Genomic DNA, 124105 nt, shown 5'->3' with positions numbered 1-124105 from the left:
CATTCATACTGCCCTCCATGTCCCTGAAAGACGTGCTAATATGACTAAGCTCAAACAGGGCGCTGGGGGTGTGGGGAGGGTAGGGGGGGTGTGTTGGTAATCCTAGAGCCGGTCTGAGCGATCTGGTTAAGGAGCCGTCTAAGGGGCTCTCGCTGCAGTCCGCTGGAGTATAATGCCTGTGTCCGTTTGCCAGCGGCGTGGCATGTGTGACAGAGAGAGAGAGAGGGGGGTGTGGGGAGCAAAAACATGCCAGACAGCTGAGAGGTTGGAAGAGGCAAGATTGTAAAGCAAGGGGGGGGGCAGGAGTTAAGGTCCAGACCCCTCCGCCGGACGACAGATCCCCGGGACGGCCTGTGCCGGCAGCGACGTGGGCAGCCCCGCGCTCTGATTGGCTCCGCTCTCTCCTTTTAGGGGAATGGAGTGTGACAGGTGCCAGTGGCTACACGTCGCTGCAGTGGACGCTCTGCAGCCCGGGCTCCTTATTCGTCACACGCTCCTCTGCCGGGACCCTATCAGGCCACAGGAATCTCTTTTTTCTAAATGGAGCCGAAGCCTGCGGGCCCAATAAGAATGTAAAGACCCCCCATCCGCAACACTTTGAAATATTCCATTTGTAGCCGTGAGCCGTAATCTACCTCAGAGGGAGACGCTACTAACCTACTTGTCTATTTCTATTCCCAGCGTTTACATAAGAGGGGGACTGATAGATCTGGGCTTCCTTGACATCTTGTATCTTGGCAATGTGATAACTATAAAATAAATTTAAGTGAATTTCCTCATGAGTCACCATTGATAGATACTGTTCTCCCTGCAGTATACAAAGGGTTTTGGGTGTTGGGTGTGTAAAAACTTTGACCCAATGATCTCAGTCCACCAGAAACCTGTATGATCATCTCAAGACCCTTTAGGATGGTGACTCTAGGCGAAAGACATTGAAGGCATGCGACAAACCTGTGTTGCAGTTGGATGTGCCACACTTGTGGATTATGTGTGGGCATATTTGAACTCAGTGTTGTCCTACTGGCTGCTGTGAGGCTTCTATATATAGACATTTTTCACAGCAGCAGCAGAGATAGCCAGTAGACACAATCCTTCAGGATTCCCTCGCCTTCTGCTGGTCTCCAACAACAGTCAATGAAGGCCACAATACTGGGACAGGACGGTTTAAATAATTGCTTGCTGTCTGCATGGGTCACAAATTACAAATAAATTTCAAATGACCCAAGAGCATAATATCGATTATGTTTTCAAGATGAAACTTTAGGCCCCGGAGACTAAAAACAACACTTTGAGAAAATGACAACAAAACAAATAAATGAAACAGAACTACACACACACAGTAAATAGGACCGCTTTGTGGTTTGTCACATTAATAGATTGGTAATGCTTTGACTGCCATTTCAATTCTAAGCTTCACATTAGATTTTCACAATACGTACATTCCAGGTTTGTTAGCATTAACTCATATAAATAAGTTGCAATTGAGCCTCTCACATTCAATAAGCAGGTATTGTGAAGGAGCAAGTATGGCACGTTGCTGAGTAAAAGGTAGCAAGTAGAAACATCAAAAGTTAGTTTTTGGATGAAAACGGTGTCCTGTGTTTTGTCAACAGTTCCATTCAAGTCAATGAAGCACTTTTTTGGCAGTGCCCTATCTTTATCGCCAAGGCTTTATCAGGATAAGCAGGTCGGTCTTAAATGGGTCATGGTTTTGGGGGACATTCGTCCTTATAAGGGCATGTAGGAAGCACAGGGTTTGTCTGTCTTTCTCTGACAGCTGCCCCCTCTGCCCCCCCCCCCCCCACCACCACCACCCTCATTACACACACACACACACACTGCAGCTGTTGGCAACAATTGCTTTTTAACAGCCAGTGCTACTTGGACAATGGTTTGCTTACCGTTCAAGATATATGTATTTGAAGACAGGGAGGAATGCGTTTATGAAGTGCGTAAGAAAATCAAGCTGCTGCGTTTTATGCCAACGAACACATGCTCCCTGCCAAGTTGTCACTTCACATCTACTGCTGAAAGATGCTTGATTCCAACTTTGAGCACAAAACCTAAGAACATGTAGATATATTTGAATGTTTTTCACATTGATTACATATCTAGGTGTCCTCTGTAGGCTATTTAAATAAATAAATAAATAAAACTATGCACTTCTGCCACATTTGACCATTGCAAGGTCAGGAGGGTTAATCCTATGCATATTTCTGATTACCTGCTAAAACTTAATCTGATTACTATTGGCTTACTATGCCTCCAAACAGAAGATAATAATACATTTCTGAGTCATAACGGTAAAGTATGTACCAACACTTTGTCATTGTGCAATCCAATGTGTCATCCTCTGCAGTTGGCTGTTGCAGAGCAGTAAATCTGAAAATGGCCTTTGACAGTGAAAAGTCCTGTTGTTGTGCACTGTCCTTGGCACCGAGGTCTGTTATTGTAACGTGCCACATGCCTGCCGTAAACAGCTGCTGGCTCGGCGGTGCTGGACAGACTGCATGCTGGTTGACATGTTAATCAGAAAGAACAATTTACATATTTTTCACATCGGTAGCCATTTCGTTATTGTAAATCATTACGAGAGGAGAGTGGAGAGATGAGAGATGCACTGATAGAGATTTAATGTGTTATAGTAAACCAGGGTTCCCGCTGTGGTCCTGATATAAACTTCCATGACATTTCCATGACTTTCCATAACTTAAGTCAGTGCTTCCAGGATCTGAAAATAATATTCCTTCATGGTTTGATTGGGGTAAATAGTCTACTATGTACTACAGTTGGGCTGAAAACCCAACAAAATTTAATGCAATGAATGTGTGATCCAAGTGGTAAAATACATTCTAGTATATTCCTGTACAGTGACACATTTACAAAATCCCTTGATATTCCCTGAAATTCCCTGTATTTTCCTGGAATACACCTCTCAAAATTCCATGATATTCCACAAATTTCAGAATCAGTGTGAACCCTGATAAACATATTCTCCATCAGTTGGCTATATTGAGCAGTGAATAAAAATGACTAGTATGATTATGCAGTTTAAATGTAGAGGTCCAGCACACATGATCAACGCTATAAATGAGGAAAAAAAACAACAATTCATGAGCAGGCCTAGTGTCACTGTGCTGTGAATACACCACAGGGTCAGTGGGTGTGTTTTACTGAGTGCTAAGAGACCTGTGTAGAGTAAGGCCATCAAGCACTGCCAGCAGTTACTCAGATAATGTCAGCTCTATAAATATATGGAGTGCTTTGGAAGTTTCCATGTCAGCGCTCCATTGTCCTGCCCCATGAGTGGATCTACAGGCCTACAGGTGTGTGTGTGTGTGTGTGTGTGTGAGAGATAGAGAGCGAGAGAGAGAGAGAGAGAGAGGAATGATAAATTGGCAATGTGTCATAAAATATCATATAAATATCACAGTCCCTACAGTAATTTTACACTAATATCAAAGGGATATTACGGTGATACCATAGTAGGCAATAACAAAAATATCAAGTACAATAATTTCAATAGATACTCACGATTGGGCACCACAGACACACTTCAAGCCCCTATAGGAATCTAGCCTATAGGAATTTTATATTGGTTTTTATTTAGGGGGTATTCATAGTATTCTGTTACATCACCACATGGCCATCTTAGTAGGAAAATAACAGGTGATTGTAATACTGTAAATTAATAGGTGATTATAATCAAATGCCAACTACAGCTAATGAGCTGTGTAGATGGTAAAGCACCAATAGGCTATGTGACATCATGGGAATATGTTGAATACTGATACTGTGTAATGTAATTTGTGTTAACATCATTATCAGGATTTTTACTCTCCTTTTTGTCCTTTGTGTGCGTGTGTGTGTGTGTGTTTGCATATATGTGTGCATGCGTCCTTGTGTTTGTGTGTGCATGTATCCGTGTGCGTGTTTGCGAGACTGGGCATGTGTTTGTGTGTCTGTGTGTGTGTGTATGCATGTGTGCATGTGTCTGTGTGTGTGTCTTTGTGTGCTTGTTTGTGTATGTCAGTTTTTGTGTGTGCCTGTGTCTGCACATGTCTGTGCGTATGTGTGTGTGTGTCTGTATGTGTGTATCCGTGTGTGTGTGTCCATGTGTGTGCAGGACTGTGTGTGTACGTGTGTATTTGTGTGTGTGTCTGTGTGTGTTTTTGAACATGACTGACTATGGATAGTCTGTTAAAACTAAAGTGGCTGAAGCAAAGTATAATGTAATGTCCTTCTACTATCCTGCTGCTGTGATTTTATCTCTGGATCTGTCTCAGTTCAATTCAATTCAACTCAATTAGCATGGGAGTAAATAATATTGCCACCACCACTCTCTCTCTTTTTCTCCCTCTCTCTCTCTTTCCCTGTACTTCACCTCTCAGCTTGTTTTTTGTTGATTGGTGATCAATAAACGTCCTCTAAAAGTATTAGCCAAACACAATGATGAGAGAGAGAGAGAGCGAGAGAGAGAGAGAGAGATAGAGAGAGAGAGAGAGAGAGAGAGAGAGCACTCCTCCCTGGTCCACGGTGCATGGCTGGACCTACCACAAGCCTCTCCAGGCCTGTCAGAGATGTTTAGGCGGGCGGGCGTCGTCCCTCTGGGAAGCCTCTGCTGGCCCAGGCTGGTCTGGGGTCAGTTAGTGACGCAAGAGATGACAACAGTGAAACATCTCACAGCTTATAGGAGGCATTACTACAAGACAACAAGCTCCAGGGAATGTTTTGGCCTTATTTTGACTGCGCGACGCTGATTTGGTTTTAGAGCTTCAACTAAAATTCACCTGTCAATCAAACAATGTGGGTGTGACGTCTTTTTCCTTGGATTTTCTGTTGATGAAGTTTGAGTTTATTTTCTTTGTCTGTTCAGTCATGGTGGCTATCACTGCTTATGATAACTACCCAGTTCTTCTTCTGTTTATTCCAAACAAAACGTAAACGTAAACGTAAAATGCATCACGTCCTGAGAGTGGATTCGGTAGTCAGAGTGTTGTGAGACATTCTAAAATTTTCTATCCTACAACAGCATTTTAGGGCCACTGTAAAACAAAAAAGAATCTAAGATTAGGAGAAAAAAAGTTGTAACATGTTGAGAATAAAGTTGTAACATTTCAAGAATAAAGTCAGAATATTTCGAGAAAAAAGTCTAAATATACTATCAGCAGTATGGACCTGACACCATGGAGAGAAGAGGAGCAGTTCACTTCCTGACAGAGTCCCGACAGCTGCCAGCAGCTCCCAGCATTTGAGTAACTGTCAGCTAACAGGTAACATACTTGCTCAGTAGGGCTGGGTATCGGTACTCGATACCTTTAAGGTATCGACCAAAATAACCCAGTAGTATCAAAACTTCTCCAGTCAAATGATACCTGCATTCAATACTTTTTGTTCACAGATCTAGAAAAAAACGACTATTTGTATGGTTTTGCTCGCAGCCAATCACCGCAAGCGTTCGATTTAATGCAACGTGTGATTGGCCCACTACTGCAGCAGCTACAACCCATACAATCTGTGGTGGTGAAGTCGAGCGCGGTGTATGTGATGGAGTTGGCAGTTCAGCGTGCCGATTCCACCAAAACGTAAAAAAAAGGTTATCGAATGAAGTACTCTATTGGTATCGGTATCACTTTAAGGGTACTGGTATTGGTACTGATATCGTAATTTTTTAAACGATACCCAGCCCTATTGCTCAGGTAACTTTTAATCAATTTATCAGTGTTTAGACATTTGGTAAATGCAATTTCAGTCATGGTGTAGTAGCTACTACGAAGGTGTAGCTAGCTACTAGGCTAACACAGGCTGTGCAACTTTGTTAATAATGCTTATGTAACGGATGTGGGTAGGGCATGCAAAGGAACGATTGACAGGGTTGGTTTCCAGCATTTATTTTCTCCTGCAGAAGACAATACAACACACATGAGTTACCTTCTGGTCTTCCTGCACATCTGCTCCCCCAGCAATGCAAGACGCAATGCAAATACTCAACAGAATCATTAAATTATAAATAAAATTCACAAATACATATTGGAAAAAGAAATTAATAAAATGCATTTTTAACTCTCTTACACTTAGCGTTAGCCTACTTGATATTGTAGGGAAATTGTTTGCTAACTCTAGCTATATTATTGATTTGTGTAATGTTACCCCACAAAGCGCTGGCTAGGTCGTACGCTATGTCTACCGTATTAATTAACTGTGTTGTTGACTTTGTTTACAATAATATACCATAAACACACAAAAACATACAAAACAAACAAAAACAGACTATCAGACAAAAAAGAAGAAATGTGGCATTATAAAGTATTCTTGTAACTTCATTTTCTCTGCAAATGAATTTTAATATCTTGCTTTTATCCAACTCATCCACTACGCACAATAAATTAGTAATATTAAAAGCAAATTTTTCCTGGTGAATTTCTCTAGAAGCAATTGTGCACAGTGATGTTTAAGAGAGTTCATGACAATAGTTCTATCTGTTTTGAATATGACGTATTTTCCAAAGCGCTTTACTTTTCTTTGGGGAGACTTTAGTAGTGATCCATTCACTTCTTACCTTTGTCCCCTTTTTTTCTGCGTTTGTCCCCAATTTTTCTTCCCCTGAAACTCTTATGAATTCTCTCTTCACAGTCAACATGAGGATAGCAGCCTTCAACATCAGGAAGCTGGGATGGAGAAAAGTCAGCAACAAGGCTGTCCTCCCCTACCTCATCAAGGTAACCCACAGATTTTCAGAGGTCTGTTCATTAAAGGAGGAGTTGAACATCAATAAAATATTATTATCATTTTCAGACATTAGCACAATTTCCGTACACTCCCAAAATTACTGGGTTGGGAGAAAAAAAAGGAATGAAACTGTAAAGTGTAAAAATGTAATCACTCCCCTAGTTAAAGATCCTGTGTTTATCATGAGACTATTGCTGAGAAGCCTGTCAGTCTCTACTGGCCTCTACTCTGTTTACACTGTGTTACAATTAACCATTATTCTTCTTTTCCTCTTCTCTTCTTCCAGACGCTCATACTGAGCAAGGACTCCGTAAGGAGGGTCCTCAAGGGGACACTCTTACAGGAAGATGACCAGCGATACAGCTGTCGGGCAGAACGCAAGGTAGTCTGGAGTCGGCTACTCAAGCTGATCAACAAGGTCAAGGTCACCAATCCAGATCTGCGCTTCACCGACAATCCAAAAGAGGCCACGCTGCATCTCAACCTTGAGAATGCACTCTGGATGTTGTCAACTGACTTTATGACAGTAAGGGATATGCTGGAAGATGCAAATCCATCCAACTTCGGATCGGCACTTTGGGATAAGTTGTTCGTTGCTGTACTTTCCTGTGCACCCCAGCCATCCCGTGCCTCCCGTACCACCCAGGCCTCACGTACCACCCAGGCCTCACGTACCACCCAGGTCTCCTGTACCTCTCAGGCCACTTGTACCACCCAGTTCTCCCGTACCTCTCAGGCCGCCGGTACCACCCAGGCCCCATGTACAACCCAGGCCTTGCGTACCCCCCAGGTCTCCCGTACCTCTCAGGCCACCGGTACCAGGCTGACATCGTTACGGTTGAAGATGATCTGACCCCAGAAAGTGAGCATGAGGCTGCCTCGACGTCTGCTGTAACAACTGTTAATGAGGACATTCTGGATAAGGACTCCGAGTCTGCCCTCACTGAGTTGGCAAACAAACTCAGGGCTGCCACTGAAAAACCCGAGGCCAGCATGGATTTGATGGAGAAGAAGTCTCTTATGGCCTCAGACAACTTGGCTCCAACTAATGAGGTGGCAGATGCCACTATGGACAGCAAGGTGTCTGATACCCCTGACCTTCCTCTAAGCAACGTGGCCACAAACTGCCTGGGCAAAACCAACAGCAAGGCAGTTGAGTTGGATGACAGCCAAGTGAAAAAGCCAAGGGCAAAAAAAGAGAAGGGTAGCACAAGGTTTTCCGGAGGACTCTGGAAAACCCACAGCAAGAGGGTGAAAAAAAAGACTTGTATCAAACAGGAAGAGGATGATGCTTCAGACTTCAAAAGGAAGTCAAAGAAAAAGAAGGTTATCAGAAGATTTTTCAGAGGACTCTGGAAATTTCTGACCTGCACGCCTGATACATCAGTGATGAAGCCCACGGCAAGAGGGCAAAAAAGAAGGGTGTCAGGAGATTTTTCAGAGGCCTCTGGAAATCTCTCACCTGCACACCTGACATCAAACAGGACGACCGCTATGCTGAAGTTTACTTTGCTGAAGACTTCGCTTGGGACGTCACTGTTCAAGCTCCCAGCCAGAGGGAGAAAACAGACGGAAGAGGACGATGCTTCGGCCTTCAGTGATAAAACCAAGAGGGCAAAGAAGAAGAAGGGTGTCAGGAGATTCTTCTGGAAATATCTATCCTTCATGCCTGACCCTGAACAGTAAGACCACTAAGCTGAAGTCACTGTTCAAACCCACAGCCAGAGAAATAAAAAAACAGAACGGTATCAGAAGATTTTCAGAGGACTCTGGAAACTTCTGTCCTACACATCTGGCATAAAACAAAAAGAGGATGATAATACAGTGTAGATTAATATCATAGAACCATCTACCTCCATCTGTTTCCCTCTTCAAAATAATAAAAAAAAAAAATCTACATATTACTTTGTTGGTTGTATATTATTTTATTCATTGCTTTTTAATATGCTGAATTTACAACCTAGTGCACTATGATGGTGCATCAATGAGACATAATCTTAAAATATTATATAATACAATATTGAGTGTTTCAAAAGTATATATACATGTATTATTACATGTATACATGTATTCTATATTTATTCTGTTCAAAAGCTTTGTTTGATTATTGTTATCATCAGCAGCTAATTATTACATTTAATGGGGACTATTTAACTTTTTCCATTACTGCACACTGGTGGCAGTGACAAGGCAGAATCAGAGCGGGTGCAGCAGAAGGAAAACCACTCTCAGATTGGCCCGGTCGGCCAAAGGTGCTACTGGAGCCGCAATACCACCACAAACAACACCTCCATGTTGATTTTTGAATTTGAGACCGCTTGGCCAATAAGCGAAAAAAAAAAAATCTCTGAAAATGGTCAGTAAGTGGTCATGCAAGCTATGGTATTAGGAGATGCTCGAACTGAATTGAACTGAAAAAACAACAGCTTTGCAGACTGTGCCATTTTGTCCATCTTAATTCTGTCCCTGACACATTTTTCACATCTGGGAAATTGTCTTCAAAGATGGTTAGCATTCTTTGTTCATTCAGTGGGACAAGATCAAGGACAGCCAATCCGTGGAATGGCCTCAATATGTAGCCTACAGTCTGACAGTAAAGATTTTACTTCTCTCCAATTACACAGTCCGACATAAAGTGAACGCAAAAGACGGTTACAATCACACAGTCTGCAAAAAGCTTCAGCTATGTAGCTCCATTCACATCTAATCATTTTTTACTGATTTACACATACTGTGCCAGGGGGCGCTCATAATCCAGATGTAACATTGAAAGTAACCAGAGTGGTGAATCTCCTCTTAGGTAGAATGGAACTACTTTTGATACGATTGCAGCTGCAATGATTGAGTTGTGTTAAACAATAAAATACATGTGTTATTTGAAATGATGGATTACATTCGTCAATGCAGCATTATGTCTCTGAGCAGTTTTTAATGGATTTAAAAAAAACAACAGGAGCCTATGACTTCTGGGAGGTCGGACAAACCTGCAGTAGAACAGACAGTAGGTACTTCTGACTGTGGCAAATACATCGGTGTGTTTAGACTTTGCATGGGCATTAAAGGGTATATGTGTCACATTTTAAACAAAAAATAGCCAATAGCAAAATTCAATTGTAATAGCTGGGTTTCAACCAGTAGAGGATTAGGGTTAGAATTTGGACCTGAATCCATCAACAACACTACTAAATACCCAAATACAGCAGTTTTCAGCTGAAAAAAGTGGTTTTGGGGTTTAGTTACCCTTTAAAACAAATTTCCTGCATTTCTACACCACCTAACCTCTTCCTAACCTCACATCCCCGGTCATATTGTGCACCTATTTAACAATATATGCCAAAAAAAATCTATTTCTTTGTATTCTTATATCAAAATCCAATCATGTTTTCTTCCTGTAAAACAAAATACGCTGTGTGCTTACGTAAGCATGAACCAACCAATTTCAACCAATAATATCATGACATCCACCCATCAATCATTCTTCAACCTCTAGCTAGCCACACCGGTCATATAAAACCGCACTTCACCGTTTCTGGGTCGTAGTAGCTGACAGAGCAATATGGAGAGAGATAGGAAGAGATCTGTGTTTGGATATCAGTGGGCAAAAACTTTGTTTTCATTTCCAAAACAATGTCGCTGAGGTCTAATTCATTCATCTCTCCCTTGTCCTCCTCCTGATCTAACAACAGGTGAGGGAGGTGTGTGTGGAGCCAACAGTCCTCTGTAGCTCCGTTTCTCTCTGTAGCTCCATATCACGCTAAACTCTAGGCCCCGCCCACTGTTTAGCGGTCCAATCAAATGCGAAGGATTTGATTTAAATCCCTCTTGTAACTGTACACCGCTCAAATATTCAGTTTCACTGGGAAATACGTCACAGTACAGAAGCTAAAGACCTCCTAACTTCCGTTTCAGTGGGACTTTAAGTCAAGAAACAGCAACCCTGTATAATATTAACCAAAAATGTAAAATTGTGTTATATTACTAGATTTCAGCATTGAGGTACATTCATGATTTTGCATAGGCATACTAACCTAAAAACCTATTATTGGGAATCGCGAGAAAGTTTCACAGCGACAGACACAGAGCGTCCCCGTAACCATGGTAACTCACTCTCACTCCTGCCTGCCTGTCCACGACGCGAGAGGAGAGGGAGAGACGCAGAAGAGCCGCTGACTGAGATTACTCTGACCACCATGCATGGGAATAAATTACAATAGATTTGTGTGTATTTCTCGCTATTCAGATGGTCTGAATAACTCTCTGCTGCACGGTGCTGCTCTGTCTTCGCGACGCAACGTTTATGAATTTGTTTTTCACTGCGTGAGAAAATGGACTTGTGGCATGAGAGCGTGTGATAAAAGTCAATTGCGTGAGTCTCACGTTCAGTGCGTGAGAGTTGGCAGCCCTGTGAACTCGCTTGACATTATTATGTATGAAACTGCCAATCAGATTTATTTATTTATTAATCGAATCCGGCCCACTTTAACCCCTGGTCTTAAAGATGCATTTATACCTATGATTCCTACAAGAGATATCAGTTTTTGGTTATCTTCTCTTGGCAAAACTCCTCTCATCGACCCTCTTTAACTGGTTAACGGTTAACTGGGGAGATTATTAGGCTACTTCTGCATTCTTGTATTGATTAATACCTTCTATGGCAGATGTCTTGTACTATGACTGTTCTCTTCTACTACAACTCTACTATCTTCTACTGTAGCTGTCTTATAGTATCACTACCCCACCGATGTTGACGTGGTTTCTTCTGTGTGTGTGTGTGTGTGTTGTTTTTTTTTTTGTCTTTACAGTGGCCCTAAAATGCTGTCGTACTATCCAGTTTGTTTCCTCAACATTACGGTTGTTCCTACTAGTTCTGTGGTCTTGGCCCGGCCCAAAAGGAGAGGCAGCTGTGTCAGCAGAGCAGAGCAGAGAGAAGGAATCTCTACAGTTCATATTCTTCTGCCCCTCAATACTTACTTGTTCGTTCAATGTCAACATGTAGATCTAGATTTTTTTAAATTGTAAATAGCCTATTCAACTTTTGTAAGAGGATTTAGAAAGTTATGTATAAGATGGAGCTGTTATCTTCGACTCAAAGAGGCGGACTCTGAATTAATTCAATCGAATCTGAGTTTACAGTCTGACATTAATGCTTCAGTTCCTTGCTATTTTACTTAGCAGAAGCAGGTAATGAAAATCATGAGTTGGCCCTGTGTTCTTGTACAAGCATTTACAGCACTTTGCTATGGTAGTTTGACAAGATGACATCATACAGTCAGTTTATCAGGAGTCTGTCAAAGCTAAATGTCGACCTGGTACACTTTCCAACACAGCAGCCACAAACACTTCTGTTTAGAAATTGGCAGCTAGACCCACAGTCACTACCATGCAAGCAGGTTAACCATACAGCAACTGTCATGAAATTGAATTAGAAATGGCGTACAGGGTAAAATCATTTAAAAAATAAAAAGAACATAAAGTTAATTCACAATGAAATACAAAAATACATAAAAATACATACATAAAAAAAAAGAAATACAAAACAGACTAGTTGAGTTCGCCAGACCTGTGGAATACATGTCAAGTAGGCAAAAACAAGCTTCCGCTCTACATATCCATGTCATGAACAAGCACAGAAAACACACCTAATCCCAAACCTCTGTTTTCGGTGATCTATTCTTATCTGTACATATTAAATACCGGTGTGCTACTCATGTTAAAGACCCTATAGACAACTTTTTTGCTTTAACTTATCATTATGAAGTAAATGTTGATTGCACAGTGTAATGGCTATAGAATAATGACACCATCGGCGTTTAGATTGGTTCCCTATAAGCCTCGCTTTCACTATGCAATTCTGTCTGCCACCGGGTACGATCTCCCGGGAGAATGAAGGCTCGATTTACGGCACAAAGGAAGTGCGTCATCCGTTGCGCAACCAAAAGAGGATAGGATAGTTTTCCCCAGTAGCTATTGGTTGCGGTAGCGTTAGCCATGTTGCTAACGATACCGCTAGCAGCCAGAAAACGAACCAGTAGCTACAAGGAAGCCAGGACCAGCCAGAAACAAACACCTATGTTTGTTTCTGGAACAAAAGAAACAGACATCTAACTATGTTTGTTTCTTGCTGCTAGCGTTGTCCGTTTGATAATCTAAACAAAGAACACGTTTTCTTGCAGTGGCCTTTCTAAAATGAGCAGTGGTGAAAGTTACTATATTGTGTTATGATCAAGGAGTTGATAAGCAGATGGTTTGTTCTATTGCACGGAGCTAGGCTCTAACAGAAAGAGATCTGGTTGTCTTTGCGACAGCGGCGCAAACAACAATACCACTTGGAAGCGCTGGGGGGGGGGACAACGGGGGGAAAGTTGAAAAGTTGTCTGTATCCACTTTAATATCTTAATAAAAGCGAAGCCGGAACTGTACGAACACTGCTGACAGACGGAGCAGCAGTGGAAGCACGACGCTCGTTCCGAGGCAGAGCTCAGAGGCACGTGCTTTGCTCGTACTCACAAAAAATAGCCTTTTATACGGCTCTCTTGTGTGGCGTTGTAGGTATCTTCTTACAGTCTTTTACAATGGCCGTCTATGGGAAAAACGCTTTTTGGGCCGCAGGTGAATTTTACCACCATTGGCCACAATGTCAAATTGGCAGCAAGGCTGAGACCTGACCCATGGGGGCTGCTCCTGTTTACCCGTATAGACCGCGCAAGTCAGATGCCCACAAGCCCAAATATGGAATTCCAGTTCCATAGTGATTTCTCCATAGGGAAAATGAATGGGGTTTCACATTTCTTCTCTGTCACAGTCTACGTTTAAAGCCTCACTAAGCAATTTTTTTCTGACCACTAGAGTGTAATAGAAACCTCAACACATTTTGTAAACACACACAGCAAAGCTACTGGGCGGCAGCCCTTATGGACAAACCGTGCATAAAGGCTAATGGCTAAAATAACGTACCTACGAAATATCGCTGGTTACCAGTCTCGCTTTGCCAGATTTTTCTCCCACTGAAGGTTACATGTCCCACAATGACAAGTGAAGAGGTAGGTATAAGTTTACTAGTTGAAAACGTTTACTCGCTCGGTTTATCGATTCAGCCATTAGCTATATTACAATATAGCTGGTCTGCGTGTGTGGCTATTTGTTTCTATCATTACGTCTCATGGAAATCTCCACGTAGCACACGTTAGTTTCAGGACTGGTCACAGGGTCTGAAATTGCTTATTGCAGGTTTAATGCAGGATTTTCAAAGTCCGTCGTATATATTTATGTCTCTAATGGCACTGGATCAGTTGATTTCTGTAACCGTTTTCTAGTCTAAGCAGTATTTCTGCTAGCAACAAGCTAAACACTAAAGTGCATATAATTTGTGTCACCCGCTGGTGGCGGTAGTGTAGGTCTACCCCGGGCATACCTTGGTCATAGCTAGAAGGTATCCGCATTTTGTTAAGGAGATGTGTCTCTCGCGAGAGCTGGTCTATGTCGCTCTGTGTAGTGAAGCAGCTGTCTGACGATGTTGCTGTAGGCAATCGCACAGAATATAATAAAAAGCATAGAGGCACTCTGATTAGCCAAAAAAAATGAAAAAGCCTTTATTCACTCTATCTTCGGATCTTCGGACAGATGTTATTTTTGTTTAGTGCCCTTTCCGAAGAGCAGCTGTCATACATGTTTGTCCATTGAAAACACAGAAGAACCCATGCAACGCTCTTTTGTTGTATTAATAATATACATCACTTTACTAGCAATTGGGTGGAAGTATTACATTTACTCCCGTTACTGTAGTTGAGTAGCTTTTTTATGTACTTTTACATAAGTATTGTACTTACTAAATATATATTTTATCACATACATACACATTTTGTGGCTCTCCATAAGAATCAGAAACTAGACAATTGGCCAATTGTGGAGTCATTCACAGAGAATAACCTGTCAGCAAAGAGAAGAGTAATCCGGTTTTACTTTGTTGTGAAAAAATGTTAAATTCCAAAAAACTTCAGAAACTGTGGCCGCTGTGTGACATTTTTGTGGTTAGTGTACCTAACAACAGTCACCTCCTTGCAGTCAACAGAGCACCAGCGCCAACGTGAGTTTGACAAAATACGTATACCTTCTAGCCATGATCGCATCTTTTCTTCCTCTCTAACTCTGTCTCTCTCTCATCTGAGCACCTACACCACCATGCTTATTAAATCGGTTGCATATCTTTGATTTCCACGTTTTATATTGTAGATAAAACTAATCATCAGAGTGAATAATACCATTGGTATATGAAACAGAAAAGAGTCTTTTAATTGGTTGTTTTAGGATCATTAGCTTTCCTGCAAAAAAGTACTGACAGGAGGCACAACAACAATGCTGATCCTTTGCCTCCCAAAAGAACTGATTATTAAAAAAAAAAAAAAAGGTAAAAACTTGGAACATCTTCATTCATCTGCATTAAACGTAGACTATTATGTGAAACCCCATTCATTTTCCCCATGGAGAAATCGCTATGGAACTGTGAGCCATATTTGGGAAAAGCTGACATACAACTTACGAGGTCTATTTTACTCCGCTCTGCTCCAGTGTGTACCATACATATGCAAATTCACTCTCATTCATAAATTCGGTCGTCACTATTTATTATCTTATTATTATAATTGTATTATTATATATTATACTACTTCACTATGTATTTTACTAGTTTGCACCGAGTCCCATTCTCTTAGGTTACTTTACATGCGTCTTCCATTGCCCTATAAACTTTAATGTTGGGTAACTTTATTACCTGTGGTATTTAAGTGACGTTAGTGGAATTATTTAACTGATAACTGTGTGGTAATTCATCCAAAAAAATGTCTTAATCAAACCAAAACCAATTGTTTAAGTTAAGATTAAGGTAAAGCACAGAGAATTTAAAAACCTCCTCTTTTTTGAATGTGTGTGTGCTTGGAACATTTTCAGTTATAGTCATTGTATTTCACAATCCATGTTTCAAATAGTTATGATCTACAAGGCTTGATATTTTTGTCCTCTTATAATTTATCAACCCAAAAAGCTGGCATTTTGTCCTTAACTGTAATTCCTAATAATGCTGAAACCCCATTTAACACACATGGTACTGATCTGGTATGACATTTCATTTTCAAGTTGTCTACTTGAGCAAAACTAATTATGTAATTCATTTAACCTTTATTGAACTTGGTCCTGTTACAAGGTGCAAGGTAGCGCCTGATACAGATGAGACGGCTGTCTTGTTTTTCACAGGTTGGTGTGTTGTAAAAGTACATAAAATATATCAAAAGTTATCCCATGACTTACAATTTCTAATTTTCCTTGTGTTGAAACAAGTGTGCATAGCAGCAGAATCGAGTTTAGAGACGGTTGTAAAGGACAAGCTACAGTACCATTGAATGTTGCTAGCAAAATGGCAGCCGTGTATTTTATTTGTTCATAAATGTTTGGATCCTGCTCATCTTATTTTCGTTGTAGACAGACGTTCAGAAATGGGTAAAGCATTGATAATATTCATGAAAGTACTTAACCCATGCTAGCCCAGTTTATTTAGTGTTAGATTGATTTGCTTGTTATGTAAAAGTTAATAGCAATAGGGTCAAGTAGCCTACTACAATAGGGACGTATATGTGTTTTGTAGCTTAATGCTAATAAGTGATTTGTGGTTGGTAATAGTTTTAATGTAGCATGCGGATGACACACTAAAATGGTAATATGCAGAATGTTGTTTTACATGAATAAATGTAAGTTTTAGTTTATTTTTTATATTTATGTATGGATTGATTGATTTCATTGCCTTTTTGATACTTTTCAAAAGACTTGTGCATGATTTAAAGAACATGATAAATGAACAAACAGTAAATGTGAGAAATGAAATACTTGAGACACTATTGGTAATTGACAAATGTTTAATAAATAAGATGAGAAGACTCTACGGAGAAGCCACAGGCGTCTGCTGTCTTGTTTTTCTCCTGTTTTCACAGTCTCTCATCCTGAGACCTATAATCTTTATATATAAACATCACTTTTTCAAGGAAAGCAGCAGCACATACAGTAGAGCTGCAGTCAAACACAAAACCTCTGCATATGAAAACAGGCTGTTCTGGCAATAGAGGGCGTTAGTTCCCCATGTAGGAAAGACTTTGACCATTCAGTTGCTTGTCAGTTGTTTTTTGATGTCAGTAGCATCCAGTGGTGTGGAAATGTCATATTCTCTGCAGATGTATATCCATGAAGGAAACATGCATTAGATTCACATCCAGATCTCTCATCATCAGTGCTAAGAAACAGTAGGCCGACAGTTGACTTACTTATTAGGATGATGTGACCCACACATTACACTAGCGTTGACACCCATGCTTTCCACTCCGCTTTCATCAGCCATCTTCATATGTTTGGCGCCCCTAGCGTCTTCCTTTGGTATAGCTGCCATAGACTCCCATTCAAAAAAATGATCGAAAATTTGACAGTGTCAACTTTCGGATCAGTTATTCTTGAACAACTCGTTTCCCCCAGGAGGGAGGGAGGGTGGGGGGGTGCAATCTATGTCGGGTTTATTACATTGCTACTTTAACTCCTTAGGAAAGCCAGATTGTTGAGGTTCTGTGCATTTATTTCTCGCAAAGTCAGCCTTGTCAATCTAACTAATGAAGCCAGATTGTTAAGGTTCTGTGCGTTTTTTTCTCACGAAGTCGGCCTTGTGAGTCTGAGGAAGCCAGATTGTTGAGGTTCCGTGAGTTTTTCTCTGGCGAAGCCAGCCCTGTGAGTGGGCCAGCCAGCAGGAGCTTGTTTCCCCCAGGATGGAGGCAGGGGAGGCGGGGTATTCGGCTGGTACTGAGGTTCCTGTTAGAATGTTATATATGTATCATAACAATGTAACCTTAAACCTTATGTATCGATCACTGATGGTGGGGTGGGGGGGCTGTCCTGGGTCCTGGAGGCTGAATTTGGGGCTTGAAATTCGGGTAGAGACAGGCTGGAGGGTCGGGGGCCTGCCCCGGGCTGGAACTTGTAAATCCGGCCGTATAAACTAGTCAACCTGGATGTAGCGGTGACTCCCGGAGGCCGAATTTGGGGCTTCAAATCCGGGTAGAGGTCAGCTGAAGGGTCCGGCTCCTGCCCCGGGCTTGATGCTCTTACCAAGTTTTTATTCTATTAAAACCATATTGCATTGAAAAGTCCTAGCTATTTGGTATTTACATGGTACGGGACCTGTAAATTACTATTGAATTCTAGAAAATAGACCTGCTTCATTTTACAGGTCCGGTACTATGTAAATACATATGGACGCAAATATGTTGTTGTATAATTTTTTTTTTTGTTAATGAACAGTTCATATGTTGTTAGTAATTAAAAGTCTTTTTTTGTTAACGTCTAATTAGGAATTGTTCAAACGTTGTTAGGGACCTGTAAAATGAAGGGTTAGCAAACTGTATGACGACCGACACAGGGATGGAAAACATCGTCCTTCTAACCCTTCCAGAGGAGTGGGACGGACAAGGATGAGTGAGAAGGAGGATGGAGAGGGACGAGGAGGAGAGAGGGAAGATTGAAGAGGAGAAGCAGGCTTGAAGAGGAAGTGTGAGGAGATGATGGAGGAGGATGAGGGAGGAATAGAACTGAAGAGAAGAACTTAGAGGGAAGATTGAGGAGGAGGAGGAGGAAGATTGAAAGGGATTTTCGTCTAAATTTTTCAGTCCCTGTGTTGGTTGTCATACTGTGCGCGAGTACTTTCCTTGTTCATAAGCATGAAAAGCCAATGGGAAATTCCATGAGGAAATGATCTACCTGGAGGTGATGAGATGAGTCTGTTGTAAAGCCAGAGGCAACAGCGGCAAGGAAAAACTCCCTCTGAGAGGAAGAAACCTTGGGAGGAACCAGGCTCTCTGGGGGAAACCCATCCTCCTATGGGCAAGGTGGCATCCGGGTGCTCCATCCTGTCATCACCGGCCCACTGGACACGCAGGTAGTCCGTCCTCTTTCTCCACCTCGATCTCCAACTTCACCTCCACCTTCATCACCTGCAGAGGGAAGACAGAGGGAGACGGAGAGAGAGAAACTATACTTACCTGCGGCCCTTCGTCTAGGTCCTCTTGCGGGGCCTGAAGCACAGTGTTTGGTGGGTCCAGGTCCAGGCTCTTGGCGCCAGGTCGCTGGACACGCAGGTAGTCCGTCCTCTTTCTCCACCTCGATCTCCAGCTTCACCTCCACCTTCATCGCCTGCAGAGGGAAGACAGAGGGAGACGGAGAGAGAGAAAAACTATATTTACCTGTGGCCCTTCTTCTAGGTCCTCTTGCAGGGCCTGAAGTGCAACATTTGGGTCATGGTGGGTTCAAGTCCAGGCTCTTGCCGCCGGGTCACTGGATGTGAAGGACTCTCCCACGACCTCCGCCTCATCTACTGCTGAGAACACAGCCAACACACTTACGTACAGTATTAGTGGATTTCAGAGAGAGACGGACAGAGAGAAACTATACTTACCTGCGGTCCTTCTTGTAGGTCCTCTTGTGGGGCCTGAAGCACAGTGTTTGGGTCATGGTGGGTTCAGGTCCAGGAAGGACCGTCCCACCGACCTCCGCCTCTTCTACTGCTGAGAACACAGACAACACAGATAAGTACAGGATTAGTAGATTTCATCAACATTAGATGGGTGACATCCAGAATCCTTTTCTGAACTTGAATCTGACCATGAAATCACGTGGACTGTGAGATGTGTGTGGGCTTACAGTCTGGGGAAATTGGCAAAGAACATCAGTGTTTGTGGTGCTTCTCTTTCTGTCTCTTCCTCATCGTATACATTGTCTGTGTGTCTTTAGTGCAGGACATAATGGTGCTGTGCTCTTACCTGTTTTTCGTAGAAGAGGATGTAGGCTGTTTCCTTCCGCCGGTCACAGACAGACGCGCTGGTCGTCTCTTTGACCCGCTCATCGTCGTAGAAGAGCCAGCGGCCTGTCCCGTCGCCTGCCTGTCCCTCTGAATAGGCCCCGTCGCTGATGTAATGGCCTGAGAGGACGGGACACACTGTTACATGGGACATCTTAAGGGGAGGGGAGACAAGATGGTGAAACAAAAGAGTCGAACAAACTGCTTAAAGGATAGGTTCTGTGATTTTGGACCCATGTCACTCACCTTGGCATGGTCAAAAAGGAGCACTGCTGGCCAGATGTGTCTGCTCCACACTCACAGTGATACTCCAACTCCTGCTCCTGCAGCAGAGAGAGAGAGAGATTTGCATGAATGGCAACAAATCAAAATGACTAACATACCCATACACTTGCACCAACACACACACACAACCCCTTTTGGAGTTAGGGGTACCATTGGTGGTGGGTTAGTAGGAAGTGGGGGGTTGAACTCACACTAAAATGTTTAAAGGTCCCATATTATAGAAATTCAAAATTTACTATTTTTCACATATATGATCAAAAATGTTTAATAAAGTCATTGTTAGAATTTGATTTTCCAGGCAGTTTTGGACTGATCCCAGTAAAGGCATCACAACTGGGCATGGTCTTGATTGGCTCCCTCGCTACAGATTCACTGAAATCCATCCAATCAGATCAGTTTGTAGTATTTGAAGTGTTAAGTGCTACATGGGGCGTCACATCAGACGATCCTAATGCCACTTACCGTCAGGTATCGCTGCAGCGCGTGTCCCACTGAGCCTCCAGGCACCAGGTCCACGGACAGGATGGTGAAGTCCTCCACTTTCAAGGACTGCACACCACATCTACACAGTAAAGGGGCAATACACATAAAAATACAGTTAAAGACAAGTCCTCCTGCTTGACGGATCTTGACGAGAATCACATGTTTTGTTATCAAGATTACTACAAGTTAGTACATCTGAACCGTAGGGGAATAATGCACAAACTGACATAACTGACAGTTATACTGTACAATCACAAAACAAAATGATTCAAGTCAGATCTGTATTGTAGTGTTGAAGGCTGTCCTGCATTTCAAATGTCTCTGTGATGGGGTCCTAACTGAATCCCGACAGTGTGGTGGGGTCCTAACTGAATCCTGACAGGCTGAAACTACAACAATGGTCACCTATGGGAGTCTTTAGCCCACCATGACGTCCCAGCAGGCAGAAACATGTGTGTGATGTGTGTTGCTGTGTAGTCTCACCCCTTGCAGGTCCTGGCACTCTGCATGTTAAAGGCCAGGTGGGCCTCCACTGGGCAGGTGTAAGTTCCACCCATCTCTGCCACGATTCCCTGCAGCATTGGAGATGCAGACCTGATCAGGTCCAAGACGCAGGTGAGGAACTCGTGAGCGTCCTGAATACACACACACACACACACACACACACACACACACACACACACAGAAACAAACAGAGAAATCAACACATGGAGGAGACAGTATCAGCAGGTGGTGAAATAAAAAAACATAATTTAAGATCTGCATGCTGCTGCTTTTTACTCTTTGTCTCCAAACTTGATGGCGTGAGTGGAGACTGTCCTCTTGAAGGATTTGAGGACTTTGTGTTTGTGGCGCACGCTGTCGGAGGAATGGGACATTCCAACATCCACAAACCCTCTGGAGAGAAAGAGCAAAGGAACAGAGGAGAGGAGAGAATGGAAGAGAAGAGAGACTTTTGTTTTAGTATTCCAGTATTTCTTTTTGAGCTGCAAGTCAGTGGAGGAACTTACAAGTGATTGTGTGTGTCACTGCAGAGTAGGGAAGCTGTGTGTGTGTGTGTGTGTGTGTGTGTGTGTGTGTGTGTGTGTGTGTGTGTGTGTGTGTGTGTGTACCTGATCACTTCAGCAGCAGGGAGCGAACTCCAAGCCGCGCATTGGCAGCTGATCTCCTGAAACGGTTTCAGGGTCAGGAGGCTCTGCAGGTTGGAGTTCATGTAGCAGGTCTGTGCCAGGTTGGGGAACCTTAGACACAAACACAAGTCAGACGACACAATAACATCATATGTTCTTCAATGACAAATCACAAACTGGAGCTCATTTTCTTCCCTCTATGTTTTACTGGTATTGCATGGATTAATGTCTTGTTACAGCTTTTATCTTATGTGTAAATGTGCATGCAAATGAACATTCATTGTGTGTGTGTGTGTGTGCTTACCCGAGGCGGACGAGCTGCTTCTTTGAGAGCCTCCGTATGGGGACTGGACGTCCCACCTCAGGAGTGGTGGTTTCCACTGAGGTGTCAGCCATCTTGTCCGGCTGCTTAGTGGAGGTGGACTCCTCCTGAACAAGGCTGCTGCTGGTGGCTTCCTCCACTTTGTTGGGACAAGTGGATTCAACCGTCTCATCCCTCTGTGTCAGGGAGGCGGGCCGCTCTTTTTTGGCCTCAGCATCTGCTGGAGCCTTATTCTTCTTTTTCTGTTGGGAGGAAAGAAACACACGGTTAAATATAGCAGAGGCAGCAGCAACAGACTAATAAACGATAAAATACATTTTTGTACGGCGCTCTGATTCACAACTTTCAAGTTCGAATCTAAAATCTTCATACTATTAAAAATCTAGTTAAGCGCCGGCACTTTGTGTGAAACTTACCTTGCGGTGAAACAACCTCCACCACCAAGGCTTCTTGGCCTTCGGCTCGAAGCATTCAGCCCCCTTGACTGTTTCTGTATTTGCTGGTGTTACAACCTGGATTCAAAATGGATAAAATTAGGATGTAGTGGATTTTTTTAATTTACCTTTTTTTTCTCCAAATTAATAAAAATGGAAAGCTGAAATGTTCTGAGCCAGTTAGTATTCAACCCCTTTTCAGTGATATTTCAAGTGAGTTAAGGTGCATCCAAATTCCTTTGAATGTCCTTGAAATATCTCTACTACCGTAGTTGGTTTGAGCACACCTGTAGTCAATTCAACTGATAGAACATAATTTAGGACAGTCCCTGCGTTCCAAATCGCATACTTTTTCTTTTTACTACACTACGTACTACATCTGCCCTTAGAAAGTATGTACTGTGCATGTAGTAGGCAGACAATTGGGACATACTATTTCGTCATCACATTGCGTCTTGAACTTTGACCCTCTTGCTTATATATCCGTCGCAGTAATACGGTTGCAGTTTGTTTGTTTTGTTTTTTTCTCTCTCTGGCGGCTCAGCATGCGGCTCAGTCGAAGTGACGTGTCTTCCGCTGCGCAGAGGATTGTGGGTCAGAATAGCCAAAAAAGCATGCTGGCCTGCATACTGCAAAATTCGACCGGATGTAGTAGGGCATCCGGGTATTTTCTGGCATACTGCATTGACATGCATGAATTGGGACATGCTAAATCTTTTTCTGGCATACTAAATAGTATGGAAGTATGGGTATTGGAACGCACCCAGTGTTTCTCAACCCAATACTGAAGGCCCACCTGTCCTGCAGGTTTTTGCCCCAGCTGCCCTGTTCTTGCACACCTGATCCAATCAAGGGCTTCACATTTTCATGACACCTTAATTGGATCAGGTGTGCAAGAGTAGAGCTGGAGCAAAAACATTCAGGATAAGAGGCCTTGGGGACTGTTGTTTGACGGTGCTGAGAAACGTATGTAGCAGTACGTAGGACTACTGCTGTTTTTTTAATTGCATTCACCTGGCATTCCAGGTGTAAAACTGTCTCTGATTAGATGGCTAGAATGAAAACCAGCAGGGCTAAACACAACGTGTATACATAATGGTTTCACCACAGAACTTGTATGAATAGTAAGGCCCTTCCACCGCTTGCTACTTTAATTTGTCCGGTACACCATAAAATGGCGACTATAGCATTTTAAGGGTTAGTTGCTCTGGTGACAACGCAAGCCTTGTTACTCAAAACAATAATGAATACTCGTCATTCGTTACTTGTTGGAAAAGGTAACGTTATTACCTTACTCGATACTCCCTAGGATAGTAATGCGTTACACCACTCGTTCCGTTACACTCCCCAAACTCGACAGTGCTGTCGTCCTCGCTTACCCTCAATCATCGCGATAACACAGATGGGCATATCATTGGCCGAGGCGACTTAGCAACCGTAAAGTGTCTATAGCAACGGTGAAAAAATATGGACGGAAAGGAACCTGTTTTGCGTAAACGCGGACAGTTAATGTCACAAATTTATTAGCAAAGTAACACGGAAAGAGTTTCTTGCCTTACTAATACATTTAGACACAATTAGAGGAGTTGAGGCAAAGCGTCTTCCATTATCTTCCTAGCAACGGTGAAAAAAAATGGGGGACGAAAAGGAACAAGTTTGGCCCAGGCGTATTTTTGTAAATAACGTTGATAGTTATTCCTCCAAATTTATTGCTAAGGTAAAGTAAAACTAATGTAGCCTATGTTGTTTTTGTAAGATGACGCCAGTCTAATGTGTCCTACGTACTTCAACAGTTTTTGTCAACATGCATAGCTGGCGAGTCCTCTGAGGATGCTGAAGCAGACGAGGACACGACAACTCCTAGAGATGAACGGACTGGGACTTTCCAAATTGTGGGAACTGTGTCTTCTTCTTCCACGGAGGAAAAAGCAAGCTTTCTACTTGAACAGTACACAGTGAGTCTCAGCATGGGCGTCAATTGGGTATGGCAGGAGTGACACTTGCCATAACTTTAGCGTAAGTGAGTGCAAATGTGATATTATTGTAACGGAGAGCAAAGATCAAGCAAAAAATGTGTATTTCGAAGCCGTATTTTTTAGGGAAAGCATTAATTACTCCTCAGAGCTGTGTACATTTAGTGGATTCATCTAATAATATATCACTTTGACCAAATAATATCTTCTCAGTCTTTTGTCTGAAGAAATTTAGCAAATATAAGCAAGTTTGGAAGTTTTGGTGGCACATGATATTAGATGCAGGGACTTTGCCATGAGTTAGGATTTAGAGAATTCATCTGAGTTTCAGCTATAATTATGTTAATTTATTGACAATGCAAGTAAAAGACAGTACCTAATATACACCCTTTTTGCAGTCACCAACTCGAGATCAGCTGCTTGAATGCCTGCTGGAGTGTGATGTAGTGGTGTATAACGTCTCCGAAAATGCAACAGAAGAGGATATTGAAGAGGCGACATGGGCGATCACAGGTAAGGGAACACTCAAGGTGTAACTTGTGACTTGTGAAGGTTGGATCTCGCCACCTTGCTTTCTTATAGTTCAAATGGATGCCATACTCTACACCACTAACCTAATGATGCTGACTGCAATGTAGTTCAGTGCTGTTTCCCCTCATCCTCCTCTTGTTTTCCTTCTTTCCTTCCACAAACAGCTCTTCACGCTGAGATGGAGAACTTCAGCTCCCGGAAAATGTTCATCCTGGTCTCCACCGTGATGACCTGGGCCTTGACCAAGCCACGGGATCTGGTGAGCCTGGAGCAAAGTCGACTATACCGCCCACTTGTCCTGTGCTTCAAACACAGCCAGAGTGATTATATTTCCTCTCTTCAGGATGATGCAGATGCTCCGCTGACAGATGAAGACTACAGAAGGAAAAGGCCTCATCCCAACTTTAAAAACCACAGCACTCTGGAGAAACTTGTGCTCAAACTGGGTAGAGCTGTAAGTAAATAATAGTGATGAACAGTTCAGTGTAGATACTTGTGAAGTGAGGACCACACACAAGTACATGGGCTTCAAAAAGATTTATTCCAAAGGCTTTTCAACATTTATGACATTAGAATATGTTTTGCATATTTAGCAGTGTGTGGTCCTGACTTCACCATACTTGATATTGAACTGTTCAGCGCCAGGAAAGTGAATTTGGCTGTAAAAAGACAGACTGGGACTAATTCCAGTGAGTTGTGGATTCAACTCACCACTGATTTTTCCATCTTACAGAAAAAGTCCAAGCTGACTGGTTATGTTGTAGCTGGTGGTCTTCAGTACGGAAAGGGAGAGAACCTCTTCCACTACTTTTTCAAGGTAGATATTAACCTAAACTTAATATCAAATCATGTATGACACATACTGTATGTGTAGATGCATTGCCATATCATGTTTTTGCCATATCACTTTTTTGCCTTTTCTGATAGGTGTCTTGGTCAATGCAGTTTCCAAAAGTTCCTGTATTTGGACCGGGCACAAATCACATTCCCATGATTCACGTATACGACCTTGGAGGGTGAACTTGATTTGTCAAAATCTAGATACAAAATTTGCTTAGTGAAATAATTAGTGCAGGGCTGAACTTAATTATTATTATATTATGTCTTCAGAGTGATCCAAAACATCATTGACCTCAAGCCGAAGTCACAGTACATTCTCGCTGTGGACGATTCCAAGAACACTTTGGGGGATATTGTAAAGGTAACTTCATTGTAAATAAGCATACAGTACATTTTTTATTGATACTTAAACAAAATGGTTGATTGGTTTGATAAAAAAGAACACTACTGTGCAAAACAATATGTGACTCTCACCCTTTTAGATGATCAGCTACGCACTTGGGCCAGGAAAAATCAATCAAGTACCAGAGCAAGAAGCCATCCTCATGAAGGCTTTGAAGGTTTGTGGCTTTCTTCTCATTTGAAGTATGCTAGTATACAGTGGGGATTATCATGAAATTTATGTATTCATATGTCTTTTTCTATACCCTGAAATCCAATTAATATTGGTGACCATGATCAACTCTCTCCCAAAGCGAGAAACCAGAGACTTCACACTCAAACATACAACTTTGTCAAGTTATAAATTCTGGAGCTGCTCCATAGACAATAACTGGAAGAATAAGTTTTTAGACTCACATAATGTTTGTTTCAGTTTTAATACCCAACTAAGCTTTATTTTATTCTAGTATTATCAGTTGTAAATGGGAAATGTAGAATTATCCCTGGAAATCACAGTCATCTTTACTATCTGACACAGCTGAAGCAGTCCTACATGTTAGATCTTGATGACATCACAGACTTAATTTCTCTGATGTCTGGCTTTGACGGAGAATTGATCATGGTCACAGATATTAAGTGGACAATGGGATATGGAAAAAAAAAGCACATGAATGCATAAACTGAGTGGTTCCTGGCTTTGGGAGCTATAGTTATAGTTCCAGAGAGGAGGAGCTGATCAGTGAAATCACCTGGTGTAGTGTTTAGTTGGAATGAAAACCTGCATACTCTCGGTCCGCTCCGTGTCTCATTTCAGCCGGAGGAACTGGAGTACCTAAGCATCAACCTCTACCTAGAGCCTGTCCTTTTGAAAGAAACCTTCAACCTCCGCTGGACATATGAAGCCGGCATGATTGAAAACATGGATCGCATTGTGGAGGAATACAAAGACACCAGGCAGCTACTTGTAAGTCTCCCGAGTCCTTCAACCAAGGAAAGCTGGACAGTAATGTAACAGACACAGTTAGCCACAGTTTTGGACACTCTATTGGATTTGTATCTGGTTTATCCATTTATTTCTACAGCCAATTAGAATCTGCCTCACTGGACCTCCAGCTGTGGGCAAAACCACCGTTGCGGAGAAGCTCTGCCAACATTACCAAGTGCACCACATCAAGCTGAAAGAAGTCATTGAAGAAAAGATTACACAACTGGTCAGTGGAAGCAAACACATTCATTTGCCTACCTGATGGATTTCATTTTTCACTCAACTACTGTCATACAGTGAAAGGAAATGTACTGCCCTCTTGTGGAAATTTACTGCCCTCCTCTTCTTTGAAAACACTGTTCATCTTCTGAAAGTTCTTATCTCCAAAATGTCAACTTTCAACAATTCCTTCCCAATTGTTTCTAAACTAATAATGAGTATAATGAGCTTTAGGGTCATGAAACTTACTGGACAATAAAATCCAAATATAAAATATCTAAAATTTGAGATTTTCACATGACAGCAGCAGTGTATGAAATATGCACATTTATTGTTTGTTGCTTAACCCACATTAATTCTGTCATGTTCACATACTATAGGAGGAGATACTGAGTGAAGCTGACCGTGAATATGTTAATGAAGAGGTAGTGGCTGCTGCACAGGATGAGCTGCGAACTATTCACAACAGCATGGACAAGAATGCAGGTTAGCTATAGATCCACACTGATGCTATGTTTTTCTTATTTAGCCATGACCAAAACCTTACCCTAACCCTTCACCAAAGTTTTAGTTGCCTAAACTTAACCCTAGCTTTAACCCTAACCTTAACCAAATTTGTTTTACTTGTCTATAATGGTTATGGTGCTATTGTCACATTATCCTTTTGTGGTGAAGGAATGTAAGGTCTGTGTTTCAGAGTTTGTACTGATGGGGTGTTGTTGCATAGACGGAGAGCCTCTTAATTTTTTGCTATTTATTTAAACCTATATTTTGGTCCAATAGGTCGACTGGCTGACCATCTAGTTTTCCACATTTTGCACGAAAAGCTGAATTCCAAGCCATGCAGGAACCAAGGATTCGTTCTTGACGGCTTCCCCAAGACTTATGAGCAAGCCAAGGTGATTTTCTCTGGTGAGTTTCAGATTTATTCAATTTATTTATAACTCTTGATAATATCTGTTATGTCTCAATGTACGTGTTGTTTTCGGTTGTTCAGATGACGACGTGGAGTACGAGGATTTGAAGTCCAAAGCACCCATGTACAACAAGAAGATCACTCCAGGTTGTTGATGTCCTCACTTTCACTCACCATGAAAATCTTTTATCATACATTATTTTCCAAGCTTGTCTTACAAGCCCATACTTGTGTGTTCCACTGCTGTAATTCAGCAGCAATGGCTCCCACTGCTGGAAAATTGACAAACTGCTAGAAAAAGTTTATAGTCTTATTGTTTCCCCAGAACAAACAGATAATAAGCCCATCATAGTGCAGTTTTGTCTATATATCACCATGTATGTATCTAATAAGATGAGCTAAGTTCCCCATAACCCCCCCAATACTACAACACATTCTGGGGAAAGCACTTCCTCATCCTTCTTGTTTTATATTTTGCAGAGTATGTTTTTGCCCTCAACGCCTCAGATGACTTTCTCATGAAAAGAGCACAAGCCATTCCACAGAGTGTGGCAGAGAAATTCCGTTACACCCAGGATGAATTCGGCCCTCGCCTGAGAACATACAGACAAGCCAGCACCTCAGAGGAAACCCTGCTGGACTACTTTGACGAGCTGGAGATCCACCCCGAACACATCGGTATCGCTCTCAACTCCACACTGTAGATATCAGGCCACTATGAAAGTCTTAAAATGCATGTAGTGATGATTTATTGATGTTAAAACGCTACACACACCACCTTTTTAAGAGGAGAGTGAGAAACTGTTGTTCAAGGAAGTCTTGCTTCTCCCCAGAGATCAAAACAGACGACCCTGAGTACGCAGAGGCCATGAAGAAGATCACTGAGGTGGTGGGGATTCCCAGGAACTACGGCCTCAGTCCGGAGGAGCAGCAGGAGGAGGACAGGAGGCTGGAGGAGGAGAGACAGCACAAACTGGCCAGGGAGGCTGCAGAGAAGAAGCGCAGGGATACTGCTGCACTGGCTGAGCTGGCTGCTCAGTACGAGGAGTGGGTAAGTTGTGTTACATGATACGCTCACAGATGACAATGATGGAGGACATAATGGCCGGTGAATCCCAACATTCACAAGTCACTGACTATTTTACCAACCAAATAGATTTTTAGAATAGAACAATGCAGTAGAAAACATGTTGTACCCCACAAGTGATGCAATGACCCGGTAAAACTTTACATTAAGTGTTCATTAACTAATGTTAACTAATGCATTTATTAACATGAATTGGACATGAATAACAACATTAACAAAGATTAGTTCAAGGTAAATTCATATGAAAAACTGCATTTATTAATGGTATACATGTTTGTTAATAATGTTAACTAATGTGTTTACTAACATGAATTTTGCATGAACAGAGACATTAACAAAGATTCATATTAAATATTAAAAGTTCATATTAAATGCACAATAAACAGCTGCATTAAGTAATGTTGTGTAAAGTGTTACCAATGGCTCTTTTGGCCAATCAACCGGTTATACAAATATGAAAAAGGTCTGTTATGTAACAATGCAAATACATTTTGTAGGGCTATTTGCACTGCCTGGTAGTCTTTCCTTTTTGGCATTTGTGGTACCCCATATTGTTTGATTGTACAAATAACACAGCCATGTCACGGGCCAATCAGTAAATAAATGAAAAAGCCTTAGAGGGAAAACTGTTCCTCACAAAACTCAAAATGGTGGAAAATCCAATATGCCGTACATTGATGGTCCTGGAGGCAGATACTTAGAGAAAGGATAGCAAATACCATGTCATTTGAACTTGCGGTGTGGTACGACTGTCATTTAAATGTTTGTGTTTGCTTATTAGAACAAGAATGTGTGTGAGGTGAAGAGGCAGGAGTACGAGCTGCTGGAAGCTCACTCTCTCCCCCTGAGGAGCTACCTGATGAAGTATGTGATGCCGTCCCTCACTGAGGCCATGCTGGACTGCTGCAAGGCCAAACCAGACGATCCTGTTGACTTTCTGGTACTCTTCAATATATACATCGTAGTCTGCCTAGTCTAGGTCTGACTGAACAGAAATGCCTTGTCTAAACATCAGTTAAAAGATGCAACAGATGACCTACTGTATATCAGTTTACACATTTTATGTCTAAATTATTCCTTGACTCCTGTGCTTCTTTGTTGCAGGCTGAACATCTTCTGCAGAACAACCAACAAAATTGATACCAAATTGTGATGAGACTCATGCAAGTGTTATTCATTTCCAGCATAGTAATGAACTTTTTTTCTCATTTCCTCTCTTTGCACTGACTTCTACTAATAGCAAAAGATGATGTTAGCAAACATTTTAATGTAAATGTAAAAATAAGCAACAAAATCCAACAATGTTACTGGCTTATAACAGTAGATTTAAACTGACAGATATATACAGTAGCTATGAAGAGATTTGGAGGTAAGGGTTGTATTGTAAAAAGTTGAAGGGTTATCTATTATTAGAAATGCCTTTAAGTATCCAACGAACTGAATGTATTCCAGTTTAATTGAATTTGGAGGAATAAAGCTCATTATTTAAACAAGTACAGATTCTGCACAGACCTACGATGCAGTTGCGGTGATGAATTATAGACTTTTCTGGATACAAGAAGAGGGATGTGGGAGTTGTGTGAATATTCACACACAGCTAAGGTGTTAAGACTCATAGTTAAAGTTAAAATTTCATAACAGAACTGCATTAGAAAAAGTTATCTAATGTATTTAGCTCCCTTTCCATGGAACTGACTGCAAAATGAGTTAAAGCTGAAAGAGCTGGTCTCTCTTGGTGAGTTTAAATGGATAAGAAAGGAAGATGAGTCAACATGGAGCTGTCTATGCTTTGTTTAGTCTTGGCCCAAAATTTTATTTAGCTCTCTCTTTTATGTGATTTTGATTGTATTAAGACAGGCTAGACCGTTTTAAGGTAGACAGCTCATCAAGATGTGCTGTCTAAGTGTTTGGGGCGGGAACTTGACCTACTTAGAGGGAGGAGGGCAACACACTTCTTGCCTCAAGGCGAAAAGTTGCAGATTGTATCCTTGAGTTCTTGATTTGTTGCTTGCTGTGTGCATATACCATACCTGACAAGAAATTTCATTTGGGCAAACAGGGTGAACCTATCACATCTTAATTAGGGGGTGGGATCCTTTTCTCTATTGCAGCCCCACTTGATTTAGGTTGATAAAAACCTTGCCTATAGTGCATCTTTATGTTAGGAGCGTTGATCTTTGAGCAGGGACCAGGCCTTCATTGGGATCTCATGAGGAACCAAACCCTGGGACTTCAATCGAAGTTCCATCCTGTCAAGAGCACTGACACACGTGATAAATGCATGTCCAGAACCGGCTTGCGATTCCCATCAACGGTGAATCGCTACGTTGTTCGGTACTGGTCTTGGCTCAGCCTGTGTGTCAGCAGTCTCTTAATTCGGCCAGGTTTCCACTCATTACGGCTCTGTCCTCTTAGTGCCTCCGGCTGGCCTATGACTCAGCCCCCAAAGAGTTCTGGAGTCAGCGCTTCCTGGAAGAGCCGTGCTGACATTGGCCTTATTCGAGCAAAGATGTAAACACGGCGCTGTGCAGAAAGCCTTTTGTATTGTTAAACATTTGTGCTGCAGGTGAGTCAGAAATGAGTTGTTGTGTTTTCATTCATTCATTGAAATTTCAAACCGTTCCCACGCATGAAAACCAATGATGTCAGATTCATATACAGTATCATCTGCTTCATATATCATTTTGAGATTTCACAGTTGTTGGCTAATACTGTAAAAAGAAATTCAATAGTTGTTGAATCTATTATTAGAAATAGTCATTCTACAGTCAAAATGTCCATTAAAAGACTAAATTCAGATCTATGAAAGTCTATGATTCATATATGATTTTAGCATGTTGTGTATGCCTGTGCAAATCATGTAAGGTAGAATTAGACTCCATTCAAATATACATTGTGTGAAACAGTCTGTTCTTTCAACACTAGGTGGTGCAGGCATTCTTTCACTAAATTTCACATTAGAATGAGAGAGACCAGCATTCACTTGTATTGTGAAGTTTTACCATATTGTGTATATTTTGCTCGATTCCACCCTAAGACAAGACAATATTCACCTTATTAAATCACCAAAAAGTGAGTGTTGTGCTCTGCTGTGCTTTTAATAAGTTAGCGTGGGAGTGGACAAGGCCTTTGTTCCCGTATTGTCGTAAACTTTGTCATAAAATGGGAATGCGGTTGTGAATATGAAAGTCGGAGTGGTGTCTGGAATTTGCTTTGTAGTCTCTTTGTTTGTGACTGAAGAACTGTGGAATCCATCAGCTAATTAGACACTGTCTGGAGTCTGGCTTATATGGAAATATAAAATATAATTGGAAACCTTTCCTTTCATTGTCATGGTCAGTTGTTTCTATGCAAGTTTCTATGCATGTCTATTAATATTAACCTCACAGAAACTCCATATACTTTTCTTCTAGTTTCATGGTACATTTTCTTAAATACTGCATATTCATACAGGTCTATGTGAGTTTATTATTCTGTGATTCATCTCTGCTAAATACAATGTATGCATCAGTGTATTACTACCAAATACCTTCTGATTTTCTCAGAGACTAAGATGAAACTAGACAGTACAAGTGTTTGTTTCCATGGTATTCTTACCATATCCTTTATTATTGGTTATTTCCTTTTTAGTCAAATAAGACCAGCATATGTGTGTGTTATGGTAAGTTTAGTATCCCTTTTCCAAGTGGATACAGCCATGAACAATTACTATGAGAGAAAAGGTACTTTATAGGAACATATTACCTTCATTCCTGCAAGATTGTTCCTTGAAATTATGGGAAGGTGTTTTTAATGGTGCAATTATGCCATTTAACTCACCTAAACCTGTGAGAAGTACAATGTATTTACTTTAACTGATGAATAACACCGGAAGGGTTTTTAAGTAATTCAGCTGTCATTTGTAAGTCTTTACCTACAGCTGTAATTACTTGGTCATTTACCATTCTTACCATGTGATGTACCTGCTAAATACCCAGTATTTAGGGTGAGGGAAGTGTTACCGATATATTTTATAGCGGTGTGTGTGTGTGTGTGTGAGAGCGAGGGAGAGGAGGGGCAAATTCTGGCGCGGGACATTGTAATTTGCAGGAGGCCAAGAGGTTATCCCAATCAGCCGGAATAATGGCGTTTGGCGGTGACACTGGGAGAAGCAGAGCGCTCTGGCAGAACAAATTAGGACAGACTTTCCCCCAGCAGGGAGCAGTTCCAGCTCTGTCACTGACATTTAATTTCATATTTATGGGGAGAAATGACGAGATGTCCTGCCAAACGCCCACGGTTCCCATAACTCGTGGTCAATCTCTCTCTGTGTGTGTGTGTGTTAAATAGTTCAGGTTTTTCTGGACCCCAAAGTCAGCCAGCCCCTTCCTCACTTCCAGTGTTTTTCTAAGAGGGGCACAGCATTCTGCCTGCTTTCCCATCACTCTTTTTTCCCACCATGCATTGGACAAGGTGAGAGGTTAGCTGAGCTGAGATTCATACCCACCCAAACTACACAGATTGCCAAGGAATGGCTTTTTTATTTATATAAAAGTTGCATATAGGCTAATCAAATCGTCCACCTCTGATATGATGAATATGACACAGTTTGTTTGATTACATATATTGAATTGATCAATACTACACTGGTTGTCTATGGGAAACCCTTAACCTGAATTGATTCTAATGGGACATTTTGATCAGATTCCAGTTTCATTATTATTTTCCTGGGTTTCAATGAAGAGTTTTAGTATCACATGATGGTTTAAATGCTGTTTTAGAGGCTTTTCCACACTAACAAGAATAAAAATCTTGGGGAAACACTGAATAATGTTTGGCATTAATATTAAGATTGATTATAGGCACAAAATATCAGCTTCAACCCCAAAAAATATCAGTATTGGCCTCCAAAAACCCACATCGGTAGAGCCCTAAGCACACTGTCCGCTCTGCTGTCATGGCCTCTCTCCAGTGGAAACCCTTTAATCCGCGATGCCAAAGCCGGAGAGGACTTTCACCTGAACAAGAGGCGATGAGGGGAAGAAAGGCTTCATTCTGTGGTGCAGGGCGGCGGCCTGACCCGCTACCATGCAGACAAATTACAGTGGAAATATGGACCTTTCCCCCCTGTCTGTGTCACTGGCTGTCTGTCTGTGTCATTTTATCAATTTATTTTTTATTATTAAGCAATTTTCTTTTCAATGTGTTTCCTATTTGTATCTCCTCATGTATTTTATTAGTATGTTTTGTATGCCTTTCTGAAAATCTGAAAATCACTTTGGAGACTCTGATTTTAGATAAATGCTATAGAAATTAAGTTGGTTATTATTGTTATTGTTAGCGGTAGTAGCCTGTCAGTCAGCCATTGAGTCTGTCTTGGTGTGTGTGTGTGTGTGTGTGTACCTGTGTATAGGAAATATGCTGTCATCCTCTCCATAGTCCACCACCTACGACATGTTAGGGAGAGAGAGAGCAAAAAATGAACTTTTATACAAAATGGCCAGTACTTTTTCCTCTTCACTCCTTCTGTTGGTTAAAATTGTTAAACAATAAAATTACATAGTGGTGCCAAGAGGTCTGCATGCAACTAGTGTGTGTGTGTGTGTGTGTGTGTGTGTGTGCTGTTTTCCCTGCTATGGTTCCAGTCACAATAACCTCTACCTCCCTTGTAGTGGTCACACACACACATACACACACACACACAAAAGATGGAAATAACATCTACCACCCCTGTGGTGGTCACAGTAACATCTGCTGGTGGTTGACGAGGCTAGGAGAGGACCACACACACACACACACACACACACACACTGCCATGGCCATAAGAGGACACGGGAGCATAGTGAACCATCTCACCATCTCATTGTGATCACATGCACACACACACACACACACACACACACTATGGGCCACCGTGTCATGTCCAGCTTGGATTGTCCAACAAAAGCAAACAAGGCTGTTAAACATTGCTTGGGAAGGTGTGTGTGTGTGTGTGTTTGACCTCCCTCTAGTGTGTTCTAGGTCAATATGGCCAACACATGGGGTCTGAATGAATAGTTTCTGCCTTGGAGGCTGAAGACAAGATAGATGGCACCACTCATGGTATATGTGAGTGTGTGTGTGTGTGTGTGTGTGTGTGTGTGTGTGTGTGTGTGTGTGTGTGTGTGTGTGTGTGTGTGTGTGTGAGTGTGTGTGTGTGTCCTTGCATATGGGCATGCTTGATTGTGCATGCAAACCAACGACCCATGAAGGGTGCAAAAGGTTAACCTTCCAATGTTTGTATCATTTAGGCCAACATGTAGTTTCTGTGTGTTTCTAGTGAAGAAATAAATCTAAATATAAAATACAGACGAGGCATTTTCCTCCAGACAGGGTTTCTTCTGAAAGTCTACATCAGCCCTTTTCAGGCTGTGTGCTGAGTCACTGTTAGACAAACAGTATTGATCTGGACTGACGGCACTGAGGACATTACCTTCATCCTCCCATCTAATCTGGACATGAAGAGGAAGTGCATTTTGCATTTTAAACACTAAGGACCGAAGGATTTTTATTTTCCAGCAATGCAATTTGCTTTGTAATCGCTCCTTGAGCTCTTCAGCAGGTCTGAGAGGGAAGACATGGAGAAGAGACAAAGCTGGAAAGAGATGATTTGGCAGAAAGAGAGAGAGGCGATGGGGAGAGAAAACTGATCCTCCTATAAAGCTTCTTTACTGCTCTGGATACAAACCCATCCATGTCCTCCCATCCTCTCTCAATAAATACTCCAATTTCACTGAAAGGTGAAAAGAAAACATAAAAGCTATTAAACTTTTATGGATAAAACTTCCCAAAAGGAAAATCATCTCCTTAGAAGTAGACCTTATGATGCAATGGCCATGAAGAAACTGCATATGGTTATAATGTGGAGTGTTTCTCAACTAACCCATGCCTGGTCATGTTTTGCAATGAAACTGTTGAAATATTCAAATTAATGTTATTTCCACATTTTTCCACAAGTGCAGGACAAAACATTATCATATGTTGTGTCCAATCCCCCAGGCTATTGTGTTTATATATGTGTGTGTGTGTGTGTGTCTGCATGCATGTGTTATGTATATTATGCAGGTGTGTTATGAGGCTATATAGTGGGAGAGTGCCGGGGATGTTATCCACAAAAAGTCTTTGACTGCCTGTTTAGCATACTTTCTCACATAAACTTCTTAAAGGAGCCATGTGTAGGATTTTTAACCATCAATATAGCATTATCAAAGTAATTGTGACACCTTGGTATAATTACTGTAAACAAATGAGACCATGGAGGAGACGATTGGTCGCCTCTATCTCACATCAGAGGTATTGTTAGTGCTAGTGTTTCTCAAAATGAAGACTACATTTCCCATGAACCCTGTTGCTTCCCGTCACAAAGAGGAGGTTGCTGCTTGTCCCTCCTTCCCCTACCTGTTGTCGTCTGTTTTGAAGAGCAAGAAGAAGGATAGCAGCCCTTGATGACGGCCAATATTCATTCTAAACTGTTGTTGAAAGTTGAAACTACTCAGATTAGTGGATTAGTGGATTTTTGTGCCGTAAAGCAATCCAGCAGATTTCCCGCCAAATCTGACCCTGAGTCACACAATGTAAAACGCAGTGCAGAGGCCGCTAGAGGCTGCCAATCTTCTCTGTGATGGTCTCGTTTGTTTACCGTAATCATACTAATGTCTCAAAATTAAAATCTGGTGAGGATGTATTATCGCATCTTTAACTCAAACTCCAAGCGCTCGATGGGAACGCCCGGCGGTGAGAACTCAGCTCTCTACCGGGCCCTTGATGAGGTTCTTCTGTGGCCTTGGATTTTTGTGGAGTGTTTTATCGGTAAAGCGGTGTGGAGCCGCCCCAAGAGCCCACCACAGACTCTTGTTCTCATCTCCAAATATGCGATGCAGCCTCAATGCCTGTGTTTCCATCCAGAAAAGTCTCTCTCTCTCTCTCTCTCTCTCTCTCTCTCTCTCTCTCGACCACCAATATGAGGATATGAATTTGATTACTTATTAATTGCACACTTGATTCATTCTACACTGGCTGCCAATGGGAAGCCTTTACACCTAAATCGATTCTCATGCAACATTTTGATCAGATTCCACACAAATATGCACGAATATGTTTTATTATTATTGTCCGTGGTTTCAATGGAAAGTTTTGGTGTCTCATGATGGTCTAAAATCTGTTTTAGAGGCTTTTCCACCCTGTCAAGAATAGAAATTATGTGGGAAACACTGAATATTTGCCATTTTTTTGTAATTTTTGAGGCATGAAAATGGTCAAATTTGTTGAAAACATGTTGAATAGCGGCCAAAAATATTATCAGTATTGGTATTGGTGTTGCTATCTGTATGAGTATTCAGCCATAAAATCATATTGGTTTGGTGTGTTTGTGTGTGTGTGTGTGTGTGTGTGTGTGTGCGTGTTTGTGTGTGTTTCCCACCTCCATCCCGGCCTGACATCCTCTTGACAGCATAATGAAGCCTCTCTGGATCAGATCGGGGTCAAAAACTTTGGCCGGCATTTTGCTTGAGTCTTCTTGGAGCGTCAAGTCCGAGGGGGGGGGGGGGGGAGAGAGAGAGAGGAAGTGTCAGCAGTTTTACTCGTGACTCCTCAACGGCTTCCAGGATAAGCAGACCCTCTCGATCAATCACAGATACAAATATCTGAACGCTTTCCAAGCTCTTAATTGGAGCCAGGTCTTGCTCGGGCCCAGCCTGAGGGAGGACAGATTCCTCCGAGTCTGTAAAGAGGAATGTTTTGGACAAAAAGCGAAGACGCCATTTGAATATAAAGAAGGGGAACGGTGTGACGCAATACAGAAAGAATTACCTGCGGAAAAAAAAAAAAAAGGTTCCCTGTTTGACAATCCATTAGCAGATTATACACAGTGGATTTTCAGTGGAAATCCATCATCCTGAAGAATATGTCACATAAAATGGTTTTCTGGATATGAATACTTTGAGCTCCTATAAAGCTAGAAGGCTTAGGCCCTAAATACCCTAAATACCATTTGAGATTTTCCCCAAATAAGGAAGGATCTGAGTCCATTCCAAGGACAATCTGGACCTTGCCGTGTGTTTGTGTGTACGCGTGTGCTTGTGCGAACGTGCTGTGTAGGTGGGGTGATTGCGTGTGCGTGCGTGTTTGTGTGTTTCAGGCAATGACATTATAAACATCCCATAATTATCTCTGATTACTGCGGGGACCCCCTGACTCCTACAAAACCCACAGCTGTGCAACTGCTATCACGGCAGTCGGAGGGGGCTGTCACATTTATAGCCTTAATCTGTTCCCCATGGAAATCATTATTTGTGTGGAAATGCGAATATTTACCCAAAACGGCTCTTGTTTGTGACATCGCTATGGAGCAATTTCTGCACCCAAAATTGTCGTGAGATTTGAACCCCAAGAAACTTAAGCGTTTTTCGGAATACCACACTACTCACAACACCTACACACCCTACAACACACAAATACACACACAACGACCGCATAGCAAACAACACATCTAGTTCCACTATAACGTATACAACACCTACATGCTATTCCACACTACAAAACACCTACAGGTAAAAATATGTATAATATAATATAATATAATATAATATATAAGTTTAGTTCATAGCCGTTTACATGCACATGCCATCTATTGCCTGTACTCCATCCAAAGTCTTATTCAGGTTAAAGAGTAACTAAATCCCAAACTCAAATCTGTCTAAAGCCTGACATCTAATGGGAAAAAAGCATGGTGCTGAAATGGCCATCTGCTATTGGCTGATCTTTGTTGCAAGGTGATGTCACCGTCTATAGAGTACAACAGGTGGTGACATCACCTGGCACCAAGGATCAGCCAATAGCAGATGACCATTTCAGTACCATGCTTTGTACCACTGCAAATCTCTGAGTTCAGATTGTTCTTTGTTACTTGAATGTTTACTGTAATATTTTGTATGTATTATGTATGTAATGATGTTGAAACAGTAATTCATTACATGAGTCACTACTGGGAAAGTAATAATATTACTGTAGCACATTGCTGTGTTACGTATTACCATCCTTGACACGCACACACACACACACACACACACACACTTGCTCCCAGCCATACACACCCTGCACATATACATACCAGGCTTCCCTAGGGCTCAACACGGCCGACCACAGGCTCCTGAGCTCAGCAGTAATGACACGGCCAGGGAGGGGAGGGGAGGAGGAGGAGGAGGAGGAGAAAGGGAGAAGGAGAGGAGGTGAGGAGAAATGTAGGGAGAGGAATAGAGGAGATATGGAAAAGGGAGTAAAATGGAGGAGGATGAGAGGAGGGGACGCTGGGAAAAACGAGGTGGAAGACGGGAAGAGGACTGGAAGTGGGAAAGAGGACTGGGGAGGAAGAGGGACTTTCATTCTTTCTAGTGCCGCTCTGTAAAGGACAACAGTTTATGTCTGGTGGTGTATTTCTTATGTAAACAGTTATTGGTATTGTTCTCAGAGAGTAGAGAGAGAGAGAAAACAAACAATTTCCCTATTGAGATCAATAAAATATCACATTATTATTATTATTATTATTATTAGTAGTAGTAGTAGTAGTAGTAGTAGTAGTAAGCTCACATAAATTCAGTTTACCCATTTTTTAAATTTCCTAACATGCAAATGAAATCAAGAAACCAAATTTTGTGCATGCATGTGTGTGTGTGTGTGTGTGTGTGTGTGTGTGTGTGTGTGTGTGTGTGTGTGTGTGTGTGTTCGTTCAGTGTGTGGTGGGGGCAGCATTGCACTGTTGTGCAGAGGGAACACGGTCATGATCCTCCACTGTATGGGGGTGGATGGATTGTGGTTGCATAACAGAGGAGAGGTTATTTACATTTGTAATGGCCAACATCCCTTCGCTCTGGCAGAGCTGCCGCGCTGAATCAATGGAGCACTCCCTCACTTGAAATAAAACAGGCAGAGAGAGAGAGACAGAGAGAAAGAGAGAGAGAGAAAAGTGTTGCAAAGCACTTGCCATTTGGAACAGGAAATGAGGAGACAATTTTATATTGCAGCTCCTCCCAAGAATACTGGATGAGGGTTAACCAAGGGTCTATCTGTGTGTCTATGTGTCTGTCAAGGGCCATGTGTGTGGATACTGTTAGTGTGTTAGGTGTGGATTCTAAAGGAATAGGTACACCAAGTGTGCGGGAGATTGGCCTTAACTGTTAAATGATGAGAAAATAGACATTAAAATCAATCATGTGTCCCCCATTGGCTCTCCGGTGCTTAACATACACTATGTGGAGTGATAGTAGGCTCCATGCTAACACTTTAGCATACTATGTTGAAAGATAGTAGACTCCATGCTAACACTTTAGCATACACTATGTAGAGTGACAGTAGACTCCATGCACTTTAGCATACTATGTTGAAAGATAGTAGACTCCATGCTAACACTTTAGCATACACTGTGTACAGTAGAGTGATAGTAGGCTCCATGCTAACACTTTAGCATACACTATGTTGAGTGACAGTAGACTCCATGCTAACACTTTAGCATACAGTATGTAGAGTGATAGTAGGCTCCATGCTAACACTTTAGCATACACTATGTACTGTAGAGTCACAGTAGGCTCCATGCTAACACTTTAGCTATGTTGAGTGACAGCAGGCTCCATGCTAACACTTTAGCATACACTATGTATAGTAGACTCCATGCTAACACTTTAGCATACACTTTGAGGCCAGTCTCCCTATCTATCAAAGAAATCTTGCTTCTTTCTTTGCTCCCATGCTCCGTCTATATTTTTTGACAGAGCCCCAACCACATAATAAACATTGATAATGAAGTGTAATCTCTATAACCACAAAATCACACATGATCATCTCTTAACCATGTTTATTTATCTGTTCGTGATGTAGGATAATGATGATAATGATGGCTATGATGATGACATATCCGTGGCTTGGCTCTTTCTTGATGGACATTTGATATTACACAATATGATTGATGAAAACTGGATGGAAACTGTTGTAACACCTTAAAATACTAACACACACAGTGGAATGATATAAGCATCACTCTGTACTGCCCAGATCATGTTCTTGTTTTCTGCTTGAAGCATGGGATCATGATTTGTTAGTGTTAAAAATCAGAGCTCTTGCCTCTTGCTGTGTTAAACCAGCCCAACACTAGGTTCTGCAGTTGACCAGTATAGGTTTTCCCACATCTTGATGGCTTGAGTCAATCACTGCACTGAACTGTATCTTGAAGATACAGTTTCCTTTTATTGGAAACACGTGTCTGACTCTTCAGCTGCTGTATCAGTTGGATAAAAGAGCCTCTCTCCTTCTTTTCCAGCTCCGGCTTTAATGAACTGAGTATTATCTGTAGTGACATTTAATGCACTGAAAGCACTTGGAAACAAAACCTTGGAGACTAAGCCGGCAGGGCCAGCAGGAAATTTATGTATTGTTAACATTTGGAGAATGTTGATGATTTACAGTTGCACTGTTTCCAACTGCATGATTGGGCGAGCAAGAAATCACTGCAGTGTGGCAAATCAGTGCAAAATTACTTTTTGACTGTTCAATAATGGGGATCAGAGTTTGCAAAGTCTTTAGTGACTATAAGATGAGGAAAGTTTATAGTGGAAGGTAAGGTGTGTGTGTGAGAGAGAGAGAGAGACAGAGAGAGAGAGAGAGGTCCAAAGAAAATGTTATGACTCTAAATGTCAGCGATCCAATCAGAAAGACTGAAGATGTCTTCCATCCAGGTCGGCTAAAACAGCTCTCCTAATGGAAATCATAGGTAAAACTCCATGTGTTTTATATCAATAAACACATTATTGCTTCATAACAATGAGAAACTGTCATGGCTCTTCCTCTGCGTTAACACAGCTGTCTGCCATGTGGGTCCGGCATGACTTTTACACACTCTTTGCCCCGACCGCCTGCTTTACCACACAAGAACACATGAGAGGCAACGTACCAAAACACAAGACCACCAATAATGTCACCACTATATTACACTGACAACCTGCAGCTTGAGCGATTTCGTTCAAATGGGTTGTTTGGCAAAGCTGGAGAACAAAGAAGAACGGTAAATGTGGTCCGTAAACAAAACATTAACATTGCAAAGCGCGGCTCAAACAACGATTTTCTATCCGGAATGCCAAATCCAAAAGATAAACAGTCTATTTGAAGACATTTTCCTTCCCTAAACTTATTTGTGGAAATGTTGATACACTCTGTGGCATTGAGCTTTTCGCATGGTGAAGCTTTGAAGGGTTTATCTTTGTCTGTGGTTCAAAAACAAAACAAAAAAAAACACCCATATTTTGAGTTATGATCTGAGGAAATTGCAAAAAGCTAATTTTCCATCAAATCCTTCTCGTTGCAAAATTAGTTTGGAAAACAAAGTGAGCTTATTGCATTACACTGTCCAGAATTATAAAGCCATTGTTCTATCCCTCATAAAAGAGACATTTTTATTTGGATTCATAAGTGGATCACACATCGATTGTGTAATGTTCTGACTTAACGCTCACGACGCATTACTCAATATGAGCCTCCAATAAGCAGGAACAGGCGTTTTATTGGAATTAGCCTCAATAAAACCAGCATTTAAAAAACGGAACCAGTTCATGCAGCATATCCCTGGTGCCAATATGGGACACAATGAATTAATGTCCCAAAAATAAAGTGAAGGAAAACAAATCAGCTGGTGTTCCTGTGACTGTAAAGTGATCTTTCCCTCCAAAAACTCCAAACACATGGTTATAATAACACAAGACCTCATTTTTGCTCCGCTGTCATGTAAAGCAAACAAACAGCTAATACTTTAATTTAGTCCCCATTTTAATGTTAACTTTAGTTATTGAAATAGCTTTTTGCGGAGTTACCTCAGAGCGTCTGGGGGAAGCTGTTTCGCCGGCCTGCCATTTTTCCCCCAGCGGAGGAAAGCAGTCTTAGACGGTGGATTAGGAGCCGGGCTAGTGCTCAACATAAACAGGTGTGTGTGTGAATGTGTGTGTGTGTGTGTACAGCGCGTGTATGTGTGTGTGTGAGTCGGAGTTTTCATGTGCAACGTATGTGATTGTTTTGGTCCATTGTGTGTTTTCTTGATATTTTTCTAATGTTTCACTTATTTCAATATAGGTATTCTATCATTTTGGTATGCAGTGTTTTCATATTGTGCATATTTTTCTTTTTTTTTCTGCTCTTGAGTTTCATTTCTTCCTGTGGGCGGAGAAATGTTCATAGCCGACAACAGAATTTAATCTGGGCAAATCTCAGGTGTCTCAATTATAGTGGATGAGATGCTCTTCACAGGTGTATTTTTACATAACAATCTTGCCTAGTGCAACTTTTCAAGCTTGGATAGTGTTTTTGGTAGTTTTGGTAGTTGGATAGTGTTTTTTGTCATTTTAAGATGTAGGTCACAACCCCAACTACCAACTAGCTAAATTTGTCTATAAAAAATTAACAAATCAGAAGTCATGTGACTGTCATGTAACTTTAACAAACCTATTTCGGTAGCTTTGCTCTAGTTCAACTTCTTCCAATCTGTAGTAAGTGTTTGCTTGTAAAACCAGACTTTCAAAGTAGTTTCCCCAGCAGCACACATCTCAGTGAAATGAGCCGGAGACTGGAGGCGCTCTTCTGTTGCATTCACAGCATGTTACAGAGGTCACTGTCCATAACAGCAGCAATAGCAATTCATATTTCTCATATTAACCAGGTTCCTGTGGCATGGAAAAGTCTCACTCCTTCCACTTTTGGTTTTCACTGTCTGCACAAACCCAGACTTGCACAGCATTATGGGTACATTTTGACGTCAACACAAACATGACAGTGAGCAGTACTTACTATTACTATTTGGATTATCGTTTCTTTCCTCTGTATTCATATTCCAGTATGTATAATGTGTTTTCCACAGATACATGCTGACTCACTACACACACTGCAACAGGTGTGAACCCTCCACACACACACACACACACACACAATAATAGCTACCTGAGTCAGAGTGAAAGGCCAAGTGTGTTTATACAGCTGTCTAGGTAATGGGCTCTGTGGGGACCTGTCAAGGTTAACGCTTAGCTAACGTCTCCAGAAGTGTGTGTGTGTGTGTGTGTGTGTGTGTGTGTGTGTGTGTGTGTTTGTTTGTCCAGCTTAGGTAATGTCTCTCTGTGCTAGCTCCCACTCCAGCCAGACTGAATGTCATCATGACTGAAGTGAAATCACACAACCTGAGCTGGGAGTCAAAGTGACACAAGGCAAGGAGAAAGCATGAAATAGGAACAGTGAATACAAAGAGAAATCATTTATATTTTCCCTGATGAATCCTAATAGGTGGTACAGGGTTCAATTCCTCACTAAAAATTTAATGTTATGCAGCCTATGGTTACCAAGAATAAAAGTATCCATCAAATGGCATTAGTAATGTAATAGACATTTATTCAGGTTTAATCAGATATTTGTGTTTTTTTGTGAGTTTATTACAGTGTGTGTATAAACAATAAAGAGATTTCACCAAAGTCCTAATGCATTCTAGTGTATTATGACATTTTCTGATGCCATTATGATGTAGTTCCAATTTGCTTATGGTAGTGATTCTCAACCTTTTTCATATCAAGGACCCTAATTTTGCACACATTAGAGCCACGGACCCCCATTTGATGAGATTTTGTCTCTCAGACTCAAATCTGAGAATATTTTTTATTGTTAGATATGATTTTGTCCAGAATTCCATGACTATCTGTATTGTAGGTAGAGAGATAACAGAGAAACTATGATCAAAACAGTCATTCTTCTACATTCTCTAACTGTGTTAACTTCTTGTAAATGAAATAATGGTGAAGTTTAATAATTCATCAATTTGCTGGGGACCCACTGGAACGTCCTCAAGGACCCCTGGGTGGTCCCCGGACCCCACGTTGAGAACCACTGGCTTATGGGACGCTTATGACATCTTATAAACAAATACATACATACAGCAACTTGCTCATGCCAGATTTATGTTGCATTATAGTGCATTATGACATTTTATGATGCGGTTATGATGCAATCATAATGTGTTGATGATGCACATGTGTGCTACAAATAACAATTCATATAAATAATTTGAACTTGAATTGATGGTTTTCACTCGACAGTTTTTGCACTCCAGCCATTCAGGTGAGCTCAGTATTTGTGTGTGAACCCTCCAAACAAACTCACAACAGACTCCCTAGTTTGGATGTGGATTATTTGTGCAATTGCAAAGACCAAGCGCTCCCTCACATGATGTCAGATCCCTCTGTCCTTTAACATAAGCGGGCATGACGTCACATCGCTGAGTCAGCGTAAAGCATTACCCTGTTACTTCTCACTGCTACTCAATCCGCTTCACAGCCAATCAGCCCCTAAGTGTCTACGTGGAGAGAGGGAGAGAGGCGTTACGTCCGGCTCATTAATGGCTTTGGGAAAAAAAAAAAAAAAAAGCAGGCACATTGCGGAGTGAGAGCTTTTTTACTGTACCCTGTTGCTCAGCCAGCGGTTTTCCTTCAGCGCGAGGGGAGCGGGAGTGAGAAAATTACACGTGTCTTGAAATGGTGAAATGTATTCCACCTGGGAAAGTCAAGCCCTGGCAGAGGTTCCAGAAAGCACATCTGGCCCCGGGGTTTATTCTGGCTCCGCCTGGTGTTTTTCGCCACAGCCATAACACACACCGTGCCCTCCTCTCGCACTTTTCACTTCCCTCGGTTTGACATAGAAAAAGAGGTGCTCCCTCTCTTTCTCTCTCTATCTCTCATTCATGAATAGATGTGAAAACCTCCTAATTCCAATTTTGGTGATTTTCATGTTTTAACTTACTGTAAACTGAAGGAATACATGGGCCTCTATAGGTTGAGATTCTGGAGGTTTTCATCTGACAGCAACTTTATTGATGATAATTTGTGTTTTTTGTTCCGTATGCAGGTTTACTTAAGTCTGGCATTTGTTTCGTATGGGAGTAGGTTTACTGGAGTCTGGCATTAGAGATGCAGAGCTCCTATAATGAGCAGAAAAACAACTTAGATCCCTCAAAAGTCCCCTCCACTGACTTCTATCAATTTTAAACTTCTCAAATATACCTCGCAAGTGAGCGGGAGGGCAAAATGAGAGTAACAAGTGATTCCTGCCAATTTAAACAGGCCGAGGTTCCCCTGCCCTGCTTCCTCTATTACTCAAGTGAACCTCAGTTTGATTGGGATCATGGCTGGCTGAGAGACTGAGAATCTGAGTGCAAGAATCTGTGTAGCTGTAACTGATACGAAGTTCTGGACTGGGGCTTCAAGATGAATGAGATTGGTAAAGTCACTCAGAGACAGCAATATGATGAGACATACTTATGAAATGCGAGACTAGGTGTGCCTATCTGGTTCTATAGTGAATTGTCAGTGGTAGTCCATTTAGCTTTTATAGGATGGGGATTAGCTGTTTCATATATATATATATATATATATATATTCATTCATAATAGAACAATGCGTTACATAACATGATTTATTCTGTTAAAAAAAAAAACAATAACTCAAAACTTCTCTCTTCAACTTGAGCTCTGGCTGAAGTTGGGGGGGCAGTGCCCCCCTTGCTCCCCCCCCCAAACTTCGCCTATGGTCCAAAGAGATTTCTAGTAGTGACTAGCAGTTTGTATTTTGCCTTGCTACCTGGTCATTCAAAAACACACTCTTGATTTAGACAGAGAGTGGTATCTTTCCTATATTGTCGTAGTTGACATAAAACTTAATCTGACAAAGTAACTAATGGTCAGTTATCTGTTAGTTGTTGCAGCGGGTCTGATGCTAGCTGCCTGTACAGCTGTCTCCACAAAACATTTACATATTTAAGTCCATCACAGAACCAAAATCCATGCTCCCCAACATCAGAAAATCATCAGTAGAAGCAAGATCAGGAACAGGGAGAAGAAAGGCTAGTTTTTACCTGGACTTATCATTTTTAAATGTAACTTATACTAACAAATTAAAAAACTGTCAAGATTCAACACTAGATGTAAACCAGCTGTTTATGCAGCCAAGCAGCAGCACAGAGATCAGAAAAATGCTCTTCAAACACACAAAGGTTATACTAAATGTTTCCTTCAAAGAATTGTTTATAACGCATAGCAGCACAACATAACTGCACACTAACTTCTTTCTTAGATAGATACTTTTCCTTTTGTTGAAAAGGGAGCTTTCCCTAATTCTCTCATAGACTTACAGTAAATGGAAGACACAAACCACACACTGGTACCCAATGGAATTTAGAATGCTGCTGCAAAGCATGAATACAATTAGAAAATGGCATCTTTTGAATCTTTGGAATCTTCAGAAACTTCTCTCAGCTGATTGGTTCTGCTTTCAGTGACATCACAATGCTATCATGACATCACAATGCCTGCTGATAGCATAAAAGCCCATGCATGAGTGACAGAGGCTCTTGTTGCGAAAAAACAACGACCGTTCACCTTCAGAGAGAGAGAGAGAGCAGACAGCAGCACACGATTCTTAACGGAGAACAAAAGAAAGATACAGAGGAGAAGTGAAGAAGAGACAGACTTGTGGGAAGCCTCCTCAAAGAGAGAGAGACTTCCCTGAAGACATGGAGCGCAAACGAAGGCTCCAGGAGAGGCCCATGAGTCCCAACAATCTAGTCAAAAGGCTGAGGGATTGTGAGGATGAGAACATGGCCCTCCGCCTGGACCTGAAGAACCTCCAGCACTGTGAAATGGCGAATAAGGCCATGTACAAAGAAATGCAGGAACTCAAGAGACAGAGGACCCTGTGCAGACGTGAGCATGGCAATACGGTGAGGACAGACAGGGAGGAGTTTGCCGCTCGGCTTAAGGCAGAGCAGGAGGAGAAGCGGGTCCTGCGCGAAGAGAATGAGGAGCTCCGCAAACAGCTGAAGGAGCAGGCCATGCATGTCAAGGCCTGTGAGACGAAGAATAAGTCCCCCAGCAAGAGAGGCGAGGAGGAGGTCCTGCTCTGTGAGATCAAGCGCAGGGACGAGGAAGTGAAGTGCAAAGAATTGGTCCAGAGTGCCTATGCCATGGAAAACATGGTCTCTGACCTGAAAGCTGCACATGAGCAGCAAATGGAGGAGCAGAAAATTGTCATCCTAAAGCTCACCATAGGCATGGAGAGACAGAGGGAGACAGCTGCATACCTACGCGAAGACGTGGAGGCGCATAAGGCGATGCTGCAGAAAGTGAAGGACCTGGCCGCAAAGCGTAAGGCAGAGAACCAGGTCCTGCGCGGGCAGAATGACGACTTCCGCAAGGAAGTGAAGGACTTCACGGAGAAGCTCCACAGTGCCCCTGAAGGACTGGCCATGAAGAACAAGGTCAGAGAGATGGAGGAGGCACATTACAAAGAAGCGGAGGAGCTGACAGCGCTCCACAAAAAGATCGCCTCGACTACTGTGAACATTGCGGCCAAGCTCAAGGAACAGAACGAGGATAAGGAGGCACTCCATCAGGAGAAGAAAGCCCTCCAGCGAAAAGTGGAGGAGCTTAATGAAATGCTCGAGAAAGAGAAGAACTCGAGCAACCGTGAGCTCAAAGCCTTGGAGCTGCAAATTGCAGACTTCAAAAAGAACCATTCCATCAAGAGCAAGGCAGGGAAGGAGAAGGAGTGCTTGTGCCAAAAGATGGAGGAGCAGGCCACCCAGCTGAAGGTGGAAGAGGTGGAAAAGGCCCACAAATCCAGCAACAGCGAGGCAGAGGTGGGAGGTTCCGGAGAGGAGGAACTCACCAAAAAGACCAAGAAGCCTTCGATGTTGAGACAATTTGCTAAGCTCTTTACCTCAAATAAGAGGAAGGAGAAAAAAAAGGAGAGGATGGAGTCCGCTTGAGTTGTTTCAACCCAAGAACCTGAGCACTCTAACACCTGTGCTCACTCTATCTCCTCTCTCCTCACTCAACCCCCCCCCCCCACACACACACACCCTTACCCTACACCCATTTCCAACCCACTCCCCCTTTACCTCAATAAAAGATATCAATGATATCTAAAAAAAAAAATTGCGCTGCCTGTATGGTTTTAATTCTGTAGAGAATTGTAAGTGGCACTACAGTCAACATTGTACGCAGAGGATTTAAGACAGCTGGACAGAGGCAATGTTGCAGAGAAAATAGAAAAGCTTCTGTTGGATCTATAGTTGTTTTTATGTTTTTATGGTATCAATTATTTGTGTGGTTTTGCAGTTTAAAAGCTGTTGTCAAACTCAGAAATGGAAGTGGAACTGCTTTACCTCATCCTGGAGTCACATCATGACCTTGGAATAATAAGGTTCCATCATTTTAGTCAAAAATAACTTATTTATATAATGTAGCTCTAAAGCATGTCTGAATGTATTGCTGAATATAGATGTAGTTAAGTATGTTAATTTTGCAATAAGCTATGTAATTTGAGAAAATAAAAGCTTAATATTTCATAGTTACTCTGAACACAGGTGGAAGTTTCCATTTCCAAGTTCTCTTTTCAGTTCAGTGAATTGAACTAAACTACATTGACCTCCAAAATTCACTCTAAACAGGATTCCAGCTCAGGGCCGGTTTTAGCCTGCTATATTAGGGTGGGCTGGTAGAAATAATAGGTGGGCAACTTGGGCGGTAGGTAGCCCAGAGGTTAGAGAAGCAGACTAGTAGTCCGAAGGTTGCCGGTTTGAATCCCTGGCCGGATGGCACAAAAATCTGGCAAAACGACAGCTGGCAACCGGAGGGTTGTCAGAGTCAAGATCAGATGCAAGCTCCTGCCATTGTGCTCTCAGGCCTCTCCAGCTTATGGCTGTGTGTTTGTGTATGGTGTGTTTGGATGGGTTAAATGCAGAAGATTAATTTCTCCATGGGGATTCATAAAGTAGTATTCTATTCTAATTTATAAAAAACAATTTGAAGCAGGGAAATTGGGAGGTAGTGAAGCAGCATTTCTAAGTTTGCTGCGGACATCCTCACCATCATACACACAGTCACACTAAAGGACACTAAAGACACCCTCGAGGGTCATTTTTACCACGGAGCTGTCTTTTCACATCCAAGCCGCAACACTCTGGTCACAACTGTTAAATGAAACATAAGGAGGCTATATATGAAGTAGTTCCTGGGAAAAGACTGTAAAATAGTTTCACAACAGTGGCACCAGTGCAAATGGGGGCCAAGGAAGACTGATGGGAAATCAATGTATAAAATATAATTTCAGCTGTTCCAAGACTTGACAGTGTACAGTGTTATATGAGCCAAAGCTGGAAAGAAAACTATTTATTCATGGCAGCAGTGTGTTGAGTTAAAATGTGTTTCCTAAAGTGTGCATGTATTGTATAGCCATATTCACGTATCCATGGTATATATGTATGTATGTATGTACTGTATGTATGTATGTATATATGTATGTATGTATGTATGTATGTATGTATGTATGTATGTCTGTATGCATGTATGCATGTATATATATATATATATGGTACCTCATCATAAATGTTGGTCACAGGCTGTGGTTGTGGTTTGATTAAAATAACCTTCTGCCTACCAAGACAGCTGTGTGATGAGCATGCCATCAAATAACGTTAAATTCTTTCTTGAGCAGGTCAGGTCAGTCAATAACATGACTAATCCCTTCGGCATTATAATCAAACGAATTAAAGATTTGCAAAGGCCCAGTGGAGTCTCTCTCCTTTTCTTCTTTTTCTCAAAAATCTCCAGAAATCTACCTGGAAGCCATATTTTAAAAAGAAAATCACATCAGTGGATCATTCAGGACCAATGTTCCCTCTAAACTGTTTGGTGACCTACGACTAATAATTTATCACACCGACCAAATTAATATCTTGTCAGTCATCTTTCTCGGTGTGTCTTTTGGTGGCTGAGCGTGGTACCATCTGTGATACCGTGCCTCCAGCAGTTTAGCAACAGTCCCTGTGATTTATGGTTCCGCATGTGGGAATGGTTTAGATTTGTCTGCAGGAGGTCTGAACGCTCACGGTGGCTTGGTCACCACATGTCTGGTGGAGGAGCGGAGAAAGAGTGCGGGGGTAGTGGGGGGGGGTTGGAATCAAGGATTTAAACGCTCAAATCAGAAATTAGACCCATCTCGGATTTCATCTCAGCCATCCTCTCCTGCCTCAGAGATCGAAAACGACTGCGATTTCATGCCGTCGCTTCAGGTCCGCGAGGTGAAAACAGCGAGCGGTTTAGAGTTAATGTTCCATGCTCATAACGAACAGTCACGAGACCGCAGGAATATGGGATTTGGGGTGGATTCTTGGAGGAAGTTTTTGTTGGAGATCGAGTTCCTGACATCTCACGAGACCTTTTCGTGTTCCAGCGCGGGCCGACTGAGAAATGGAGGGAAACGCTGCGCAAATAGCTTTCGGCAGGAGATCGTGGCTCTCAACACGGCCTTTTGTTTCCTTCTGCAGCTCTTCTGCATAATCCTGTGCCAGATATTGATGATTGCAGATTGCTGATGGCCAATCTTCATCACATGAATGTAATATATTCTGGAAAAGAGCGATATTTTGAAGTGGTAGAGGACAGAGAAGAAAAAGAGAGAGAAAATGAAGTCTTTTTTTTATGATTTTGGCATAACAAAAAGGTGATTTTTGGCATAACACAGGCGTTATTTTGGTCCTACTTAATGTGCAAACTGTTGTTTTTGGACATCTGCACCCTATACTGTACTGAACTGAACTGCACTGTGTGAATTACAGCCCACATTTCTTGGTCGGAGATATTAAAACAACGGGGCAAATCTGAACAATCAAATGTCTTCGAGTCACTGGGAGCAAACCTCAAATATCTAATGGGAGGGGTTGACATGTGTTTTGAATTAATGAACAAAACCGCTCCCTTTCCTTCACAGGGGCAAAGTATCAGGCAACAATAGCACCGGGCCTCGGAAGTACAGTAGGATACTGACAAGAAGGGGAATGTTAAAAGCATTTATTGAAGTTCTATGCAAGCCAGTCGCATTTCATAACAACACAGGTTTAGAAAAATAGTGACTTTTTATTGTTACGCCTTTTTTTTTTGTACTTTTTTTTTCTGATATATTATGAAAAACGATTATGCATGTGCGTAGGTCATACGTATATCATAAGACGCAAACCCTCTTAGGAGTGTATACTCTGCTATAACACTTTTCAGATCAAAATTATAGAAAAAAAACTGTAACTTGACCTTAACACTTACATGGACATGTATGTGTTGAATGGGTTTCATGAAACTTGGGCCCTTGAAACCTCTTAAAAGCCCATTGTTTTGACAAATACATGGGTGTCAATGAGAAAACATTCTCATCTTTGTTCCCACTTTTTGCATATTGCATGTTTTTCTCCAAAACAGCAATAAACACCACACACTGTAAAACAAATCCCATCAAAGCTTTCTTCTGAAACCAAAATCCATATTTACTCACTGAAGCAATTATCTTAATAACTGAAAATTCAGAGGCCATAAATTCTGCAACTTCAATTCTTCAAACTGATATTATAACATTTTGTCTTGTACTGTAGATCCGTATTCAGAGTGCCCGCTCTGAAATGCCACATTGAAAAAAATGATAGAAAACAGACTTTCTACACTTTAAAGAATCAATAAAGTGCCATCCATCAGAAATTCATGTGTCAATGTGTATATAATGTAAAAAATGAGTAGATATTTTCTGTTCCCATATGGTAGTGCATGGGAATGTAAACCTCATAGAATTACAAAGAGTAGGCCGATGACCTCCATTGGAATACACCACCACATTTCTTCTTAATGTGCGGTAAACAGCCTTTAGTCATTATGTCCCATGAGGCTTTGGTGGCTTGGCAAGAATCATGCACATTCCTCACTTATTGTACATTCAATTGCTTGAAAGACTTCAAATTCAACTATGGACGTTTTTCAAAAATATTCCTTTAATCTCGTGGTCTGAGAAAAGTCTTCAATTAGGGTTATTCCATCAAGATCCATCAAGTGTAGTTCTCCACATACCATCATACAAAATCCCAAGTCTGTACAAACCCAGTCCGTTCTTGGCCTGGGGACTCAGTTGTCAATGGATTTAAAAAAACAGAACAACTGGTCATATTGGCGGCAGTTCAATCTTCGGTTCCTAAGACCTTCCTCCTGGTTCTCCTGAAGTTCCCATGGTTTTTCATCATCCTTGTCTCAAATTTGAAGACTGTATTTACTCAGTATGCATTTGCTGTATTTGGTCAGGAGGTTCTCCACTGTCTTGTGCAGTCCCACAGAAATGGGTCATGTGTTTTTTTTAAAGCTCTTTGTCAACTGTTGCATCATCAGTCACCATGGCTGATATTCCTTTGGTTAATATCTAACAATAATTCCTTAGCTCCTTTGTACATGACAGAACACGCCTCTCAATCCATTGCTTTGCCCATCTCTACTGTATATTTGCCTCCATCCACCTCTTTTATATCTCCATTTTCCTCTTTCTACTGTCTCTTGGAGCCGTCAGCCGGTGCCTCCTTTCGGGTGCGTTGCTGTATGTTGATTTGGTCTGGGTGGTACGGCAAGCCTGGAGGTCCAGGGGTTCCTGGTGGTCCAGGCGGTCCTACCGGCCCTGGTTTTCCCCTGGGTCCTGCCACCCCGTGGATGCCCGGTAGCCCCGCCTGGCCCTGGATCCCCGGAGGTCCCTTGGGTCCTGGGATCCCCTCTTTACCGATGGGGCCCATGTCACCCTTCTGGCCCCTCTCAGCGCGTGGGCCCGGCACACCAAGAGCCCCTTTGGCTCCTTTGATCCCTGCTGCGCCTCTGCTGCCGGTGGGGCCCAGTTCGCCCTGCGCTCCCTTGGGCCCGAAAAAGCCCTTCTCTCCGGGGGACCCACGGCCTCCAACGGGACCCCGTTCACCTTTGTTCCCAGATAGACCCACGGGCCCTTTGGCACCAGTCTCGCCACGGTTCCCTTTGGGCCCCGGTGGTCCAGGAGAACCTGTAGAGAGAGGACGGAGAGGTCAAAGGAAAAACAAAAGTGTATGTACTGTATATACACTCTGCTTGCATACTTTCTCCGATACATGGTAACAGCTACCTTTTAGTATGGTAAAGTTCTTTATGAGTTGGGTGTGGTGTGTATCCACTAGCTTCATCTCCTCCATCACCATGGACAGGTTCCTGACGTCCACGTCCAAACGAACGCTCAACAGCATGTACTGCTGCCTCAGTGTGTCGGCTAAGTGGAGGAGCAGCAACACTGTGTTGTTCAAGTTCTAGAAGAAGAAGAAGACGAAGAAGAAGAAGAAGAAGAAGAAGTAGAAGTAGAAGAAGAAGAACATCAATCATCCTTTTGATCATTTCATCCTGTGTAGCACTCCAGCACTGATCTGAACTGTTTGTTACAGATTCATATTCCAGGATCAATATACACAGTGGTGTAGTGGTGCCTGGAGAAGTGGGTATACTTTTAATTTATGTCCCAGTTTTTTTTTTTAAAGCGGCCCGTCCAGCAAAGAATAAACACCCTGTGTCATAAACAGTGACATGTAAGACTACTCTGCATATTTAGTTCACCCAAAAATGGGACAGTAGGCTAGTATTTGCACATTGTCACTTAACTTCTGCTGCTTGACTTCAGGGAGTAAGGATCATTATGAAATTAACATGAGCCACAGAAGAGGTGCAGATTTTGCAATCAATACTGGCCCACAGACTATAGAGTGAGACAACTACATAATTATGCATTTTGAGTGAACTATTCCTTATTCCTTAGTCCATCCACACATGAAAATTGGACAACTATTCTCTCACCTTACAAGTAGTCTATGGGCCAGTAGTTTCTTTTGTAAACTGTCTCTCGGAACAGCTGATTTGTAACAGATAGTGTAGGCCAGAGTGTGCCACCATTATAAATTTAACATTATTTGTCAGGGGGCAGTTTGCAAATATTACTCTAATAATTTTGTTGACGAATAATTTTCGTCATAGTTTTCGTCAACGACATTTTTTCATTGATGAAAACAAGATAACTAAATAAAAAATAATTTATGATGACAAAAACTATCACTATGACAATTTCGTCAACGAAAATGTTAGGGTGAGACAGTTGAGTTGGGAAGAGAGCCACACAGAAGTAGTCTCTTTGTGCGGTCCCTCTCTCTCTCTCTCTCTCTCCCTCTGTCGCTCTCTCTCTCTCTCTCTCTGTCACGCTCTCTCTCTCTCTCTCTCTCCCTCTCTCTGTCGGGCTCTCTCTCGCTCTGTCTCGCTCTCTCTCTGTCGCGCTCTCTCTCTCTCTGTCTCTCTCTCTCTCTCTCTCTGTCGCGCTCTCTCTCTCCCTCTCGCGCTCTCTCTCTCTCTCTCTCTCTCTCTCGCTCTTTGCAGCACATTACTGAATAATGCGCATCAGAGGGGATTTAGAAGTGGGTATACACAATGCCGAGTGAAAAATAAGTAGGTATACCTGCGTATACCCTGTACTACACCACTGAATATACACATAGACACAGTCAACATGAAGTTCTGAAGGGTTTCTTTCTGTGTGGGTCCAACCTGTAGATCTTCTGTGTGGCTGCCCAGGCGGCTCTGGCAGGACGAGCTCTCGATGTTGATGTACTTGTACATGCTCTGGACGTGGCTGACCGTGGCGTTGATGCTGGAGGAGATGGTGTCAATCTCCATCTCGATGGAGTTCAAGCGGCCGTCTAAAGTAGAGAAGCGCTCGCCTGTCCGGTTCTCGTAGTACCTGGAGAAGAAATGAGGGTTTTTTACATATTTTTACTTCTGGAATGGTAGTTCTTTGCACTCCCTTTGTGTGTGTGTGCATGTGTGTGTGTGTGTGTGTGTTACCTGGAATGGTAGTGAAGGTCGTGCATGTTCTCCTCGTGTTCGTCCATGAAGGAGGTCACGTTGTCTAGCTGCATCTGCAGATTCATCACCTGGAGAGAACACACATACACACATTAGGATTTGACCAATATGGGTTTTTAGCAGATACCAGTACTTTCTGAAACAACATTTAGACCATCATGGGACACTAAAACTCTCCACTGAAACCCAGGATAGCATAAAACATATGAATACTTGTGCTGAATTCTACCAAAATGTCGCATTAGAATCAATTCAGGTTAAGGTGGACAACATTGACTGGCAAACCGATAATCAGTCTAACCCTAGCACACACACACACACACACACACCAACCTGCAGGGTGAGGTCATGGACCATCTCGGAGGACATGCTGATCCTCTGGTGCGTCGTCGAGATGCCGCTCTGGATGCTGCGCACGGTTTGCGTGGTGCCGCTGGAGTTGGACTTGAGCGCGCTCAGTACACGGCTGTAGTTCTGCCAATCGGTGGTCAGCTTCTGCAGGACCAGAGTCTCCTCATCTGCTTTCCTCTGCAGGGCGTCCATCCACATGGCACTGTGAGGCAGAGGGAGGCAGTGGAAATGTGAGGTAGATGAAACACTAGGCTGTGTGTACACTCTGCCACTGCCTTCTTTTTTTTTTACAAATAAATGGGCAGCAGCGGCAAGGTGGATGGAAAGCGGACACTTTGGAAAGGCGCTGCAACTGGCTTCTTTATAGGCAGAGCACAGCAGTTTTTTAGACAAATATCCTGGACCGCTTTTTTCTGAGTCGACCAACTCCAAGGAAGGTGAGGCAGGGTTTCATGCTACAAAGGCAGTAAACTAAGTAAAACTTACGACAACAATATCAACCGAAATGAGAGCGGTGAAAGTATCAGTCAAACAGCCAGTAGAGGCACTATGGGAGCTATGAGGCTGTGCTGTGGGAGTTTCTGCTTAAGTGGTTGAAAAGTTTACTGAAGTACTTAGGATGATAGTGGCAACAGTTTCCCCCGTTATGGAAGCAAAGCACACGTCAGAGCAGTAGTGCGAACATGCAATTAAATGGCACTTGTGGTGATATGATCACCCCATTCAAATGTCTAATATTCTCTGAAAACTATCTCAAAACGTGATGTATGATTATCTCCACCAATCAGAGTGTGAGTTCTGAATCTGGTTTGTGTGTGCAGCATGTGAATCACAGCTGGACTCTGCAGCTGTGCCTTTTCAATTGAAAAATCAGTTGTTACTCCTACTTTGCCTTCATAGCTAATGATTTGCTTGCACGGCTTGTCTGAAAAATCATGTGGGAGGTTGCTGGAGGGGAGCTCTAAGGCCATGATATATGGGGAACATTTTGAAGCGATGCAGGTGGGCAACGCAAGTGACTATGATCAACTTTTTTCATGAAACTTTTGCTCCTAATAAATCTCTGCTCTTCACATATGTTTTAACAACAGCGTTGCTTTGACTGTGGCTCCTGGCCAGCTGTCGACAGCTGATTAAGTTCTTCCAGCTTCACCATAAGGAGGCCATGAACCCATTTAGTTAATTTAGTAATAACAATGATTTCTAGTGGACAAGTAGCTGATAATGGCTTATTGATACTGATAATGGTTTTGGAGATTAGATACATGCTGTCTGGAAGAGTCCACACATAGAAATTGTGCCTGCCTTCCTATTCAAATTTGTTCGCCAGATTTAGAAAATAATTTCTGAATCGTAATGGGGAACTTGCTGCTCACAATTTGAGTCTTTGTAGTTAATGATGCATTCTGGGAAATATATAGCATAACTGCATTCCAGAATCTAAGCTTAGAATTTGGACTCTATGAAAAAATGGCTGACACAATATTGTACACATAATAGTGCATTAGTATGGTAATTTCCTATCTTTGGTAATTATCTCCTATCTCAGGCACGATTTCCTGTCTCCGTAACCTCAAAAGACTTTCTCCAAAACTACAAAAGCTATTTTATCTTCTTTGTCTCACAGTGAAGCTGGAGAATAGATGTGTCACACAGTCAAGGTTAGTGTAACAATGTTAAATCCATCCTCAATCTGCAGAAATTACTAAGCAGATTCACTTGAATTCCTTCCTCTGCAGTCCATCCATTACCCTCTAGAACAGAAGAATCAGGAAACAGAAGCAGATCCATCCATTTTCCATGTATAAAGCCTGAAAACTTGAATATAAAACAGAATTAGTTTCTAGATTTACTTTCTATACATCCATCCCAGCCAGTCATTCGTCTAACCTGAGCGCCACAGTAGTGTTCACTTGCTGCACCGCGGCTTTCACATCGTACTGATCCTGCGACAGACTCGTCATTTTCTCGTCCGTCTCGTCGATCACCTCCCTCCAGCCCTCCACCTGGCCCACGTATCTCTCCAGCGACTGGTTGAGAAGCCTGATGGACACGGTGTGGTTCTGCAGGTCGCGGGTCAGCCGGCTGCTGGCGGCCTTCAGGGTGGCCTGGGTTTGGGAGGCCTGGTCCAGGACCTGGAAGAGGAGGGGGGGGGCAAGGGGGGATGATGAGGGAAAAAAGAGGGAGTTATTGAACGTAAATTAACAGGCTGACATAAAAAGGCGTGTTCACACTATCCTCTTTTTTTTGTAAAAGCGTTGCCCCACCACATTTTGTGCTGATAACGAAAAGCAGGTCACACGACATGCACCTCGTTTCCATCAGGACTAACTGTAACAGTTGGTCCTATCAAGAAACAACACTTATATACAACAGGCAGCAGAACAGGCCCCCAAGCATCTCATCCAGATTGTTTCCAGATATGAGTTAGCTGCATAACATCTGCACCTAGCACAAAAACAAATCTCTGGTATACACACTGAAATATTTATCTTCCCCTCGCCAAAACACGATCGCTGTGCACCTTACATCCTGTCGTAATATTTACATCCTTTAAAATGACGATAAACACCTCGTCTCGCTTATTCCCCATCCACCAGTATCCTGACAATCCATTTTGGCAAGTATGTTACGTTATGAGTTGATGTTATGAGTGGAATTGGAGACTCATTGTATTTACACTTTGTTAAATGATTACTCCGCCTATAATGATTACTTAAAGTTGCATTAAGCAATTTCTCTGACCACTAGAGGGCGATAGAAACTGCAACACATTTGTAAATAACACACAGCAAAGCCACTGCACTACGGAGGCCTACGAAGGACAAACGGAAGGATAAATGCTAACAGCTAAGCTAAACGTACTTGCTGAGAAGTGTCACCGGGTTACCAGTCTCGCTTTGCTAGATCTTTCCAGATCTTTTTCCCGCCATTACTTTTATGATCAAAGTGACAACTACTACCAACTTTTCTACTGCTACTTTCTCCACCTCCTCCTCCACCTCCTCTTCCTTGGGATTGGTTGATCCAGGTCATGTGCCCTCCTCTCTGCTCTGCTTAAAGAGGCCAGGCGCAATGCTATTTCCAGCATCTGCTTTCTGTCAACTGGCAGTGGCCAGTTGAAAAAAGAGGAATAGTGTGAACATGGCCTGATAGTAAGAGAGGTGGATGGGCATTTCTTCAGAGTGGCCTTAGTCTGGGTCTAATACCGGAAGAGGGGGCGAGGGAGGAAAGGAGGGAGGACCAAGAAGAAAAAGGAAGAGTTGTGTAATACTGGAGTGACAGACACAGAAAGATGGAAAAAGATAATTGGGATTATGAGATGTCTGTTCTAGGTTTAGATCGGGCTGATATTGGCCTTTTATTAAATATTGAATATGAGCTACAGAAAAACAAGCTATAAAATCCACATTTTACACAGCTTAAAAGAATTTAATAAGTCTGGGTTTCAATGGAAAGTTTTAGTGTCCCATGATGGTCTAAAGGCTGTTTCAGAGGCTTTTCCACCCTTTGGGGAAAACACTGAATACTTGCAATTTTTGGCATGAAAATTGCCAAATTGGAATACACGGAATACAAAAATATTGGTTCTGGTATCATCCTTCAAAAACCGACACTGGCCGAGCCCTAGTGTTGTCCAATGCCTGAAGGGAGGGAGGAAAGAATGGATGTAAAAGTGGTCAATGGTGTTGTGAATTAATGAAGTGAAAGAGGGAAAGTCTGGAAAGTTTGGTACAACCAATAGCTGTTGAGGAAAAATGGATGGAAGAAAGAGAGGAAGAGAGATTTAAAATCAATCCATTATCTACTGTACCTGCTCCTGTCCCAGTATCATTCTCTGGATGTCCTCAAACTCTCTCTTCAGCCTGCTGATCTCCTCGCTGTACAGAGTCACATCCAGACAGCCTGAACAGTTAGAGGTGGAGCTCAGATCTGAGAGAGAGAGAGAGAGAGAGAGAGAGAGAGAGAGAGAGAGAAAGAGGCAGTGTGGAGAAAAATGTCCAGAAGTTTATAGGCCACTATGTGATAATCTCTCCAAAATTTACAAAGCTCTAGATAACTGTATTCAGTGTATCAGACCTTGTGTGTGTGTGTGTGTGTGTGTGTGTGTGTGTGTGTGTGTGGTGTGTGTATAAGAGAGAGAGAGGTCCTCTGAGCCCTTGACTACACACTCCATGCTGCTTCACACTTCATGAATGACCTACTTAAGACAGGGGCTTTTGGTCTATGCACAGCACACTCTTTGCAAAAAGGATTCTTTAGGCTTGTACCACAGCAGAACTCTTTTGGTGCTACAAAGAACCCTGTTAGAAAGGTTCTCCATAGCACCAAGCTCCAATGGTTCTACATAGGATCTTTATAGTGCTGTAAAGAACCTTTTAACAATATATGGAATGCTCTGAATCAGCAGAATTAACCCAGAACCCTAATTTTCCTGTGTATAAATGTGCATATGTGTACGTGTGTATGTTGTCAATGTTTTCCCATAGTCTTCCCCATTTGTGTGTTAGGCCAGCTACCTTACCCTCTATTCCCTGCTGGACTTTGGCGATCTTCTTGTGGTAGAAGGACTCCTCCTCAGACAGGTTGTCAACCTTCCTGAACACTGGAGGTACAGTGGGGTTAAAAAAAAGTTAAAGGAAAATGTTCAGGAGTTTGAAAACCAATGAAGAATTTGCTTGAATAACACAAGTGACATCTTTTCAGTTTGATTATTAGATTGATGGGAAGGACTGATTGAGGTTTTCTAACGTTACTCACCAGGAAACTGTAAGAGGTTTTTACTTCCCTCCAAGCTAATTTTGTTGCTGTCTCACATTGACGTAATACGCGGCGCGGCTAATGTTGAGACATGGTCAATTGAAGTGACACAAAACGCACTGTATCCAAAAAAAATTATGTTAAAAAAAGGCTCCAAAAATACAGCCCACAGTTAAAAAATTTTTTTAAAAATCACAGTTTATGTTTTCTTTGACTTCCAATGCTGTTGGAAGTCAATGGGGCATTAAACCATTAGTCTCAAAATTGGATAACAGATGCTAACAGGAGGCTAGTGCTAATTTCACACAAAAAACTCTGCTATGAAAACTCTTAAGAGGCGAGCAGACGGGTTTCCCAAAATCATATACTTTATGAAAGAGCAACAAAGCATAAAGAAACAAATATATAAAATGGAGGTAAAAAAATTGTTGTTTAAATAGTGAAATAAACTGTGGACTAAGGGTCTGGGTGTGCGAGGCTGTGCAGGAACAGATACAGAAATGAAGAAAATGTCTTCTCCATGAAACATAAGCAGTACCTTGGTGTTAACAGGAAATAGGAAGTAGTTATTGGAGTAAAAACAGGAAGGAATTAAACTACCGACAGCAAAACACAAAGTTTTCATTAGCTAACAAACGTAATCAAAACACTGATGAATGATGGTTTAGCCAGCTGGCTAGGTCCTGCTCCCCAACATATTTCCCAAGAGAGCAACAACGATTTTGTGTGTATGTGTGTGAGAGAGTGTGTGAGTGTGTATGGTGTGTGTGATTCAGACTTTTTCAGAGGCTTCAGCGCACTTCAGCATCCTAATCCCTGACTCAGGGGATTAATGCGGGCCTGTTCCGCAGTGTGTTTGCATTTGTAAATGGTTCCACATGCATTGTGCACATACCACCTGCTCTACTGTATTAGCTCTCTGTCACACTGATGCTGACCATGGCTATCACTGGGAGGGGCTACGCTTATTGGAGGAGCGTGCTTTAAAAATACATGGCTCTTGGGAGGCTTTGTAGGACCATCTTGAAGAACCACATGAGCTTCTTGTGGTTCTTTACTCCTATTTGAAGAACCTTTAGTGGTTCCATATAAATAGCACCTAGTGGTATTATTTTTTAAGGATTTTTGTAGGATAGTAACTCCAAAAGACCAAAGTAACTTTCAGTGTTGATGTGACTCAAGGATTTATCTTTAAAACATGTTTCCCATTGGGGACAAAGGCCTTGTAATGAGTCCAGATAGAATTTTAGCTGGCAACAAGGAGATTCTACCATGTGATTTTAGCTGGATTACATTTAGACCTGGCATTAAAGTGCGTCTCTGGTATAAACATTAAAATTCAATTTTCCTGTCCCTTGCCAAAACAAATATTGCCACTTTGTAGTATTGTCTCGCTTGTTCCCCATCCACCAGTATCTTGACAATCTATTTTGACAAGTATGTTACGATCCAAGCTGCCTGGTGCCTGTTTGATTTGCGGGAGTTTCATTGTTGGACCTGCACTGTAAAGTTTATTTCTGTTTATGTAATTGTTAACATGAATTGGAGTGGCATTGCATTTACACTGACTGTTAATATGGTCAAATGCGTCTCTGTCCATGTCCACGTGGTTTGGGTGATTGGATCTAAATGCATTTTTGGCGCATTTACGCCTGGATTCTATGCGCTTTTGCTCTATCCATCATCCAGGACTCATGTTAATGCAGGTAAGGGGGTCACTGGTTCAAAGCCTGCTTGAGCTCACTGAGTTGAGTTCTTTAAAAAGTTCTCAGGATACAGCTAATATGCATCGTTTCATACAATCTCAGGTTCTTTATAGCACCATAAAGGCTTCATTTCAGCATGGTCCTTTAAAGAACCTATATAAAACGGTTCTTTACAGCACCAAAAATGGTTTTGCTATTATATATTTAAAACCGTACAGTATGTAACCCTGCCTACGACTACACCCTGCTACGCATTATTTTCTCATACTAAATGATACTAAATGTTTTTGATTGTTTTGAATGGGTAAGCCTGACAAAAATTAACTTCCTCTGAAAAATGTCTTTGTCCAGGAAGCTGAAGGCGACTAAAATGTGTTACTTCTTTGAACATTTGTTACTCAGCAATATTTTTTTGAGGAATTCATTTGATCATTGTCAAACAGATGTTCAGCAGGATCTGGAAATCCAGTGGTTATTGGTTTGTGTTTTTTCCTGTTGCACACAATTGGCAGTTTCAGCCAAGTGCAATATGTTTTCAGTAGACAGTAAAGTTTTCAGTGTTTTGCACTTGTCCAGCTGTGTGAGTTGACATAAACAAAGTTCTGTTTCTGCTTATAAAGCATTGCGAAACAGCAGTCATTATGTGTGTATGAGTATGTGTACATACAAATGTGTTGGCGCACATTAGGGTTTGACCAATAAGGGCCGATACTGATATCTTTGGATTGAAGCTGCTGATTGAAAGAGGCAGCATTTAGACCATCATGGGACACTAAAACTCCATTGAAACTCAGGGTAATGGTACATATTCATGCATACTTGTGTTTCTAATGTAAATTCACCTTAGAATCAGTTCAGGTTAAAAGATTCCTATAGACAATATATATAGCATTGATCAATTCTACAATAAATATGTAATCAAACAAACAGCATTATATCAGAGATGAACAACAGCTGATCTGATTTTTTTTTTTTATAAAAGGCCAATATCAGCCTGATATATCGGTCTCACCCTAGTGCATGCATACATTGGCATGCATGCATTGGCGTCTTCCTGTGTTTCTGCATGTGTACATGTCTGTGTGTGAGCCTGTGTGTGTGTGTGCGTGTGTATAATGAGATTTTGCATCACTCTACCAAGCCCTCTCTCAGCTCCAAAGCCCTCCTCTGAGATCCCCGAACTGTTGTAAAGGGAAAGATTTACGGCTTCCAACCCCAATAACAAGGGATGTGGATGTGAAAAGCATCTGTTCGTACTGAAGCAGCTGTCAGGTAAAACATGGCGTACGCGACCCAGACCCAGCTTATTGTGATCTATGGGACTTAAATGGACCTCGTCTTATTAACACACACACACACACACACACACACACACACACAGAGTCCAGATACTTCGTCCTTTTCCCATGAATTGCCTACTTCTTTATTGCATTCTGCAAAGATTTTTATGCAACATAGGGTAGATTCTGAAATGTCTTGATGCAAATATGACACATAATTGCGTGTCAGCCTTTCCGATAATTTCAATGACTACTGGACAGTAAGTTGGATCACATGATATAAAGTCAGGCTGCAAATGATTTGGCCGCTGAGTGCATCCAATCTGGATTGAATCCCCTGGAATTTTCACTAACAAAGAGATTTTTTCACAAACCTTACTAGGTAGTGTGTGTATGTGTGTGTGTGTGTGCATGTGTGTGAGTGGGACACTGGGCCTGAAGCTAAACCCGCAGATAAGAGCGCGGGGTGTGTGAAAATCAAACTGAGCTCACCGAGCGACGCCAGCACTGCCACAGTAATGATGAGGAATGCAAAGAATCCATAGAGGACTTTGACAGCCAGCTGGAGGGAATGGGTCTGCTGGCACTTCACACAGCCGCCTCTGGTCCGACCTGGGAGTACATTGCAGGAGGGAATAAATGCATGTATAAACGAGTGTACGAGTGAGTGACTGAATGGGAGAATCGAAACACGACTGCAAAACAAAGCCACAAAACGAGACGAAAAACGGGAGAGACAAGGAAAAGACAGAGAAAACAGGCTTTCATTTGATGTGGCTGCTGTTCCCCTTGTTCCCTAAATTCTCCAGCAGTGTAAATGCCAGACCCAATGTGAGATTTAGCAGTCGGAGATAACGTTAACACAAGCCTCCGAGTTTTGCTGGAAGGCCCGCGTTAGGGGCAGACTTAGCGGTGAGAGGCTTAATGTGGGGAGATGCGGAGCAGATGTGGAACTCACGCATAACAAAGCTGTCATGGCAGATGCACGAAGACACACGCACACACACACACACACACACACACACACTGGAAGTCATACACATAGCCATGCGTGTACACACATGGCCCGAGTGTACACAATGCGTCACGGGTGGAAAGATGCAACGCAGATGTGCTTGTTTGTTGTTGTTAGACTCATGTGTGTGTGTGTGTGTGTGTGTGTGTGTGTGTTTTGTACCTGCGTGTGTTCATGCATGTGTGAGGAGCGGAGGTGCATGTTTATTTGTGTGTGTGTGTGTGTGTGTGTGTCTGTTAGCCTTCACCTCTAAACGAAGGCATTTCCTCCTCTTCGCCAGTAAGATCCTCCTCTGCAAAACAAGACAAGGCAAAGTGAGGCCACTTCAGATGTGTTTTACTTTTATTTCTATATACTATCCAGCAGTTCTTTGCGGTAAAATTGGTAAAAAATTGCATCACTGCCAAAAGTGGGAGAGTCATATATTAATCTGTTCCTGTGATAATAAGCATATACACAATCACAGAAAGACTTTACTGCTCATCTTTATTTATTTTCCAAACAGAAAAAAAACAACATCAGAACAGTAAGCACCAAATAAAATCAGTCCAGTTTGAGGTTGGTTTTGTGATCTTCTAACAGTATGCAGACCAAAGGCTCATGATAAATGGAAACTATACAGTAGTGTTGCAGGTTAAATATAAAACAACGTAGACTCAACTTCTTCCACTGCAATAAAATTCACATATAAAACTCCAAGCCATCGTCGTCTGAAGGCTCCTCCATCTTCTTCCTCTATAAAGCTCTACTGCTGAGTCACTGGTAGTCGTAGAAGAAGAAGTGTGATTTGGCCATTTCATAGAGAAAAAGTGTGGTAATTGCAAAATTTCAAGTTATTGTAAATCTGTGGTTGAATTTTAATTACTGCAGTCCCACAATCATAAAGTGGGTAAAGGAGGGACTACTGAGGTAAAAACAAAAGACTTCTCATTCTAGCCAGTTAATCAGGGACTGATTTACACCTGGGACACCAGGTGAATGCAATTAACTAGCTGGCAGGATAGAAAACCAGCAGTACTCTGAGTCACAAGGACCAGCATTGAAAACCACTGACTTTACTAATCACCTTCCAAAATGCAGAGCTAATTTGCCTTTAGCTGAAATCAATTTCAAAGTGATTCTAATTAGCTCAATCAAAACCAGGATTTCACTTTTCTTTGTTGCATAATGTATGTTAGTGTGCAGAGAACAAGCATGGGCAACAAGCAGCTAACACAAGCTCTTGGAAATTTAAACGGGTGTGCAAGTAATTATTGTTTCAATCAAACTAACCCCCCATAATGCATCACTCCCACGTCACCACCTGTGGTTTGAGTTGACATAACTGACCCAAATAAACATAGAGGGGAAGGTTCACCATACGCCACATTTGTCACCAAGTACCATTTTTATGATGTGACTGACCGTTGAGATTTACAGCATTTGGGTTTAGGACAAAAGAACAGCTTGATCCTGACCTTTGAAAAGCTGGTTCTCGTATCCACCATAGTTTTCTGCAAAAGAGAAAGACAGAGAGAGAGAGAGAGAGAGAGAGAGAGAGAGAGAGAGAGAGAGAGACAAAGCACACATTGAAAAATGAGGGTCAATAGTGTGAAGCTGACACAACCCCATTCTGCCGGAGCCACTAACAAGTTTTATTACTCTCGTCATAAATCATACAAAAACCAGCAGCGGCTCCACGGTCCCACAGCCTCTCTGGGCGTATAGTACAACACCCAACCTCAAAGTCGGCTCCGTATTGTTCTGAGCTCGTACTGTACGTGGCAGCCATCTTGGAAAAACACAATTAAATCACATGGGCAGAGGAAGAAGTGTTTTTGTTCTGCTGAAATGTTTTGTCTGACCAGTTGCTCACTCAGGAAAAACAGCCCCATAGTGGCGCAAAGTATGGGAACAGTTGTTGGTTGTGTGTGCTTCGTCTGTGGGGGAATATTCTGTGTGTGTGTGTGTGTGTGTGTGTGCGCGCGTGTGTGTGTGTGAGCATGTCGTCATCTCACGCTCCTCAAGCGGTCCAGCTGGAACGGGCAGAAGTGACAGAGCTTGATTTCCACAGAACATAGCTAGAGGGCCTAATGAACCACAAATGCCAGTTTACTTTAACGTGCCAGTTGACATTAGCCTGCATGCTTTCATTAGTGTGTTTAATGGCAATGGACTTTATTCTGCACGCCATTGACTCTATACACACCACCCAAACTGGTACCCCAACCCTGCACCTCAGGTACTGCTGGCCTGGCACTTGATCTTAGGAAACCAAAACACTTAATGGAACGGCGGGACAGAAGAGGAAGTGGAAGATTCACACGCACACACACACACACACATAGGAAAAAAGGTTTGGCGAGTTGCTGACTGGCAAAGTTCCGAGTGAAAATGAAAGGGAGACAGTACACTCTTCCATGCTCCCTTATTTATGCAGCCAACTGCATAAACTGGCTTTTGTGCAAACAGCCCCATTGACCTGGCAGACAGTTGAATTACTGCATATGTAGTTACATAAGTTACATGCAATTCCATGCTTACCGTACCTGAAAATGGCTTTGTAATAGCTTTTGTGATAATGTACAGACATCGGCATAATTTGCAAGCTGCAGAAAAACACATAGGGTGTGATGTAACGATCTGCTCGCTGATGAGAGCTTTCATGAGACTGTTCATTGCAGTAAAATTGCAAGGCCATGTGGAAATTTTGCTCCCTGACGTACTCTGGACAGATGTCGGGGTGTTTTAGGTGGTAAATACGCGGGGATATGTCAAACAGTTGCAATATTTGCACGCAAAAGTAGATTTTTGCGCAAATGTTGAGATCACTGGTTTCCTGGAGGGGCTGTTAAATGACCAGATGCATGAACGTGTCAGTTCCCTTGTTTGACGCCACTCCCAGTCCCACTGTGCAAACTTGTAACTTTATCGTTTAATTCAGTAGATTCAACACCACTGAGCAACTGTTTTTGGTGTGTTTTTATGTAGGTTTAAGTGAAAAAATGCTGGGTTGCAGACAATTGTTGAGTCGCTAGAATTGTTTTTTATTCCATTTCCTAAATGAAAACAAAACATTGCAAAATGTCTATTTCCTAAACCCAAAGAAAGTATTGCAAAATGTCTAGTGTGGCTGACCACATAATCAGCTCAGTATGAAGAGAAGTAACCGGGTTTCCCCTTTTGAGCACCTATGAGAGACATGAAGTATTGTTCTGTTACATTTTGCTAACATTAGCAAACTGACAGATGCATTGACTCTGCAGAGTGAGTAAAAAGTAACGTTTAATATAGGCCTGCAGTGCATGAACAATGGCTGTTGTTTATAATGATGATTACTTTCTTTTAGTAATCATCATTATAAACAACATCCATGAAAGACACCAAATCATCCATAGACGCCAAAATCATCCATGTGTCCCTGGTAGATCACTGATGCTGGTGCTCCATGCTAACATTTTAGCATACACCAGTGGTTCTCAACGTGGGGTCCGGGGACCACCAGTGGTCCTTGAGGGGGTTCCAAGGGGTCCCCAGCAAATTGATGAATTGTTAAACTTCAGCATTATTTCATTTACAAGAAGTTAACACAATTAGAGAATGTAGAAAAATGACTGTATTGATCTCATAGTTTCATTGATATCTCTCTACCAACAATGCAGATAGTCATACATTTCTGGACAAAATCATATCAAACAATAAAAATATTCTCAGATTTGGGTCCAAGAGACAAAATCTCATCAAATGGGAGTCCGTGGCCCTAATGTGGACTAAATTAGGGGTCCTTGATATGAAAAAGGTTGAGAATCACTGGCATACACTACATGTTGACTGATAGTAAGACACTTTTTGGTGGAAATAGTAACTAAGGGCTTATTGATCGGAAAATTGCTAACATCTACTTAGTTCAGTTAAGGTACTCTGGCAGGCATTGCATGGTGGGAAGGGCTGGAAAGGCTGAATCATCCAACACAGGCATCTTTATGGTCCTGGTCCCTGATAGAGAGAAGAATAGAGGAAAAAAGGGGGCAGGGAGACTGACAGTAGATGCACACCAGACGCGATTTTTTGCCTCCATTGTCTAGGCTATACGAAGTAAATAACTGTGTGTGCACGGGATTACAGGATAGGTGGCGACTATGAAATGAAGAAACTTATAAAATACACAATAGGTCTCATTAAACAAACAATGTTAAACTGAGGATTTGCTTGGATGCTTGTCCCCAAAACAAACACCCACAGGCGTTGACTCGGTGTTGGTGGTTGGTTTTGCAAAATCTAAAGTGGTCACGCTCGGTCTGGCATGTACCGCGAGGAATGCGAACGCAAAGTGAGGTAAATGTTTATGTGAGCCGCTGAAGTCGCAGAAAACACTGAGGTTGACATGATGGTGGAGGCAGAGAGAAGGAGAGAAAAAGAGAAAGAAACACAGAAAAAGAGAGATGGGTGAAAGGAGATGTGGAGGCGACCAGGGAAGACAGCTGGAAGAAAGGAGAGAGGTGATTGTGTCCAAGAGAGAGAGAGAGAGACACACACACACACACACACACACACACACACACAGCATATTTTGTTGCGGAAACCACAAGACTCAAAACACTCCGGCGTGACTCCCCAGTTTCCAAAACATCTCGTGGTCCCGGACCCTCCTCATACTCTCCGGTTCACATGCAGAGGAGGGAGGCTGACCTGCCCGGCGACTGCCTAAACATCCTCTACCCCTGTCTACAAGCCTGTCCTTGTGTTTCTGCTCCTCGCTCCTCCACTCCTCCTTCACTCTCTCCTCCACCCCTGCTGCTCCTTTCTCTCCCCCCCTCTGTGGAAAAAGCCCTTGTGTGTCTCTCTGATCGGCGAGGAAGTCAACCTGTCCAACACACACAGAGCAGAACTGAGCTGATCTGACAGAAGTACAACACAGCCCTAACAGGCCCGGGCCGGGTCACACCTACAGTCAATGCTGTTTGGCAACACTGTGGAACAACTGATGCTGTTTTCAAAGCAATAGTCAGTTTGCTTTGGTCCGAATTTGTTGATACTTTGTCGAATTTACGCTTTGATTTGGTTACGTTTCGCACTGCAAAATTTCAAGCGAACCATAAGACAACAACAAAAGCAGTTCCACCTCCTCCATTGGTCAGAAATTTGATGCGGCAAAAGACTTTCCTCTAGAGTAAACAAACATGGTGCATCAGCATAGCCTTTCACGGTGTGTTTAACCGATAATGCACCATGCTTTCCTGTTTGTTACAGGGGGAATCACGGTTGGATCAGTCCAGAGTTCGTTTGGAGACCAACCTCACAACAAGGTCAGCAAAGTCCAGTTGGTTTGGATTTCTGTGTTCTCATGTGCCCAAACAAACTGAACTAAGGGGGAAACAGCTCCAGGGTCCGAAATAATTGCTGCTTAGTCCCACCTCTGAGTCAGTGGTTTCAACAACATCTGTTACTGAACATGTAAATCAGATTTCCATGATTTGATAAATCCATAAATCCAAGGTGTGAAGATATAAGGTTACCTCAAGATTTGAGATTCCAAGATTCAAGACTTTCTTGTCCTCTAGAGGGAATTAGTTTAGTACAAAATGCTGCAGCATGAAACCTAATAAAGCACAATACACAATGATACTAACCCTAACCTAACCTTACACAATGCATAGCACCCCAACAATGTGCAGTGCAATGCAATGCATCTGTGACATAAATATTTACACCAAGGTCAGCTTCATCATTGACATGGTTATATTACATGGTGTAATGTAACTGGTCTTTGAGAGCAAATCAAATATGGATTGGGTTTTTTGCATTAAGTGTTGTGCATAGTATCCAGACATGGTTTTAGGACACAGTGAAGTATGCAGGTGCACAGTACATTAGGTAGTTGTTTGGTCTTGAGAGCTTTGGCGGTAATTTGAATACACAGTGAGAGTCTAGCCAGTGTACACTTAACTTTCTGACATAAGAAAATATGAGCATGCATGTATTTGGAGGAAATGCTCCAAAAACTTCAACAAAATCTAATAAAATTAATATTTCCAGCCAAGTGTTCAAAGCCTCTTTCAGTGGGAGTATCACAGACTGAGAATGTAGTATGTACAACATGGTTGCGGAGATTACCATATTTCCATATCCTAATATGAACAGCCTCTGTGACAAACTACCACAAGGCTATTATGTCCTGTTTTCACACCTGGGCTCTTGGTTTTCAATGTTGGAATTCACTAGCCTGGAAAAGCCAGCTATTCTTGATGAAAGTGACCACTCAGCCTCTGGTCAAGGTTACAAAACTGAAAATAATATTGCTGCTAGCCGCAGCCATGCTTGACTGCGTCACAGAAATATTATTAAACGTGGCTTTAATTACATGTTGTGTGTTTGAATAGCTGATTCTCTTGGCCGCTGCCCTTTATGGACAGTGCTAATTGAATACTATGAATAAGGAAATATCAAGAGCCAGCAAGGGCGTTTTCATATGATAATAGTCCTTCTAATGTCCCAACCAGAGTTTGCTAGATTGTTACATTGTATTGGTGTGGTTTGTTTCATGTTGTCTAATATCGGACCTACCGGACAGATATTTTGGTGGGAGTATAAAAAAATCGAATTAGAATGGCACTCAGAAGTCGTTTTCACATGCTACACCTTGCCAATGAATGACCCTGTAGAATTCTGAGGGACTTTTAATTTGACGACATAATCCTCCAATCAATGTGTCGGATGTACTTCCACTCTAGAGAAGCTGGTAGGTTTTTCTACAGCATCATTTCATGAGTTGTTTTCACACCAGAAATCATCCTCACCACGGTCGGAACTGAAGCGGACCAAGACTGCTGATTTTGGCCGAACCGTTTGCAAGTTTTTGGTCCGCACCCGAGTCCAGATGGTGCGGTTGCACCTGTCAAAATGATCTGAACTTAGCTTAGAAAAGTTTGTTAAGTTCGCACCAAACGATGTAGTCACAAAAAAGAGACTAAATGACATTGTCATCAGACCAGGGAAGTATTGGGATACCACTGTATGGTGCTGTACAGCAGGTAGATTTATCCAAAGCAATCAGATTGATCAGAAACATGTTCCACCTATGCTGATGATTCCTATTAGGCAAGAATAGCTGTGCTTGATGAAAAATGGAATTACCGATCTTTCCCAACGTAAACTTGCTCAACTCATCTGTTAAGTGACAAGAACATAGACGCTAAAATCATCCATGTGTAGATCATCTGGTAGGTGTTTCTCAAAACAGACCTCAAGGCCCACCTGTCCCGCAAGTTTTTGCTCCAGCCCTGTTCTTGCACACCTGATCCAATTAAGGTGTCATGAAAATGTGTAGCACCTAATTGGATCAGGTGTGCAAGAACAGGGCTGGAGCAAAAACCTGCAGGAGAGGTGGGCCTTGAGAACTGGGTTGAGAGTAGATCTTTGGATCATTGGTAAATTTATGAATCTACAGACCATATAATAAAAACCACTAAGGTCAGTCTTCTTACTTAAGCTAGTAACCTACTATCACTCAACATAGTGTATGCTAAAGTGTGCATGGAGCCAACAATCTACAAGGGCCAAAGTAAAGAATGGCCTCTCAGCTATCAAAGCTCTGAAAGCTTTGAAGCCTTTTAAAGAGCAAGCAACAACAAGCTTGGGAAAGAAAGCCTGTTTACTTGAAAATGGTCTCAAAAATACATGGCCACTCAGTATGCTATGTAGGCCTCTGGTCCAGATGGTGTACAGTGGCCAGCCTCCCCACCTATGAAAACATCAGGGCCAGCACTGTTAAAACAGCACACACAGGACATTGGACAGAAACGCCTAGGACATAGTAGTTATGTTACAGGCTACTTGACAGTGCGATTCTAAACATGTCTGATTGTCTGAAACCAGTTCCATAAGGACACCTGTATAGGTGAGCGGTAAAATGACTGTGGATCGCAGATATAGAATTACAGGCTAAGTGAAAGCAGGGTTACAACGTTAAGTTGTGTCTACCAAAACACATTCATGTTGTTGTTGCAGCCACCCACATGGAGTCAATCAGCCCTCCTGCCTCCATCTTCTTCCACGATCTGACTTTTGGTCTCCCTCGAACACAGCGCCAAGCCTCTACTTGAGTCAGCTAACCATCAGGACCGCTCCATGATTGTGGTTCTTCTGTGGTGGTTCTTGTCAGGGGGTTTTGGAAGTGGGAGATCCATCCCCCTCAACTCCACCCCCATACCACGCCCTCTCCCTCCCTTCATTCCTCTTTTGGATGTTACGTTCGCCAGGGGATTGTGTAAAACGTTATCCTTGGTTAGCAACGTGCCCTCGCTGCCCCCTAACCTCACCACATCACTTTGACAGGTCAAAATGTCTCAATTATACAAAATGATGCTGCTACTTGGATTTTGTATTCAAATGCAGAGGGACCGACCTACAAACTGGGGTCACAAGGATAGTTTCTTGCTTTTAAAAGAGGCAAATGGAGATCCACTCTCCACACAAAGAAAAAGCTTCACAGATTCAGCAACATGTCATGCTTGTCGATGTTCCCCTCCCTTATTAGTTTGAATTAAACCATTTGAACCGGAAAACCCCCTCAAAAACCCCAGCAAACCCAGCCTTAAGTGAAACCAGAGTCCCAAGATGGGCTTCCTCCAGATCAGAGTGGAGGTCTTGACCACAACTCATAAAGCCAAGCGACTCCCTCTCCCAAACCTCTGCTGACATCCAACCGGCTGAGATGCCCTCTGACAGGAATGTGTGGTCTCCTTACAGAACTGTAAACGCCCGGAATGTGTTGCTCCAGAGAGCAAAGCCGAAGTTATGGAGGAGCCATTACAAGAGAATGCTCTTTTATTGTGGTTTCGGCAGTGAAACGGGAGATTTTCGGGGGCCAGATCCCATAAATGCGTCGTTTTCTCAGGACTAAACTAAATCCGACAGCCAGTGCCGAGACGGAGACAAGACCGGTTAGGTTTACAGTGCTGCGAGGCCAAAGGGCGTTTACAGTATTCTCAGAAGCTTAGAGTTTGTTGTGGAACTCCACTTATCCTTTTAGTTGGAGGCGACTCGCCTTTGTATTTTCACTTGCCTTCAAATTTCCCAGATCACTATCTCAGAGGAATTTTCCATAGAGATAGAATACAGCTAAGAATGCGGAAAGCTATCCAACACAAAGTCAGTTCAATTCAGTCCGCTTTATTAGCATGGATGTTAGATGAACTGTACTGCCAAAGCATCTAGATCAATTGAATAAAAACAATAAAATAAACTACTACTCATGATTATGAATAACTACTATATTACCTTTGGTGAAGGATATGGGTTGCTGTGTATTCAGTATTTCTATGTGTATGGGGCTAGTGTTGCTTTACAAAAATGGAAAAAGGTCAAGCAGAAACATTGGAGTAATGAATCTAAGGGAGTAAAAATAAATGATTAGTGCAGGCTGGATATAGAGAGAAAAAATCAATATAACACTGAGGTATAATTACTCCTTTTCCCCTTTCATTTCAAATTCAAGGTGCTTGCATTGGCTTGACTGTAAATTTACAATGCCGCCAAAGCAAAAACGGTGTTAAAACAAGACGATAACAACTCTCTCTCTCTCTCTCTCTACCTGCCCTTCTTCTCCCCTTTGCTCACTCTTTCCTTCTCCATTTGCCAGCTATACACCTGCCTCTCTTAACCCCCCCCCCCTCTCTCTCTCTCTCCCTCTCTCTCTCTCTCTCTTTCCACCTCCCCATCCCCCCCCCAGCACTACATAGGAATGTATGAGGCAGCATGTTTTGTTCTGGTCTGGCTGGGCTCGGCTCGCTCTAAGCAAGACTGGAAACCGCATTAGCAGACCTCCTGCGCTGTGCGGGCGCGAGGTTGTATATACTGTCTGTGCCTCAAGTTAACCCGCTGTATCGCCTCTCAGATCGAGGCGGTGTCTGTCCAGGAGGCTCGACTAGGAGACACAACACACTTGCTCGACTTGCATGTCTGATTTGATTTACTGCACGTTTACTTCTACTTTCATGCTTACTTTGTTTTCCCTTATTTGGTCATGTAACAGTAGCGGCATTGGCCAAATTCTAACACACAATTTCAAATTTGGCTGAAAAAAATCAGTGTCAGAGTCAGAGTCATTTGCCTTTCAGCATTAAACTCTTCTGCTAAAACACTGGAAATCTGGCCAACTGTATCCAGATTTGGCCACTGTTACATTATATTTATCAGATAGTTAAACTAATAATTTTCATAGAAATAAATGCCTGTTGTGCTACTTTCTACCTCTGATTGATATAATACAATAGTGATTCATCCTATAGCCAGTTCATGAAAGCTGAAGTAGTTGATTGTTTTAGTGTGAATAAAACTGATCATTTGGATTTTTATTACCTTGGACTGCCAACATCAGTGGAATCTCTGCTATGTTTATGGAATCTCTGCTATGTTTACACCTGTGTTGACACATTTAGGTGATTTGTGACTTCAAGTGGGAGATATCGCTGCCTACAAAAATTCCGACTAATTCCTACTAATTACCACTAGGGGGTGGCCGTGAACTTTTTTCCCAGTCGGCAGCTCGTATTTATGATAAATCAGATATGATGTGAACACAGAACTTGAATGGATAGAACGGTCTTTTCACTGTCTTCTATGGTATTTTGGCTAGTACACCAAAACATGGCGTACAACGGGAGTTTGGGCATTAAGGCCGTAAAGTGTGTCACGCCGACTGCCACACAGCGTGAGTGGGTTAGCTTTGTAATGTTACAAGACTAACGTTAAATTAATAAAATGTGACGACTTACCAACAGTAATATAGAGCGATTGAGTAGCTCCCCGCTGACAGCAAAGCCACGGTGATATTGCAACGGCAGTTTTTTCTCCAAGTAGGTCGCTGCGACTTGCCGTAAGTCGGTTTATACAGAAGCTAGGCCAACGGTACCAAGGAGGTTTATATTATGGAACGGTACACATAAAAATGGCCGCCGCTCTGACCATCCAGGAGCATTGATTTGAATGGGAAAGACCGTACTATCCATTCAAGTTCTGTGGATGTGAATGAGGGATAAACACCCGGCGTTTGGTAAGTGTTTCCTGGGAAAAATGCCAGGAAGTGATGCGTTTTACGTTTCCGGTTTGTTCGGAATAAAGGGAAGAAGAAGAACTGGGTAGTTAGCATGAGCAGTGATAGCCACCATGACTGAACAGAGAAAGAAAAGAAACTCAAACTTCATCAACAGAAAATCCAAGGAAAAAGACGTCACAGTACTGGACACACTGTTTGATTGACAGGTGATCTGTCGGAAGTGCAGTGCAGAAACACCACAGCAACGAGCGCTGAGCACCAAAGAATGAGGAACAATGAGGAACTCGAGGATTACCACTTTAAGGTTTGGTCAAGAATAGAAGAAAGAATACTGCTAGATTTCAGTTTAGAGCTTTGGGCCATCACAAGCATCATCTGAAGACTGAAATTGAATAAAAGCGTTAATCTATTGCATCCATCACATTCACTATTGGCTATAGCGTGCCATTCACAAGTCATGCTTAATTGCAGTGGGGTACAGAGAAGCTGTTCCGTTGTAAATACGTCAACACTTCATAACACTTTCTCAAGCTGTTGAGCCACATGTGTGACTTTTCCCTGCTCCTTCTCATACACCCCCCCCACCCCCCTCTTTTCTCTCTCTCTTTTCTCCCACCGTATCCCTCCATCTCTGTCCGTCTCTCCCTTACACTTCTTTGTAGCTCTGCACAGGTCTGGGAACCGTGTAAGAGCCCCGGCTCTCTTCAAAGCCGCCGCCGGCTCTCGTTTCATGCCGTGTTGTGAAAAAGCTCAAATTCGAATGTTATGCTTTCAACTCGCGCTCCTTTAAAGTGGATATTAAGTCAATCTGCGGCTGACTGGCGGGGCCGGTGGACTTTTTTTTATGTTTTATGAAACAAGGCTGTGGCACACACACACACGCACACACACACACACACACACACACACACACGTCTATACACAGATTCAAAGCTGACTAATCAAAGTCTCACATCCAAGAACAACAACCCAGGACTTTCTCAGGACCCAGACCAACTTTCAAACATATTTGATTTCCAATGCCTCTTACAGGTGCCTGACTGCATGCCACCATGCCAGATACTGTACCTGTCTCCATGTTAAAATATCATATACCTTCATATTTTTGGTTTGAAATACTTGCAAGAGCGCAGCAAAATACAGTACCACTGCATCTGTACAGTCCCCTATAGGACTTTTCTATGTGCTCAGACTGTCAGGAAAAACAAATGCAAACTTCCACCAAAGCTTAATTTCTTGACAAATAACACAGAAACTCTCACTTTACCTTTCATGGTTCCTCCTCAAAGAATCCTGTATGAACAACTTGTCGTCCGGACAACGGCTTGCTGCTGCTGCTGCTGATGTTGCTGATGCTGACGGTAACGATGGCGATGTTGCTGTCCTCTTCACCAAAATGTGCTTTTTTTCCCTGCAAGTGTCCCGGAACGGAGGAAGCGGTGGAAATTTACCTTTGATGTGTCAGCACAGTCGTTCATGCAGCATTTTCCAGTGGACAGCGTCTCCGGATGTCCAAAGAAGTCCCAAAATGTCTTATTTCCACCCGGGCTGAAGTTGATGAACGGCTATCAGGAGGATGAGCAACACCTCAGTCACTCATCAGTGCAGGATTCAACTACTGTTAGCAGCGGCCCATATGGGCTGACCGTGCACCGCTGCAGCTTGAGTTCAACTTGTTTGATTTCTCCCTAGAGGTACAGCTAGTTTCATTGAGATTTCTGGGTGTGCATCTTGATGTTCATGAGTGCCAAAGGCTATCTGCCAAAGCTCCTCTAAATTGTCTATTCCCTGTCTTCCCTTTATATGTGTGTTTGCCTGGAGCTCTCTGACATCCTCCTGCTCCCCTCCAGAGCCTGAGGAAAAGTAAAAATCCTCAGACAGAAACCATGTGCAACACGAGCGAGGGAGGGAGGGAGGGAGGGAAGTGGGAGAGAAAGGGAGGGAGTGGGGATGGAAGGGGAGGACGAGGGGTAGTAAGAAAGAGAGAAGCCGAGAGAGAGAGAGAGAGAGAGAGAGAGAGAGAGAGAGAGAGAGAGAGATGGGAGGGGAACAAAGAATTTGGAAAAAGAGGGAGGGACTGGAGAGGGGACAGAAAGAAAAAGAAAAGGGAGGGAGAGAGAGAGAGAGAGAGAGAGAGAGAGAGAGAGAGAGAGAGAGGGAGGGTCCATGTGTTGACTCCTTTGTGGCCGAGGCTAATTGCTAACAAATGTTTGAACATTGTGGAGCGAGCACCTTGAATATCTGCGGCCTTGGCCTGCGAGACAGGAAAATAGTTTCTACGCACACACACACACACACACACACACACACGTCAAGGCTAATCCCTATCTGGCCCGGCTTGCAGTCTTTTCAGCTTGCTCCCTGTATGGTTGACTACCAGTTTCTAAGACTAACAGCAGGTGTAATTCACTCACCACGCATCCGTCTATCCAGCTGACCAGGCAGTTGGATTGTCTGTCAGGCTTGGTGGAGTTTCTGCTCCTTCGTTTCCTCTCCTCTGCTGCACTCAGTATGCTGGTTTGACATGGTAATGTAGTGCTAAATGAGAAGGAGGGTAAACTATGACCTTCAGTCAGTGATCTAAAGGCAAACATCCACCAGTATGAGTATAAATCAATTACTGTACTTTCAGAAAAGCATTCATTTTTGCTTAAAATACCATGTTTTCATATAACATATAATCATATCCATCAGTTTGATGCTACTTACTGTGGTGTACATTACTGAATACATATGGTGTACATTATACCGAATTAATTCACCTCTTAAAGATTCATGGCCGCCTAACAAGGTCATTAAACTGTGTTTTGATGGGTTTACCCTCCACTGGACATAGTAGAAAAACAAATGTAATCAGTAGCAGGTGATAATAAAGCTACACTAGGTGTAAAAATACTTATCCACGTAAATCTTAAAGCTGCAACAGAGAAGAGTGTCCCATCCCCACTAATTGAGACACCGGAAATTCATCCAATATGCTCAAATGAAATTCTGGTGTCGGGTGTTGACACTGGCAAGACATTAGCATTGAGTAAACCATCTGTCCTGAAAAAGCCTCACTACTAATGGCAGAACCACGAAACACTAAAATGTGGAAATCTAGGTTCGAGGAGCAGTTTACGCCATCATGTTCCAAGATTTCTGGGTAATGAAGTCCTTCAAAGTTTCAAAAAAATTCAAACAGTTTTCTCTTGCTGCCACTTGGTGCCGCCAAAGTGCGAAGTTGCCTAAGGCTGCTTTAAAGGTCCCATATTCTCCACTTTCCAGTGTTTTATTTTGTGTCTTGAGGTCCATTCAAAGCTGTGTGTGTGGTGTCATGTACCAAAAACACTCTCAATCCATTTTTACATGTTCTTTTTCCAGCATCTCTCTGAGCCTTACCAAGAACAGGCTGTTTCTGTCGCTGTGTCTTTAAGGCTCATTGCTATTAACGACCCCTCTGTTCTGATTGGCTAACCGTTTCAAGAGTGAAACGTGAGACACCACAGACCCGGCAGCTACAGGTAGGGAAAACTCTCCGGTAATAAACAATGAAAACCACTCAACCGCTTTGAAAAAAAACACTTTGTTAGTCTATTATTTCTTACAAAAATGATAATGAGCGAACCTTTGTGACGCCACAAAGTTACGGAAGTCCAAACGGCTCATTTAGAGGCTCGCTTTTCTAATATGGATTGTGTGGATTTAGTTGCCGACCGTGCGTTTTGATACTTTCACCATGTTTAGATAGACCATCCAACTCCTTTACAATCACAGAGGCAAGGGGAATCCTGTTTTACACCATATGGGACCTTTAAACTGAAGGCGTTCCCTTTAGATCGTATAACAGTAATGAAGTGACACCGAAGTAAAACTGTAAGATCCGCAACTTATTTCTTGAGCTGACAAAGTCGTGCAATACTTCAAATGCTGGTGCTTCAGTATTTATGCATCAACAAGGCAAATTTATGTCTTCTTAGGATAATGAGTTGTGCTTGTTGCTGGGCACCGGCCAGGATAACATTAACAGTGTGTTCGGCCAGGAAATCATCTGTTTACTGTTACACAACGGTAGTTTCATCCCATTTCTGAAAATTCCCATTAAGCTTGGCCCGCCTAACTCTTGTGGTAACCAGGGAGCTAGTTAGCGATCTTCTTGTTTTGTCTTGTTTTTTATTCTTATGTATGTACACTACTTTGAAGAGGACTTTTCACTTAGTGCATATGCATTGGTAAGTATTGTATAAAAGCCATAATCCCCTTTAGGACGATCTTTGCTGTGATTATAGGTACTTCGGTGCCGCCGACTATTATCTCTCTGCTCCGGTGCCATGCCATTGTTCTGACGGCCCATTATTCCGAAACCCCAACAGTCCGAAAACTCCACGCCTGGCTCCATCCACAGCCGTGGCTTCTGACAGCCTTGACCGTAAGCTTGCTCTAACCCTAACCTCAGTGACCCCATGCCTCAACCCAACCACCTCCGGGATAACGGGCTGTCGGACAAATGGGCTTCCGGTCCAATTGGGTGGACGTTTTTCCGGACTATTGGGGTTTCGGAATAACGGGCCGTCGGAACAATGGCCAGTCCCCCTCCTGAATGGGTTTGAATCCATCTCCTGCCACAAAGTCACACTTCCCTCTCTCTCCTCTTTTTCCCCGTCTAGAATAAAGAGAGGAATGTCATTACAGCCCTGATTGCAAGGTAGTGGAAATGAGGACTCCATTAGGTAACGTAATAACCAGTGTCGGTCAGCTGGTCTTTGATCACAAAGGCACCGGGCTTTGATTACAAACTTGAAGTTTCTTAATCAGTTCATGCACATTCCAACACATACACCCACACACACGGAAACACACCATTATTCTCTAAATTGATACCAGAATCATCCGAACGTTACAAGTCCATCTGCGGCCTGTCAGGTCGTGCAATGCCATCAATGGGACCAATTAAGCCTGGTGATAATCATGATTCATATTACAATTAAGACAGCGGAATGGCTCTCTTTGCGTGTGTGTGTGTGTGGGTGTGTGCGTTACCCATTCCAAGCTTATTGAAATGCATGGCACCGTATGAGTATTGGCAGCACAGCTAGATGGTTTCACTTCACTAGTTGGCAGATCGAACGCTGCGGCAGCTTAGCACAGGGCGCACACACACCACAGCAGACTCCGTCAGCCATATGGACACACACACACACACACACACACACACACACACACACACACACACACACAGAGTCAGTGGAGCAAAACAGAAGTTTCCACTGGGTCACGCGATCGATTTAGCCGAGTCATACCAGCAGCAAAAGTCCCTCAGTCATCCTCCCTAAGTTGAACATACTTTGGAGGAGTAGAAAATTTGGAATCACATTTGTATTTGTGGCCTGTGTTATGTTAAAATCGAATTCAAGTTGCATTTTTAAACATCAATATGTCAAATTAACTGATACCTTGATATATTAGTGTGTGTGTGTGCATGTGTGTGTGTGTGTGTGTGTATGTGTGTGACCTTGGCTACGCACAGTCTGTAAATCAACACGGGGATAAACACTGCAAGATGCTCCAGGAATCCCATCCTCTGGACTCACTTCTGACAGCAATTTGTTTCTCCTGAAACCGGATCCATCTTGGTTCGATAAAGCGCCCCCATCCAGAGTATGCGGAGCGAACACGACTCCAGAAATAGAGGCAGGGGAGGATGGAGGGGGGGGGAGGGATGGAAAAGAGAGGGGGGGGTGAACGGACGTAAAGAGAGGGAGAGATATGTACAATAAGCCGCATTATCGCCGTGACATAAATACTGTCCTATTTCCATGCAGCGTTCAGGCATTTTTGTTTAATAGATTAAATCAACTAAAGCTGCCATCACATAAATAGCCAAGTCAGTGATTAATGGGGGAAGTGGTGTCATGGCTGGCTGGGATTTCACATGTGGGGGCCATCTTTGGAGAGAGTCGAGAAGACCTTAAAGTGTCCTCGCTCGCTTTTTTTTTTGTTTCTCCCTCTTTCCCTCCGCTCTCATTAGCTCCATACATATGTTCTGGTAAATGTGGTTTATTTTATGCAGATAGGTCCAGTGCAACGTTGTAAACACACTCAGATAGACTTCATGTGTTTGGACCCCCATGCCACAGTGCAGCTACAGTGTGATATACACACTGTGTACGCTGTGGAAGTCGCAGCAAGTTGATACATTTCTATTAAAGTAATAGGAAAAGCTGCAAAACCTGTCTCACTCTGCCTTAAGGAGCTGCTGACCCACCTAAAAAAAATTCATTAGTATTATTTTAGTGTTCCATGATGGTCTAAATGCTGATTCAGAGGCTTTTCCCACCCTGACAAGAATAAAGTTCTGTGGTAAACACTTGCTACTTGTAATTTTTGGGGATTTTTGGGCATGAAAACTGTCAGAAATGCTGATCAAAGAGCAGTTCGCCTCCTTTGTCATAATCAAAGATCATAAGAATTGTTACGTTCCAAAAATGAGATCCACCATCTGGAAAAAATAACATCTAGACTCGGAAAATGATTCATTACAACAAATTCTGGAATTTTGAAAGGATAAATGAAGTCCTTGGGTGACAAAATGGGATATCCATCATGTGACAGAATGAAAGAAACAGCTCACTATGAATTATCATTGAAGCGATGAGTGAATTAATGATTAAAATTTTTATTGGCATTTTCCAATAGCATGAAGCGATGAGTGAATTAAGAGTTGACGTTACTTTGAAGAAGACACATTTGATATACTGGGCAATGAACATCGGATCATACTTTTAAACCCAAATGGATTTATAGCATTTCAGAACGAACCCTTTTAAATACTAACAGTTTCATAGACTGCATCCTCTATATTTATATTAGACATTTAAATATAATGTTTCTTTTTATGATTGAATCATTTTCAAGGAGCCTGGAGAAGAAAGCAGAAAGCTAAATTAGAAAGATAGAAGAGGAAGACACCAGACTCCAGAACTATTCTCAAAACACTAAGGTGAAGACTGAAATCAAACTTTAAAGATATTATTTTTGAGATTTCTGGATGTGTTAGTACAATAATAATAATTTTAAAAAAAAGTTTAAATTTTGACATGTCACAGCCTTGACGCCCTCAAAAACAGTCCATGTTATTCAGAGTCAGACTCAAGTTTACCAGCGTGTTTACAAGTAGCGGGAAATTGGCCTGGTGGTTTGTGCAGACAGAACCTGTGGACACATAATTAACCGAGTAAACAGCTGAACTGTGATGAAGACTTTGAAGGAGGAGACTTGACAAGAATGGAGTTCCTGCCACCTAGTGTCACACTGGGCTTTTACACTGAGGGAGAAGACAGACAGGTCCAATGAATTCATACACACACACACACACACACACTAGGAATTGGTACACCGGGAGAGATTGTTGATTTATTTATAACTAACTGTTAATAAAAGTACTGTGCACTTTTTCTTTTTCTCACTGTTTTGGACCTAAGTATGTTTCATTAAAAGTCTAATATTGCTGTAATACATCTTTCTTCCTTTTCAGCCTTAAAGGGATACACCAGTTTTTTGGGAAATATATATGCTATTGGGCAACTGACTCATTAAAGGAATAGTTCACCCAAAAATGATAATGATAAAAATCTTCCCATTTGGGTCACTGGGACAAAATCTTATCAAATGGGGGTTCTGTGGCTCTATTTGGGGGGTCTGTGACATGAAAACCCCATCAGCTGAAATATAGTTACATGTCACTATTCTGTTTTATTGCACAAGCCACTGTAGAACATGAAAAATTCATGCAATAATATTTTTTCCTATGACCCTGACCCTTTAAACAGCAGATGGCGTCTGCAGAGAGACACAGCATTAAGGAATCTGTGTGTGTGTATGTGTGTGTGTGTATGTGTGTGTGTGTGTGTGTGTGTGTGTGTGTGTGTGTGTGTGTGTGTGTGTGTGTGCGTGTGATTTACTGGAAGAACACTCCCATAAAATAGCAGCTATGTTAGAGTCACATGAGCCACATGTTCTTTTTTTTTTATTGTTTACGATTCATTCCCGTATTAATCCCTATAAAGTGTATACACACACATACACTCAATACAATACACACAACACCTGGTTGCATGCAAACACACACACACTAATTTTCTCTTTTTCACTCTCTCTTTCACTCTATTTGTATCACTTTTACAATGCTCTGGTGCGTGTGTGTGTGTGTGTGCATGCATGTTTACTTGTTGCGTGTGTGTGTGTGTGTGTGTGTGTGTGTGTGTGTGTGTGTGTGTTTTTCACCCTGCAGGGTTTTTTACAGTCCTCCCCCTGTCGTTCTATGTTCCCAAAAGCCTCATAACACACACTCAGCATTACGGTAAGCTGCATGTGTGTACAGGTACTGTGTGTTTTCTTCTTCTTCTTCTTCTTCTTCTGGTGCCTTAAAGTCAAAACAGTCTGAGTCAAACCTGCTGCTTTTTGGACTTGGACTGGCTTGGACCTGCCCAGGCCCGGACTCTCTGGCCCGTCTCCAGCCTGGGTGTTCCTTTGTTTTATGGAAATGGGGAAAAGAAAAAAAAAAAAAGACGATGACTTCATCCCTCAGGCTGTTTACATCCAGCTTGGTTCACACACTCACTTTCTACCTCTGCACTTACAACAAAGAACTGGTAATCCTGATAATCCGCAGCAGAACTATAAACTACACATCATATTCTATAGGGATATTATAGTAATATACCATAAAGTATGATATGGTCTCTTTCTTATTGTGTACCACATACACACTATAAGGGCCTATAGGAATATTTTTCAGCAGGGTGAAGCAAGACACACACATACACACACATACAGTATATATATACACACAGACACACACACACACACGCATACACACATAATCATTATTACAATAACTAATATGCCCCAATATACCTTACTGGCGTTTTCATTTGCAAAACTACATTGTGAACTTTGGAACTGCTTTACATTGTTATAGATATTTCTGATTATGTCAACCCAAATAATCATCTCAATAAGGTCTGAATATATAATTTTGTTTGTGTTGGTTTTTGAAAATGTACGTTTATGCTTTGGCAAATATTGTTTCTGATAAACAGCCATGACAGTGAAGTTATTGGCTTTAGGGAGAGACCTCATCCACTAGCTGGACCAAAGCGCCCTCTTGTGGTTGTCCCTCGGCTCTGCAGCTCTGAAAGCTGCCCACAAATTACACAACTTCTGGAAAAGTCCTCAGCTTCAGGAGCATCAAGCTAGACAGTGTTAACCAGGATAACACCGGAAGATGAGCGATTCTGCCTTCAAAATAAAAGCATAAAATTTGTCGCGGGGGGGGGAAAGCAAAGAATTAGCACGCAATGGGTGCGGAACAACAAAAAAATCTGTACTTGGTGGAATTACTGGTTTATGTAGCCTATAACTATAGTTGTAAATAATATCTCGGCCTAGTTAACTACAGCTGTATACTGATTATGTGTATTATGTATTATGGTGCAAGATGATGATTTCCTGGTGAAAGAGTTTATTAGAAAAGGAGTGAGTGTGCAAATGAGACAGACCTCGTCCCCTTGTTTAAATGAAGTGCATGTGATAGATATTGTTCCCTGGTTTTGGTTGATTTGTAGCTTACCCTCTTTTTAATTATTAACTCTATACACACAATTCCTGTGAACAAATTAAATAGCCTAATTAATAGCCTAAAAAAACACATAGGCCTATTCGCGAAGGATGCATATGGTAAGAAACTATTGACAAGGATATTGAGAGTTAATGGGTTCTAGTATGCAGACTGGAGGGATGTTACAGAGATTATAAAGGATTTATATCGGCTACGTCCCAAAAATGGCTCTATATTATAATTTGTTAGGTTTGAATCCATTAGCAAGCTTTTAATACAAGTCAAGTGTTTTATATTGGCTATGGCATCATGCGCACGAGTTAATACCTGCCAAATACATAATTTCACCTACAGGGCAGCTCCGTACAGAGATAGCTTGCGTTAGCCTACTCAAAAACCGTCGAAAGAAAAGTGCGTCAACGAGGGCTTTTATTTTTAATCTTGAGACCGGAAGCGGGGTGTGATATCGCGGCTAGCTTGACACTGGCGGCATACTCAGCCAGTGAATCACAAGTCGACACCTTCCCCCGTTATCCGCTGGTATAAATACCAGCGGGACGGCGCTGCAGCAGCTTCAGCCGCTCTGGAGACTCTGGACCCGCAGAGAGGTGAGTCACACTCGGGCTTTTATTTGCAGGCGCTCCGCTGCTCGGTTTGGTCTCTATAAGATTCACAGATGCTCAGAGAAAAGACTATTACAATGTAATAATATAATATGATATGATAAAGCACAATATATCTTTATGATTATAATATTCTCTCATAAGGCAGCTTGAACAGAGCAGAACAGAATAGAAAAGGCTCCAAATGCAATAAAATAATTTATAAGATGAATGTCAAATTATAAACAATACTAACTTTTATTATATTGCTCAATGTTCCTTAATTATTTGGGTCACCGTAATTGTTTTTGACCGTGCAGAAATGCTGACCTCATGGCTGGAGGGGTGACTGTTGTTTGTTTTGCTCCCTCATGGGTGTGACCTCCATCCCTGGATCCAAACCACTGGATTAGCACTGACGGCATCATGTGGTTCACCTCAGCACACTTTTAAGAGGCTTTTAAACCTATCCAGGGCAATAGTCACTGGAAAATAAGATAATAAACGCTTTACTTGCTTTACAAAACAGAAGACAATTTATTGCCTCAGTAGGAAAGACACTTTAAGAATGAAAAACATCATAAGCAAACAGAATCCAAACGTGGTATTCACAATCATAGATATTCAATTTTAATACAGGAGCAAATTTCTTCCAGACTACAATGAACTGCAAAATGACTGTACCCAAACTGATTTTCTAGGGATATTAATACATTTTCTGGTTCAGAACTGACTGTTATTTCAGCATAACCGTGCGATATGGGTCATTCAAGTGGAAAATCCCAAACAGATGTAAAAAATGAGTCCCGGGATACCAGCCTCCAATTTACCATAAATGGGGCAGACATGGTATCGCAGATTGGTCCCTTGTTCCTTTCAGTTCTAGCTTTGGGAAATAGTTGTTTGTGCAGGTTTGAGTGTGTGACAGAGAGAGAGTGAGGGACAGAGACAGCAGCAGAAGTAATCAGCTGTGATCAGGGACAGTTTCTGACCCCTGCTGCACTGTTTGTCTCCATCAGTAAGGCTTTAGTGCAGACAAATCCCTTGTAATATGCAGACATCAGTCCTGTTTTTGAACTCTGTTGTGGGGACTTTGTATGTGTTTTAACATCTGGATACCAACAGTACCAGATTTGAAACTCAAGAGCTAGTTTTAATAGCTCAGCCACAGTTACATGCATGTCAGCTGTCAGCAAATGAAAACATAAACATAAACATATAAAATCTCTCTCTCTCTCTCTCTCTCTCTCTACATATATATATGTACATAATCATCAATAATAGCTCACTATTATAACTTAAAGTGTCAATTTTACCACTTGTGTTCTTTTGTTGTGGAATTATACTACTTTGGCGGTTATGGGCTATTATGTAAAAAGTGTCATGGAGAACACGTATTGAGAAAGAGTAGAAGCTTTCATGAACTGTCTGTAGGTTGAATCACAGACATTTATTTTTATGAAAATGTTGCGAGATATTACTTCAACAACAAACATCATCTTCTGTTAGCTCGCAAAAATGCTTCCAACAGCGATTTGAGCTTCCAACTTCCAAGCAATTTGAATTATAATGAAATGTGAAATGGATAAAGCGATTTTCCAATACAACAGCAGTGAAAACGATCTTCCTTATGGTCTATAAAGGTTACGACCACAGTTAGTTCAGACAGTTCATTAAGGACTTAACGAAAATCCTACAGTCTCTTAGGCATATCAGCACATGGTGATGCTCGCCAGAGAAAAATATCAAATATCTGCTCTGCATTGCATTTCACCTCATTGTATTTCATCTCATGAGACTAAGTGAACTTTCTGGAAGGCCTTCCCAGTGTCCAATAGACAACATCTGGAGTGCAGGACGATGCATTTTTATAGTTGTGTAACCAGGATCCCTGCTGCGGGAATTAAGCAAAGAGCTGGGCCTCTGCAAACTCCAGGGACCAGGGAGGAGGAGTGCTCTCTCTCTCTCTCTCTCTCTCTCTCTCTCTCTCTCTTTTCTCTCCTCTAAAGCATTACTCACTTTTCCCCCCTCTCTCCAAGTCACGGCTCACTCATTTATTTGTGCATTCGTTAAATTGCTAAAGGCATTCTCACCCTGTTTACAAATCTCCTATTAACTGGCATGTTAGAATTAAACGAGAGGATTGCCAGCTATTGTCACATGTAAAATAACCTCATTGAATAAGCGGCTGCAGGCCTGAACACCCACATTTAGAACAAAGTGGGACATTTTCTTTCCTCAGCGGGAGTTGAGTCCCACTGGCTTTGGAACAGTGGAAGGAACATGTGCATGGTTTTGACTGCAGATTAAAGGAATATACCATTTTGGGGGGGGGGGGGTAATTGTCCTGTTGGTCACATTACCTGTTAAGTGATGAGAACATACACATCAAAATCATCCATGTGTCCCCAGTAGATCATTGGATCTGGTGCTCCAGATCCAATGATCTACTGGGGACACATGGGTTAACCCTAACCCTAACCCTAACCCTAACCCTTGTGGAATGATAAACTCCCAACATTCATAATACTCCTTAAACAGTTGAATACAATTTCAATCTAGGAGGTATTTTCTTAACCCAACTGACACTGAAAACTGGGACAGTATATTTCTTAACACGTATCCAGGGTGACTGAGCTCCATCCTCTCACTTTTCCAGCAACACCCTGCTTCACATTCATACAGTCTTCAGGAGATGCATTTAGAATCCCATGCTGTGTGTTTGGAGGAGAAGGGGGGATTATGGTCGGCTGCTGCAGAAATAATCAACAGAGATTAGACTGTGAGTTCATCTGTCAGATGACCGTGTGTGTGTGTGTGTGTGTGTGTGCGCGAGAAAGAAAGCAAGAGCTACAATCATGGTCTGTTGAATGTGTCATTGTTGAATATAGGGGCAGCTGACCAATCATACGTCAGAGAAATGGGTAAACAGAGGAAGAGCCTGCTGATGCCTTTATAAGGCACAGTGGGTCAAACTCACTCAAAACACTGATCTGAGGTCAGTTGTTTAATAATATCCCTACTAAGGCTTTATGAATAGGAAAGGGAACTGTAGAAACTGATACATAATGAAGGCATCACTTCCTGGGCAACTTCACCCTGATAAACGAGTAACATGAACCGCTGCCTTTGATGAATTATAAATGTGTATTGATTGTTATTGTTATTTTTATGTTATGCTGTGTAAGGGTGGAAAACAGCTGAGCAAGCGTGGTCATATTCTGCTGCGTAGGTCCCTGTCTGGATTGTGAGGATCCATATCGCCCTCTAGTGGTGGTGGAGTGGCATTACAACAACACTACAGATTGTCAGGAGACGGGGATCAGAAGCTAGGGTTCGACTTATATGGGTTTTTGAATATTCAATATCTTTAAATTTGACAATTTTTGTGATATAATACAAAGAATCCAAAAAATCAAGTGTTTCCCCCAGAATTGTATTCTTGTCAGGGTGGAAAAGCCTCTGAAACAGGATTTAGCCTATCATGGGACACTAAAACTCTATTGAAACAATGGAAAATAATGAGAATAGTAAGACATATTTATGCATATTTTTGTGGAATCTGATCAAAATTCAGATTCAGGTTTCAGGTTAAGGTTCCCATAGACAACCAGTGTAGTATTGATGCATTATACATTAAATATGTAATCAAACAACTGACTGACTGATATCTGATTTATAATAAAAGGCCAATATATTGGTTTACCCCTAATATACAGCCATTTGTTTTTCTGCACATAACTGAAAACATAAAACTGTTGGACCCTGAATAGTTTGGTGCTTCTTTAGGTGCTGAAGGGAACTGATCTGTGTTGTTTCCCCAGGTTTTGTTCTTCATCGCCTGCTGGCCCCGTGAGCGTCAGAGAGGATGTTGATGATGATCATGATGATGAAGAAGAAGGTGCCAAAGTCTCTGGCTGTGGTGGCTCTTCTGCTGGCCTCAGCCAACTGCATGGTCATTCCCTCTAAGGAAGACCTCAGCCGTAAGTCTCTGGGGTCTATTAGGGTCGGAATTGCCTATCAGCAAACTTGTGAAGTAGAAATGAAAAGTCTGAAAATGTATGAATTACAGCAAACACACCATCCACTTTTCTTCACAGAGATCTCAATGCTGGGAGAGAAGTACCTGGACCAGCAGATCGAGAACGCCATCAACGGCGTGAAGGAGATGAAGAGCGTGATGCAGAAGTCGTCCGAGGACCACGAGAAGTTCCTCAGCGCGCTGGAGAAGACCAAGCTGCAGAAGGAGGTAAGGGACGCTCTGCGCTTTATCTGGAATCAACAGAAGAAGAAGAAGAACCGGGTCTTTCAAAATGTCTCTGTCTCTGTCTGAATGCAGGAGGCGATGCGTACGGCCCAGGACATGGAGGCCAAGCTGGAGCAGGAGGAGGAGGTGTGCAACGAGACCATGCAGGCTCTGTGGGAGGAGTGCAAGCCCTGCCTGAAGAACACCTGCATCAAGTTCTACTCCAAAACCTGCAGCAGCGGCTCCGGACTGGTGGGACGCCAGGTCAGGAGATCCCACACACACACACACACATTGGATAGAACTCAGTTGTCAACTCATTGTCTCCCTTTCCAGCATTTGAATATGAGGATGAGGTCTTTTTTTCTCCTCTCCTCTCCTCTCCTCTCCTCTCCTCTCCTCTCCTCTTCCTCTCCTCTTCCTCTTCCTCTCCTCTCCAGCTGGAGGAGGTGCTGAACAGAACCTCCCCCTTCTCCATCTGGATCAACGGGGAGAACATGGATGTTCTGGAGAGGGAAGGGCAGCGGCAGAACGAGTACTTCCAGAACCTGGAGGAGCGATACTCAGAGGTGTCCGACAGCGTGGACAACATCTTCTTGGACAGTATGAAGGTACTAGTGTATATGTATACCATGGGGATAAACAGTGGACCAGGGTTGGGGTCAATTCATGAATGAACTCATCAATTTCAATTCAACTAAGAAATTGGAATTGGAAAAACCCAGAGAAACGGAATTGGAATTTATCTGGAATATCATTGAAATTCCATGTTTTTTTGTTTCTGAGATAGTGTTATATATTATCAATACTGAATATCATAGAATGTTAAAAGGACCTTTCAGGTGGTATTCGAATGTATTTGATTGGTTGAATTCTCTTTTATTTGATTCATAATGTTTATTTTATAATGTTTAATAAGTCAAGACAATCTCTCTTAGAAGTGGCATTTCATGGAATTTAATGGAATTCAACTATGTTTCCTGTCGTTCCAGTTCTGTAGAGCTGGGTGTAACTCCCATTCCAACTCCAGGAATTGAATTGGAATTTACCATGCATTCTCTATTCAATTCATGAATGGCCCAAACCCTGCAGTTAATAAATATTAAGTTCTCAGTACTGCAAGTGTTGCCTGAATTTACTCTTTTCCAGTACATATTTCCATCCCCACTTTCCTCATCTTTCTATTCTTGTGAGGACATTTGGTCGCTTCCCATCATCCCTGCAGAGGTGCGACAGGTACAACAGCACCAACTCTCTCTCTGTTTCCTCTCTGTCTCTCTCAGGTGTTCGACCACATGCGCTCCCTCCACCCTCCGATGTTCCCCGGCCCCTTCCGCATGCCCAGCCTGTGGGGACCGGCGCCCGGCGCCCACGGGGGCCTCCGGGACCGGCCGAGCCGCGTGGCCCGCTCGCCCTTCCACGACCCCGAGTTCCACGGCTTCCAGAGCATGTTCCTCCCCATGATGGGCATGGCCCGGAACCTGTTCGGCTCCATGAGCTCCATGATGGACATGGACTCCGACATGGACGGCCCTACTGCTGAGGGTGCGTTTCTGACTTTTCCTGAGTTTATTCAATATCATTTCAATATTCAAAATACTGCGAAAAAAGACAAAAATCAATCAGCAAAAATGTGATCAAATTCAAACTCTATTCATTGATTTTTCACTATTTATTATGATAAAAACTCACCCACAGCATTTCAATCTAACATGGATCTTTCTCAGGTAAACATGACAACTCCTCATATGTGAATGCATAAGAATATAATATAATATAATAAAAAACTGTAGTTTGGCCATAGCCTTAGTTTTTTAATTTACATAATGTAATTAAAACCATTTGGAGCAGTTTTACATTGCTGCTTTGTCAGATTCGTTTATCAGCACTGGGCTGGGCTACTCATATGTCTATGCATATTTCCAGTCCATTTATGAAATTCTGATCATTGGATTATGAAATGACAAAGGAAGGTCAGGAGTTGAAACAAGTCTGTTTCTAAGTGGTCCCTCCAGTTTTGTTTTGGGTTGGGTTCACAATATGATATTGCGGCATGATGAGTTCCTATTAAAACAGCTTTGGAGACTGTTTTGAAATGATAGAAAGATATTAATTTTCATTTTGGTGCTGTAGTTACACATCTCTTCAACGTCAGAATGTTTGCTGTGTAAATACAAACTTTCTCTTCCAGTTTTTGTTCAGATCTGGTCTGACCTGTGTGTTTTGTGCTGTGTGTGTGTGTGTGTGTGTGTGTGTGTGTGTGGTGGCAGACGGCAGTGTGAACGAGGATGTGGTCATCACCAAGCCGTTCGGCGACGGCAGGATGACCTGCAGGGAGATCCGCCGCAACTCGGCCGGCTGCATCAAGCTGCGAGAGGAGTGTCAGAAGTGCAAAGACATCCAGAACATCGGTATTATGATTCTCCTTTCATATTGTGACTGACAGTTTATCAGAGGACCAAGAACTCACATATGCACACGATCCTCGCTTGTACAAAGATAGTGAAAAGCACTGAAAAGTATGGAAATGGCCCAAAATAACCAAGGCTCTATAAAAAAAAACAAGAAAAAAAAATTATAGATCTCATAGGCCAGGGTAAATATGGATAAAAGAAGGGTATGTTACAGTTGGCATATGTTGGTTGGGTTTAAGCATCAGCATGCAGCTAAATACAAATATACAATTGCCTTATACTGAGAGTTTTGTGCAGTTCCTTTTCTCTTCAATATTAAGAAGGAAAATAGATTATTGGTATTATTGAAATAGATTATCGGAGAAATTATCAGAGAACATCCCCAAAACAAAAATCATATGCTAGAGCAGCAAAAAGAAAAAACTGGAAAAAAAGGAGAAACAACAATAGTGAGGGGGGAAAAAAGTGAAAATCAAAATAGCAGTTATGGAACGTCGGAAATGAAAGCAGAGTGACTTCTCATCCATTTTCACACACTGGATGATCTCTGTCTCTTATAGAAGAAGATAGATAATCTCTTAATCATTTCTGGACTGTATATTGATTATAAAGTTAACAGTCTAAGTCTGTATTGTTTAGTTAAAGCAGCAACGGATCTGATCGGTTATCAGTATTGGCCAAGAGTTCATGTTTAGTGCTCAGAATCCATGTCTGCAGTGGAGAAAATGCTGCTGCAGTTTTCCTCTGCTGGAGAAGCTTCACCTGGTCTGCACTCTCCCCCATAATAAAATCAAACAGCACTTCTTCTCTTTGTTACATGAGACGACTGGTAATGACCGTTCAAAAGGTTAAATGGGTGCAACGAGTTCTTGCTGTATCCTGTTAGCTGGCAAGAAACCCCAGCTGCAGCTCCGAAGGGCAGTCTGGAGATATTTGTGTTGCGGTAATACAGTTAACGTTTTATGATCATGTGGAAACTGGGAGCACTTCATATTAATGATCGGAGATGCAGAGAGACGGCAATTTAATTATTTCATCTCTTCATTTGTGTTAACGGTGTTTTGTTCCTCTGCCATGAACAGACGTTGCAGGAAGGAGTCCCAGGAAGAAGTATTAGCTACTAACTTGTGACATGAGGAAAATACAAAGAAGTTCAAATTAAATTCATATTCAGAACATTTTTTCCCGTTTCTAAGTAATGAAATATCAAGGATACTGTGGTTACAGTCCCTGCTTTCAAATATCCTGATGAATGTGAGGCAGGCCTAACCTTTTTTCCGAGAGGATATTAAGCATTTTTCAGTTCATGCCAAAAGTTTTTTTTGAAGTATTTAGTTTCTGTTTCTCCCAGAATTTGATTCTTGTCAGGGTGGAAAAGCATCTAAAACAGCATTCAGACCATCCTGGGACAATAAAACCCAGAATAATGAAATATATCCGACAATACTGAACCGATATATTGCCAAACTGATATATTTGTCCAACCCTACTTGAGATACACATATGATGATGTTTGTATGTTGCCTGTCTCCAGACTGCTCTGGTAAGCAGCCCCTGCAGGGCCCCCTGAAGGCGGACCTGGAGGAAGCTCTGGCCCTGGCCGAGCGCTTCACCCAGGAGTACAGCACCCTGCTGAAGAGGTTCGAGCAGGAGATGCTCAACACCTCCACCATCCTGGACCTGTTCAACAGCCAGTTCGGCTGGGTGTCGGCCCTGGCCAACAAGACCAAGACCAAGGACGGCATCTTCCAAGTCCAGACGGTACGTAGGACTACTTGACGACCTCCTTTAGCTGTCCCTCAATCTCTCTCTTTCTTTTTCTCTCTCCATCTGTCTCTAGATTAGAAACTTTAATGATTGCTGTGGGGAAGCTGGTAAAAATAAAATACATGTAAGAACAGAACAAATAGGGGGGTATCAAAGTTCTATTGGTAAAGCCAATATTGGTAAACCCATAGGTCTCACCATACATACATATGTGCAGATACAGAGGCCACACATAGAAAAAACCCCCACTGAAACTCCACCCTGGCAGTAAACGACATGTCTCTCCACCCTGTAGGTAATCTCCAGGGACGAGGAGAAAGCCGGTGAAGAGAAGACGACAGGAGACACTAATGTGTCTGTGCAGCTCTTTGACTCTCCGCCCATGACCTTCACTGTGCCGGGCGACATCCCCTGGTCCGACCCCAAGTTCTCGGAGGTGGTGGCCCAGGAGGCTCTCGACCGCTACAAGGAAACCTCCGTGTGAGTGTCCAGTAACAGCAAAGCAGGCTGGCCCCTTGCGCTGGTGCTCCATGCTAACACTTTAGCGAAGATGTTGGATTTAGATTCCCTGGTAGTTCGAAACTATGTCATTTTTGTATCATATTTTGTGTAAATTTGGCACTGAACTGCTAGACCTAGCCACATATCATTTAAAGTTACTTACCATTTAGCTTTAGAGCTGCTACAAGTTCTTATTTTGTCACTTTTGAGATAATGCTAGTCGCCTACTATCACTCAACATAGTGCATGCTAAAGTGTTAGCTTGGAGCACCGGAGCCATCTACTGAAGACACATGGATGATTTTGGTGACTATGTTCTCGTCACTTAACGGCTAAGTTGATCAATGGGCCAATCTCCCAAAAACTTAAGTGTTTTCCTTTAACACTGGCGAGGCCAAACCACAGTCAGTTGACAGTCGTTTTGAATTTTAGAACTGAAATCTCTGCTTTCAAAATGTCCCCCTAGGATTTTCCTTGACCCACTTGCTGTACAAATCAGTGTGGTTAGATTTTCACGATCCCATGAGGAAGTAGTGTTTAAAGTTATATTTACCCCCTTCAAAGCTTCACACCTCACAGCTTGTTGGCAGCTATCGGGACGGGAATTCACCTCAGCTTACCTTCTACGGGATTTGTACACTCCTTAGATTGTGTGTTGATAGCTAAAAACACGTGCACAGTCATTTATATTTTTGCTCTGGTCATGTCATGTTGTGCTTGTTTGGGTTGATGTTGAACCTGCACTGGCTAATTCTGATTTCCGTCTCTCTCTTTATTTCTCTAGAGTGGTGAAGTAAAGCCACCATTGAATTTTCACCCCAACCTGCACTGTCCGCTGACAAGAGAATGTTCTGGATTAATCCTCATCTGAGTGAAAACACCCCTGAAACCCCCACGGCAAAAGCTTCAACTCCTTGTCACACCTGGAAAAACCCCATAGCCAACCCACTGATTCTGTTGTAAATCTAGATCCTGCCTTTGCAAGTCATAACAGTTTGACCTCAGAGATTTATATCATCATCACTAGAGCTCTATGTCCTGCTGTAAGATAAGAAATACGTGTAGCCATACCTATACTTCCAAGTCCTCACTGTATGTAGGCTAGCTGACGAGCTGGGCTTTCGCAAAAAAGGACCATAGCACTAAAATGATCTTTGCTTGATTGAGTGTTGATTAATTAAGAGATGATGTTGGAACTCACATGCTTTGGGAAACGCAGTCCAGTGTAATTGTCCTCCACTTTTGGCCTTTGCACCAGATGTAGATCAAAATCAAATTTGCTCCATCACAAGTCCATGGAACAAAGATTGATTTGCTGCAAAGATGCTTGTAGGAAACCCAAATCTGAGTTTCTTCAGCCTGTCAATGACTTTATTGACTTGACTTATCCTTCTATGGGTCTCTGATACAGTTAATATCCCTGTCAGTTCTTGAGGTCTCAGTTGGTTTGCTGATTTTAGAGATTAAAGGTTGGGAAAGCGTTGCTGTAATCTAGAAGAAAAGTTGCTCTAGCCGAGAGTGTTAGATACTGTTCAGCTTTGAGCCCCTCTGTACAACAGCCTAGCAATGATGCGATGCATAGAGATTAATAAAACCTGCTCAAGTCGATACTTTGTGTCTGTGCCCTCTTTGTAGACACTGCAGTTTCAAATACATTACAGGGCAAAAAGGTTTATTCATTTACCACCATCACTTTGAGCTTCTTTTGCAACGTGACTTCAGCATTTTACAGTGATGAACACATTTGTAAGGAAAAGCATTTCTCATCTATGGAAGGAAAAAATGTTTCACGCTTTAAAAGCATTTGACATTTCATTTGTAAGTTTAAAGAAATTTTGTTTGCTTTTAACCATGTTATATGTGACATACTAGTCTACTACTATTGTCTGCTTCTCAAACAAAAACCAATAAAGAAGTGAGTGAAGAGAGCGGCGTTTAAAATATTGTGCCGTTTTTATTTTTGTGTAAAAATCACACAGCTGCTAGTTGACTGCAGAGATACAGTACATCCATGCAGTTAAACATCTAGGATCCCACAGCCAAGAGAGAAGGAATTAAATAGAATATTCTTTCGCTGTTAGTCAGCAATTAATGCAAATTTACATATGAGTTCAAAAGTGTATCATATACAATATACAACAAAGATCTGGGAGAAAAACAGCATTCAAAATCCCATCAAAAACTTCATAACGGCTGATTGCTTTAGCTTGCCTGGATTGCCATATGGGTTTGGGACTGGGGGGGCGGTCGAGGGGTGACAGTGGTATTGCGCCAGCAAACATCAATCAATCCCAGATGAAGACGTTTAATAGGGTTTTGAATAGTATTAGTTCCAGGTCTGAAAACAACATAACCTCTCAACAAACACACAAACACACACACGCACGCACACCAAGTACATCATCGTTCTCAACAGCAGAAAAAGAAGGCGAGCCTTGATACAACAAGGAAGAGAGGTCAGTCAGCCACCATGGAAACCTGAACGCCGGTGAGGGAGTAAGGCTTTAGAAGACAGGTTCTTCAAAAACAAACACACAGGAAGCTCCAGCGACAAAAAAAACAAAGAAGAAACAAAAGAACAAACCAAACAAAGACAGTGTCCAAGATATTTTTAGGGTACCGGCACAAAAACCTCATCATACTAGTTTCCAGGTTATATTGAAGAAATAAAAATCGAGTGGTTCAGGTTTTCATTTTTTTCCTTCTTAAAGCATCATTTTTTTTTTTTAAATACATGTGAGACAGGAACAACATGCAGGTTAAAACAATGTCAGGGTCAAAGAAGGAGGTAACAAAAATAAAAAAAAGACAAAAGAAATGAAGGGGGTTTAAAGTTCAAAGTGCAGTTGGGTCATTCAGGTCTCCCCTTCTGTTGACTGTTCTCCGTCTGGTAGGCTTGTAGGCTTCATCTACACCCAATAAGGGTCATCTTGCCCAGAGAGCCAAGTCTCGCAGATTTAGGGTGAAACTGCCCTTATAAACACTGATCTGGAGTCGCCTCTGCCGCTCCCCCTCTACAACTGGGATCCGGGGGGGAAGCTGATTGCTAGTCGGCACCAAAAGGGCAAACTAATCCCGAACGTGGATGGCGTTTTGGAAGATCCGAGATGCAAAACCAGAGTATATTGTTCACACAGTTGCTACTATAATAGTACAAATAGCGAAGTATACTTATAGTTGGTCTGTGAAGATGTATCGTCGTACTTGCATAGTGCTGACTGCCCCATTGGAAAACAGCTGAATTTTTCAAAATCAGTGTCAACTGTTATCTGCCTGGGTTTCACCGTCTGTCCATGCCTCTCTGGATCGGTCTGCATGTCTGCTTTTCTGCGCAATTGGGAAAGCGAGAACAAAAGGAAACTGAGCACAAAGTGGGCCATCTTGATTTAGGCTTCTTTGCTTCTAACTGGTCATGACCACAGAAAAATCACAGGAAAAAAAATCATCCCTGATCAGCGAAGCTATTCTTCATAAATGCAGCCCCTGGAGTCAAACAGCAGTTGGAATACCATCAAAACCTTTAGCTTTAGTGAACGTCTGTTTTCGCCTGGAGACGACCGCACTGGTTTAAGGGGCGCCAGGCAACCTCAGCAATTGAAGATGAGGGACTTAAAGGACGTTGAAATGGTATTTTGATCCAGGGCTGTGTTCAAAACGTCAAGGAAAAGTTGAAGGAGGGGGAAAAGGCTTCCGTCTTTTTGACAAGTTGAACACAGCCCAGGTACAGGGGAGAGAGCAAGGTACTAGTTCAGTCATTCGGCAGAAGGGTCAATCAATCAGTCAGATCAATCCCCAAACACTGTGTAACATGAGGATCAGGACAAAAAAAGAGAAGGAAAAAATGCAGAGTACACTCATCCATTGCATCATGCCATCTATGTAAATGTTACCTGCTTACACACACACACACACACCACACACACACACACAGTAAGGGGCAGTAATATGAGGTGGGCTGAGTTCATGTCACAGGATGAGCCAAAAGCCTTCACCATGATTATCTGGCCTATGCAGGCATCACACAAAGAGTCCTGTCCCAGCATAGCCCAATATGTTCCTTTTACTCTCAGAACATCACACCAAACTCCAGTCAAAAATCAGTCACTTTAATGCTGCCTTGCTTATTGCCAAAGATACACACCTGGTGGAACATGACTTGACACCTTTTACCAGTCGTTAGGAGTCGCTCTTCAATTCGGCTTACATCCAATACACCAAGCGTCACTTATTTCAATACAATTTCATCTTTCATAAGTGGCTCATGATGACTCATTCCCACAACCTTGCACCAAAATACACCATGGTGAGCGGTAGTGAGCAGTGTGAACCAATCCTAAGAGCTGAGATGAAAGATTTTAACAGATTTTCAGTGACTTGGAACACTTTTTCCACGAATATTAGAGGACCCTTTTTTTTCTTTTTTTTTTTTTTAACCGAAGAGCACCAAACCCTACAATCTTTAACAACCGAAGCAAAGATGCATTCCAGGGTCCTATCTGTTTTTCAAGGTTTTAAGTCAGTTCTAACAGCCGATAAGCAAGGCTACAGTACGAGTTTGGCGCGGCGCTCTCTCTGTACCACAAGAGAGAACGGAACATATTGGGGCTACTCTCAAGCTTGCCAATAGACAGGGACACAAACATAGGAACAGTCGCACGCATACACAGCCGCTCTGCCTCTCTTCTTCAGTCGTTTGGAGAGTAGGAAGTCAGACACCAGCAGTTTCGCTTCAGACCGGACGAGCAGTTGGAGCGTCTTGCCCGCCACTCCTAACCGTTTCTCAGTCAGCCGTCGTCCTGACCGTTGCCTCTCTCAAGGAAAAATTGAAAAGTGCCAGAGTTTGTTTGTAACATCCCCCCCCCCCCCCCCCACGCTCCTCCTAGCCCTCCCTCGGTGAGACGGCGCTCACGGTCCGACCCGGTTATGACTGGTAAAAGTGTGCGGTTGAGTGTGTGAGTGTGGGTTCTGAACAGTACGCCCCTTGGCAGGTTTGGAGCCTTCACGGAGGAGCGGGGTTTTTTTTTTTTTTGAAAGCTGGGTTGCTGGAGGGAGGGAGGGAGGGAGGGAGGGAGGGAGGGGAATCACACAGAGGGCCCCAGCCTCGCTTTCGGTCTTCCGGGATGAACTACAGCCGAGTTGTCCTCCTCGCGCACGTTAGAGATGGGAGAAAGGTCTGAGCTGCTCCAGCTGCACCTCCAGAGATATCCTCTCTTCAAGCAAGTCCTGACAAATGACAACATGCATGCACACAGCAGTGAGAATTTATCTTTTTACCCATGTCACACTTGGGTATAATTTAATAGGAATCAAGCACAGATTCTATACAGGGTTAGGGTTGTTTTGGCTTTTGTTTCAAGCACCTAGTCAGGATTTCTGCATATCCACTACCTTGCACTACCTTACCATGCATGACCTCCATACCTTCAGTTGTTGCTGCAGTTCACTGTTGAGTCGTGCCAGCACTGTGTTTGTCTCCTTGTTTCTTCTGATGGAGGCTTGGATTGCCTTTTTATCCTTCCCCACTGACCTGAAACCACACACACATACACACACTTTACTGCAACCATTATAAAACACACACAAAATTGCATCGGTATCAGATGTTTATTTCGTCTGGGAGTATTGATCGTTCAAAGGAATGAAGGAAAAACACGGGCATCAACAAAGACGAACACACACAAACTTGAATTGCATCTGGAGTGACAACCTTACATTGATTGCATTTGTTCTCTTATCAATAATCATCACAATATGCCTAACCCATATCATACCATTAACCATAACCCTAATTTTACCTCCTTAGGTGCCTATGGCCTTATAATGGTCTGTTGACCTTTATTTCCCAAAAGGTCTTCACTTGTCAAATCCAGAATTCAAACTGATTCTTAGACTATGTTCACACTATTCCACTTTTTTTTCAAACTGCCAGCACTTGGTAACACTGAAATCAACATGGAGCAGCTGGCAGGCTGATGGAAAGTGGCTACTTTTGAAAAGGCACTGCACCTGTTTTCTCTTTAAGCAGAGCAGAGCCCTTTCTAAAGTTCTGAGCCTTGAGTCAGCCTTTTAGAGGAAACCACATGACCTGCACTGACCAATCACGAAGAACAGGAGACAGGGTTTTACACTGACAGTTGATTACAACATTAACAACCATGATGAAAATGGAGAAAGCACATAAAAGTTGGTAGTAGTTGTTACTCTGTCAGTATGGAGCTCATTGCCTGTGTTATGGAGTTTATGGTACAGCTGTACATCAGTAATGTTTACTGAAAGTTACTGCACCTAGTTTTTATGGAAACAAAATGTGCTTTGTGCAACCTGCTTTTTAATCAGTAAAAAAGCAGAATAGAGAGAATATACCCTTATAAAGCACAAGTTTTATACCTGGGGATGGAGGGCTGAGTGGCCAAGACTGCAGCTATTAAATTTGATTTCTGCGGACCGTGCTGCTCATCTTCTGGCCGAAGCTCGTCTTCAGACTTCAACCTCCGACGCACTGGCTTGGGAGGGGGGGCTAGAGGCCCAGACGAACCCTTGGCCTGATGAGACAACAAAGGCAAAAAAAATAAATAAATAAAAATAATATAACAACAAATTAGATTTAATAAAATCCATTGATTTTATACTCAAATGCAAATACAAGCTTAGATCCTATACAAGCTCCTGTGCATTATTCAGCCATTTGTTACAAACGTTAATGTAATAACTTCCCATTAATTAAATGAACTATTTAGGTTATAACAATTTGAACCTAACAGTGTAATAATCCTGTTAACAATAATACATTCCCCATTATTGTAATAAAGTTACCAACCATTAATGCAATAACTTATTTCTTGTTAAAATTATATCATTATTACATTAGTTTATATTCAATTAATAAGAAGGCTTTTTCAGATGTAGCACCATAGTTAATAACCGCATTTGTGAATGGGTGACAGTTGTGTATTGAATTTTATCAGCCATTAAAAATGTATCAAAAATGAATTTTACAGAAGTTTGAGACATACAGAGTTGACGGTGGCTGAGGCTCTGTCCTCTGCTTGGCTGTCACTCTTGACTGTTCTCAAAGGACCGGCTCCCTCTGATGACTTATCCACCTGAGGACACAACACACACAAGGATGAAAAACATTACATGTCAACCTATCAACTCTTCACCTAGGTAGCCCATGGAAATCACCACAATCACTTTTTTTTTATGAAAATGCAACGTGCCACCACCAGTGGGCGCCAGACTAATTTGAGTGACCTCTGCTCCACGTGCCCAACAGCCTACATGAGCACAACTAATAGGGCATACACACAGTAGTGCTAAAACGCCATTGTGACAGGTTAAGAGTTGTGGAGGGTGACAGATTTTGACAAACCTGCTCGACTGTACTGGTTTAGCTAGTTCACATGGCATTTTCCAAATTCACTTAAACTGTATTGAGGAACTGAAGAACTGTCTCAAACCTCATGTCCTGAGAAGCTCTAGGTTTGAAGTGTAGTAGTGAAAAAAAGTGCAGAGTTTTGGCAGACTCAACAGCAAGTGACCTTTACCACAGTAATTTTTGCTGTTGCAGCTAGCATGTGCAGTGTCAGATTTTACCATCCTCCCTCACTGGAAATGAATCATATCCTGTCTGCTGTTCACCATCTATTGCTCTAAAGTGAATGCAGCTTCAGACTGTTACATGCCAAGTCTCCATGATAATAAACTGTCCTATGATGGATAATGTAGATACAATTATACTAATACGCCTTTAGGCCACAGAAAGTGTGGAAAGTAATTTGTTTTCATTTGTTTAACAATTACTTGACTCAGTTAATTTTAGACTATATTATAACCAAGGAATATTGCCAAAAACACAATTTCTATTAATTGAGAATCTTGATTTTACCATGAAAAACTGATGGTACTACCAAGACATAGCCAGACAGCTTTCCAAACACACACACACACACACACACACACACACACACACACACACACACACACACACACACACACACACACACCATGTAACCACCTACCTGTCCCGTCTCGTTGTGTTTGTCGACCTCCGGCAGACTGGAAGGCTGGTCGGACGCAGCGAAGGCCTGGAACTGGCTGAAGTCGGCAAAGTTGGGCTGCTGGGGGATCTGCTGGGGGGAGGTGGTGGTAAGCACCGCCCCGCCTCCCGACGCGCCCTCGGCCTCGCCGCGGTGCCCGCTGTGGGGCACGGACGTCTAGAGACGGGGTAGCAGAGAGAGGGTAAAGGCTTGTGAATGCGTTGAATGCTTTGGTTAGATTTTGCTCATGATTTTGTACACTGGTGTGAATTTGTCTTATTAAAATGTCTATTCTTAAGTGTGTGTGTGTGTGTGTGTGTGTGTGTGTCTGTCTTACCTGTGTGGGTAGTGGTCGAGGAGGCACGGCGGGGGGGTAGGCTACCGCGCCGGTTTGCGGCTGTCCCGCGGCGGCCCCGGCGGCAAAGGTGCGGTTCATGTCCAAAGACGAGGAGCGGGAGTGGGAGGGGTGGGGGCGCGGCGGAGGGGGAGGGGGGGCCACCACCTTCAGGGCCTCCGGAGACGTACCCGACTGAGACCTAAACACACACACACACAAGCATTCAGCTGGATGATTTACTTTCATCCACAAAATTGTCTCTGCTAAGAAAGGCCTATTTTCCACACCTGACATTAACAGCCAATTCATTTCCTCGTGAATACAGAAAAGCAAGGCCTTGTCCACACTGCTCGGCCACCAAAACTAGGAAAACAATCAAATAAAAAAATAAAAAAATCAGCACCTCTCTGTGCTGTTCCTCAACAGCCACTGACCTTTGTCTGGTGATCGGCTCCTGGTCTGAGGTGAAGGAGTCAGAACTGCTGTAACCATCACCTTCATGGAGGAAAAATCAGTCCATGAGACACAACAACATGGGATCAAAGTATTTTTAAGCAAATACACCTAATTCACATTTTATTTTTTGCAACATTTTAAAAGTTTGCTTCCTGTTTTCCTTGACGGTTGGATGGAAATATAGCTACTGACTTTAAATGAGCTCTCTTCTATACCTGGCCATCCTTTGAGTTACTCACCTACAGTGTTGGCGGCTACAAACTTCATGGAGGCGGCTAGCTTGGCTTCTTCAGACAGTTCTGGAGGCTTGGCCAGCAGTGGACTGGTGGGGTGGTTGTGGTCTGAAGATTTGAGAATTAACAGAGAGGTCCAAAGCAATGAGTCTATTGCACTCAATTATACAGGGTGACTAGAGGTTTATGCAAGGTAAGATAAGACATATGGTATATGGTATATGGATAAAGATATATGGTATGTGCCTTATGGCAAATGAGCCACCAGGATGCCCAAATTTAAAACATTTGTAATACATTTTTAATGACAGCTCAAAGAAAAAGCTGCATTTTTAAGTCCTCTGAAACTACACTAAATAGTCAAAGGTAGAATTTAATGTATTTAGGTTGGACAGGATGCTGTTAAGCTCAACCTACTATATGACCTTAGGCTATGCTTCTACAGTGCTGCACCTTTGCTACAGGGAGTCAGGTACTTTACCATGCAACTTCTGAAATACAACTGTTTTAAGACACACAGATAACAAACCTGGAGATATTTTAGTACTGCTTGACTTTTTTACTTTTAGGGAAGCTGAGCAGCAAGCTCTTTTTCAGCAACGCCCATAGTCAATGCATACAAGGAATCTTCCCAGTCCAACCATATATCAGGTTGACATTGGGTAATCTGCTCCACTAGAGCAGTTGGGGGTTGAGTGCCTTGCTCAAGTAGAGTAAGTAAGTAGATGTGGAGAGCAAGAAGGACATTAGTCATGTCTTTTAATGGACAGGTTTTAGCCTGTCTGGGGATCCAAAACAGCAACCTTCCAGCCACAAGCCAGCTACCATACTAAATGTGTCTTCAGCAGTACTATTTTAAGTAGGATCTGCAATATTGTTGTGAGAAACTGTAAACTGGAATTGCTTATATTAGTTTGATCCAAAAGTATTTTCAGTAGTAACTGTAGCAACTGCTACTTAGGATGACCACAAAAAGTTTCCACTATATGCTTATGAACAAAAAACACTGTCTGATTATGTCTAATGACAGCTGTCTGTTTATGTTTACTGATAACAAATGGCAGCCTCCTGGGTTATCATTACGTATCCCTCAGCGCAAAGTGAGCAAGGTGTCCAAATGTCAACATGTACTCTTGCCATTTTGGAAATGCAAAATGTCCACCATACTGTAAGGACTGGCCTAAGACCTCATGGCTGCACGTTAGTTATGTTAATATGCCTGTCCTACTGAGTCTGTGGTTATGTTCAGACAGGCCGCTCAAATCTGATACAAGTCAGATACATGTTGTCTAAAGTCAGGTTCTAAAGAACAGCAAAAAAAAAAAAAGAAACACATGGAATCCAGTCTTTTTGGATTACATTTAAATTACTTTCACAAGTGGTGTGAAATCTGATTCATATTGCATCTGTGCAAATGCAACTCAGTCTGAAGTGTTTTTTCCACCCTGTCACTCCCACGCAACACATATTTGACGTCACATTGCAACAAAAAGAAATGAAGAACAACAGCCATGGAGGAGAGTTACCAAGAAAATATCAGTGGGAGCAACAAACAACATAGCATAGAGTATGGTGACAAAAAATGGCATCATGAAAACATCCAGAATAAGCAATGAAACCTCCATGTTACCAGCTTATTGTTAGCTTGTTGTTTGAGTTATTGGACAGAAAATGCATCCGACAGTGTGTGCACGCCTGTATTGTAACTATAACAACCACTGTCATGATGACAGCAATTGACTATTCTGTCTAAACACACAACTCCGATCCGGTCACTAGTAAATTACAATGTGGACAGTCAGCCTTAAAGACCAGATCTGAAAAACAAATTGGATCTGCCTGCTGTCTGAACACAGCTTAAGTGTGTAGGAAGGCCAGAGGCTGTCTCACCGCTGCCTGTCCTCTTCAGCTCCATCTCCTGCATGTGGATCTTACTGGGCGTCATCCGGATGGGAACTGGGTGGACGATGGCCGTGTCCTGCAGTGCAGACAGAGAGACAGAGAGACAGGAGGTGAGACAGGCGGATAGGAAGGGAGACAGGCAGGTTTCGTGGAAGGAGGTGAGATTTGTGGTCCACAACATCACTTTAAGTAATTCATTATCACCGTCCACAAAAACAGCCACTTGGTGAAGTCTCGTCTCCACCTCTCAATCGACTTGATGGTTTAATAAATGACAGCCCAACCTAGTGTGCCAAATGCAAACATATTGAACACTCAATGTCATGATTTCTTCAACTTTTTGAAGGGGTACACCAATTCCAAATTGATGTAAGGATTTTTAGATTGGGGTTGACCAGTCTACAGAAATCAATTCCAGAGCACTGCGACACAAGATTGAAAAAATAATAATAATTTTGCATTTCTTTTGGCTGAAAATTCTGATTGCGATACGTTTGTGATATGTGGGCACAGCTTTTTCCGCGTAATTTCGCTTTCAGGACTTGAAAAACCGTCAGAAAGATCGAGATGGTAAATTAAATGTCAATGCTTTGGTTCTGCCCAGTCTGAATCTAATCAAAGAATGATTGATTGTATGTTTAGGCTGGGGTTTCGGCACAGAAATACAGAATACATTGAAGCTATCTAAAACCCTCTTAAAACAAAAAACACACCCTCTTGCAATAAGGAAATTGTGGTAGTCAATATTGCACTTGTCATTGCTGAGAAGAAAAGGTTGATGTCTTCCTAAGAGACTGCACTTTCAGCAACAAAGTTGGACAAAAGGTTTAAAAAATGACTTGTATAGTTTAACAGTAAATGAAACAGAGCCTTGCAATTTTTGAAAATTAGTTTTACTGTTTATGGATGGATGTAAAGTCTATCACGACCTGCACTAGAATGGCTAAGCTAATATACATGAGGTATGGCTAGTGAGTTAGCCTTCCTCTTTACTTTCCCAGTGGTGTACAGTCTGAATTTCCAACCACCCGCCTGTGACTGCCCTCTCTTTATCTCCTGCATTAAGCTAACGTTCAGTGGCAACAAGAAGAAAACAGTTCCCAGAAGCCAGGAAACCGAACAACTGCATGAAAACTCAAACGGTCTGAATTCTTTGATTGCAAGGCCTTTCTCGTGATTGGTGGATGTCACTGTGGAAAAAAAGGTTGTTGTCCAATAAAAGCTAAGCGAGCCAAATCACAAGATAGCCTTGCCGCTGCTGATGCAGCAGATAGTGCATTGAAAGAACATCATGCACTGAGAGACAGAGTGACAATGAGATATCAGAGAGAGAGAGAGAGAAACAGAGAGAGAGGGAGAGAGAGACAAACAGAGAGAGAGAGGAGAGAGAGAAAATGCAGAGAGATCCAGAGAGGGTTAATATCTGTCCATTAATGGAGAAACCATGCATACTAAGTGATTGACTTACAGGGTCAGCTGGTGCAATGTTAGAGTCAAATTGGGTCAGAGTTTGTGAGCTGGAGGAGCGCTCGCTAAACGTCTCCCACTGCTGCAGGAGACAGACAGACAGTGAGAAAAAAACAACACGTCAGTCAGCCAGTGCAGTGACATCACACATTACATCATCGGTCTGAGCCGCCACTGTGATGTGACATCATCAGGTCGTCGGCAGACGGCGTGGTGACGCGACATCAGCAGCGGGCGCGGGGACAAAACCGCTCAACGACCAGCGACATCGCTGACTTTCATACACATGAGTAGGAGAGCAGGCTACCACCACAGTCCAGGGAAGTGAGAGAAGAGCTGAATTGTCAGTAATTACGCTCAATAATAAAGGGAATCAAGTGGCAATCAAATTATGTTGAATGAGCAAAAAAAAAAGAGCAGCCTAAACTAATAACCCCACAGCAATTAATCAAGATGAACCAAACATAAACACAGCAAAAACTAACAATGTGTGTACATGGAGTGTAAGTATATAATTGTGTGGCTGCGTGCATGTTGGAACCTCGTTGCTCTGGTTCATCTCAGGCCAGGTCTGGTTGAGCGAAGGCATCGAGGGAGACTTGTTGGGGGTGACCTCCACCGGGGAGCCCGAGTATCCAACGTCGGCGGTCGACTCTGGGACCTCTGTGTGCAAAACATCAGACCACGGTTAACCAGAGTCCTTCGGAACATCCAAAGACACACATATATATATATATATATATATATATATATATATATATATATATATATATATATACAGTATATACACACGGGGAGATTTTTAGTTTTCAATGATATATTTTAGGGTTAGATCAATATATCACACCGTATTGGCCAGTCAGTATCATCCACCTGCGCTATGATGGATATAATGCAGTTTGTTTGCTTACATATTTATTATATAATTGATGAATAGTGTTCTGGTCGTCTATGGGAAGACAATCAACCAACGCATACAATTTCAGAGGCTTTTCATCCTGACAAGAATAAAATTCTGGGGGAAAACACTGAAAACTTTTTGGAATCTTCTGGAACATGATGAAATCTAGAAGATATTTAATATTGGCCAAAAAATTTGGTATGGACGTTCAAAAACTCAACCCCTAATCGATATAACCTATTGCGTGGATCAGTGCCTGAGGATTCAAATACAGCTTACTTTTTTCTGCCAACGGGTTTTTGCTCCAACAATGCTCCATCTATATTTAGGGTTTGGACCATAAGCAAATACCTACTGCTGCAATATAAAACCACAGAGGCCCAGATTTGGCACAGATTCGGCAAAGGGTAGCAGAAAACTAATGTTTTTAATTTCTTGATGTGCTTTGTAAGCGGAAACCTCCATCCAGATTTGGAGAGGTTCAGAGATTAAAAAGTTGGAGTAGGAGGAAGAGAAAAAGAGAAGTAAAGAGATTGAGCAAGGTAATGACTGCAGGGGTCGTAAAACTCACCGGCAGAGTTATTATGACATTATGGGCCGTGACCGTCACGCTAGACTGTTGTTTTTATTCTCATAAACATGAATTACTGGGCCAGTTTTACTGCATTTTCCCGGCACCACCACCCCCTTTTGATTATTTGTATGTTCTCCCATCTAATTAATCACAATCTATGGCTAGAAACCACATTTACTGGAATCCCTTAACCTTTTACATTTACCACATCTTAATAAGGCGGCAGTACTGTTGCTCCATCATGCTCCATCATCACAGCCTCAGTAAATTCATGAATAAGTCCAAATTACTAAGGTGCAGATTTTGCACACTGCAGTGTTGTTACCATTGAGTTTTATGAATAAGGGCATGAGTATGGGAAATGACCAGGGGGAGGGAGCATCGGAGAGAGAGCGAGGCTAGCTCTGTACCTGCTGAGTCATCCAGGTCAATCAGCTTTGGCATCAGGCTCTCAGGCAGCTTCTCTGGGAGGTCGTAGCCATTCTTCCTGGCCACAACCAGGTGGAAGGCGGCGCAGAACTCATCCAGGGTCAGCGCTCCGTCTTTATCGAAGTCTGACAGCTCCCTGAGAGACGCACAGCGGACAGGTTGGTCTGCAGTCATGACAGAATCCATAACAGCTGCGGAGAGCTCATTCAGAATGGGCCAGGTGCATAAAGATGGCTGCCTCCTAATTTGAATTTGTTATCCATCTCAGAGCATTCAAAATGTCAACATCTGCTCTTGCTGGTTCAGAAGCACTGGGTGCATGTTGCACTGTTTGGTCGGCATGGAAGATTCTCTTCAGTCTTTATGCAGCTGGCCCATTTACACCAACTTAACACCCAGAGTGGTCTGTCAGACCGCAATAACTATTTGTTTGTATTTGTTTCACAAACCTAGCGATAACCAAATGGGACTATAATTCAGCTAATGTTGCAGTATCGGATTAGCTAATGCTGGCCTCATTTGTTGAGAGAGAGAGAGAGAGAGAGAGAGAGCGAGAGAGAGAGAGAGAGCGAGAGAGAGAGAGACTAAAGCCTGAGCAAGGATGAGATACTGTCAGACAAAATGCAGCCAATATATAACCTATTATTTAATGTTCACACATCTGAAAATTGATTACCGTGATGGCCAGTCGAGTCCATTACTATTTGAACAGGCTGAGCAGACATCTGCACGGTATGCAACAGCTCTCCATGACAGAGAAACACATAATAAAGACAATAAACACTCACCAAATGTGTGACAGCTCTAGAATCGGTAGCTTTGATTTGGTGAAGAACTCTTTTGCTGCTGAACCTGGAAAACATAAAGACAGAAGGGACATGATTACGTCACACTGCGTTTTACAGAATGGTGTAGTGTGTGTGTGTGTGTGTGTGTGTTTGTACTCTCACCAGGTATGAAGCCGTTGAGGTCCGGCTGGATGGTTTTGAACTGGTTAATGTAATACTGTCTCTGCTCATCCGTGATCTTCCACGGATCGTCGTAGCCGCTGGATTGCCGCTGGATCTCATTGGTCGTTGCCGCTGAGGCCACCGTTCGTATCGTTGTGCTCTCCTATGGTAAGCCGCAAGGGACATTTGCAGAGACATGGAGGAAAACTCAAAGACTAAGAAAAAAATGCTTGAAAGTTGGTTAGCACCAGTTAGAAAAGGAATACACACACTTCAGCAAAGTAGTGTAATGTGAAGTCCTAATCTACTTTAATGCAGTCGTTTGAAGTGGCTGTATGTATGAGTGCCTGTCTGGCTACAGTTTAGACTGTAAACACTTGAAAGGACAATGTTATGAACGCTCTTCAATGTGGTACTACAGTGGCATTGAAAAGGGTTTTTGTTTACTTAGATTATAAACTTCACACAATTCTGAGAAAACAGATTAGATGGAGGCACAGAAGCCACAATTTGAAATACACAACGGTATTATGTTGTGCACAAGTGACATTCACTTTTAACATGTTGTTCAGTCCAGTTTGGTCCAAGGAGAATTTGAAAAATCTATCTTAACCCTAAGACTTCACACCACTTTTGAGGATGACCAGCACAAAAAGAGCTATATGTTTTGATGAAGAAGGAATAGGCTTCTGGCTCAACTACAAATAAAATGCAGCTAAGCCCCAGATTTGGACTCCATGCTGTATGGCGTTCTTCTGAGGATTTTATGCTCCTGTAATGCCAGGGCGCAACCCTAATCCTGAAGTGGTCAACTGTAGCTGGGTACAAAGTTTAATAGCTGCTGCTGCAGATTCAAAAGGAGAAACCTGGGTAGTCTACTCATTTTTATACTGTGAGGGAAAACAATTGCAACCCACATGGAAGATCTTGACAGACTGTTCAGTTTTCTTAAGTAACTGAGACCTTCAAGTCAAGAGACTCCATTGGGCCTCGAGCACAATCTCCAGCCATTCATATTTTTTTGAAGAAATTCTTACATTATTTCAAACCGATTTAGCGAATTTTCTCAGAAAGGAAAGGATCCAACTTTTGTGAAAGTGCATCAGTCTCTTTAAGTCTTTGATCAGAGGGGGGAGAGAGAGCGAGCCGCGTGGGGGTGGGAAGCTTTGGGAATCTCACGATTCGATTTCAATTCTTGGGGTCACGATTCAATTTAAAATCGATTCTCGATTCATCACGATTATCTACACTATGCAATTGATACATAGATTCTAGATTGTCATTTTATCATTTGCCCGCTTGTCTAAAGCAGGCAGCTGAATACATTCCAGAGAAAAAAATATATTACATGTGATCAAAAAAATATAGACCTTGAATATGAATTCTCTTAAACTTCCTATTTATTATATCAACATATACTGCACAGTGCAACACCTCTTCCCAGGTTTGCAGGAGCATTTCTGTGTTGCATCGCTTTTGAAAAACTTCAAACGTTTTTTAAACACAATACGTTTGTATTGGACTATGTCCTTACAGCTGAACACTGCCACCGACTCCATTACACATTTAGCAACATCCAAGTAGCGTCCAGTCAGGTGGGCATGTTAAGTTCATTATGTTACTGGAGTACTTCAAAGTCAAATGGTAAATTTGACAAACGTCATGGCTTTAATTGAGTTCATTTCTCTCAGTTTGGTTTTGAAATCCGAAATGCAGCCATGCATCTGCCTTGAGACTTGCTAGGATTGAAGAATCAGACAAAATTAAATCGTGATGCATTGGAGAATCGATATTTTTTTTTACTCAGCTCTAGAGCTGAGACAGGCAGAGGGCTGTGCCAAGAGGCGTAATGCTGCCCTACCTGGACTGACGAGGGATGCATTGCTGGGAGTGTGCTGGAGGGCGGGGTGTCTGCTGTGAAACTGACCCAGCTTTCCTGAACTGGAGGAGGGGGCGAGTGGGAGGACCACATCCCATCACCAGACACTGGACCTGCAAGGAGGAGAGCACAGTAAAGTTCAATTTTTCTCAACTTTAGATAGTGCTCTGCTCGGTCTAAAAAGAGACCAAGCCAGCACTATTTCCAACGCTGTGGCTTTCCATCCACCTTTTGGCATTTTTAAAGACAGTGGCATATTGAAAAAAGCACAACAGTGGGAACACAGCCTCAGTGTTATTAAGAAAGTACAATTAAGCGATGGGTGTTACCTGTCTGTGCTTCTCTGAACTGCGTCCAGACAGCTCCAGTTGCGGCCACCGCCGGCTGTCTGTCTGCGTTTCCTCCGCTGGGCTGCCGCTTGTGTTTCCTCCAGGAGTGGGGGGAGGTGGGAGGAGACTGGTGAGGGGAGACCACCGGGGACGTCGAGTCGGGCTGACAACAGAAAACCAGCAGATACAACCACTTAAAACACGGAAAATGTCAGTGGGGGAAAAAAAATAACTTTTTGGCAAAAGATGTTAACCCAACTAAAAAAATACTTGCCAAGGATAATCAATCTAAATTTTTCATAGAAATATGTCATCCTATGTGTTTTCAATTGTATTCCATGCAAAGGATCACGTACTGGGGTTTTTTATTGGAAACTTGCTCACTCATACGATACATCTTTTTGTCCTCGTCTTCATTTTTTTCATTTTGGTGGCCTCACACTTGCTATGTGTTGCCAAATGGGAATAACGTTAAGTTCCAGCTAACATTAAGTTAGCTAACCATCGAGGCAGTGGAGAATCCAAATGAAAAGTGTGCAGAAGTTCAGATGCTACCGCTTTGTGTAGAGTAGCGTAACAGGCAGCCAGTAAGGAGCTTGTTTGATATGGAGCCATTGTTTTACTTTGATTTGACTTTGAACCAAATGTTACCAGTATTTGACACTTTTTTTCAAACAACATAATATTTCTATGTTATATATTCCGGGGAACATGCCACTACTGATCTAGTAAATGCAGGCCTCCAATAAATACTAGTTCAAAAGATTTTTCTCAGCTTGTCACAGATATAAGATGCTCACGCGACCATTGAATGAAAAATAAACATTTCACAACCGATTAAAAATGGATCAACCGGTCAAGCAAGAGGTCTACATGACTGACTGCTTCTAGCAAAGATAAGTCAGCTGTACTGCAGTGGGAAACTTCAAGGAGTAATTCATGCTCCAAGCATTAAAAAATTCAGGAGGTAAAAAAAGACCTCAAGTAGGACAGTATTATTCCAGTATCATGTCTCTAATAAGTGCTGGGTTCAGTTGTTGAAGGAAATAAAATACATTTTACAGTGTGTGTGTAAGATGTTCCCCAAATGATACATAATGCTGGACTTCATTTTTAATGTAATTGTGCACTGATTAGTGTTGTTGCACTAATTGGGGAAAAAACACAAGCTTATCTCGTAAGGCACATACATCATACTGCTCTACCCTGTGAGAAAGTTTAGTTATTCCATAATATTTTGATGTTTTGTACATTGGTAATGCATGCCTAGGAGTGGCACTATTAAACTAACAAGAGCAAAATCATATTTACCTGGTAAGAGAGTGCTGCCTCTGCTGTAAGGAGGAATTACTAACCTGTGATTCTATGGTAGGTGCCAGGGGCTGGATGACCTCATGGACAGGAACCGAAGCGGATGGGGGGGGCCCTTTCTTGTTCTGGTGGCCCCTGCCGGGCGGTCTGGGTATTACTCCGGCGCCGGAGCCGGGGTACAGCCCCTGGTCGGTGTCCTGGTACAGCGCTGCGTGCCTCGCTTCTGCCTCATTCTTCCCCACCACAAACCTGGGCAGTGGCAGGTCCTTGACTGGGGAGGAAGGAATCCACTCGCAGTATTAGAGTAGGAAACTGCAGAGTTTTGTGTTATATTGATTTCAGGTGTTGTGATGCACTAAGCTGGCATTCAGACCTGGCTTTTCTAGTGGATATAGTTTTTAAAAAAGGACAAATCCAACCTCGGATGCTCAGCAAGAGAGCAAGAGATTTTCCAGTCAAGTGACCAGTCAAAAATGAGAGTAGCGCCCCTCACTCAAAACACAACATGTCTTGAGGCTGCATTGCATTCTGGTCTATTAAGGCTGCTGTCAGTGGAGAAATTGCTCTCTCTGCATCTTCTACAAAGGATTTCTCCCTGTGTGATTGTTGAATGTCGGTGTAAAATGGTGAATCTAGAAGGAAGCCTTTGCTCTTGAATCTGCGGGCTGGCCAAAATCTCACATTTACCATTGCTGTTTTGGATAGTTGCATTTTTTTTTTCTGCTATCAAACTCTGTTGTAGCTGCACTGTAAAAATCTTGCTGTGACATCACATCATCTACGTTTGGTCAGTTATCCATGGGAATATGAAAAATACAACAGAAACACAGCCTACACTCTTATGTTGAGGAGGTAACGCATTTGTAATTAGCTGTATGTTATATTTGCTTCACATAACTACCGATTATCAAATGGGAGCGCACAAGTGAAAATTGATTATCCCGATTAGAATAACTGTTAAACCAGTGATGAGCGGTCAAGATTTTTAATAAAGCATGTGTTTCACAGACATTGCTGCCCCCTCCACCTCACTACAGTAAACTGCAAACCTGTGGGTAACACTGAATTGAGAGATGCAATACATATGCTGTACATGAACAAGCAGAAGCCTTGAGCAGCCCAGTGGCAGAAAAGCTGCTGGTTTAAACCCGAGGGCTGCCTGTCCAGAGAGTAGTGAGAATGTGGTGGCCTCTGGAGAGCTGACAGAACCAGCAGACAGAGGACCAATATCTGCTATGAACTGTCTCCTGGAGAGTGCTGAAGTGCACACACACAACTGTCTTTACTTCCTGATAACACACAGCCACTGAATCAACACTGTACTTATGCTGTCTGCATATGAATTACTTTTTGTGACTGCTCAGTCACTCACCTTCGAAAGCTTATTATTAACAAAATAAATGTTCTATTCGATATGTCTGCCTGACTGAAATGTCTCGACTTTAGGCTTTTTGACAGCACATAATAAATGGATAGTTTCAATCAAAGACTATTGCATCTCACTTTCCATGGTTCAAAACGTGACCAATTAAAACAATAGTTTGTACTTCATGTCCATCTTGGTGTGAGGAAGTAGCCTCTTCCTTGTTATAATTTTAGTTATGTAATCAGTTTCAGCAACGTTATGTTGCAACATTTGAGACACAAGTGCCTTCATGTCGTATGAATGTGGATGACTACAACATCTTCCCTTATGTTTTTTAACAGAAGCCACACCAAAGGCAAACAGAAAAAAAAACAGCACAATTCTCCAGTTAGGCCCTGGAGGGCTGAAACTAGGAACTCCATTTAGGACCTCTTACTGTCAGTCACCTGTTACTACAAACACTGGGCTGCTGTCATCACCTGGGGAAAATGGCTAGCATAAATATGTTTCAAATAATTTGTGACACGGTGAGACGAGCCTGATCTATCTTATCTGACACATGATGCATCCATTGACTGGACTTTCAATTAAGTGCATTTCAAGCAGCTAAAATATTTTGCACATTATTTGCCCAGGTCTGGTTAGGTTACACTGTAGCTGCATAACAAAGCACTCTAAAAGGGCTTGAAAATGAAAATGTCATCTGCCCCTCACATCCTGTCCCATGATCTCCTCAAAACTCATTAGACGTAGGGGGGAAATACCTCCAACAGCCCATCACTTCTATAACAGGTTTTGACCCGGCAGACACTGGAGCGACAAAAAGAGAAGAAGAATCTGATGTAGCCAAGGCTTTGAGTTAAGCAGCAGATTCCAGTGGTTAGCCATGGAGCCTGGTATGTTGTTATGCGATGGCATTGCGCGGGAATCCTTTTCAGCTCTTACCTTCTTGTGCGAGAGGGGGCTCTGAGATAAGGTCAGGGGAAGAAGACGGGCTAACAAGGCGTCAAGCGAGGACTTCTGATTAAATTCAAGTCAACGGTGGACTCACCCGAGTTGAGGCTTTCCACTCTCAGGGGCAGTCCGGACTGGGCGATGGCAATGAGCTTCAGAGCGATGTAGAACTGGCTCCGCCCAAAGTGACCCAGCCGAGTGGCTCCGCATAGCTCTGTGATCTGAACCCACACACAAGGACAAGGAGGAACAGTTAGCAACATTGTTTTCATCCAAAACTCTGATATTACCCATTACTGACTGACCGTTTTTGATTCAGTACTTGGTATAAACACAATGACCACGAGGAGCCCAACTGGTGCCAAGTCTGTTAATGGAATAGAATAGAATAGAATAGAATAGAATAGAATAGAATAGAATAGAACAGAATAGAATAGAATAGAATCCCGCTTTGTGCAACTAAGGCTGAGTATTTGTCTTTGGCCTCCCCTGACAAATCATGAACTGGAGAATTAAAAGGGTAAAGTAAGAAAGGAAACAGGGGATAACTAAACACTAATAACAAACGTTTGCTCTAACAATGGCCTGTATTGTTTGCTGGTCACTCAGTGGCCACAAACAACAACATTGGGAACACTCAAGGTCATCAAAAGATTGCAATGGGAGAGAATATGTCAATTCTTATTGACACAAATACCGAGTGCTTATAAGACTTTCATCTAGCAAGGGAGGTAGAGACACGGCATGAAAACATCAGTAGCACACCTCTGAGCCATGGAAATAAAGTACAGTAAAACATAATGCATCTAAATTGTGAAATGTAGTGAAATTCCTCACCAAAGACGTATTGACAATATGAAATGTGCATGCATCCAGTTTCTGAAATTCCTTTTGCAATCAAATTGGAAGTTTAACTGCTTTAAGTCACATCCATCATTAAGGAAACTGCTATTAGGCACAAGCAATGCTCTCATTCACTTATTTTTGTTCATTAACAGAGATGTTCAATGGGCCTGTTCAGCAATAAGTCTGATTCTCAGGTATTTTGTCGCACTTGATCTCATGCGGAGTAGGCTTTGTGCAAAATGAGGGAGGGGGCAGCACAGCAGAAAATGCAGAATGATTGAAATGTGTACACAAACACTTCATGAGACAATGAACAGTCTGGTGAGAGTTTATAGTGCATAGTATAGTTGTATGAGTATTAGACACCAGAAACCAGAGGCTGATGTACACCCAGGGCGGTGAACTTCATAACATCATGATGAGTCCTTAAGTATGAGTTCTTAAGAATTGAGAACCACAATACCCCAACAACACCAACAGCTGGCTGAACCTTTTTTTGCTGACCAAGTACTTAATCTGAGTATGTGGATACAAAACACCAATCACTTTCCTTAGCCTGTTCCAACATGACACTCACTGCATGTGTTTCACAGGCCCCCAGAATGTCCATCCTACAGATTGAGAGTAGAAGATTACAACAGTTTTTCATTCTTCCACACAGCTCCCTTGTTGACCTTGAAAAGGATGCTGACTCACAAACTGCAAATATTGGCCTGCTGAGAGACCTGGAGTCACGAGAATGGGCTGCTGCAGTTAATCTGGCTACTCACACCTCACAATTCAAAGACAGGCCAGGCAGGCTCTGGGTAGGGTCATTTGTGGCGTGACCACAACACCAATCCTGTAATCTAGCAAGTTAGGAGCACATGTCTCAGTTTGGCCAATATGGGCTGACAAGGATTATATAAGCGACTGACTTGTGGTATTGAAGGATACACCATCTCTCACTGGATTTAGACACAATTCTGTTTGATCAGGTTAAGTGACAACTTTTAAAGAGCACACTGGGAGTATGTGGGCATTGTGACACTGGTTTTGCATTTCCACCAAGTCAGCCCAATCCAGTGGCGAACAAAATAGCAGATGTTGATGGGATGAGTAAGAGGACAGGAAAGAGTGGGCAGTGAGCTGAAGCAGAGGGGTGATGAGGACACAATTCGTTACATACAAAGCTATTCAACACATGAGCCACAGACTGAGAATACAAAATGATAGCTGGAGTGCAGATGACATAACAGCTTATTTATGTATAAGATAAGATGAAAGCTCGACCCTAGATTTCAGATAGTGTTAATTAACTTGGCTTTGGCTAAAGCTAACATTAGCCAGAAGAAGGTGTGTCTCTTTTGCTACGCAACATAGCTAACCAACAAGGCTAACGATAGCGTTACCGGATGGCAGGTCAGCTTTGACAGCCAAGCAAGTCTGTAAAATGTCTAAATAACATCGCTACGTTTGGTCAGCAGCCTCGTAGTCTGATAGTTTAGATCGAAGACTGCAACTTGCTAACGTTAGCTTACCTGCAGGACAACTTCGCTGGGTAGCTGGGCCGCCCGGAAAAGGTCAAGAACTCTTCCATTGGAAGCCACTTTTTTGGTGTTGTCCGTGTCGCAATAAACGAACAAATCCGAGTAATATTTCTGCTCAACATCAGTTAATGTCAGACTTTCCATTGTAGTAGCAAACGAACCCTAAAACCGGACTAGTTGGCTATTGATTAGCCCTTGGCCAATGGCTGGGGCAGGATCCAAAAATGGGCGAGACTTCAGGATCCCAACTTAGCTAGCGTTATTGCACTAGCTAACGTTAAGGTTAGCAATAATAATATTCGCAACGCGCTGCAGATCTTGTGCCGTCTTGTTGTCTTCTGATCCGGCTTTCAGTTAAAGTCCCAAACACAGCCTATGTGCAAGCTGAGGTGAACGCCACTGAACTATTCAAATGTGGAATGCTTTCAGACAGTTAATCACTTAACTTGTTGGGCTAGCCAAGCCAAGTAGCCAACAGCTGGCTAGTACGAGCGAGCGAGCTAACAGCTACCTTGAATCAAAGTCAGTGGCACTAAGCTAACTAGCAAGTCCGAAAGTGCGTCCCTCTGCTTAGCCTGGACGTCTACCACGTTAACCTCGCTTAATAGTACTTCTTCTCCCTCTGTTCCGTGACGGGACTGTGTTTATGCGTTTCGCTTGAAATAAATTCCTCTGCGGAGCCGTTAGAAGTAAAGTTTCGGGATCTTTTGGTTCCTTCCTCCAGTAGTCATAGCCGCCATTCCTACCACCAGTGTCAAGCCACGCAGAATTAAACTGAGACTTCCGGTAATAGTCTTCAAATTAAAATCGTAATTTTTTTAGTAATGCAAATAATCAAAGTGAAAATTAAGAATATATTTAAGGCGAAATCTGCAGTTAATGAAAACTCAATAGTTTTTTGGGGGGGACGATTTTTGTTGTTCTGTGCACTCCAATACATATTTATTCTTCGAACGTGACAAACTTTACACTTTTGTTTTGAAGCCAAAGTCGATTCACTTCTGGTCTTATCCCGGGTAACTCTGGCTAACTTGATGCCCCGTGACGTCATTGAGCAGACGGTGCGAGTCAGCGCGAGCTTGCTTGGCCTGCAGGGACCCGGATGAGGAATTTCAAAATAAAAGTTACATTGACGTTATTGGCGGTAATAACCACAACCACAAACTCAGAGTAATTATACCAAGATATCACAATTTACTTGACAATTGAATGACATGTCGCGCCTATAACTAAAAAACAGAGAGGTATGAATGTAATTGGTCAGCATGCCAGTTGCAATGTCCCTGGTAAACATGGAGGCAACATCACAGTCTTTGCAGCCCTCTCACAGGATGAGATAGTAGCCCACAATGTTGTTGGGCCCTTACAATAGGGCAAGGGACTTTTTTAGGACTGTTTTTTTCCTCAGTGCATGGCTAGAGAAAACATACCGTCTCATGTTGATGAAAAAAAATTGTAATTACATATACCTTCATTCTCATAGTGTTGTAGATAGACAAACATGTAGATATGATGTGATTTACCATTGGTATTCCGGTGTGGATACAGCTAAATATACTTTGTTGTTGAAATCAATTGCGTGTTTAGAAATGGTTGGGCAATGCTATGAAGTAGCCTAGGTATTGGGTAGAGTGGTTACATCCTGTGTATTGGAATCAATAGATGACACTGTTGTGGTCTTGGTTATTGTAAAGATATTATCTGAATGGAACGTAATATTTTCTCAGTGGGATTTGGATAACTGCCTTCTAGTTTGGAGAACTAAATGTAACTTGATTGTGGAAGTAGAAGCCCAGGACATCTTCTACTTCCTCCATCCCATATATGGGCCAATTGTCACGATGAAGTCAGATGAGCTTTCATGCTGCCTTCAAGTACAATGGGAAATATCAGAAGTACGAGGGGATCGCACATGAATGAAAGACCCAACAAAATACGACTAGGGTGGCATGGTGTAATAATGGGAAATGTTTTCTATTGCTGCACTCAGGTCAGGTGGTAAAGATGGCAGATAGAAGGTTCCTGGTTGAAAATACTGTTCACATCAGCTTTCAGGTCATAAATACTTGGGGTTTGGACATGGACCCTGACCTCTCCATCTTCCTGAGTTTGCCATGGGAGGACACAACTACTTGCTGTTTTTTTTTTCTTTGTGGTTGATATTACAGTATTTGGTTTGTTGTAAACATTAACCTAAATGTATCATTGATTTCTAAAAAATAAACAGCCACAAAAAACACTTTTGTCACAGGGTCCATTTTATTATCATTTCAGATCAAAAGTACTTTTATGCCGCGACAAGTAGCCTATTTATGACTTCTAAATTCAGATGTAGGGGTTTCCATGCAGCACTTGAATGCAGCAACATTCTCCACCGGCGTCGGCTCTCAAACTCGTCCATCATCTAAAAGCTAGCAATTGCTGTCAGGTAAATACATATTTCAGACTAACGGTTACATTACAAACTGGCTGTGCATTGTTATAATAGGTTTTACCATCATACAGTAAATCCAGTTTAATGTTTTTTCTAACAACAATTCTCCAGTCCTCCCTCAGTGGTAATTGTACGCCCCGGGCTAGCTAGCTAGCGGCAAGCTAACACTGTCTGCTGTTCAGTGGGGCAATATTTTATATAACTACATCAGTCATGTAGCACATCATTTAATTATGAATATTGAACCGTACTGAAGAATGACTGCTGACAACTGAATGAAGTGTAACAAGCGTTAGTTACTGCCGTGTGATGGCTAGCTAGGAGTGCTCATCCACTTCCGCATTGATGATGTCTGTCCATGTCATGCTGTAGCTTGTTAAAGTGATTGCTGCACAATCCTTTTCCCAGTTACACTTTAACGTCTGTTACGGCGTTTTGTCATAGATGTAATGATTTCAAATTATATTAATATTGCACCCTAGCCCCGATACGTACCGTTCTCTTGTAGCGATAGAACTTCCTGCCAAACTCTATTCATAAATCTATCAATTTAACGTTGCATCACTTATCGGCAAATTTATGTTAGGGGTAGAATATAACTTAATGCCTCCACTGGATAATTAGGGTCTTCTAGAACATTCGGCCTGCATTTGATCACCAAGCAGCAGTTTATTTAATTAAAATCTCAACTTTAACAACTGGCCCGCAATGCGCGCTACCGCTCACAGCTGTGCATTTCGGTGGTACGAGTGTGTGGAAAAAACAGGCCAACCAATTCGAAAAGTTAAAAATGTATTGAAATAATAGCTGCTTGGTGGATTGGATGCATGCCGATTTGAGGAGTCGATCATAATGAATCGTGTAAGATCTTAAGTTGTGTTCTACACCGTATTAGCCTTTTCCTAGAAGCAAGGCAACATTAAATTGATAGATTTTTGAATGGCGTTTGGCTTTCAATTCTCTCCATACAAGACAGGATGATGTGCATCAGGGCTAATTGCCCCCCAGACCACAATTTATATCACAGCTTTGAAAGAGTGAGATTATTTATTGGAAGTTAAAGAGTCTGACATCATGGCCATCAAACGGGCACCATTACATCTTACATGCTTTGTTGAAAGTTGAATGTCTCATCAGGGTAATTTACTCTCAACTTCATTTTGTTTCCCCTTCTAGTGACAATGAATGTCGAACATGAAGTAACTTTGCTGGTCCAGGAGATTCAGCGACTTGGCAGTAAAAGTGAGTCCGGGCTATGATTCTGTATTTGTATATGTATTATTTGAAGTACTTTGCATACCTGAGCAGTTCTGAAGCCAGTTCATCTCCCGCATTGTAATGAACTATATACAGAACTATATTCAGAATCTTGTGATGTTGATCAGTTATCCTCGCTCACTACTCCTATTCTTGGAAACCTAAATAGACTGGAGTACCAGGTCACTCTGCACCAAGAATATTTATGGAGACCATTCCTTACAGCAGATGTAGTTGCACCTTATCCCACAGACCGTGCAATCAGTTGTGTGGACTATGCAGAAATGCAATTCCCTCTGTCTGAAAGCTTGAAAGTACCACAGTAGAAGCTCTGCCACTGTGGATGCATTACTTACTGTACTGGCCTATAGATCATTGTTCCTGTGTATTGTTATTTGAAATGAATATCTAAACATCTGTTATCAAAATGTTGTATTCTTTCACACTCAGGCCTTCACGCACTTATTATACTGATTGTTCTCACACATGCTGTCTTGTAAAGCGCTATTCGAACAACTGTAACAATTGTGTAAAAGGGGCTTTCAAATTTTCACACACACACACACACACACACACACACTATGCACAACACAGCCCTCAGTCAGTCTGTGAGCAGTTGAAAATCCCCTGGCTGACACTGAGAGCTTTCTTGGCCATTGACTCTGTTCCATCCTCTTGCCGCTTTTTCCATCAGCTGATACATTTGAAACACAACTGGCAGCAGACTATTTCTGAATGGCCATTGACGGTTTGATCCACTGTTATTTTTAGTATTTCCATGGAGGCAAATGACAAATCCCTTCGCCATTCGCACGTGTTTTATCGCACTGCGGTATATTGGTAGAAGAATGTAAGCAAATCCATGAGATTCTGGTTTTGTATTAGTTAGTCTCCATCTTTGGTCCAGTACTGTGACGTCTTTTTCCTTGGATTTTCTGTTGATGAAGTTTCGTTTCTTTGCCTGTTCAGCCATGGTGGCTACCACTGCTCATGCTAACTACCCAGCCCTTCTTCTATTCATTCCAAACAAACCAGAAACTTAAATTCCACAGTAGGCAATACCACTTCGCTGTGATCAATCAGTACCCATCTGTCATTTCAGATGCCGAGGGACAAACCAGCGTGAAGTTCGGAGTGCTGTTCAACGACGACAAGTGTGCCAATATCTTCGAGGCGCTGGTGGGCACCCTGAAGGCCGCCAAGAGGAAGAAGGTGCTCACCTTCCAGGGCGAGCTGCTCCTGCAGGGCGTCCACGACAACGTCGACGTCATCCTGCTCCAGGAGTGAGGCCCGCGTTCGGACCGGCCACGCGCCGTCCAGCACATCCGGGTTCTATGAATGCCTTCCAAATACCTTTTTGAGTGATTGCTTGAGCTTCCGCGGTGCACCGGATACCCAAACTGAGCCTTATTGATCAGTATTTCCCCTTCAGAAAAATGCTGAAGTTTGAAAAAGACTCGATTTGAAATTTGTTGATTGCAATGATTTCTCTTAAAGTACAATTTTGTCTATCCTCCTTGATGTATGAGGCTCAATATTCTCAATTGCCAGACAGATTCGACCGACCACTACACTTCTGCACCCACTTCCTGTGCTTGCATATATTTTCATTTGATTTCACTGTGCCAGACAAGCTCAAGCAAT

General features: G+C 42.3%; 5 protein-coding genes across 11 annotated transcripts; 3 read left to right on the top strand and 2 right to left on the bottom strand.

Annotated features, from left to right (window-relative positions):
* Nucleotides 1–23893: 23893 nt before the first annotated feature.
* On the top strand, nucleotides 23894–30404 carry LOC139645796 (adenylate kinase 7-like). The gene is made up of 18 exons (XM_071521636.1): nucleotides 23894–23977; nucleotides 24054–24215; nucleotides 24632–24746; nucleotides 24929–25023; nucleotides 25108–25218; nucleotides 25498–25581; nucleotides 25692–25780; nucleotides 25875–25965; nucleotides 26087–26164; nucleotides 26800–26949; nucleotides 27068–27196; nucleotides 27570–27675; nucleotides 27973–28101; nucleotides 28187–28252; nucleotides 28586–28783; nucleotides 28951–29156; nucleotides 29974–30132; nucleotides 30297–30404. The coding sequence occupies exons 1-18, from the start codon at nucleotides 23894–23896 to the stop codon at nucleotides 30330–30332; spliced, it is 2088 nt and encodes a 695-aa protein (XP_071377737.1). The 3' UTR covers nucleotides 30333–30404.
* Nucleotides 30405–52352: 21948 nt separating this feature from the next.
* Nucleotides 52353–77970, bottom strand: scara3 (scavenger receptor class A, member 3). Of its 2 annotated transcripts, XM_071521624.1 has the most exons (12): nucleotides 77408–77970; nucleotides 66563–66598; nucleotides 65353–65397; nucleotides 64583–64702; nucleotides 60869–60949; nucleotides 60158–60276; nucleotides 58234–58478; nucleotides 56326–56545; nucleotides 55972–56060; nucleotides 55675–55867; nucleotides 54221–54398; nucleotides 52353–54121 (listed from the first exon to the last, which is right to left on the bottom strand). In XM_071521624.1, the coding sequence occupies exons 1-12, from the start codon at nucleotides 77412–77414 to the stop codon at nucleotides 53625–53627; spliced, it is 1830 nt and encodes a 609-aa protein (XP_071377725.1). In that variant the 5' UTR covers nucleotides 77415–77970; the 3' UTR covers nucleotides 52353–53624. The 2 variants fall into 2 exon arrangements, with proteins under 2 accessions (XP_071377725.1, XP_071377726.1); XM_071521625.1 differs by lacking the exons at nucleotides 66563–66598; nucleotides 77408–77970 and adding an exon at nucleotides 65767–65822.
* Nucleotides 77971–86322: 8352 nt separating this feature from the next.
* Nucleotides 86323–97075, top strand: clu (clusterin). Of its 2 annotated transcripts, none has more exons than XM_071521634.1 (10): nucleotides 86323–86346; nucleotides 90165–90323; nucleotides 90441–90589; nucleotides 90680–90850; nucleotides 91027–91197; nucleotides 91870–92131; nucleotides 92857–92997; nucleotides 94535–94761; nucleotides 95063–95247; nucleotides 96053–97075. In XM_071521634.1, exons 2-10 carry the CDS (start codon nucleotides 90209–90211, stop codon nucleotides 96063–96065), a joined length of 1434 nt encoding a protein of 477 aa, XP_071377735.1. In that variant the 5' UTR covers nucleotides 86323–86346; nucleotides 90165–90208; the 3' UTR covers nucleotides 96066–97075. The 2 variants fall into 2 exon arrangements, with proteins under 2 accessions (XP_071377735.1, XP_071377736.1); XM_071521635.1 differs by lacking the exon at nucleotides 86323–86346 and adding an exon at nucleotides 89056–89122.
* A 145-nt stretch (nucleotides 97076–97220) lies between these two features.
* On the bottom strand, nucleotides 97221–119505 carry reps1 (RALBP1 associated Eps domain containing 1). 5 transcript variants are annotated; one of them, XM_071521626.1, is made up of 19 exons: nucleotides 118762–119505; nucleotides 116493–116616; nucleotides 114120–114346; nucleotides 112765–112927; nucleotides 112418–112548; nucleotides 110557–110719; nucleotides 110395–110458; nucleotides 109588–109742; nucleotides 108244–108365; nucleotides 107704–107784; nucleotides 106224–106311; nucleotides 104340–104441; nucleotides 104079–104139; nucleotides 103645–103843; nucleotides 103290–103484; nucleotides 102282–102371; nucleotides 101656–101810; nucleotides 100690–100795; nucleotides 97221–100491 (listed from the first exon to the last, which is right to left on the bottom strand). In XM_071521626.1, exons 1-19 carry the CDS (start codon nucleotides 118912–118914, stop codon nucleotides 100423–100425), a joined length of 2448 nt encoding a protein of 815 aa, XP_071377727.1. In that variant the 5' UTR covers nucleotides 118915–119505; the 3' UTR covers nucleotides 97221–100422. The 5 variants fall into 5 exon arrangements, with proteins under 5 accessions (XP_071377727.1, XP_071377728.1, XP_071377729.1 ...); XM_071521627.1 differs by having other exon boundaries at nucleotides 103290–103451; XM_071521628.1 differs by having other exon boundaries at nucleotides 112484–112548.
* Nucleotides 119506–121121: 1616 nt separating this feature from the next.
* Nucleotides 121122–124099, top strand: abracl (ABRA C-terminal like). Its single transcript, XM_071521637.1, has 3 exons — nucleotides 121122–121198; nucleotides 122381–122446; nucleotides 123564–124099. Exons 2-3 carry the CDS (start codon nucleotides 122386–122388, stop codon nucleotides 123746–123748), a joined length of 246 nt encoding a protein of 81 aa, XP_071377738.1. The 5' UTR covers nucleotides 121122–121198; nucleotides 122381–122385; the 3' UTR covers nucleotides 123749–124099.
* Nucleotides 124100–124105: the final 6 nt, after the last annotated feature.

Source organism: Centroberyx affinis, unplaced genomic scaffold, assembly GCF_046629955.1.
Source record: "Centroberyx affinis isolate AG114_WGS23_722 - 3 ecotype Tasmania unplaced genomic scaffold, CSIRO-AGI_Caff_v1 ptg000903l_1, whole genome shotgun sequence".
Lineage (NCBI taxonomy): Eukaryota > Metazoa > Chordata > Actinopteri > Beryciformes > Berycidae > Centroberyx > Centroberyx affinis.
The sequence above is the reverse complement of the archived record's forward strand: the minus strand, read 5'-3'. Positions and strand labels throughout refer to the sequence as shown.

Excerpts from the sequence above, each read along its gene's own strand:
- LOC139645796 (XM_071521636.1), top strand. The coding sequence starts at position 23,894 with ATGGGGGACGAAAAGGAACAAGTTTGGCCCAGGCGTATTTTTGTAAAT. Across the intron at positions 25,582-25,691 it reads TCTTCCACTACTTTTTCAAG|GTGTCTTGGTCAATGCAGTT; the intron begins GTAGATATTAAC and ends CTTTTCTGATAG. Across the intron at positions 27,197-27,569 it reads AAGAAAAGATTACACAACTG|GAGGAGATACTGAGTGAAGC; the intron begins GTCAGTGGAAGC and ends CACATACTATAG.
- scara3 (XM_071521624.1), bottom strand. Across the intron at positions 60,950-64,582 it reads GGCAGTGCTGGCGTCGCTCG|TGTTCAGGAAGGTTGACAAC; the intron begins GTGAGCTCAGTT and ends CTGTACCTCCAG. Across the intron at positions 58,479-60,157 it reads TGATACTGGGACAGGAGCAG|GTCCTGGACCAGGCCTCCCA; the intron begins GTACAGTAGATA and ends CTCCTCTTCCAG.
- clu (XM_071521634.1), top strand. The coding sequence starts at position 90,209 with ATGTTGATGATGATCATGATGATGAAGAAGAAGGTGCCAAAGTCTCTG. Across the intron at positions 90,324-90,440 it reads CTCTAAGGAAGACCTCAGCC|AGATCTCAATGCTGGGAGAG; the intron begins GTAAGTCTCTGG and ends TTTTCTTCACAG. Across the intron at positions 92,998-94,534 it reads CAAAGACATCCAGAACATCG|ACTGCTCTGGTAAGCAGCCC; the intron begins GTATTATGATTC and ends GCCTGTCTCCAG.
- reps1 (XM_071521626.1), bottom strand. The coding sequence starts at position 118,914 with ATGGAAAGTCTGACATTAACTGATGTTGAGCAGAAATATTACTCGGAT. Across the intron at positions 104,442-106,223 it reads GCTGAAGAGGACAGGCAGCG|ACCACAACCACCCCACCAGT; the intron begins GTGAGACAGCCT and ends TCAAATCTTCAG. Across the intron at positions 102,372-103,289 it reads AACACAACGAGACGGGACAG|GTGGATAAGTCATCAGAGGG; the intron begins GTAGGTGGTTAC and ends TTGTGTCCTCAG.
- abracl (XM_071521637.1), top strand. The coding sequence starts at position 122,386 with ATGAATGTCGAACATGAAGTAACTTTGCTGGTCCAGGAGATTCAGCGA. Across the intron at positions 122,447-123,563 it reads TCAGCGACTTGGCAGTAAAA|ATGCCGAGGGACAAACCAGC; the intron begins GTGAGTCCGGGC and ends CTGTCATTTCAG.